The 109491-nt window shown below is 35.9% G+C and overlaps 3 protein-coding genes and 1 long non-coding RNA gene across 4 annotated transcripts; 3 read left to right on the forward strand and 1 right to left on the reverse strand.

Moving 5' to 3' along the window:
* Positions 1-12163: 12163 nt before the first annotated feature.
* On the forward strand, positions 12164-27465 carry LOC114455073 (polycystic kidney disease protein 1-like 2; the record flags this gene model as incomplete). The annotated part of the gene is made up of 12 exons (XM_028436083.1): positions 12164-12467; positions 13001-13165; positions 13261-13449; positions 14503-14613; positions 16015-16165; positions 21298-21527; positions 21657-21847; positions 23468-23672; positions 24858-24949; positions 26792-26924; positions 27118-27304; positions 27399-27465. Coding segments are annotated over exons 1-12 (2025 nt in total), but the record flags the coding sequence as incomplete, so codon positions are not given.
* An 8-nt stretch (positions 27466-27473) lies between these two features.
* On the forward strand, positions 27474-28144 carry LOC114455054 (uncharacterized). Its single transcript, XR_003672649.1, has 3 exons — positions 27474-27582; positions 27681-27825; positions 28017-28144. It is a non-coding gene; the product is annotated as an uncharacterized LOC114455054 (long non-coding RNA).
* A 484-nt stretch (positions 28145-28628) lies between these two features.
* On the forward strand, positions 28629-60681 carry LOC114455074 (polycystic kidney disease protein 1-like 2). The gene is made up of 32 exons (XM_028436085.1): positions 28629-29065; positions 29172-30922; positions 31042-31187; positions 31264-31446; positions 32796-32933; positions 33032-33178; positions 33324-33448; positions 34060-34183; positions 34285-34416; positions 36643-36756; positions 36868-36982; positions 37539-37729; positions 38482-38712; positions 39837-39938; positions 41351-41529; positions 41631-41777; positions 41847-42046; positions 43979-44211; positions 44816-44969; positions 45045-45261; positions 46077-46317; positions 46405-46492; positions 47221-47355; positions 47425-47610; positions 49139-49493; positions 50370-50503; positions 50620-50747; positions 51837-51997; positions 53178-53388; positions 55464-55565; positions 57734-57865; positions 59483-60681. Exons 1-32 carry the CDS (start codon positions 28629-28631, stop codon positions 59597-59599), a joined length of 7056 nt encoding a protein of 2351 aa, XP_028291886.1. The 3' UTR covers positions 59600-60681.
* Positions 60682-65324: 4643 nt separating this feature from the next.
* On the reverse strand, positions 65325-103943 carry pth2ra (parathyroid hormone 2 receptor a). The gene is made up of 13 exons (XM_028436553.1): positions 103835-103943; positions 97792-97897; positions 96502-96612; positions 94772-94893; positions 91391-91488; positions 89755-89938; positions 83268-83421; positions 79867-79927; positions 77720-77786; positions 71222-71316; positions 67753-67891; positions 66693-66734; positions 65325-65714 (listed from the first exon to the last, which is right to left on the reverse strand). Exons 1-13 carry the CDS (start codon positions 103895-103897, stop codon positions 65325-65327), a joined length of 1632 nt encoding a protein of 543 aa, XP_028292354.1. The 5' UTR covers positions 103898-103943.
* Positions 103944-109491: the final 5548 nt, after the last annotated feature.

Raw genomic sequence — 109491 nt, forward strand, 5'->3', positions numbered from 1 at the left:
CATTTAGATTTAGATTTAACATTTAGATTTAGATTTAACATTTAGATTTAGATTTAACATTTAGATTTAGATTTAACATTTAGATTTACATTTAATATTCAGATTTTACATTCAGATTTATATTTAACATTTAAATTAAGATTCAATAATGACATTTTGATTTAATGTTTAGATTTAAATTTGATATATAGATTTAACATTTACATTTAATATTTAGATTTAGATTTTACATCTAGATTTACATTTAACATTTAGATTTAATATTGAGATTTAGATTTAACATATAGATTTAACATTTACATTTAAGATTTAGATTTAGATTTTACATCTAGATTTACATTTAACATATATATTTCACATTTAGATTTAATATTGAGATTTAGTTTTAGCATTTAGATTAAACATTTACATTTAGATTTACAGTTAACATTTAGATTAAATATTTACATTTAGATTTACTATAACATTTAGATTTATTTTTCATGTGTACACATTTTTAACAATGATAAAGAACATGCTGTTTTACATGATATTTGTTCTCAAAAGAAAGAAAAATGATCTAAATATGAGGAAAGTGAGAAATGATCTAAATATATCAGCTATTTAACAGTGAGCAGGTTTTTACATTCAGCACTACATAATTATGTGGCTCAGGCTTTTAATTCTTATTGAAGATGTTTTGGTGATGTTTCGATAGCACAAAGCACACAAACGTTTTTAAACTCACGGTAAAATCTCAAACACCTCTGCAGAAGTTCTTTTCTCACTATTTGCTAAAAGCAACGTAAGAACCGTGTGAGTCTGTGTTCATTAAGGATGCAGAGGCCTCGGGAGAAGTGCTGAGTCAACAAAATACCAAGCAACCGCATCATCTCTTCGCCTGCACTGCTTTAACAGTAGATTAGATTAAACAGAGCCTCAAAAACAGATCTAGTAGTGGAAGAAATTATAACTATTTATTTATTTTTTTAGTCTCCTGTTTTTATGTTTTTTTTATGTCTTGAAATTTTTCTTTTTTTTTGCCTGTTTTTTTTTTTTTTTTTTTTTGTCTTTGTCTTTTTTTATTTTAGCCTTATTTATTTATTTTTTTAGCCTAAATCTTTATTTTGTGTTGATTTTTTTTTTGGCATTTGACATTTTATTTATTTTTTTCATCTGTTACTATTTCGCAAAAAAAAAAAAAAAACATTGAGACTAAAAGATTAAAACAGAAAATATTTTTTTTTTTTCTAAATAGACAAAAAAAACGTGTTCTTCAATTGCGATTTTTTTTTTCTCTTCCATTAGTTTTTTTTTTTTTTTTTTCCCACTAAATCTGTTTTTTTATGTTTTTTATAGTTTTTTCGAGCCTAAATCCTTTTCCGTAACTTTCACAGGTCTATTAAGAACATAAATTAGTCACACTACAGTTCAAAACCAGGGTTGGGTTCAATTACATTTTTCAATTACAATTACATCTTCGATTATCGAAGTTCAATTACGATTATGGTGGAAAAAAAAGAAAGAAAAAAAAAAAAAAGTCAATCAAGCTCAATTACTGAGCGTTTGATAAATAACCCCATAAAACGTAGCTTTATGTGACAAATTTGATGACTTTAATCAACAAAATCACTTGCAACTCGACTTCGACTTGAAAACAAATGACTCGCGATAACAGTTATTATTATTGACCCTAACCCTGTTCAAAACCCATTTAAACAATACAAAAGCAGCTTGTTTACTTCCCTTTCATGAATCGGCAAAATAAGAGCTCCCCATGCAATTACTAAGACCGTATGCTTTTATTTTGGTACTTCATTTTTATTGCTATGTTATGCCTTTTGTAACATTAACATTAGAGAAGTGGAGGCGGGTATATTTATCACGTGTTTTTTCTTACTTTTTGACAGCAATAATGCAATAAAGACAAAAGCTTAACGAGGTTTCTAAGCACAGATGGAGTAGAAATAATAAATAATGGTAATAATAATAATCCATCGCAGGGACGAGGCTTTTATTATTTATTCTGCATGTGTCCATAAATGTTATCACTGCACAAACAGAATGTAAATACAAAGCACATGGACTGTAAATATCATAATGTGTAGCACAAAGGTTGGGATTAGGTAGCATCTAGCTAGGCTACAGACTGATCAGTGTTGGATATTATACGTACCAATGTTTACTGTAAAGGTGGTTTTTACATATTACTGTAGATTATCAGTGACATGATCATGGAAAGTCTTACTGTAACTTTTTTGCACTGTAAGTGAACCTTTTCTGATTGGATGTAGATGTGTGAAGCTGAGCTGTTTATAGATGTAGATGTTTTAGATCCAGTGTTAGAACAGTTTTCATCCAATATTCAGCTTTTCTGCACCAAAAAAGACTGAGGTTTGTCCTTTGGAAAGCCTCAGCAGTGACTTTAATACATCCACAGCGTATTATGATCCACTGTGTGCTCATGGTTATGGACTCATCAGTGCTATCGTAGCTCCTTTAATGTGTGAAACTAGTGACTTTAGTATAAAAAGTGAAGGTGTGAATTCTCTCGCACTGCTTCCACTCACCAACAGCACACTGATTTGTAAAGTTCCCCAAACTTCTCTTTTACTGCACAGAAGACAATCGGCTACGAGTTGGCGAAACCAGGGGTTCTCAACCTCGGGGTTGGTCGCGAAACACTGGGATGGGGTCGCCAGACGTCTTATTTTTTTATTTTTACCCTTTTTCTGCAACTACACCAATCTTACCATATTTTCATCACTTTTTCTTGCCATATTTTTGCTCCTTTTAATGCATTTTTGCTACATTACTCCTTTTCTGCCACTTCACCATCTAATTTAATTGGCTTTTCTGCATATTTTTTCCACTTTGAAGACATTTTCAGCACTTATAAACAGTTTCTACCACTTTTCCACCTAATGTCACATATGTTGACTCATTATTGTTACTTTTAACCTCTTTTAACAATATTTAATGCTTATTTTTTTCCAATTTAACCACATTCATGAGTTTTCATGACCATTATTAGCCAGTTTAAACTAACTGTTCCCACTTCTTAAATTACATTACCTCAACCCCAAATGACAAAAAAAACACACAATAATGACTCCAAAATTACAAATAGACTAAAAAAATACAAAAAAACTCCAAAAGCACAAAAGAACAACAAACATAAAAAAGACACAAACATGACTACAAAAATACACAAGAAATGCGCACAAAAGTACAACAAATATAGACAAAAACTACTCCAAAAACTCAAAAAATGAAAGAAAAATGCACAAAAGCACAAGAAATATACACAAAAATTACTACAAAAACATATGAAATAAAAGTACACAAAATTACAAAGAAACACACAATAATGACTCCAAAATTGACAACAAAATTTCAAAAAATTACTCCAAAATACACATCCATGACTACAAAAATGAACAAAAGGATGGAAAAATACACTAAATGACAACAAAAATTACACCAAAAACTTACAAAATGAAAGAAAAATGCACAAAAGCACAAATATACACAAAAACATGCAAAATACACAAAAGCACAACAAATATGCACAAAAATGACTTCAAAAATGTACAAAGTGACAGAAAAATACACAAAATGACAAAGAAACACACAAATATGACTCCAAAATTCAAGAAATTACTCACAAGGACAACATAAATAGACAATAATTACTCGAACAACTCAAAAAATGAAAGAAAAATACACAAAATGACAAAAACTTACTCTAAATTGACTCCAAAATCCCAAAAGGATCAAAATGGCTCCAACAAAAACACAGCAAAATACACAAAAAGAACAGAAAAACATTCGAAAACGACAACTCCCCCATTTCTGCCACTGTTAGCTCAATATTGACCTTTTTACCACTTTTTCTGTCTGTTTCTGGCCACTCTAATTTACAGATTTTAACCAATTTTTGTTATTTTTTTTACCAATTTTGGTCACTTTCCACTCTGGTCTCTGGAACCTTTATTTTGGCGGGTCGCAGGCTGCAGAGGTTGAGAACCACTGCTCTAAACGAGCGTGACTCGTCATCACCGTTAGACTAGATTAGATCAGATCTGCTTTGCTCTGTTTGTAACGTTGAATAAAACCACTTGGATCGTTTTGATTTTCAGAACCAGATTCTTTGCTACCTCTCTTTCATTTCACTGTTTTACTGCAGCGACATCCAGAACAAACACCAAAGGGATGATCTTTAAACAGTAAATGTTTCCATTTACGCTACAGGAATGCGCTTTGATCTGCATCCTCGACTTTTGCCATCCGTTGACTAACGCTAGCCCATTAGCAGCATGTTGCAGTGTGGAGCTTCCTCTGTGCCAAATAAATCAGATCATTAAAGTCTCATTCTTTTTGTATCATATCAGGTGAGCTTTCAAATGATGAATAAGGAACATTTATCATCATTTGAAAAAAGTATAAATGCATCAAACTAACCCTCCTGTTGCTGATTGGAGCTTTGCATGGGCCTAATAAAACCTTAATCTATCTATATTTTGTACAGATATAACGTTGTATTACAGATGATGTTAACACCACGTATTTATGTAAAGGAACAATAAGGTATCGCTTTGTCAATGACAGAAGTTTTATGGATCAATAAAGTTTTATCTTGCTCAATCATGACACGTGTGTGAAGAGTTGTTTTTGTGTTGTTTTTTTAAGGGTAAATGAATAAACACATTTAGATTGACTTTGTTTCACATCCTTCAACAATTTTCATCATGTTTTGCATCATGTAACAGAGCTAGGTTAATGCTAAGCTAATATTAATGCTTAGCTTATGCTCGGATAATGCTAGGCTAACGCTAATTCTTGGTTAATGTTAATGCTAGAATAATGTTAATGATATTGCTTAGTTAATGCTAGATTAATGTTAATGCTAAGTTCATGTTAGGATAAGGTTTGTGTTCATTAAAAAGAGACTGGACTTTTGTGGGGGGCGGGGTTTATATAGCTGCTGTCTGATTGGATGAACTAACAGCTGTGTTTCAAATGGAGGCTCCAAGAACAACAAGGACCAGGTGATTACAACCCATTCTGTTTCTTACTGTCATGGGTCACATGACCTTAGTAGAAATCATTTAAACAAATATTCTATTGAGATAACTGCCTGGGAACTAAAAAGAGCACAGAGCTGATCCAAAGTGATCCATGAATTAAAGAGGAGAATTTAAATGTGTTTATTGATGCTAAATCTGAGGTTTAGCACTAAAGAGGAAAAACCTGGTAAGTTAAAACCCATGCAGTAAATCATAGAGAACCAACAGACTTGATTTAAAAAAAAAAAAAAGTACTGGCCACATGTGGCACTCAGTTTGTGTAAAAGAAAAGCACAGAAAATACACAAAATTACTGTAAAGTACACACAGTGACAACAAAAATTAATAAACTGACTGGAAAAACACACAATATGATGACAAAAATACAGAAAATGATTTGGAGAAACACACAAAATGAGAGAAAAATAAAAGAATCTTGAACAAAAATGCACAAAATGAAGGAAAAATATGCAAAATGACAACACAAATGAACAAACTGACTCCAAAAATACACAAAACAAAAAAATGAATGACCCAAAAATACATACAAGATGAGAGAAAAATATAGAAATGACAATAAAAATATACAAAATGACAACATGAAAACCACACAAACCCATATCCTGTATTAATTCTTAGATCAGATCATTATTATAAATGTTGACATGAATGTTGATCATCTGACCCTCAAATCAACAAATCACATTTTTGTTTTGAAATATGCTCATCAGTTTTATTGAGAAATAGGTGATACGAAGATCAATAACCAAGTTAGAGAGTGAATCAAATTAGATTTAATAAACCAAAACCCACAGAATGTACACACAAATAACACTAAATAAAGAATTACACTACTATAGCATTGCATCACATCACCTGTTATTAAATAACTCCACACTGGATGGAAAATATGAGCCAAAAGAAAACCAAAATCTATGAACAGAGACTTGTACTGCTATGTTTTCACCACATGGTGGCAGCACAAATATATACAGTCAGCTGAGTTGTGTCTGCAGCTCATTACAGAACATTAGGAGCTAAAAACAGAATCTTGTGGTTTTACTCCTAATGTTCTACATCATAAAATGTGTCAAAAATAAAACGCAGAAAATATACTCGGCAACAAAAAATACACAAAACAACAACAACAACAAAAAACCCTCAAAACTAGAAAAAATGACAAAGTTACACAACACAACGTATTTATGAGAAATTGCAATGAATATAAACTAAATCACTCAACACAGAAAATTGGAGAAAAACACCCAAAATCACCAAAAAAATAGTCGGCTACAAAAATTCATAAAATGACTCCAAAAACACACAAAACGACATAAAACAAACTAAAAAAGTATACAAAATGACAATGTTACAAAACCATAATGAATATATTAAAAAAATTACAACAAATATACACAAAATCACTCCAATAGCACAGAAAATAAGAGAAAAACATACAAAATCACAAACAATTATTTAGAAAACGACAATAAAAACACACAAAATGATTCCAAAAAACCAAAACTCACAACACATAACAAAAAAACTCCTAAAAGAACTTAGAAACTTACAAAAGGAAAATAAAAACACACACAAAACAACAACAAAACACCAACAAAATGCCTAATATGAGAGAAAATACACATAAGTACCACAGAATAACCCAAAATGACTCCAAAAACACACAAACCCTTTATTGTTACATGTGTTAATGCTCAGATTGGTTGTTATTCTAAATGCTGACATCAATATTGATCATGTGACCCTTAGATCTGGAAATAACATCACGTTATTTTGACTAAACAGACTTAGAGTTTAAGAAATTAATGACATCATGTAATTTCTGATCTAATATAAGGAGTTGAACATATCTTGACATCAGACGATTATTGTCCATGTTACCAATAATGTTGTGTAAATAAATAGAGCAGAATGTAGTCCCAGTCTATAGGTCTGTGATTCACTTCCTCCCACAGGTAACATCTAATTGAAGCCTAGAGACTATAGTCTAGTATTTGATGTTTTCTGTACGTTAGCGTTAGCGATGCCCTGTGCGATCCCAACAATAATAAGTCCATCCATCTTGCTGCTGGAAGCTATTGTGCTGTTTTACTTATTGTGAGGGTGAAATACACAGCAGGCCAATAATCCCTGCCTCAGCACTTTATGTGCATTTATTCTAAAAAAACAAACTCCAGTTTTTTGTTTTTCTCACCCTCAGCTGAAGTTCAGTTATTCCACTGTTACAGTGTTTGCAGAAAACTTCCCTTCCACTCTGTAAACGTCTGTGTATTAATAACGAGGTTAAAATGTTTTCATGTCATTTCTTCCAATATTTAAAATGTAAAAGATCAATTTTCCCACATTCACAGTGTCACTTGATCAATAACCTACAGAATCTACACGTCCTGTAACTGGCTCAGATCAATAAACCATTTTTACATTCCATTCATGTTGATTTTATACATTAATTACACTATATTTCTTCTTCTTTTGAATCAATACTTGTTACAGTATCAGTTGATAACATGTGTCTGCTTTGAATTGTCTTTGATTAATAAAATATTTTTTAATATGTTGACAATAGAGTGCAGTGACTGTGCTAGTTGTTTAAACCTGAGATTAATCAATCATCTAATAACTGACTGTACATGGACACAGAAATGAACAGTGAAGAACAGTCATGTGGAACCTATGATAGGAATTGAATAATATCCACTGTTATCTAGGAAGTTTATTAGTATTATTTGAGCTATAGTATATAGTCATCTTAAAGATGTAAATCCTTGTTTTAATCAGAAATAAAATGAGTTAAAAGTGACACAAATAGTGGAAAAGGTGGTGAAATGGGATTTTAGATTAGAGTGGGCAAAAAAAAGTGTTAATAATGACTTAAAAGTGTCAGAGTAGGAACTGGCAAATAATGGACGTAACAAATTGTGAATGTGGTACCGTTAAATTGTCAAAAATAAGCATGAAATATGGTGAAAAGAGGTTAAAAGTGACAATAATGGGTCAATATATGCAACATTAGGTGGAAAAGTGGTGGAAAGGGTTTAGAAGTGCTGAACATGTCTTGAAAGTGGGAAAAATGTGCAGAAAAAACATTGAAATTTGATGGAGAAGCGTCAGAAATGGGAACAATTTAGCCAAAATCCATAAAAAGAAGCAAAAATATGGCAATAAAAAGTGACGAAAATAGGTTAAAATATGGCAAGTTTGGTGTAGTTGAAGAAAAAGGGTAAAAATAAGAAAAAATTGGCTCAAACTGTTAAAAAAAAATAATAAATTCTTAGTTTCATGAAGGCTAAATATCCAACCTGTCTCTTTTTAGCTAACAGCAGCTTGTTTTCAAAGTTCCACAACCATCTACTCAGACTATATTTACTGTACATACAGTATATTTACTGTATGTACTTCATTTATTGCAAAAACTCCAAGTTTATAGGGATTTTCCTCCTACTTGGTAATTGCGATGCTTTTCTTAACTGGGTGGAAAGTTTCTGGATTGATTTGTTTGTTTATTTATCTGAATAATATCCACTGTTATCCAGGAAGTTTATTATTATTATTTGCACCATAGTATATAGTCATTTTAAAGATTAAAATCCTTGTTTTATTCAAAAATAAAATGATTTAAAAGTGACAAAAATGGTGGAAAAGGTGGTGAAATGGGAATTTAAAAAGAAATTGGTTAAAAGTTGCAAATTAGAGCGACCAAAAACAGACAGAGAAAGTGGTTAAAACAAGTCTCAATATCAGCTTAAAGCTGCAGTATGTACGTTTTTTTTTTTTTTTGGGGGGGGGTTGTGTCATTTGGTGAAAAATCCATAACTATCGTTGAGCATATTGTAATTCAAAGTGTTCCGAGTGGACAGTGAATCTCTATAAATGAGCTTTAGAAATACAGGAGCGTGACGCTGGATGTCAGCCAATCAGAGATCTTTCTACAAACAGAGCGATCGATGAGCTGTTTTGGGCGTTACGGTTGGCTGCTCGTCAACAAACGTGTTCACGATCTGAAAGTAGTGACAATAGCAGATGTTCCAGCAGAGGTCTCCAAGAAGAGAAGCAACAGAATAAAGGCACCTGACAGAAAGTAGTGCATAGACACAGAATAAAATGTCTGGTGTATTTTCAAAATAAAATAATTCGTCTTTCAGGTGGATTGTAATTCCATTCATTGAGAGGAAAACACCGACTTTCCGGGATTTCCAGCGGGCCCATTTCGGACTCCATCCAAAAACCAAGAACATATTCGGACTCAGGGGAATAAACATGTCGGGAGATCAAAGTAAATTTCCTGGAAAAGTTATCTGAACAAATCTAACTTTAACAAGTTATTATTTTTGTTGTAGTTTCAGTAAAATAATTTTAGTCTGAGGACAACTTGTTTCATTTTCCCTTTGGTCCCTAATGACACGTCATTAAAACCAAGTGAACAGAGCCTCATAAAGACGTCTCTTTAATGAGGCACTTTTTGATCCTTCATACAACCAACATGCGGACACAAAAAAACCCACACACACACACACACACACACACACAGAGCAAAGTGAAAATAAAACACATTTCTACTGATAGAAGAACAGCAACAGAATGACTTTGGTATAGATTGCTTTTCCTACATTGTGTTGAACGTCCAGCTTTCAGTCAAATCTCTTTTAAATCTGTGAAGCTCTTGTATCTGATGTGAGGGAATAGGCCTCAATCTTCTTTTTCTTAAGTGGACATTGACTTTTTCAAGCTCACAACTCCACCGACAAGTTGAAAATAACATTCTTTTGCTTTCCGTGTATTGAGCTGTTTGTGTTTTCTCGCTTTCAAACGTCACAATCAACAAGAAAGAAACAACTTTGACACTTCAAACATGGTTTTTGTCAGATAAAGAGTTAAACGGAGTTAAAGCCTCGTTGATCAATAAATACAAGATCATTTGATAGAAAATAATGTGTAAAAAGGCTGAAAGTTTGTTCTGATCTCCACTGTAAACACTATGTTGACATTGTTGGAAAAGTGGCATTGTGGGATGTGGAGTCCGGTCAACCAGGGGTTCTAAATCTTAGGGTCAGGACCCCATTTGGGCTTGTGAGACACTGGGAGGGGGTCGCCAGATGCTTTGAACCCATTTTTGCTTATTTTTACCCTTTTCTGCAACTACACCAAACTCACCATGTCTTGACCAAATTTCATCACGTTTTCCTGCCATTGTTTTGCTCCTTTCATGCATTTTTGCTACATTACTCCCATTCCAATGCCTTTTCTGCATATTTTTTCCACTTTCAAGACATTTTCAGCACTTATAAACACTTTCCACCACTTTTCCACCTAATGTTGCATATGTTGACCCATTATTGTCACTTTTAACCTCTTTTCACCATATTTCATGCTTATTTTTGCCCATTTAACCATGTTCACAGTTTGTTATGTCAATTGTTTTCCAGTTTAAACTAACTTCTGCCACTTTTAAGCAGTTATTGACAATTTGAACCCTTTTTGCCATCTTGTCTATCAGTTTTTGGAACTTTTAACCAATTTCTGTGGTTTTTAAAATCCCATTTCACCACCTTTTCCACCATTTTTGGTTACTTTCAACCTATTTAATTTATAATTTAAACAAGGTTTTATATCTTTAAGATAACTATATTAGAGCACAAATAATAAACTTCCTGAATAACAGTGGATATTATTTAGGTAAATAAACACAAATGTGGCTATCACAGAAACTAAGTCGCACATGTTGATCTATTGTCAATTACAATGTCTTTTCACCTTATTTCATGCTTATTTTTGACACTTTAACCACCTCATGATTTGTAATGCCTATTATGCCAGTTCTGCCACGTTTAAGTCAATATTGACACTTTTAGTTTTATACCTTTTTATCACTTTTTCTGTCATATTTTGGCCATTCTAATTTGTAACTTTTAATCAATTTCCCCTTTATAAATAAATGCACAGATGAATCCAGTAGAAACCATAGGAGGCTTTTTCTCTTTATTACATAACGTCCTCACTGTACGTCAGCCTCTGGCTTCCTCTGATTACCTGCAACAAAAGGCTCTTTGTGATGTAATGAATCATGATTAACGTGCACAAAGCTGTGCTGCCAAAAAACTGTGATTGATTGTGGTCTGAGGGCCACAGTATCAATATTCATGTCAGCATTTAAGATAATGACTAATGTGAGCATTAACATGGTCATATTTTCTGTAATATGTGGTTTTATTTACATTTGCTATTTTGTAGTAATTGTGTTTTTGTGCAATTTTGTAAATTTTTAGTTATTTTTGTGTGTATTTCTAGTCAACTTTTGGTTAATTTTGTGAATTTCTATTGTTATTTTATATATTTTTGTCATGCTTTTGTGTATTTTTTTTTTTTTTTAGAAATTTGTTGGTTAAATTTGTGTATCTATGTTTCTGTTATTTTTGTGTGTATTTTTAGTCGTCTTGTGCAACATTTGGTTAACATTTGCGTTTATGTTCTCATTTGAGATATTGTTGTTGATTTCTATTTGCTTTTGGATATATCTGTAATTTTTTGTGTTTTTTTAACCATTTTGTTAAATTTTGTGTTAATCTTTTTGGTATTTTGTGTATTTTTAAATGTGTTGTCTAGTTTTTGGTTAATTTTGTGTGTTTCTGTTGTCATTTTATAATTTTTTTTCGTTATTTACTGTATTTTTATTGCATTTTTGAGTATTTTCCTGTAATTTTGTGTGCTTTGAGTCATTTTGTGTAATTTTGTTTGTATTTTTAGACGTCTTGTCTGTTTTTTGGTTACATTTCTGTTGTCCTTTTGTACATATTTTTGTTTGTTTGCCCCACCTACAGGTTTCTCCATTCTATTTATGAGATTTATCGTTTGATGAGAAACAAATTGAATATCTGATTTATTATTTAACATTGAAACACTTTATTCAGAGCAGTTTTTTTGTAATCATGACATTATGTTCCTGTTTTTGGCTTCATCAGCAGCTGAGACTGAGGACAAAGAGCGCTGATGGATCTGTTGAGCAAACATTGGTCAGATTAGGGTGTGTGAGATGTTTCTACCTCCTAATAAAGATGCTGTTGCACTGTGCACTGTGTGTGTTCACTGATGTTTCCATGATGGACACTGAGAGTGGAACCTGGGCTGCTCTGTTGATGCTCCTTATCTTGATTCCACTGAGCTGTGAAAATGAAATCTCTCCAGCTCGCTGTCAGAAGTCCCAGAAAGCTTTTAGGGATTCTTGTTTTGAGTTTCCAGCTCTTCAGCTCTCGTTTTTCAGAGCACAAACGTGGTGTGAGGAACGTAGAGGACATCTGGTCTTCATCACTGATGAAGACACTCAGTCGTTCCTTCAGAGACACTTGGACCCTGGGACGGACGTGTGGATCGGACTCATTTCATCCATTGACTCGTCTAATAAAGGTAATAGAGCAAGGGTCTGTTCTTTTATTTTGAAAAATTAATAATCTGTCATATACAGTGAAATTAAAAAAATAATTAATTTAATAGCATTGACAGATTCTTTAGTGACGTTTATTTATGATTTATTTGTCTTTCTATTACTAGGGTTACGTCACAAGTACTTAACAGATTTTAACCAAATTTTCACAAAAACACAGACTTTAGGCCATTTAAGATTCCTTTAGATTTTGATCCAGATCAATATTTTGATTCTGGATCAGTATAAAAAACTGAAAAATTACTATCTCTCATAATTGGCGAAAATTTGAAAAATGTATATCTCAGTTCAGAATTGACCGATCTTTATGAAATTTGACGCAATCATGTTGCGTTCGTTTCTTAATTATCCCACCAAAACACTTCCAGATTAGAGTCAAATTGTGCCATTTATTGCGATTTTACAAATAAAAAAATGGGGTATCGATACATTTTGGATGACATTAACTTGTCCTTCGGGTGGGAGTTAAGTTTAATGACATGTTGATGCTCGTTAGGTGGCCATGGTTGGTTGGATGGTTCTCCTGTTGGATTCTCAAAGTGGATGGATGATGATGATCTCGCGCTGAATGCAACATGTGGACGAATCCTGGGACGCTCAGAGTATCAGTGGGGGGCCACGAGTGACTGCACACAGACACTGCCTTTCATCTGTCAGTTTGGTGAGTCATCAAAGCGTCTCTGGCCACGCCCACGTCCATCTGAGTTGAATTGATCTTTTCGTTAATGTTTCTATTGCCTTTGTTTCCTCTTTCAGAGTCTGGCAGAGCCATTGTTTGTGCCGACTATAACGCCACTTTGCAATGTGATCCAGGTCGTGTGGTAATGATAGGGAGCAGCTTTTATGGTCGTAATAGCCTTTATTACTGTCGCTCCGCTGTCCCTCCCCCAGTGACCCTAACCCCACCCTGCAGCAGCTGGGTGGACGTAACACAAGCTACTGCAGGTAAAATCATTGTGATTCCTTTACAAATGAACACATGCACACTCGTAACTGATCTGTTGACACAACGACTTTAGCAAACGCTCTTAGATTTAATGTGTTTGCCTTGGGTATTAAACTTAACAAGCACTTTAGTCGCACTAAAAGGTTCTCATAAAACATTAAAATAATTGCCACTAACAAAGGCTACAAAAAAGAGACTTTAAACCTTTGAGAGGGCGGCCATCATAACATAATAAACTGTTCAAAACCGAGCGGAAAAATGTATTCATCAGGTCCAAGCATGAGCAACCCTTACAGTACACGCATGGAAATATAGAAACAAAGAAACACAATTAAACCAAAAATACACAAACTTACTGCACAAAGGCACAAGATTAATACAAAAATACACTAACAACACACAAGACGACTACAGAAATACACAAAAACTGGAAAAAAATGGCAATAATAACCATACAAAATTAAAGAAAGATACACAAAAGGATACACAAAACCACTAAAATTACTCTAAGTACAAATGACGAAAAAAAAATGAAAAACACTCAAAAAAGATTATATAAAACTACTCCAAACAGCTGGCTGGCCTGGGAGCGTCTCGGGGTCCCCCTGGAAGAGCTGGAGGAAGTTGCCGGGGAGAGGGAAATCTGGGCCTCCCTACTGAGGATGCTGCCCCCGCGACCCGGAAACGGCTAAGCGGGAGAAGATGGATGGATGGATACTCCAAACACACAACTACAGAAATATACAAGTGGACAACAGAAATACACTAAAAACACATGGAACTATTACAAAAATGACAAGAAAACACATGAAAAAATTGAAGAAAAATATTGCTTAAAAAACACACAAATACAAAAATACACAATACAAAGACAGAAATACACACATTAAATCCAAACATGCAAAAATATACAAGATGACCACAAAAATAGAAAAAATAATGGTCCAGCGTTGCCTCAATGTTGTAATCCATCTTTTCTATCAATCCTTGGCAGTTCAGGTCAAAAACATCAAAACTGACCAAATAATCAATGTTTGTTGTGGGTTTTTCAGCTCTGTGTAACGGCCGACCATCCTGCCAGATCAATGACATTTGGAGCTTCTTTGGTGAACAGTGTTCAGAGCTCAGCAGCTACATGTCCGTGGACTACCAGTGTGAAGAAGGTAGGAAACACAAGATGGAATACAGACTTAATAAACGGTCCTTAACCAAATCAAAAACACTCAGATATGTGGCGTCGAATGTAAAAACGCAGTCACTGTTTCATAGCCGACATGTTTTGAACATTTAGCTCATTTTTAATTTAATTTCCTAAATAAATTCATGTAAAACAGCATGTTCTATATCATCATGTGTACACATGAAAAATAAATCTAAATGTAAATGTTCAATATAAACCTAAATGTTAAATTTAAATCTAAATGCTAAATTTAAATTTAAATGCTTAATTGGTCGCCAAGTGTAAAGCTAAATCTTTAGAAATTATGCAAAATTGGCAGGTTCTCATGTGGGTTCTCAACCTTGGGGTCAGGATCCCATTTGGGGTCGCGAGACACTGGTAGCGGGTTACCAGATGCCTTAAAAAAATTAAGAATGTATTTTTGAAATTTGAGCCCATTTTTCTTTTTCTTTTTCTGCAACTACACCAAACTTTCCATGTTTTTACTTTTTCATTAAACGTTTGCTACATTACTCCCATTTCTGCCACATCTCTATCACATTTTCAATGCATTTTCTGCACTATCATCCCTTTCCATCACTTTTCTCACATAATGTCACATATGTTGACCCATTATTGTCACTTTTAACCTTTTTTTTTACCATATTTCATGCTCATTTTTGTCAATTTAACCACATTCATGATTTATCATGCCCATTATGCCACTATTAAGCCAAAATTGACACTTTGAACCCTTTTTACCACCCTTTCCTGTCCGCTTGTCACTTTTAACCCATTTTATTTCTGATTAAAACAAGGATTTACATCTCTAAGTTGTAGATGCTATCGCCCAAATAATAATGAACTTCCTGGATAACAGTGGATATTATTCAGATGAATAAATAAATGTGGTTATCACAGATTCATAGAACAATGGACCATCATTTTACTGACTTTATGGATGGACCCTAAAAATCTCTCCCCTTTATTCCCCTTATAGATGGTCCTGTCTACACATGACTGTTCTTCAATGTTCATGTCTGTGTTCAACCACCTTCAGCTACAGTGGGGGTCCCCGCTCTCTGGGACCTTTATTTTGAAGGGTTGTGGCCTGAACAGGTTGAGAACCACTGGTTTAACTAAAGAAGAGGAAGTAGCTACTGCGTGTTTGTTGTTGTTTGAAACCTGAAAATGTGTGTAAAAATGACCATCTGAATTTACTGGTTGGTAAAATATCAACACGTCCAAGGTCACAGACACACAATTATGGCTGCAATTTTTTCCACGACCTCATTCTGTCACAATATGTGACATGTGTCAGAGCGTCACAGATAAATGAGCTCCATCAGCTGCTGAAATGATGAGCGTGTCTCATATTTTGTGCGTTTCCTCTCCTCACCCTCAGGTCTCTCGCTGTCCCTGAACGCCACATCAGTTGATGTCCTCAAACACATCTCTGTCAGAATCAAACTACATCCCAGCTTGTCTGAGGGAAACTTTGGCTGTGAACTGGACACTGGAGACGGTCGAGTTTATCATTTTAACATCAACGAAGGGTCAGTGGAAGAAGCACAAATTCCTTTTTTTGGACGTCAAAGCCTGATAAATGTTAGATATTCTAACGTGTGATGAAACGTCCCAGCTTTGAAGCCATGTACTATTGATTTATTTTCATTTTATGAATTGCTCATACACCTCCTGACTCGCACAATTTAGCACGAAAGGCAGGAATTGGTAAACCTTCATCATTATGGGACAAAAAACGATTACAGGTCTTGTGGAACGTTCCCTGCACATGGACGCTCCATTAATCCATAACACGGTGTTGAAAGTGCTGTTTGAAAGCAGAACACATGGTGTAGCACAGACATGGGCAACTGGTGACCCCGGGGGCCACATATGGTCTAATTATATTTTTAAGTAAATGTACAAAATGACAGAAAAATACACAAAACAAAAGCAAGAATACATTAAAAAAAACACACAAAGAATTACAAGATTGCAGAAAAATAAAGTAAAATACTCCAAAAACTCAGAAAAATACTCCAAAAACACACAAAACTACTATGAAAATGAACAAACTGACAGCAGTAAAAACAACAACAGAAACACACAAAATGACTTAAAAAATATACAAAATTACAGAAAATGACAACTAAAGTATGCAAAAAGACAAGAAAAACACCAAAAAGGACTCTTAAAAAACACAAAATGCCATCATGAATGCACAATATGACACAAAAAAACATACATTTTACTGGGAAAATACACAAAAGGACTACAGAAATGCACAATATGACACAAAAAAAAACATACATTTTACTGGAAAAATACACAAAAGGACTACAGAAATGCACAAATGCCTCATAAAAAGCAAGAGAACAACAACTATAGACAGAATGACAGGAAAACACACAAATGCTTAAGCTCAGATTGGTCATTGTGACCCTTCCATCAAACTACCACATTTCTGTGCCCCCCTTTTATCCTAAAACATGTTTAATATCCGTTTATAATGTGAACGTCGCCACTTTGAAATTTTCAGCCGATCAGGATTCACATATCATGGTAACATCACGTCAGACTAGCCCAAAAACACACAAAATTACAGATAAACAGATAAATGGACTCCAAAAATACACAGAATTACTTCAGAAACACACTAGATGGCTCCAAAATAACAGAAAGATAAACAAAACAACAACAAAAAATGCACAAAAACAACTCAAATCACACAAAACAACAACCAAAGTACACAGAGTGACAGAAAAAGAAAAGAAACACACAAAATTACAGATAAATGGACACCAAAAATACACAGAATTACTTCAGAAATACACAAAACAACAACCACAGTATTCAGCATGACAAACAAAAAATATACAAAACGAAGATAACTCCAAAAACATACAAAACAAACTCTTTGATCTTTCCTGTGTTAATGTTCCGAAATAAATAGAAAATAAAACAAACACTTTTTCAACATTTCCATCCCAATGTCTTCTTGGTTGAAATATTAATGTGTTTATGTTGAATGTATCGACTGAATTTCATTTCAAACAAACATATTTCCAGCAGGAATGAGCCTTTTTCCCACTTTGAGGATGTTTTTAGGTAATAATATTCCCACTCCAGTGGGTTTCAGATCAACCTTTCAGTAATAACTGTTTGTGTTTTAAAGGTTAAATTACTGTTTCACAGAGCTAAGTGCTAACCTTTGCCATGGACCAGTGGGTCGTATACTGGACCATTTATATACCAGTACCTACTGGTCTGTAATTTATTCCACTGAGGCAGCAGTAATGAGTTGATGTGAACTGGGATAAATGCTCTAGAGGTAGATTATTACTTGGCTTGGATTTTCTTATTTGACTTCAAACGTAACATTTCCAGCCTCTTATATTCTATATATGGTATATCTACATAAATAAAAGTCACATTAGAACATATTTTACTGTGAAAAATGTTCCGATCCATATCACGTCATTTCAGATTGAATATTTCTGCCTGTTTATGGTGAGAAATTGCTTCTAAATATGTGATATTGTCCTAAAACAGAGGTGGGCAACTGTTAGCACAGTGGGGGCCACAAAAATGTGATTGTTTGATCTGACGGCCACACAATCAACCCCCGTGTTGTCATTTAGAATAATGACCAAGAACAAAGGTTTTTCTGTATTTTGCTGCTCATATGTTTTTTTTTTTTTTTTTTTTTGTTTTTTTTGTATATTTTTCTCTATTTATAAGTAAGAGTCATTTTGTGTATTTTTGTTGTCGTTTTCATGTGTTGTTTTTGTCATTTTGTTTTATCTTTAACTCATTTTATATGTTTTTGGAACATTTTCTGTTGTATTTTTTGTCCGTCTGTTTATTTCTCGCTCATTTTATGTGTTTTGGGAGTTTTTGTGCACTTTTTGTTGTCTTTTGAGTCATTTCCTTGTTTTTTGTCATTATTTTGTGCCTTTACTTTGAAGACCAAACAAAATTAGACCCGAGGGCCGCATGTGGCCCTCAGGCCACTGGTTAATGCCCTAAAACATGCATGTGAGGATATATTCCCGCATACATTGCAATTTCTGTTTACATTTGTTTAAATAATTTAAAATGTAGACGCTGAGTTGCATCCAGCAGAAGTTTGTGCGACTTAAAAACAGTAAACACTTCGTTTTTTGACATTTCTTCTATACAACGCTCTAAAATCCAATAAGTCTTAACCTATTTTCCCAGCAGAACACTTTGTTCCCTGCTTTACTGGGTGTTCCTCGAGTGTGTCTAAAAGTAAAATGAAAGTGCTGTTCTTTTGGAGCCGTGTTACTCAAAGCGAGTATTTGTCAGCAAGCAAAACACACAAAGTAATAATTTAGTTCCTCCACGAGTCACAAATCTACCGTTGCTCGCCGTATGCTAAATGTGAAAAAAAAAAAACCTCTTTCTTCCTGTGAGTTTGACTTGTAACTGTATAATGCTGCAAAGAAAGAAAGAAAGCCAGTCAATAGAAATGCTTTTACCCAGTCGTGAAAAATCCATTAAAAGAGTAAAATAGGCCCAAAGACGAGGCTTCACTAGTGCAGAAGGACCACCACTGTTTGGACCCCCAGAAGAAGTTACAATCATTACTGGGGTTTATTTCACTGCAGGAAATGATGAAAAGACAGCAAAGGAAACACAAGTTTATTAAATATATGACAGGTTTAAAGGCCACAACAAACTAAAGATTTTCTTCTGTAGATGAGCAAAATCACTCACTAAAAGTGAGTGATTTTTTTTTTTTTTTTTTTTAATTTTCGATTGAAATTCAAGACCTTTAAAAAAAAAAATGGATTGATTTTTCTATTTTTATAACATAAATTTAAATGTTATAATAGCAAACAAACAACAAACACCCATTTTTTTCATACTGTGCAACCGGAAATTGCCATTTTCAAAGTAAGAGCATGTTTTAGGACAAAACTGTGTAACAAAAGTTGATCAAACTTCTCGACCCTGATGAAGAAATGAGACTTGAATTAATTTTTTTACAAATAGAAAATGGTGCATTTTTAAATGAAATTCAAATAACTACTAACTTTTTGGTTTTTCAATATACCATTCTGAATAAAATACAATAACCAAAACCACAACAGAACCATGAAAAATGAAAACTCTGGAACTCAATCTTCCTCGACATTAGATTGTTCAGTTCCTGGTGGGGGGGCTGTGGCCTTCGCTTGGGGGCGGGCATTGCTGCGCTGGGTGGGTGGCTCGGGGGTTGGCTCGTCTGGGGGCCTGGGGTGGTAGGGTTCGTGGCTTCGGGACGGGGGGGTCCAGGATGGGGGTGGCTGCTCTTGGGGGCGGCACTTGCGTCCTGGGTTGTTGGGTGGGGGGGTGGTGCAGTTGGGTTGCTCCGCCGGCCGGTCTGGGCACCTTGGCCTGGTTCCCTGGGGCGCACCTTCGCTGAGCAGTGGGTCTCTGGGGGGTGTGGAGGGGTGTTGCTGGGGGCTCCCTTTGCGGGGTCTCTCCGGGCGGTGCCGGCCTGGTGGTGCGTAGGGGTGCCCCTTCCCTGCCGGTGGGGCTTGGCGCTTGTCTCGTTTCCTGGTTGCCTTGGGGGCGTGCCTCGCGGCGTGTGGGTCCGGGGTGGCTTGCCGCGCCGGTGTGGGGGGTGGGCGCGCTGGGGGGTGCCGGCGCCTGCGCCGGGGTTGGGGCGGGGTTGCTTGGCGCTCCGGGGTGGTGCTCTTTGCAGGGGGACGGCTCTAGCTGTTCCGGGGGTTGAGGTCGGTATCGGCCACTTGGTAGGTTTGTCCTGCTATCTGCGGGCTGGCGGGTGGGTGGGTTCTGCGCCTTTGGCTGGGGGCTGCTGCTCCGCATCGGTTGTGTGCCATTGGGGTCCCTCTCTCCTGTGGTGGCGCCCGCCGGTCGCTCTTGCGCCGGGGGGGGGGCATTGGCCCGTGGCTTGCGCTGTCCGGTGGGGGGCGGGACCTGGGCAGCTGTCTGTGTGCCGTCTGGGGCTGCGCGGTCTTGCTGGGTTGTGGCGTGTTCATAGGCTGGGGGGTGGGGGGGGTGCCCCCCACGGAGTTCTGGCCCGGGGGCTCGCCCTTGGGGGTTCCCTGTCCTGCGGTGGTGCCCTTTGGGTCCGGCGGGTCTGGCCGGCTGGCTGGGCCGGTCCTGGCGGGGGTCTTCCGGGGCGGGTGGTACTGGCCGCGCCCTGCCATACCTCCGGGTGGCCCCGGCTTGGGCGGCGCCCTGTGAGCCGGGCTCTGCGGTGTGGCTGGTGTGGCATTACGTTTAATCTGATTGGGCGGCTATGATGTGATGCATTTGATTGTTGTCTGGACATTTGATTTTGTGTAGTTTCATACTGTCCGTTGATCATTTTAAAACAAAAATATTAATTTACTCAGTGATGGTTGGGGGTAGAAAAGTAACAAATTACTTCTTTTAAAACTTACCTAAAAGTACAAGTCCTCATAAAAGCAACTCAATTACAGTAACATGAGTACTTATAATCCATTACTTTCACCTCTGGTGTTGTGTGTGTTTTGTTGTGCACAGCAACAACGCTCTTTCACTATTTTTGTCACACACTTCACCAATGTTTTTGTTTTTCGTCACTTGTAAAAATAATGAATGCTCGTCATCCATGACGTTTAAAGCAGGTAAACATGCTTTTCTCTCCTCTCCTCACACCTGCTTTTGTCTCATATTCCTGCAGGTCGGAGAAAAACATAACGCACCGATACACTCATCAAAGCACATTTACCATGACGGCTAATTGCACTCACGCTGAAGTGAGCATTAGCGCCCAGGAAGTCATCGCCGTAGAAGAGCCTGTCACTGAGGTCGAAGTCATCATGTGTTATGCAGGAAACCAGTCGTTCACTGCAAACAACTGCACAGCCCTACACGGAGCCCAGCTGCTTCTTCAAATGGAACTGAAATCAGGTAGCTGTCAAAATGATGCTAACGCATACACTGTGTTTTTCCAATTCCAATTTCCTTCTTGGCTATGTGATGTTTTTCCTTTATCCAAAAATGTTCTTCAATCTTTCACTTTTTTTTTCCCCGCGACAGGTTTAAATGTTTCCTGCAGGATTCTAAAAGGAAACATATCGTTATCATCCCTGTATGTCTTCAATGAAAATGTTCCCCAGAATATGACAGTGTCAGAAGAAAAGGTGAAGCAGCTTGGACCTGGATGTCACAACCTCACTCTCTCTGCCTCAAACCATATCACAAGTTCACGAGTGTCCAGGGATTTTCAGGTAACTCAGCAAAGTTTATAGTAGTGTTGTGCTCGAGACCCGAGGCCAGAATAGATCGAGACAAAACCAAGACTTTTGGGAGTTGAGACCAAGACCCAGGCAAGACCAAGACTTTTGGGAGTTGAGCCCAAGACAAGACCAAGATTTTTGGGAGTTGAGCCCAAGACAAGACCAAGACTTCTGGGAGTTGAGACCAAGACAAGACCAAAACTTCTGGGAGTTGAGACCAAGACCAAGACAAGACCAAGACTTCTGGAAGTTGAGACCAAGACCAAGACTTTTGGGAGTTGAGACCAAGACAAGACCAAGACTTCTGGGAGTTGTGACCAAGACCAAGACAAGACTAAGACTTCTGGGAGTTGAGACCAAGATAAGACAGAGAAAAGCCGAGACCAAGACAAGGCCGAGACCAGAATGTATCGAGACCAAAACTTTGGGGAGTTGAGACCAAGACCAAGACAAGACCAAGACTTCTGGGAGTTGAGACGAAGACCAAGACAAGACCAATAATTATGGGAGTTGAGAGCAAGACAAGACCAACACTTCTGGGAGTTGAGACCAAGACCAAGACAAGACCAAAACTTTTGGGAGTTGAGACCAAGACCAAGACTTCGGGAGTTGAGACCAAGATAAGACAGAGAAAAACTGAGACCAAGACAAGGCCGAGACCAGAATGTATCGAGACCAAGACTTTTGGGAGTTGAGACCAAGACAAGACCGAGGCCATAAAAATCAATTTTCAAAAACCATGACAAGGTTGAACAGTTAAATAACATCCTCTCTCTCTTGTTTTAGTTTCTATTAAATACATTTGACAGACAAAAAAAAAGGTTTCAAAGCAGAACATGTAAAATATCAACTCTTAACAAATTGTATTTTAAGGTTTCATTTATTCACACAACTTTTTCAGGGAAATTTACTTAAATCTCCTGACATGTTTTGACTGGTTTCTGACACTACAACATTATTGTCGGATCTTAAAAGCTGTGTTTCCATTATGCTTGGAAATGCGCAAAATCTAAAAATCTTGATTAAAAACTATTAATACAAACACCTGGTTATTGAAAAAAAAGTTTTTACGCTTTGAAGAGGGGGTTGTTCAGACGTTTGCATATTGAAATGTTTTGCAAAAGCTCATTGGAAACACTTTTTATGCAATTACGCCTCACAGGATGTGACGTACCTGGTCACATGACCACTTCTCTCTGAGAAAACATGGCACAGACAGAAGAGGAGTCATTTCTAAGTCTTTCATAAGTCTTGCAGGATGAGATTTCACGGGAGTTATGAGGCTCCAAAAAAATGTTCAGTGGAAACACTTCCAAAGCTCAATCATACTTTATCAAAACTTCAGAAACATTGCTTTTATTTTGTGAAAAACTGTAACAAAAACACAGCCACATTTGATTCTATATTAGACATTCCTTTGAATAGTGTATTATTTGTTTGTCCTGACATTTAAAGACCAGTTATGTCCCCTCCAGCTCAGTATACATTTATATCATGATATTATTATAAATGTTGAAACAAAGATTTTTCTTCAGCCAATGCAGCTGTCAATCAAACCTTTCCTTGCAAATATTGATGCATCCTCTGCCTGTTCATTGTAAATGAATACAGGTGTGTATTGTGGAGGAGATCGTCGGGCTCCAAGCCTCCATATTGACGGACAGAGATAGCTGTTCATCGTCTGTGAGTGTTTGGATTGGAAGAGGAGCTCCTGTGAAGCTAATCTTTCATCTGCTTGGAGACAACAGCTACTCGTATGAAACCAGAGACATGAAGACAACCAGAGGAGAGTTTAATTTCACACACCTACCTCAAGGTATTCACACTGTCTGTGCTTCTATATCTCATACCAGAAATGAAAGTTACAGATTCACGTAACTGTAATTGAGTTGCTTTTATGGGTACTTAAACTTTTTTGAGTATATTTCTAAATCTGTAATTTGACTTATATTTAAAGGCACGCTGTGTAACTTTTGACCACTAGGGGCGCTAGACCTGTAACTTTCACGTCAAGCGCCCCCTAGTGGCCACAAGCACTGTCGCAAAAATCAACAAACAGTCAGTGGGGCCGTCCTCCCTTGTCTTTTGATTGTGTATGCAGACAGTAGTTTATCTGTAACTTTGGGATAAGGATGGCTCTAAGGTCTGGGGAGGAGCAGCAGCCGCTGCCGCCGCCGGAGGCCCAGCGCTCAGCCCTCCTCGCCGCGTCAGTGGCACTCCCCCCCCACTCCCTTTCCACATTGCCGTCGTCGGCCCGCTTTGCTGGGGGTCGGCGCGGCGGACAGGGGGACCCCGACAGGCACAGCAGCTGAGGAGATCCGGGAGAAGGGCCTGGCACATGTCCAGAATCGCCACCGAGACCCGGCCCTGGACACCACCCCGTGCACGCTGGGTCGCCCGTCTGCTCTGTCCTAGGTGAAGGGGGGCGACGACGGCAGCGAGGCCAGGGAGTATGAAGGGAGCGCCACTGACACGGTGAGGTGGGCCGAGTACCGGGTCTCCAGCGGCTGGGAGAGGAGAGCGGCACGGCTGCTCTTTCAGCCGCGCCGCGAGCCCAGCCACGCTTCGCACCCCAGCCTGACCGACCCAGCCCTGAGAGCCAATCCTTATCCTGAAGTTTCAGATCTGACTTGCCGATTTCCCTTACTAAAGAATAAAGAATTTAACTGAACTACCACGGTGATTAGTGCACCATTAATCCAACATTAATGGTGCACTAATGGGTCACGTACTTTGGCAAATCGATAATGAAGAAAATGAATGGTGTTCGTTTTCCATTTTTTGTTTTCTGTACCGAAGCAAAAGAGCTTGAATTTGAAAAACAAGGCGTTTTCCGTTTTTTCATTTTGGTTTTGGAAACAAATATCAAAAAATTAGTGTTTTTTTTTGTTTTTGTTGCATAATGAAAAACAAATAAACGAATGATACACAGCTTTATCAGTACTCTTTATACCTCTGTCTAATACTGTGTAATGTTACTTACGATCTACTTTTACTGCAGGACTTGTACGTGTGAAAATCAAAGCATGGAATGACTTTTCCTCGGAGGAAGTGAGTGTTTCTGCTTCCTGTGGAAAGGACTCCAGGGTTAAAGTAAGTATTTTAATATTATTATGACAGAAGGATGCGTCACTTACACTGGCTGATAAAAATGTCCTATAAATGTCATGCTGTAGTTGTTTTTTCAGCATTGGTGTTCTTCCTTCACTCAAAGGCTCGTGTACTTTTGTTTGCGTACGTGTGTGTTTGATTTAAACAGCTCACAAACAGGACGATTACATGACATAGCGTTTCATTCACACGTCGCCTGTGCAGATGCCGGCTCTAGAAAAATGTCATTAAATCAGCAGTTGTCGAGTGTAATGTCATAATGTTCTGTGAGGGTCACTGTCATTACACACACGAATAGTGTGTACAAGCTTTCAGAGACATTAATCTCAGCTCTGTCCTAAGGGGACGAAATGTACAGATCTAGAGGAAAGACTGACACTTAAAATTAGTAAGGGGTGACTGACTTAAAACTGTATTTTCGTGACTTTTTGTTTCATTTATCGTTAAGTTGTATGTCCTCAACTTGATTTCAGGATCCAGGCAGTTATCGTCTTCTTCTCCTCCTCCACCAGAATTGGACTATTTCTAGCTAGATTAACACACAAAAAATTAATTATGTCATTTCTCCTTAAAAAATAATGTACTGTATACAGTGTTAGTGTTATAAGAACAAACTAATATATTGCGCATACCCTGAAGTGACGTGTGTATTACATGTATCCTGAAGTGCTCTTTGTATTGCACATACCCTAAAGTAATGAGTATATTGCACGTACCCTAAAGTGCTGTGTGTTAAATGTACCCTAAGGTAATGTACAGTTGAGCTGTTTTGCAGCCTCAGGCATAGGGAGCCTTGTTCAGGTCCATGGAATCATGAAAAAAAGAAAATAATGTTGAAATTTTAAGAGGATGATATGCAGAAATTTGCACGTAGTCTAGCCTTAGGTTGTATCTGGGTCTTCAAACAAGACATCGACCTAAAGCACACATCACAAGGATACCAAAACCAATATCCTGGAGTTGCCTGTACAGAACGCAGACCTTAATCCTCTTGAGAATCTATGCCGGGTGTTCAAAGTGAATGTCCTTGCTCAGGAACCACACAATTTAGACCAGATGGAAGAATTTGCAATGAAAGAATTGGCCAAAATCCTTCAAGAGACCTGTGCCAACCTACTGAAGAACTACTCTAAGAGGTTGTTATGTTGTGACTCAAAGTGTACACTATTGACTATTTATGGCCAGGGGGCTAATAATTTAACTAATTGTATCAATAAAATATCCTAAATAAACCTAGTGAACGGTGTCTTTGTTATTCTGGAAACAAATACACCACAAGCACTTGTTGTTAATGGCCATTTCCATGGAGAAATCAAGAGTTTTGTCTTATATCATGAGGGGGCTAATAATTTTGGCCTCAACTGTATATATATTGCACAGCCCCCCTCACAGAAGCTGACAGACTGTTCCACTGAACACAACCCTTGTAAGATAAAACATTCTGACCAAAAGTAGTATTTCTCCTCGTTATGGCTCTGGTGGTTCCAGATACAGCGGTCTGTATTTTATATAATTTTTTAGTGGTGATGGAGCTTCCCCATGCAATCTTTTATAGATTAAGTTTTCAATGCTCTATTGGCTTTTGGTTTGTTACAACTGTTAGAGACCAGCTTGTCATACAATAGCTTACCGGTACATGGGAGAAGATCACATGCGGCCCCTGGGGCCACCAGTTTTCCATGTCTTCCTGGTGTGAGTGTGCCCCAATTAACATTAAAGCATCTTCCAACAATAGCAATAGGTTGAAGTTTTTCAATGAACATCAAGACGGTGGCTTCCACTTTATTACACACACTAATAATACATTTAAAATCTATTATTCAGAGGGTTTCCGGATCTCAACTGAATATTACTGCCATTCCACCAGAGATAACTGGCACGGATCAAAGCATCACTCTTGCAATAAGCGATCCATCCCAACTTGACTTGATTGAGTATCGCTATGAGTGGCAATGCTGTAAGTACAACACTGTTCAGCTCATATGTGTTATTCAAGTAAAACTTTGCAACAAATATGTTGTGAAGTTACTGAGTTAATTCTACCATTCACCTCGGAGGTCCATGCATTTTGTTTGAAAATAGAGTGGCATACTTATTGTTGTAAGTTCTGCAGTCGCTGCAGTGTGCTAACGTCCTTTGTTGAATCACAGCACAGCCTTGTAAGTGCCAAGGACCATTCCATGGACTGACTCACGTCATTAGTGGAAACTGCCTGCCTGATCCTTTTGAGTTTGTTAAGTACAGCTTCAGAGTACTGGAGGCAGACAACCAACAGGAAAAGTCTAAGATGTCTATTTGCATCACTCTTTCTGCTATACTGGACACATCCTCTGCCAGGTAATGAATATAAACTCTCCCTCTTTCATTTTGGTCATTGTTTCATCATCATTTCCAGTAAAACATTTTTTTCTTTGTTATTTTCTTTCCTCAGCAGAATCACCTGCATTCAGGGCTGTGACCCCATTGTGTATAACACTGACGCAATATTTAAACTGGACTGTGGTACCTGTGATGTAGTAAGAGATCTCACTGACAAAGCAATCCAAACAAATTGTGTTCTCTGCCTAGATGTTATATGGTATACTGAGAACCCGGATGATGAATCAACCTGGCCAGTGAGTGTGAAACCCAATATCGAGTAAAATTCTAAATGTTTTCTTTTCCCTTTAAACTAATGAGCTCATTAACATTTGCATTGTTGTCTAATTTGCAGGTCGACACAATGTCATGCTACAAAGATGTACAAAGAAGGCCCCTCATTGACAGACAGATGGGTGAAAGTGAATACAGAGTGAGCTATTCCACTCTTGCTCTGGCTAAGTCCAAGAAACGAGACGTGAAAGTGGTGGTCATAACCAGTGGGTATTTGTTACCAATATTAAAGGGAATATTAGATTATCTTTTTTAGTGTACATCTTTGGTATGCCTCTTAATACACACTCCTAATATTTACCTGAACCTCTTCATTCATAAATGTTTGAAATATTACAAAATGCTGAAATGACACTATCTTTCATTATCATTTCTTTTTCGTTTTTTTTTTTTAAAGATGAGATAACACCACGTTACACAACATACACCATAAAGACATCTTCAGAGAATGTGGATCGTACTTTCAAAGCTGGTTCCAATGAAGAGGCTTCAAAAGAAGAGGCTTCAAAAGAAAAGGATTCCAAAGAAAAGAGTTCCAAAGAAGAGGATTCCAAAGAAAAAAGTTCCAAAGAAGAGGATTCCAAAGAAAAAAGTTCCAAAGAAGAGGATTCCAAAGAAAAAAGTTCCAAAGAAGAGGATTCCAAAGAACAGGGTTCCAAAGAAAAAAGTTCCAAAGAAGAGGATTCCAAAGAAAAAAGTTCCAAAGAAGAGGATTCCAAAGAAGAGGCTCCAAAAGAAGAGGATTCCAAAGAAAAAAGTTCCAAAGAAGAGGATTCCAAAGAAAAGGATTCCAAAGAAAAGAGTTCCAAAGAAGAGGCTTCAAAAGAAGAGGCTTCAAAAGAAGAGACTTCAAAAGAAGAGGCTTCAAAAGAAAAGGATTCCAAAGAAAAGAGTTCCAAAGAAGAGGATTCCAAAGAAGAGGCTTCAAAAGAAAAAAGTTCCAAAGAAGAGGCTTCAAAAGAAAAGGATTCCAAAGAAAAGAGTTCCAAAGAAGAGGCTTCCAAAGAAAATGATTCCAAAGAAAAGAGTTCCAAAGAAGAGGCTTCAAAAGAAAAGGATTCCAAAGAAAAGAGTTCCAAAGAAGAGGATTCCAAAGAAAAAAGTTCCAAAGAAGAGGATTCCAAAGAAAAAAGTTCCAAAGAAGAGGATTCCAAAGAAAAAAGTTCCAAAGAAGAGGATTCCAAAGAAGAGGGTTCCAAAGAAAAAAGTTCCAAAGAAGAGGATTCCAAAGAAAAAAGTTCCAAAGAAGAGGATTCCAAAGAAAAGGATTCCAAAGAAAAGAGTTCCAAAGAAGAGGCTTCAAAAGAAGAGGATTCCAAAGAAAAGAGTTCCAAAGAAGAGGCTTCAAAAGAAGAGGCTTCAAAAGAAAAGGATTCCAAAGAAAAGAGTTCCAAAGAAGAGGATTCCAAAGAAAAAAGTTCCAAAGAAGAGGATTCCAAGAAAAAAGTTCCAAAGAAGAGGATTCCAAAGAAAAAAGTTCCAAAGAAGAGGATTCCAAAGAAGAGGGTTCCAAAGAAAAAAGTTCCAAAGAAGAGGATTCCAAAGAAAAAAGTTCCAAAGAAGAGGATTCCAAAGAAAAGGATTCCAAAGAAAAGAGTTCCAAAGAAGAGGCTTCAAAAGAAGAGGCTTCAAAAGAAGAGGATTCCAAAGAAAAGAGTTCCAAAGAAGAGGATTCCAAAGAAAAAAGTTCCAAAGAAGAGGATTCCAAAGAAAAAAGTTCCAAAGAAGAGGATTCCAAAGAAGAGGGTTCCAAAGAAAAAAGTTCCAAAGAAGAGGATTCCAAAGAAAAAAGTTCCAAAGAAGAGGATTCCAAAGAAGAGGGTTCCAAAGAAAAAAGTTCCAAAGAAGAGGATTCCAAAGAAAAGGATTCCAAAGAAAAAAGTTCCAAAGAAGAGGATTCCAAAGAAAATGATTCCAAAGAAAAGAGTTCCAAAGAAGAGGCTTCAAAAGAAGAGGCTTCAAAAGAAAAGGATTCCAAAGAAAAGAGTTCCAAAGAAGAGGATTCCAAAGAAAAAAGTTCCAAAGAAGAGGATTCCAAAGAAAAAAGTTCCAAAGAAGAGGATTCCAAAGAAGAGGGTTCCAAAGAAAAAAGTTCCAAAGAAGAGGATTCCAAAGAAAAAAGTTCCAAAGAAGAGGATTCCAAAGAAGAGGGTTCCAAAGAAAAAAGTTCCAAAGAAGAGGATTCCAAAGAAAAAAGTTCCAAAGAAGAGGATTCCAAAGAAAAAAGTTCCAAAGAAGAGGATTACAAAGAAAAGGATTCCAAAGAAAAGAGTTCCAAAGAAGAGGCTTCAAAAGAAGAGGCTTCAAAAGAAGAGGCTTCAAAAGAAAAGGATTCCAAAGAAAAGAGTTCCAAAGAAGAGGATTCCAAAGAAAAGGATTCCAAAGAAAAGAGTTCCAAAGAAGAGGGTTCAAAAGAAGAGCCTTCAAAAGAAGAGGCTTCAAAAGAAAAGGATTCCAAAGAAAAGAGTTCCAAAGAAGAGGATTCCAAAGAAAAGGATTCCAAAGAACAAAGTTCCAAAGAAGAGGCTTCAAAAGAAAAGGATTCCAAAGAAAAAAGTTCCAAAGAAGAGGCTTCAAAAGAAAAGGATTCCAAAGAAAAGGATTCCAAAGAAAAGAGTTCCAAAGAAGAGGCTTCAAAAGAAGAGGATTCCAAAGAAAAGAGTTCCAAAGAAGAGAATTCCAAAGAAAAAAGTTCCAAAGAAGAGGCTTCAAAAGAAAAGGATTCCAAAGAAAAAAGTTCCAAAGAAGAGGATTCCAAAGAAAAAAGTTCCAAAGAAGAGGATTCCAAAGAAAAAAGTTCCAAAGAAGAGGATTCCAAAGAAAAAAGTTCCAAAGAAGAGGATTCCAAAGAAAAAAGTTCCAAAGAAGAGGGTTCCAAAGAAAAGGATTCCAAAGAAAAAAGTTCCAAAGAAGAGGGTTCCAAAGAAAAAAGTTCCAAAGAAGAGGGTTCCAAAGAAAAGGATTCCAAAGAAAAAAGTTCCAAAGAAGAGGATTCAAAAGAAAAGGATTCCAAAGAAAAAAGTTCCAAAGAAGAGCATTCAAAAGAAAAGGATTCCAAAGAAAAGGATTCCAAAGAAAAAAGTTCCAAAGAAGAGGGTTCCAAAGAAAACGGTTGCGAAGAAAAGGATTCAAAAGAAAAACATTCAAAAGAAAAACATTCAAAAGAAAAAGATTCAAAAGAAAAAGATTCAACACTATCATGTACCATAAAGCCAAAAACTGGAACAGTCTTTGATGCCTTCACTATAACCTGCCAGACCTCATTAATCTACACTCAAAGCCAATATTGTTTTAGGACAGACGGTAAGAATCTCTTAATAACAACATTTATCAAATCTAGAAGGCATTACTCTTCATTACAAGGAGACAATCATCTGTTGAAGGAGTACAAGCTTTTTATTTTCTGCTGTGTATTTGGTCAGGGAAGTATCTGCTCTGTAGTGATGTCCCTGAAGTGAAGTCAGTGTTCCTGCCCCCTGGAGGACAAAGTTGTGACTACACCCTGAAAATAGCAGCGACTCTTAAACATGGGGGCGATGTCTTCGTTAGCCCTATTATTTTAGTACAGGTTTGTACAAATAGAACGATTAAAAAAAACACTGAAAATAATCCACATTGTACAAAAAGTTACATTCTCGTTCCAGGTTCGAGATTCCAACACAGACTTCAGTTCTGTTGATGACCTGAGGAGAATGATTGAAGAAGTTGTGACTTTGTTAAAGGAACAAAGTCAACTGTCAGGAGCAACTCTGGGACAATTATTTGATTCTGTGGCCAAAAAAATGAACAGTCAGCTTTATGAGTCACAAAAATCGGATGTTGAGAAGGTACGTGATTAAATTGTTGGTGGTTTTTATCCCTGGCATTTTGGGACATTTTCATCATTTATTCAAATTGTGAGTAGCATCCTCAAAGGTCGTGTAAAAACTTCCAAAAACAAGATGTGACATTTACACAGTTTGGGTTTGATTTAGGAAGCAAAAGTGGTGGAGACTGTGATTGTTTCTGCAGAAATCACAATAACAATGAAGTAAAAACAAGGGCTCAGACTTTATTGGGTTAATTGCGATTAATTAATTACAGAAAAATAACACTCCAAACAACGCGGAACCTTTCTTATTGCATGATTTCCCGGTATACTAGGGGTGTAACGAAATGGTTAACTCACAATACAATATGGAATTCGATATAGGGCTCACGATACGAAACACTCGTAATACAATGTAAACATTTTTTTTTTAAATCCCAATGAAAAGCAACCAATGTGTAACAAATGTTTGTTGAAAACAATGTATGAGAGTGCTGTGATCATTTAAAACCTTTTTACTTGGTTTTATTTGGGAACCTTTGAATTTTATATTGCCGTTTTTTTACACCACAAAATGTAATTACATTCCTATGGTATACCTATAATACTGATGCACTGAGCATGACACAAGAAACAGGAGAACCAGAGGAGAAGTCATTGCTTTGCTTTGTTGGCGTTAATGTGAGTTCTTTAAAAAAAAAACACCAGATGGAAAACAAAAGCAAGCAAGCTCTTCTAGCCTCAGAATAGCACCTCAGTGCTAAACATGTAGCAGCTAGCAGGGACAGTGGTCCTAGTGGGAGCAGACAGTGTCTTTAATCCACACTGTTCAGTTTCCACTTCTCTGGAATGTTCTGTATTAAGTGTTGTTGTTTTTTTTTAATTTTAATACACAAATAATAATACAATCATAATATTCATATTACACATTATGTTAGCACTCAGTGATGAAAACAAGTTCATTTATTGTGTTTTCATTGATTCGGTCATATACCAAAATCCATTTAAATTGGAAAACTGTCACATATTCTTTGGCAATTAATTTATAATAATCAAGATTGATTATTAAAGAATTCAGTCCCACTTCTAGTAAAAACACTTCAATTCATCTGTCTATGGGACCCCACACCCCATAATACAATGCGCTAAACTTTTCTAACAATGTCAATAAGATTGTTTACAGTGAAAATGAAAACTAATTTTGGAGCTGCAATATCAATGCAGTTTTAAGTCTATTTTTGAACAAATGACCTTTGATTTATTGATCTAGGCCTAAACTATAGATTTATCTGATAATTATCCTCTCAAGCAGCTTTAATTAAATAAAAAAGACAATGTAAAGTTCCACTATTGCTAATATTATTTCAGCTTCGTGAGGAGCTACTGCTTGTCATGGCTGAGGCGGTTGAAGAAGTTCCTGCTCTGAGTCCAGGGGAGGTTTACGTCGCCACCAGAGGACTTAATGCTCTCGTTCAGGAAGACTCTGGCCTCACTGTTACTGCACAGGTTCTGTATGAAGATCTACTGCAGGGAGGAGCCCTTGTTCTCCTCCTCATGACTGTAACATGCCTGTAACATGACTAACATGCTTGTTTTTCCAATAGGAACAAGCCTCCTCACTGTATGTAACCCTCAGCTCATCCCTTCTCCACATGGATCAGACCAACGCTGATTACAACGAAGAGGAAATGACCACGGTGGCACACACCCTCACAGAGGGAATAAGTGATCTGGTGCCTTATAGTGACAATGTAAGTGTTAACCTGTGCAATCAATGGAAAAATCAATGATTATTTTTGTTCAGATCAAGTTTGTTTTAGCTGATGTTAGCCACCAGAAGGCTAACACGCAGTCACGATTTAGAATCAAATTAAATTTTCCATGTTGTTTCCCAAGAAAAAGGTCTCCGACTCCCTCATCACCACCGTGAACAATATACAAAGTGCATTATTGTTATTTAAGGACATCGATGAGGAACCAACCATCATCACACAGGACGGCATCTGCATTCTGGTCAAAAGGTTGTGAGTCGTTCCTGATCAAAACGCCAATTTAAGCATTAATACAGGAAGTAAAGGGGTTTCTTTGTCGTTTTGTTTATTTTTTATTTTCATCTTTGTCAATTTTTGTGGTTGTTTTGTGTATTTATGTTTTCTTTTTTATTGGCATTTTGTATATTTTTTTGTAATTTTGTGGATTTTTTCAGTCATTTTGTGGATTTTTGTTGTCATTTTGTAAATTTTTTCTGTAATTTTGTTTGTTTTTTGGAGTCATTTTGTGTATTCTATGTAACTTTGTGTCTTAAGAGTCACCACTTTTAGTTTCAGCTTCATTGTTGACATAATGTGCTGGGCTGAGAGTTAGGGTGAGGGCCTTATAGCAGCTCTCCTGGACGGGACTTAAACCATGCCTCAGATTGGGAAAGAAAGGCTGATTTAGTTGATTTGAGTGTGGCACCAACGAGGCTCTGAGTATTTAACAAAGCAATTCTCGAAATAAAAATACAAAAAAAGACTTAATTCAGTAAGCCTTTGTAAAAGGTGCTCATCCATGCATGCTTCACATTTTTAGAGATTTCACTCCAGAGAAAAATAAAAACATTTTGTTTATTTCTTCTTATTTTTTCGGACAGGGCAACAACGACAACCTTTAAAGCCCTACATTATGTGGACATCATAGACTATTCCTGCGCAGCTTTTTCTCTCCCACCTCTACCAGACTCTTTACTTCCTTCAGTTGGACCTGTGACCGTCAGGGTGCGTCAATAGCAGTTGTGCATGTTTTTTTGTTGTTTTTTCTACATGATTTCCCATTCCCTGAAGCTTAGATCTACTGTGTTATCGGGTTCTTCTTACAGATGTTCAGCGTTGATAAAAACATTTATTCGTGGAGGGAGAAAGGAAATGTCAGTGGTACTCTGGGTGATTTATCACTCGTAGCAGAAGATGGATCTGTTCTCTCTGTGAAGAACCTCAGTGAAGATATTGAGGTTAGTGAAGAACTGGAGGTTTGCTATCTGCTGTTACCCTAATGTCTGGACACACTGGACTCTTCAGTGAGTGAGAAACATTGACAAAGATTACAGTTTTCTTTATTCAGGCTAAATGAGTAATGTAGCAGCAGGACTAAAGCAGGCCTACTACATTTGATATAATGCACCTCTTTTCACTTTTAAGTCCAAACCAAGTCAAATGTTATTTGCTTTTTTGCCACCTGAACATGCTATCATGCTAGTCAGCAGTCCTCAACTTGGCTACGCCACTTTAGAAACAGGCCACGTGTTTCCACATATCGTCCAGCTGTTGTTGCATAACTTGCTAACGTACTACTCATACTATGTCTGACGTCAAAATGAGTTTGTATTGTATGTAAGTCATGTTTATTTACTGTATATAGCACCTTTCACAGACAGGTGAGCAGACACAAAGTGCTTTACATATCAGCTCATTCACACACCAATGGGACAGAGCTGCCATGCAAGGCGCTAGTCAACAACTGGGAGCAACTTGGGGTTCAGTGTCTTGCCCAAGGACACTTCAACACATGGACTGGTATAGACCAGGATGGAACCCCCAATCTCTCGATCAGAAGACAACCCCTTTACCACCTGAACCAAGGTCGCCCCGCGTTCACATTAGATATTATGGAAGTATTGAGTATGCAAGAAATACCCAGATGTATGCTATATGTGGACATTTTTTTAAGTATGCACGGTGGACACACTAGTCATACACAACCGGCCCATGATGCATTGCGAGCGGAACGTAAAATGGTCCTGGCACCGGTTTCAAGCTAAAAATCAAACACCTACTTTTCAAAACAAAAGCATCTTTTCTCGTCTTCCATTTAATTTTTGATTTTTTTTTTAACTCTTTTGTAAATAGGGCTCTTGTTTTGAAGTTAACAGGAAGCATGGTCAGAAGCACAATGGAGGTTCTCTGAAAATCTGTGAAATGTGTGAATGAAATGTTTCTACGTGAGTTTTATGGATCAAATGAGCACATGTTGATATTCTACTTGGTCACTTTCTCACTTCAAATGTTTTCAGAACTTTCAAAGTAAAGGTGGAGAATCAACAGAGATATTTAGCCTCAGTGTGAACAAGGTTTTTAACGTTGTAGGTTCCAAATGCATCTTGGGAAACTTGGAAGTTTACTTCAGTGGGAACGCTCATCATCCTAATCATACTGATAGTATATAGTAGACAGTATATACTCATTGATTTAGATTGGAGCTTTGGGTCCAAACACAGTTAGCTCACATTTAACAATGACGTTCTAGTATTTGTCCTTGATGAGAAAAAAAATACTGAGAATATCTCCAGGTGAGGGAACTGTTCTTAGAGCGAACAATATGCCCACAACACATCCATGTGTATAGAAACAGGAACTAAGACAGAGAACTGCATCGCAGCTTGCCAAAAATGAGTTTTTAATTTATCTATCTATCTATCTATCTATCTATCTATCTATCTATCTATCTATCTATCTATCTATCTATCTATCTACAGTATCTATCTACAGTATCTATCTCTCTATTTACAGTATCTATCTATGGTATCTATCTATCTAGAGTATCTATCTATGTATCTATCTATCTATCTACAGTATCTATCTATGTATCTATCTATCTACAGTATCTATATATCTATTGTATCTATCTATCTATCTACAGTGTCTATCTATCTATGGTATCTATCTACAGTATCTATCTATCTACAGTATCTATATATCTATTGTATCTATCTCTCTATTTACAGTCTCTATCTATGGTATCTATCTATCTATCTACATTATCTATCTATGTATCTATCTATCTACAGTATCTATTTCTCTATTTACAGTATCTATCTATGGTATCTATCTCTCTATCTACAGTATCTATCTATCTATGGTATCTATCTACAGTATCTATCTCTCTATCTAGTTGGGCAAAAAGATTTACTTTAGCAGGAGTTGGAAAATAAATGGTAAATGTTCTAAAAATATTAAATATGTCTGTATTTTCATTTTCAACACTAACAAAGAGTCAACACTTTTTTCTTGCAGCGTTGTTTGAAAGTTCTCACAGTATGAACAGAATTTGTTCTGGCATGACTGAGTTTGCCTTTTTAAATTAAATAAAATCTGTCATCTTTGAAAATTCAACATGAAAAAAGGAAAAAATCCATCTCACTTCTGGGTCTTTGTTACTGATGTTGTTTCCTTGTGCACAGATCTATCTTCCCAGGCCTGTTGGACAGGAAGTTATCACCTCTGTGCTGGATCTGGCCAACTACAGCACAATAATCATTGATATCCCATTTCCAAACTCTACGCTGCTGATAAAGGTTCAATTATTTGTTTTATTACTGAAATCATTTGTTCTGAAACAGTCCATAATTCCCTGATTATTTAGTGTGTGTGCATGGCTGACACTATTATAAATATGTCATTTATAGATGATGCCATCAAGGGATCCTTTACCTTTCAAAGTCTTTCTTGAGTATTTGGACGACTCCAATAAAACCAGTTCCGTGGCCTGGACCACGATGCCTCAGAAAGGAGCTACACCAGGTGAATCACATCTTTGCTGAGTCTTGATGCTATCAGGTCATCCCATGAAAAACTAATAAACAAGAAATAATTACAAGACACAGAGCCAAACTACGACGGCCTCATGTAAAGGATTTAATTCAAGATTGGCGAATGCATATGCTAAGTTGTTTACTGAAGACAACATGTTCCAGACCCAAACACACACACTTTTTTCCATTTTTGAGGGGCTGGCATGTCCACCAGATATGATGTATAGCATATATTTTTGTATATTCTGAGAGAGTAGGTGGAGCTGTATTACTTTACCACATTTCAGTTTCCTATATGTGTTCTTGAGATATTAGAAGCTGAAAAAGCACAAAAAATCTGAAAAATCGACACATACCCCCTGACTAAATTGTCCATTTCTCAAAAAGTATTAATCCGATCAAACTAAAAATTTACAGTGTGACTACTGAATAACCACAGAACAATTGGTAAACATTTCTGAATTTTTTGAGACAGAATTGCGTGAGCCATTTGTGAAATGAAATGGAATCGCTATCTTCAAAAATGCTAATTGTTTGTGTTGCAGAGGAGAGGTACACGTGGCTCGTACCCCCAGAAAGCTTACATGGAAGGATTGGGCCACACAGTTTATTGATACGCCCTATAGTCGGCAATGGCATAAAATCAATCACTGGCAGTCTGTCGGTCACGGCCATCACGGCCTCGTGTAAATACTGGGTTCCATCACTGTTGGACTGGAGCAATGAGGGATGCAGGGTACGTTTAATAAAGTAATAAAGTACAACCTGAAATCATTTTGTGTATTTTGCTGCCTTTTTTTTTTTGCATTATTTTAATAATTTTGTGTATTTTTGTGTCGTTTTGTGGTATATTCAGTGTTTTGGTCATTTCTTGTATTTTTGTTATCATTTTGTATATTTTTTGTAATTTTGTGTGTTTATTTGAGTCGTTTTGTGTATTGCTGCTGCTGTTTTGTGCATTTTTTTTTTACTACTTTTTCCTGTCATTTTGTTTATTTTTGTTGTGTTTTCAGTTTTTTAGACATTTCTTTTATTTTTGTTGTCAATTTGTATATTTTTCTATAATTTTGTGTATTTCTGTTGTATTTTCAGTTTTTTTCTGTTGCTGTGTTTTGTGCATTATTTTCATTGTGTTTTAAATTGGTTTTTGTTGTCAATTTTGTAATTTTTTGTTGTATTTTCAGTTTTTGAGTCATTTCTTGTATTTTTGTATATTTTTCTGCAATTTTGTGTTTTTGAAGTCTTTTTGTGTATTTCTGCTGCTGTTTTGTGCTTTTTTATTTATTAATTTTACTGTTTTATATTTTTGTTTTCATTTTGTATATTTTTCTTTAATTCTATGTGGTTTAGAGTCTTTTTGTGTAATTCTGCTGCTGTTTTATGCATTTTTAACACCATTTTGTGTTATTTTTTGTTGTATTTTTCATTTTTTAGACATTTTTTATTTTTGTTGTCATTTTGTCACTCGGTATGTTTTTTATCTTTAAGGTGGGCTACAACACCTCGTCTTCGTCAGTCCACTGCCTATGCAACCACCTGACCACCTTTGGGGGCTCCTTCTTTGTCACCCCTAACCTGGTGGACCCATCGCGCTCGGCTGAGCTCTTCGCTACCTTCGCTGACAACCCTGTGGTGGTTTGCTTTGTCATGGCTCTCGTCATACTTTACTTCCTCGTGCTTGTTTGGGCAAGATGGAAAGATGTTAAGGACACGTCAAAGGTATGTGTTCTCTTCCACACAGGAACAAGAATTACTTTTCAATGCTTTTCTCTGCAACATTTAACCTAGAGGTGGGCAACTTCTATCACAGAAAAATGTTTGTTGATTGAAGGGCCACATGATCAATAGAAAAACACACAATATTACTATAAAAACTCTGTCATTCTGTGTATGTTTGTTGTCGACTTGCTTGTTATAGTTCCATTTTGTGCTTTTCTGTTGCCCTTGTGTGTATTTTACCTGTAAAATGTATGTTTTATTGTGTATTTCTGTTGTCATTTTGTGTTTTTTGAAGTCATTTTTGTGTATTTCTTGTACTTTTGTTATCATTTTCTGTAATCGTTTTGTTCATTTTTGTCGTAGTTTTGTGTGTTTTTGGAGTATTTTTTGTATTTTCCTGCAATGTTGTAATTCTTTGTATTTTTCAATGTATTCTTGCTTTTGCTTTTTAATACACAAAACACAAAAATGCACATATACAAATTACATTTACAAAATTACAGAAAAATACACAAATGAATAACAAAATACAAAAATACACAAAAAAATGCACAAAAATACACTAAATTAAATTAGCAAAAGTACAGAAAAATATACAAAGCAACAACATTCAACACATGAATGACTGAAAAAAGTAAAAATCATAATAGAAAAGAACCAATGACTAATACTGTACAAAAAAAACACACAAAACATTTAGTTTTTTTACTGCTTTAAAGCAGCTGGAAATTATAATTATTGTTTTGTTTTTTTTTACCAGATAGACATAGCGTAGGCGTCATAGATGGACAATAAAAAGGTTGCCTTGAGAAACTGAGAATTGTTCTTGTTTTTCAACAGATAATAAAAGTATTTTTCTCTTTCTCCATGAACTAGGAGGTCATGTGACTTTCTGTGCCTTTTGTTTATATGGGGAATGGTCTGAGGCTGAACGTGTATTACAATATGGCAATATATGATGTGTAGCCACTTAAATGTCTAATCATAAGATCAATTATTCGCCTGCTGTATAAAGTATATTTACATTCTAGTCATATCTTCTCATATCTCAGCTTTGTGTGTGTGTGTGTGTGTGTGTGTGTGTGTGTGTGTGTGTGTGTGTGTGTGTGTGTGTGTGTCAACAGGTGAATGTGACAGTACTACGAGACAACAACCCATTGGATCGATATTATTACCTGTTGAGCGTAAAAACTGGACATCGTATCGGAGCTTCTACGTCCTCTCAGGTGAACTCGCTTAGTCAGCGTTTTTATTTATCTGATGCACACACCACACATAGACTAGCTAACCAGCTACAATATCATGAAACATTGTCGACAGGTTGTCTTATGGAGGAAAATCATATATGAATATGGGGTAATGACCGAGAAAAGGTTTGGGAACCACTGGTCAAATGGGATCAACTTCCCTGCATTACTCTCCCTCTAAGCCTCAAAGTAAACAACCGTCAATATTCATAAATAAAGACATTTACAACCATAACAACAGGGAGGCACATAGGAATAAATAAACAAACACTATCAGACCGTCCACCCACTCTGTTTTCATCTTTACTTTGGCTTACACGCTTCTCATTAGCCAAGCTAGCAGAGCATTCAGCAGCTTCCACACACTGGACCATTAGCACTGCTGTGGTTTGACAGCAGCAGCTCCTAATTTGTTCTGAAGGTCACTAAACAAGTCATTTTGGCTCCCACAGTTGCATTTAACAGGACACGTTTGTCTTCATTTACAGAATAATAACTTTGTGTTTGTTTATTTTTGACTTCCAGGCAGCATTTGAACAGGATAGAAATCCTGTTTACCGTGACTCGAGTCGTTTAATTTTGACATTTAAGAACAAGAAGTCTCCATGGTTTAATGATAGCTCTGGTTAGTAATTATACAAAACAGCCTGATTAAAGTAAATCATATTAAAAAAGAATAATTTAGAAATGAGAAAGAAATGCAGCAGCCACAGAGACTTTCTACGTTATGTCAGGTTTGATTTATTATAGCGTAAGCAGTATCCATCACATTATCACAGGAATGGTTAAAGGGTTTTGTGTATTTTTGTTGTCATTTTGTATATATTTTTTAATTATTTTGTGTATCTTTGTAGTCATCTTGTGTGCATTTTGTGTAATTGTGTTTTTTTGTCTTTCTGTGCATTTTTGTTGTAGTTTTGTATATTTTTCTCTCATTTAGTGTATTTTTGGAGTCAATTTGTGTTGTTTTTTGTTTTTTTAGGAGTCATTTTGTGTATTTTTGTTGTCATTTTTTTATGTACTTAGCATCATTTTGTGCAGTTGTGTGTTTATTTTGTATATTTTACTCTGATTTAATGTGTTTTTGGAGATAATATGTGTTTTTTTTTTTTTGGTGATTTGGTTTTTTAGGAGTAATTTTGTTTATTTTTTATGCCATTTTGCATATTTTTATGTATTTTTGTCCTCGTCTTGTGCTTTCGTGTATTTTTGTATATTTATCTTTCATTTAGTGTGTTTTTGCAGTCAATATGTGTTGTTTTGTGTATTTCTTATGCCATTTTGTAAATGTTTATACATTTTTGCAGTTCCAGTTTTCTGTAAATTGCTGCCTGTCCACCTACAGTAGCATTTAAAGTCATTTTTAACCCTTGGAGTGTTTCTTGTTTCAGGTGACGATAACACTACTGGGTGCAGAAACAAACAGTGAACCTCATCACCTGACGGATGCAAAGAAGCAGGTTTTCCAGAGAGGAGCGATGGATATGTTCCTGCTAAGCACTCCCTTCTCTTTGGGAAACCTACAAGCCATCAGAATGTGGCACAACAACTCAGGAAACAGTCCCGACTGGTGAGGAAACATTGTGACCTAGTTATTATTTTGCTTGTCAGTTTAGAGCTAAAGTGAAGGATGTTTGTAAGGGCCACTAAAACTCTTCTCCTTTCTCATAGGTTTGTCAGTAGTGTCAGTGTTCAGGACCTACAGACAAAACAGAAATGGTATTTTCTCTGTAACTGCTGGCTGTCAGTGGACCAGGACGACTGTGCCCTGGACAAAGTTATCCCTCTTCCAACAGAGCTGGAGTTAAAGAAGTTCAGGTCAGTCACACACTCCACATACTGTATATAGACTTTTATTTTGAAACTGACATCCCTGTTCTTCTGCAGTCATCTGTTTTTCCTGAGAACGACGAGGGATTTCAGTGACGGTCACCTGTGGCTGTCTGTGGTGGCCCGACCCCCCAGTAGCACCTTCACCTGTGTGCAGAGGGTGTCCTGTTGCTTCTCTCTGCTGCTTTGCACCATGCTCACCAGCATCATGTTCTATGGGATCCCCACTGATCCCTCTGAGCAGACTCTAGACCTAGGTAAACACTCACTTTACGTATATACAGTAGTTAGTAAGGATGCAGGAGGCCTCGCTAATGCTAATGCTAATGCTAATCCAGTGCTAGGTAAATGCTAATGCTAAGTTAATGCTAAGCTAGCTAATGTGAGGCTTGTGCTAAACTAGTGATAGGCTAGGTGTAGGGGATGGAGGGGGGGGGGGGTAATCTAGTGTTAGGCTAATGCTAATTCAATACTATGCTAATGCTAATTTAATGCTAATCCAATGCTAGGTAAATGTCAACGCTAGATTAATGTTAATGTTAAGGTGATGCTATACTCTTGATAATTTAATGCTCGGTTAATGCTAATTTTAGGTTGATGTTAATCCAGTGTTAGGCTAATGATGTGTTATGCTAATGCTAAGCTAATGTTAAGTTTATGCTAACATAGTGCTAGGTTGATGCTAAGATACTGCTATGCTATGTTAATGCAAGGTTATAGGTTAATGTTAAGATATTACTTAGGTGATGCTAATCCACTGCTAGGTTAATTATAGGCTAATGCTAAGTTAATGATAGGTTAATGCTAATCTAGTGCTAGGGTAATGCTATGCTATGTTAATGCTAAGTTAATGCTAGGCTAATGTTAATATATTGCTAAAGTGATGCTAATCCACTGTTAAACTAATGATAAGCAAATGCTAGGTCCATGCTAATACAGTGCTCTGTTAATGCAAAGTTAATACTATCCTATATTAATGTTAAGTTAATGCTAGGTCAATGCTAAGCTAATGCTAAGGTGATGCCCATCCAGTGCTAGGCTAATGTTATACTAATGCTAAGTTAATGTTTGGCTATTGCTAAGTTAATGCAAAGTTAATATTAATGCTAGGTAAATGTTAAGTTAATGCTAAGGTGATACTAAGCTAATGCTAAGGTAATGTTATGCTGCGTTCACACCGGATGCGTCACGAAATATCCGTACGTCCAGATTACATGCAAAGTCAATGGATAGATGCGTCCCAGATGCAAAATCTTTCCTGGGCGGCAGTGCGGTCCAATCCACATGTGTTGGCCGTCCGATTGCGCTCCCAATTTTACGCATATCCGCACATCCGCGCATTCGCAGGAGTTGAAAGTATTGAACTCCTGCGGCTGTTTTGCATGACAAAAGCCAATCAGAGTCTTTGTTGACGATGACATCAGGCTGTCAACACGGACACTGGTCTGTTCACCCATTCACCCATGGAGTAGAAACTGTGTGTGACCACCTGGAGCTGTATGACACGGCCTTTATAACCGGGACCGGACTAGAACGGATTAGGCGTATAGGAGAATCAGCGAGGAGGTGGTAGTAGCAGGTAAAAGTTATTTCTGTAGTTTTCAACTTTGAAAGTCGGCACTGAGCTAGGATAGCATTAGCCGCTAATCACACTGGCTTTTTTCACTGGTGGTTTATGTTTGTGAGAGGAGAAAAAGGACCGCAGCTCCTCGTTTCAGCAGGTGGTGAAACTCACCGAGTTGGATGTGTCGTTGGTGGGCGGTGCTTTGCGTCAGAAGCGCGTGTGAAGCGAATTGAGGAAATTTTTTTATTCTGCGAACCCTGCGGTATGTTTCGTGTGGTATGTTTCGTGTGGTACGTTTTGTGCGGCAGATGTGTCCGGTGCCGCAGAAGACGCATTCGGTGTGAACGCAGCATTAGGCTTGTGCTAAGCTAATGCTAGGATAGGTGTAGGGGATTTGGATGGTAGCGCTAAGGTCGGAGGGTTCTGGCTCCTGATTGGTGGATGACGTCAGGTTCTACTTTATTTCCCAGCAGCCAAACAGTTGTGTATTCTAGCTATGCATCCTCACCTGCATTTTCTATAGGAAATGCAAATAATCCAGTTCACTTTGTCCTTTGCTTCTTTAAAATGTCTCAATTCATTGATTCCACCTGGGGTTGTATTTTTTTCTTCTTCTTTTTTTCAGGTCACTTTGAGTTCACGTGGCAGCAGTTCATGGTCGGAGTTCAGAGTTCGCTCATTATGTTTCCAGTGAACATCCTCATCGTTGGCATTTTCAGGTGGACGCGCCCGCGGGAGACGCCTTGTTGCCAACGCAAGAAAAAAAAACCAAAAACCACCCTGGAGGAGGTCATTAACTCCTCCCACACGGCTGCCATCAACACGAAGGCAAATATAACTGTAGACACCTTCATCATGGTAGGTGCTTCATTTCATCAATATTAAGCCACTGATGAAATACGTACGTAGTGAAATGAATATTTTATTTACAACAGTGGTTCCCAATCTTTTTGTCCCGTGTACCTTCTTTGCATTTTTGTCAAATCATGTGTACCCCCTCTTCCTGTCATAAGTACCCTCTCCAGAATTTCATCTGATGTTTCAGTTGTGGAACAGTGTGGAATAACTGTCTCCAACATTGGTTCCCTAAGGCTTAATCTACGTATTCAAAACAATGTGTGTAATTTAAAGTAAACTTTATTTAAAAGAAAAAATACTGTGCAACTTTTATGTGATTACTTCAAAAGTAAATACAATCTCCTCTGTAAAATGCAGCTAATAATTGTCTCCTATTGTCAGAAGTGTGATAAAATGGCCTCTACAACATAAACTAATCCTGTTTCAATAAATTACAAGAAAATATATTCTTTTATTAAGCAATAGTGGTGAAAAAGAAACGAGGAACATTTCCTTGTTATTTTTGAATTCATTGTTAAATATTTTCTGTTTGTGTGAGGCATAAACATGAGCTTTAACTGGTTTTCTTTCAGATTTGAATTCAAATGTTTTTTTCTTTTCTTAGGATATCACAAGACTTTCCCGTTCACTGTCTGAAACACTCCAAATTAACTCAGAGTTTGAGCCTGAAGAGACAAATGATATCAATGCCATTCTGTCAGTGATGGAGGACGCTGTGCAGCAGAATTACAAAACCAGTGAGAAGATCCTTCCACGGGGTGAGGATCATTTGAATCTACAGTTCTTCCATCCATTTATCCAGTAAAAACATCTTTCCTTGTGTGTATCAATAGAGAACAGTGTGGTTCTGCATCCTGTGATGGTCGAGGGAACTGAAAAGAAAACCCAGTATGTGTTTGACCAGCTGTGTCACATCGAGGAGGAACTGGTGCTGCTGGGACCAGAGAACTTTCCCACAGCAAACAGCTACAGTCAGGCTGTGGAACAAGTCCATGGAATGAAGAAACTCCTGGAAAATCAACTCAGCGAGGAGGAAAATCTGCACAAAATGTAACAAACAAATCACAGAAAATGATTATGGATTTAAAATTCAATCTGCACTGTTTTGCACAATGTATTGGAACAATAATGATGAAGAATCACATGGAGAGAATGTTTGGTTCTTTATCATCTTTGTGGTTAGGGCCGATAAAGCAAATGCACAAAATGACTAAAAACACAGAGAATCTCAGCAAAAATACACAAAAGGACAACAAGAATACACAAAATTACAGCAAAATACACAATATTGTAGCAGAACTACACAAAATGACTAAAAATACACAAGATTGTAACACAAATACACAAAATTGGAGCAAAAATATATAAAAAAACAAAAAAACAACTCCGGAAACAATAATTACATAAATACACAAAAGGACATCAAGAATACACAAAACTGCAGCAAAAATACACAAAATGACATCAGAAACATTAATAATTACTTAAATACACAAAAGGACAACAGGAATACACAAAATAACAATAAATATAGACAAAATTACTCTTCCAGTCGCACCATAATAATATCTTATAAGTTGTTATAACATTACATATTTCATTTTTCAAAACACAGAATAAAAATAACAGTTTTTTAAATTTCGATTTTTCTATTCCTTCTTGACTCAGATAAAAATTATGATGAAAATTCTATCAAATAACCACTGATTTTTTGTTTTAATTATGCCTTTCTGACTAACACTGACTGTGAATACTAACATTCATTTTGTGAGATTTGTGTAGCTCTGGTTATTTAAATTCCATCCCAAAGTTGAAATTGTGTCAAACTAAGTGTTGATTAATGAAATAATATGTTTTCCCCACAGGTCCACAGCAGCAGAGCAGTCCAATGTAGATGAAAAGAAGAAGAAGAAGAAATGCTGTGCTGGAGGTTTACCATGGTGGTTCGTGTTCTTTGGCTGGCTGCTGGTGCTGGCCACCAGTTCGGTGTCGGCCTACTTCACCATGCTTTACGGCTTAAAGTTTGGGAAAGAGCGCTCCATCAGTTGGTTGGTGTCCTTGGTTGTTTCCTTCTTTCAGAGTCTCCTCCTCATCCAGCCTTTGAAGGTGAGAAACCCACCCACACCCATGTCACAAACGCACAAACAGTCGTGTCATTGCTAACGGCATTTTGCCATTTGCACACGCACACAGGTGATATGCTTCGCAGTCTTCTTTGCACTCGTCATTAAAAAAGTAGACGACGAGGACGATCACGAAGTTTACCTCAATGAAAACATTGGTAAGTCAAAGAACAAGTTCTGATTAAGTGATACTTTACATCAGACATAGGCAACAAAACATTAAAAAGTACAAATAATTACAACATTGCAGGAAAATACAGTAAAATACTAAAAAAAAACTACGACAAAAATGAACAAAACCAACAACAGAAATACACAAAATGACTCGAAAAAACACAAAACGACAACATTAATACACAAAATTACTCAAAGAACATGTACAAAATTGCAGAAAATGATCACAAAAGTACACACAAAAAATGATTCTGCAAACCCACAGTATATTATTATAATATACAGTACATAATATTAACAAACAAGCTGAACTCCAACAGAAATGCACAAAAAAAATTCTCTAAAAAACATAAAATGACAACACAAATACACAATATGACTCCAAAAAACATATATTTCACAGGAAAAATACACAAAAAGACAACAGAAATGCACAAAATGCCTCCTAACAAGCAAGACAACAACAAACATACACAGAATGACAAAAAAAACACACTTAATTACTGTGTTAACGCTCACAAAATTACAGTAAAATATACAAAATTACAACAAATATACAAGAAATGTCTCAAAAACGGGAAATACAACATGAAACACAATATGAGAATAAAAAAAACAAAAAATAGTAAAAAAAAAAAATATATATATAACATACATACACAATACACTGTTTTACATTATACAGTATTGACGTACTTAGCTTTGTGTGCAGGTGATTATAAGGACGCACACGCCCTCAGACGTGTAGCTGGCATCTATGAACCTCCACCAATGTCTGACATAGAGAGGATGAAGAGGAACAGGATTCTGGAGCAGAAAGCCTTTGCTCTCTTTTGGGAGATTATAAGTGAGCACAAACACCTTATTTGTTGTAAAACCAGAGGCTGAATGTGTCTGACTCTGGACTGTGTGCTAGCCTACCTGTGCTTCATGTGGATGCTGCTGCTGGTGGCGTACGGCCAACGAGACCCCAACGCGTATTTCCTGAACCAACACATCAGAAAGAGCTTCAGTGGAAACACCTTAAACAGCCTGAGTATCAGCGATGTGTTCACATGGGCCAACACGTCTCTAATCGATAATCTATTTGGAGTTTATCCAGGTAAGTTTCTGTTTAAAACACATGGGCTGTGTTGTAAATGTCACGCTAACATACTAACAATTTGAGCCCATTTCTCCTTATTTTTACCCTTTTTCTGCAACTACACCAAACTTGCCATATTTGAACTTATTTTTATCACTTTTTCTTGCCATATTTTTGTTCCTTTTAATGCATTTCCATCAAATTTCAATGCCTTTTCTGCATTTTTTTTCACTTTCAGCACCTAATGTTGCATATGTTGACTCGTTATTGTCACTTTTAACCTCTTTTCACCATATTTCATGCTTATTTCTGCCAATTTAACCACATTCACAATTTGTCATGATCATTATTTGCCAGTTTAAACTAATTGTTCCTACTTTTTTCTGCCACTTTTAAGCCAATATTGACATTTGAACTCTTTTTCACCACTTTCTCTGTCTGTTTTTGCCCACTCTGATTTGGAACTTTTAACCAATTCATGTGGTTTTTAAAATCCAATTTCACCACTTTTTCCAACATCCTTTGTCACTTTTAACCCATTTTATATCTACATTAAAACACGGATTTACATCTTTAAAATGACTATATACACATATACTCATTTGATCCATAAAACTCACGTAAACACATTTCCTGCCGAGATTTTGGAGATTTTCAGAGACCCTCCATTGTGCAACTGACAAAGCTTCCTGTTAACTTCAAAACAAGAGCCCTATTTATAAAAGAGTAAAAAAACTAATATAGACAAGAAGAGATGCTTTTGTTTTGAAAAAGGGATGTTTGATTTTTATCTTGAAGCTGGTCCCAGGACCATTTTATGTTCCGTTTGCAATGCATCATGGGACGGTTGAGTATGACTAGTGTGCCCACCGTGCATACTACATAAAAAATTGTCACAATATAATTCCAGCAAGTTCTTTTTTGTCTTCTTTTTGAATAATATCCTAAGGTTTCATTTATTCCAACAACTGTCTTTCAGGAAATTTGTCTTTGATCTCCTGACATGTTTCGACTGTCATCTTCTAAAGAACAATTTTGACGTCAAGCTTAGTATGAGAAGTACGTTAGTAGGACATTTCCAACAAGGCCATGGACTGTTTTTTTCTAACAATATATTGTTGACATTTCATCAAGTTGGCCAGAAGAAAAACAGCACCTTAAGGTGCGTTTACACCGAACGCGACTTCAGCGACTCTGGCGACTAGATTCCATTCAAAATCAATGTGAAAGGCGCGATGTCAAGGGGCGCGACTCAGTTGGGCAATCTGAGTTGCTGGAACTCGTTCAAAGTTGAACATTTTGAACTTTTCATCTCCCTATGTCACTTACCCGGCTTGACTATATTCAAGCGACTCATTACGGGCGATTTAAGCAACTACAGTTGCTGAAGTTGCGTTCGGTGTGAAGTACGTGTCTTTACAGGTCGATAGAAGACTTCACATTCTTTACTATGTACTAAATTCTTTATTTTTATCCTGTAAATTAAGATACTTTATCCTTTTTGAGTATTTCTGCCTTATTTGTTGACGTCGTCATTTGCACACAGGCTTTATCACAGACGGGAACTCGAAGTTAGTGGGTAACGCCCGCCTCCGACAGCTCAGGGTTCAGAAGAACTCCTGTAAGATCTCAAGCTACATGAACCAGCTGGTGTCAGACTGCCACGCTCCTTATTCATGGGACACGGAGGACACTGGCTTCTATGAACCTGGCTGGCACCGAATCGTTACGGACAACAGCACCAGCTCCAGCACCAACTGCAGCTCCAGCACCAGCTCCAGCCCCTGGACCTACCAGACCCAGGAGCAGCTCCGCTCCCACCCAACCTGGGGCCGACTGGGGGTCTACAGAGGAGGAGGGTTTGTGGTGGAGCTCGGCCCAGATTTGACCAACGCTAGCAGGTTAGCGAGGAAGTAGAAACATATTTTAAATCTGTTTGAGCTTTAATTAAGAAAGCAGGAGCGTCACTATAGGGTGCCAAATGTAAAAACTCAGTCACTGTTTCATAGCCCACATATTTTGAACATTTAGTTCACTTTCCTCATATTTAGCAATTTTTTATTTTATTTGAGACAAATTTGTGTAAAACAGCATGTTTTATATCATTGCAAATAATTTGTACACATGAAATATAAATATGAATTTTAAATCTAAATGTAAAAGTTAAATATAAATGTTGTATAAATGGTAATTGTTGAATTTAAATGTAAATTGAAGATTTAACATTTATATTTAGATTTACATTTAACAAATTCATGTAAAACAACGTGTTCTATATCATTGTTAAAAATGTGTACACAAGAAATATAAATTTAAACGTCAAATATAAATCAAAATGTTAAATCTAAATGTAAATTGATTATTTAATATTTATGTTTACATTTAACATTTATATTTACATTTAACAAATGTATATAAAGCAGCATGTTGTATTTTATTGTTAAAGAGGTGTACACATGAAAAATAAATCTAAATGTAAATGTTAAATTTAAATAGAAATTGCTGATTATACATTTATATTTAACATTTACAATTTTCATTTAACATTTAGATTTACATTTAGCAAATGAATGTAAAACAGCATGTTCTATATCATTGTTAAAAATGTGTACACATGAAAAATAAATGTAAATGTTAAATCTAAATGTAAATTGATGATTTAACATTTATATTTATTTTTCATGTGTACATGAGCTATTGTTTTAAAATATGAAACAGTAACTGCGTTTGTACATTTGTCATCTCATGAATCACAGACCTTTGTTTCTAATTCACAGCACGCTTGAGCACCTGTTCAGTAGTAAATGGCTGGATACGTACACAAGGGCCCTGATTGTGGAGTTCACCGTCTACAATGCTAATGTAAACCTCTTCTGTATGGTCACACTCATGCTGGAGACGGCAGCTGTCGGTGAGACTCAAGCGCTTTGTTATATAATAACATCAAGGATAGACATTATTTCTATTCCCACGGTAACAACAGATTAATTTCACATTTCATTAAAACGTCTTTGCTTACTTTTCCAGGAGTGTTCCAGTTTCACAATGAGCTGCAGAGTATTCGTCTTTACCAGTCAACCAGTGGCCTTCCCATCTTTGTCATGGCTGCTGAGATCATTTATCTGCTATTCGTCCTATATTACATGTTTCTGCAGGTAAAATAACAGTAATATTCATACATTTCAGACATTTTATCTATCTGTATTTCTGTTTATACATCAAAAACTTAGTTAAAATACTGTCACAGGATCAGGTGTTTCTCTATCTAAAGAACCTCTTTGCATGAGTGATCATAGTGTTTGTTGACTACATTATCTAAAGTGACACAAATTATGGATTTAAAATTTAATCTGCAATGAATCACATGGAAAGAATGTTCAGGTCTTTATAATCTTAGTTGTTAGAGCAGACAAAGCAAAAAATGCACAAAATGACTCTAAAAACACACAAAAAACTCGTTGGAAATGAAAAATGAGGTAAAATAATGGCACGAGATCAAGTGTTTCTCTATCTAAAGACCCTCTTAGTATCAGTGCTACAGTCATTTTGATTATATGACTAAATAAAAATAATTAATGTGAAGAAAAACTCTATCAAAATGTATTTTTTATTTGTTAACTTGGAAGAAATTCAATCAAAACTATTGGTAAGTGATTGATACGCTGGCAATTTGTTTATTTGCAAATATTATTACCATCAAATATCAGGTTTATCAATGCAAATTGAAATCTTTGCAAAAATGCATCAACTACTATGTTTTATAGTATGTATTAGTCAACTAAAAATCTTGATGACTATAACTAAAATACTCCTGATGATTACATTTTGATTAGTCAAAATGAGTGAAAAGATTTAATAAAAAATCATGTAACACTACTCTGTGTGCACAAACTCCTTATGTGAACCTGTCTTTGTTAGTTTTAATACCATTTAATAATCTCAAATGTGAGCTCCTGCTTCAAAAGAAAAAGAAAAGAAAAGCTTCTGCACATTTCTTTTCACAGCTGGACGTAAACAAATGCATTTATAAGCACTGAAGCCAGGAACACACTTTGGTTTACATCGTATACACACAATAATAGCTAAAGTAGAGATTTTTGAATCGTCACATGTGGTTTAAAAGGTTCTTAAGATGCACTTTGCTGAAATCACTCATAATTCTTGTTCAAACCGCCATAAATGCTTAAAAGCACCCAGTGATTCATATTCACTAATCTGCGCACATTTCCTGCTTCACATTTCAGGGTAAATTAATGAGGACGCAGCGCTGGATGTATTTTAAGAATATGTGGAATCTTCTGGAGCTGAGCATCATCATGCTGACCTGGAGCGCCGTGGCCGTCTTTATCATCAGGACCGTGTTTGGAAACCGAGATCTGGACTACTACCAAAACCACAAAGACAAGTGAGCCTGATCTGAGGGTCTGAACCTGAGGTTTAAAACAGGAGAGCCCACATTATCTCGGCAGTGGCTATCCGCACGGTTGCCGTATCAACATACAGACACTCTATCTGTATGCAGCACCCCTCATTGGCCAGTTTAAGTCACGTGACTAAAGCCCTATTCGCACTGAATTAGTTTTACCTAGGGACCACATGTAATAAATAAATGACCCCCCAATGTCTGCTTTTTATGTGGCGCATTCGCACGGGATAACCGAAGCCTGGGATTTTGCTGAAATTTACGAACATCTGAAAACGTGAAACAGTGTGAGTTGACGTTAAAACAACTTTGCAGGCGTTTGACCGCAGCTTGTTGCTGTGTCACTGCTAGCGCTAGCCAGCTGTATTAAATAGAAGAAGGCTACGAAAAAAGATACTTACCACACAGTGCAAAGCAGGACGTGATCTACCATTTGCTTCTGATATCGCTCCTTCTCTATTTGTTGCCGTACGTTACGGGCCGATAAGGTTAAAGGTTCTCTAAACACTCCAATGCAGCCTCCATTCTTTGCTAAAAGTAAATAAACATGCGTCCCGGTGTCACGGTCTGTGTTTACCTCGTACTGTGATCGATTATGAGCATGTGTTTTATTAGTTTATTGGATTAGGTTAGGGTTGCATGCATGTTTACCAGTACGAGGTAAACTCAGACATCGGAAACAAAACAACACGTAATCATGCATCAGATCCCCCCCCGTTTCTGTCCAAATCACAGAGGGGGCAATTTGCATTGGATTAGTATTATCACAGGACCTCGGAGTTCAGCAAAATATAGTATATAGCCGATTCGCACGGGATTAACATCACAGACATTCTCTGTAATTATTAGAAATCGCATGTGGTCCCGAGGTAAAACTAATCAAAGAGAGTAAACCTAACCTTAACCCTAACCCTAGAAATTGTTGCGATATAGGGTTATAACCTAACTCTAAGACGCTACGTATGTTTACTTCGGTAAACGTACCAATAGCACCGAGGGTTGTCTGTACAGCAATAGACACTTTCCGTTATCTATGGTTAAAAAAAGAGAGAGAAGTGAATATGATGAAACCCGGTTGTATTCTTGGTTTCATTACCATCCAAATACATATGTTTTCAGCAGATAAAAAGTCAACCAGTGCTCTCGTTTATCACCCCAACAGGTTTGCCAGTTTCTACCAGACGGCCTCGGCTGATTGCGTGCTGAACTATCTGATTGCGTTCATCGTCTTGCTCTCGACTGTCAAACTGTGGCGTTTGCTGCGTCTGAACTCCAAGATGAACATGCTCACAGCTACGCTGCAGAGAGCCTCTGGAGACATCTTCAGTTTCCTGGTTGTCATCATCGTCATGCTAATAGCCTATTCCTTCACGGTGAGTAACTTTTAAACACATTATTTCATTCATTAAAAAAAAAAAGCCAGGACCATCATATCTGCACCGTTTCAGTGTAACTTCAATTACTTTCTAGTCAAAATGAAATGATGCAAATGATAAGAAATAATCATGTTCTAAGCTCCTGATTTGACATTACTCCTGTATAACGTTAATTAAAAGCTTAAAGGGAGAAGGAATAAAATAATTAACGTACTAAAGTGTTGTACTTAGACCCCCAGGAACAGAACACACAGAGGCCAAGACCAACACTATAGGTCTTGATGCTCAATTTTGATATTTTTGATAAAATAAGATTTTTTGTTGTGTGTGTGCTTGTTCATATTTCATTTTATTGTTTTATTTTAAACAAATTGCAAATGCAATAATACAAGAAACAATATTACAATAACCAACAGATTGCACATAGTGTAGTACTGAATACACATTCTTTTTGTGTTCGAAAGGGAGTGTTTGGAAGTATAAACATATTAGTCCAACCCACATTTTCCTACATTACAGTAACAAATGATCTAATGTTCAGCGTCCTGTTTTATAACCATTGCTGCATCTTTATATGATTTTGATTTTAATTCACACACAAAAACATATTACACACTTTCAAAATTGTCATACAACATAAAGATATTTTCTTTTAAATTGTTTGATATTTCTACACTCTTTAATTTCCATTCCAGAATCTTATTCCACATACTGAAACACAAAAGCTTTTCCTAGTTGTCCACACACTCACAGGCCTAAAATATATTTGACTTCTAAGTTTGTAAACCCATATTTACACATTAAATGTGTCTTCTAGCAGTTTGGAGTTTTGAACAGACAGTCTATGATCAACATTATAAAAATGTATTTTAAAACCATGACACAGTCCAACAGTTAAAGAGCATTCATAACTTTTAAATATATTTAACAAACAAAAACAAGCAGTTTGATACATGCACAAAATCACGTCTTTGCAAATTTGTTCAACTAGATTCTTGCGAAAAATAAATCCTTGAATTAAAATGTCTGAAAATAAGACGTTTATTTGTCAAAGGTGCGTTGTTCGGCTCTAATCCAACACACACTATAGTTTAAAGCTGTTCATCTTTTTAAAAACTGATGCAAAAACTTCTCCTGGCCATGACCTGTCAGCACTGACTTCATTTTACTATCTGTATTAGTTTGTGTAGTTTTAATTACATTTTCCAGTTATCATCCATGTAATATCCCTACAGTGGTAATGAAATTGACCCTCATCCGTTCCTTGCATACATTAGGCTCAAACATAAAGACTCTAGTGCTCTGGCAGGCTTTCTTTAATTCACCCAATCACTTTCATTAAATTGAATCTCCCATATTCTCCATATTCTCCATGGATTAAACTCCAATAAACCCAAAGAATGAAACGTAGTCAGGGTTGGACTGGCCATCTGACATAAAGCGCATCTCCCTGATGGGCCGTCGCCCCGAAGAGTGCCGGTCCGGTCGAGCAAGTGGAGGCAGACGTGGTAGAGGTAGCCACAAAGTGTCCAAAAGTGGCAAAAACATAGCAAGAAAAGAGTGTATAGTGACTAAAATGGACCAAAAGCAGTCAAGAGCAGCCACAAAATAGAAACCAAGTGGTATGTAATGGCAAAGGGTAGCTTTATTGGGCAAAATGTGGCAAACAGTAGTGAAAAAGGTCAAAAATGTGAAACAAAAAGAGTCGAATGTAGGGAAAAAGCAAACAAGTGGAAGTTATTGGGCAAAAGGTACCTTATTTGAATGAAAAGTAGCTCAAAAAATTCTAGAAAGGACAAAAATTTGATCAAAGTGTCAAGAAGAACCTGCAAAAAATGACAAAAAAAAGGGATATTTATTGGCCAAAGGAAGCTAGACCCACATGTTGATCATTACTGACTTATCAATGGCTTCTACGTAGTGTCTCTGATAATATAGTGAACTGGTCTGGACACAAAATGCCCAGTCCACCCCTGAACTGAACTGAACATCATCCATCAATGATCAATCATGATAAAATATTAAACATATGACTTTCTGAGGACAGATGTGATGCAGATGTTTCTTTGCAGTCCAATGTGCTGTATGGCTGGAAGATCTCGTCATATAAAACCCTGTTTGATGCTGTGATGACCATCATCTGCCTGCAGGTCGGCATGTTTAACTACAGTGAGGTGAGTTGGACCTTAATAATAATAATAATATTAATAATAATAATTCATGTATGGGGGGGCGATGGCTGCCTCTCGGCTTGGGATCTTGGGGGCGTTCGGGGGACTGCTTGGCCGTGGGGTGGTCGCCGGGGGCCCTTAGGCTGCCTGCTCTTGCTGCTGGCCTGACTGCTTCTTCGGGCCCGGGGGCGGCTCTTGGGTTTTGCAGTGGCGGTACTTGGAAATACATTTGTCATGGATGCACTGGCCTTGGGCTGTGGGATAACACTCATACTGGGCTCAACCTTAGACACGTTGTTCCCAAATACCTGTTTTATGGAATTTCCACTCACCTCTTCCTCTGTTCACAGCCACCACCATTATTCCTAAACCACACACTGGTCACCAAACTGGCTTGACAACACAACAATAAACACAATATACACAACCACAATTTCACATCGCATCACTTAAAACTATTCCTCACCCATTCCATATCCTATCTTGTATCCCTCTTCCCTGCTAACTTCCCCACCCCCCTCCAACCCCTCACCTTGGTGTAACACTGCCCTCTCTTTTTTACATCCTCCCTTTAATAAAGTATTTCTTACCCTTCCCTAGGGAGGGCTGGTGACGGTCACAATTATGCAATGAAATAAATAAATTTATTTAATTGCAATAATAAAATATGCATTGCTGTCAAAAGATTGCACTTCTTGTAGTGTTAACCTTCGAAAGCATGTGCAGACAAGGTAAAAAAAAAAAAAAAAAAAAAAAAAAAAATAATAATAATTCATTTTATTTAAAAGCACCTTCCTGGCCACTCAAGGATACTTTACAATAAAAAATAAAAAAACCTCCCCATGTTTACAGATGTGTTCTCCTTGTATGCAGCAGCTGTAAACAGTGTTGGGGTCAATTATAATTGTAATCGCATAATTGATATTCAATTACAATTATGATGTCATTTTAATTGTAATTGTAATTTAAAAAATCTATTGCTGTCGTAATCGTAATTAAATTGTAATTGAGTTCTAATAATTCACTTTGTAATGTAATTCTATCAAAAATAATCAATAGTAATTTAACACAAAACTGTCGAACCATGTTACAGTTCTATGTACAGTTCTACACAAAATGTAATTAACAATTATTAAAATTTTTCATATCAAGCTTTCTCACATTTTACCATTTAAATTGAAATCGAGGGGTATACAGACACAAAAAAGGCTCAGACACCCACACCAAAAATATTAAAACCTATATTTTCATTGATTAGGAAGCCTAACAGGGTCATCAATAGATAAGAAATAAATTAGATGATAGATATTTGTTTTTAGTGTATTTCACAGCTGATTTAGGACCAGTTATCATTAGAGATGCTAACAGGACGCTAACACAAGAGGAAGGTTCATTTTTATCAGGTTTTTTATTTCAGGCTCATTAATTGTGATGAATTGTAATTGAACTTAAGTAATTGAGAATGTATATGGATTTGACTTTCTGAGGATAAAAATAATTGTAATTAGAAAAAATGCTGGTCACTGTAATTGTAACTGAATTACAATAGACCCATTAAAACAGGAAACACCGCTGGCTAAAGCATAGATCTATATAAACACGAGGTGACGCAAGCAGGATTCACCAACGTAGCTCAACGGCGGCCATCTTACCTCAGACAACTGACGTTCTGCCATACAGACGCGCTCTACAGTAGCTGTTGGAAGGTGAGTGATCAGCTTAAACAAAAATACCCTTAACTCGATGAAATTTTGACAGATTTTCAAACGGTTTGCCTTATTACAAACCTTTTTATAAGTAGGTATGACATAAGATGCTTGTACATGTTGAAATTGCCGCTTGCCATTTGAAAATTGGTTGCAAATGGAGCAAGTTAGGGTTATTTAAATAGTACATGCACCATTGACATCGATGTAATGAGCGGGGCCAGCTGTCTGAGGTAAGATGGCCGCCACGTTGCTACGTCGCTCCCCATTGTCCAACAGCGCGGGTAAGTCATCTAGTGTTTATACAGTATATATCTATGGTGGTTTGCCTGCAGGCTAAGCCCCGCCCAGCAAAATATGTCATGTTTACAAACAATCAAAGGGTCTATAGAACATGTATTGACCCCTACCCTGGCCGTACACCAGTGTTAGTCCTACAGTAACTGATGCTTCTCTGTGTTACAGGTTTTGGATAACACCTCTCTGCTCGGTGGGTTACTCTTTGGTTCCTGCGTCATCTTCATGACGTATGTGGTGCTCAATCTCTTCATTTCTGTAATCCTGGTCGCTTTCAACGAAGAGCAAATACATCACAAGGTAATATTTCACGTGGTTTTTCTGCTACTGATGAGGCTCGTTTTAAAAACACGTTCACGTTGTCGTGGATGATTCGCTGGTGTCGACGTGATTTTTTTGTCGATGTAAGACGCGTCTGTTACCCCCAGCATATATATAAACCGCTCATAGTAATTGATTGATCAATGGGTACGTGTAATGCTGGTTTGGAAGCTAATTTGGAGAGGCTGAGTGCTCAGCTTGCAGTTTAAGGCCACATTATTGGATTTTACTGCTGGAGAATAAAGGCTCAAGGTTACCGAAATTGTGCTAGCCTGAATAAAAACAAATTGCTTATCATCATTGGCCTCCCCCACACGCCAGCAGCCGCAAGGTTGTCTGTCTTCTATTTCACCAAAGACGCTCCGTCCCCCTCCATCTCCCCCTCCTCTTCCCTCATTGCCACCTGGACTTTTGTTTTCTGAACCAGATCAACCATCTAACATTTAAGCCCCACATCCGTCAGATCACCAAAAGTGCCTTTTTCCACCTCCGTAACATTGCTTGCCTCTGCCCCACCCTCTCCACATGTGCTGCTGAAACTCTCATCCATGCATTCATTACATCAAGACTCGACTACTGCAATAGCCTCCTGTGTGGTCTCCCTTTCTCTGATTTACAATATGTTCAAAACTCCCCCACCAGCCTCCTCACCCACACCCGCTCCAGAGACCACATCACCCCTATCCTCCAACAGCTTCACTGGCTCCATCCATTACAAAGTTCTGCTTCTCACTTACAGAGCCCTTGATAACTTGGCCCCTCCGTACCTCACAGACCTCCTACAGCACCACCGCCCCTCCCATTGCTTCCGCTCTGCCAATTTAAACCTTCTCAAACCTTGAGTCTTCACTAGTGCTGCCCCAACTCTCTAGAACTCCCCATCCACATCAGGAACTCGGACTCACTGACCACCTACAAAAAATTGCTCAAAACTCACCTGTTTCAGCTCGCCTACAACCTACAGTAGCACTCCCATCTTTGTTTCTGTTTCAATTTGTAAAGTGTCTTTGAGTTCCTTGAAAAGCACTATATAAAACTTATGTATTATTATTATTATCATCTGACTGTATCAGAGGGAAAGCAAAGGGTTTATTTTTCAACGCCTCCACCGGCCCTACGTCCCCCCTCCCTCCCCGCTAGCTACAAGGGAGCATGTGAAGCTCCTGCAGAGGCTGCCCCCCAGCAGCTGGCAATTCTTTCTTTTCTCCTCCATGTTTGTTTGTGCATACATGTTCGGTGCGGAGGTTTTTTCCTAGTTTTATTCTGTCCTCCCCAATAGGGATCCCAGTTTAAAACCTGCCTTTTCCCCTCTACTCTCCTCCTGCCGTTTTCCCACTTTCATCTAAATGTGATGGCGTCACTTAACTTAATGTTATTCTGATTTTGTGTATTATATTTTGTTTATTTATTTTACAATTTTTATTATTTTTTTTAACTAATTTTAACTTGCTTTCACGTACACCAGTGAAAATCACCAGTACAGATGGTTAAGATTATTGCCTTTATTTATTTATTTTTTAAAAAAGCTGAATCTCGTGAGTGTCCTCTCAGTATTCTGTATTTGATGTTTTTGTACTGCTTTTCTCTTATTTCCAGCCCTCAGAAGAAGAGGAGGTCGTTGACGTGATGCTGAGCAAAATCTTGAGTCTGTTCGGAATCCGATACATCAGAAAAAAGCACCCAGAGACGGATGTGAAGAGCAGCAGTGACTGAAATGTTAATTAATCTTCATCACTTGACTCATAACTCAACCATCATAGTTTGTTTTCTTATTCATACCTGTGTCGTATCCACTTCAACTTAAGCTTTCGTGTTCTTTTGTTAATGTTTGACGTAAGTAACGTTTATTTCTATAGCTCCTTTCACAGACAAAAAGCCACAAAGTGCTTCACAACACAGTTTATAAGCAAAAACAGTACAAAGAGAATGACAGCATGAAATCATAGCAGCCTAAGAGTATCTAATTAAATCTTAAATTGGCTTTTGAAGTAGAATAATGTTCAATATGTCTATCAATATATGCTTATAAGGATAAATGTGTGTTTTGGAAGTCATTTGGTGTATTTTTGTCTTTGTATTGTATGTTTGGGATGTCATTTTGTTTGTATACGGCTCTTAAAGGCATCCAATACGGCCCGCAGGAAATAAAAATGACAGAAAAATTATTTATATAATAATAATAATATAGAATAATTGTGTAAATAACCAAATAATTCAGTTGTAGATACTGTATCTTAACTCCTCCAAATACATAAAATCAATGGAACTCCACAGTTTTTTGCAGAATCAGTTTTTCCCATGCTTATATTACTCGATGGTTGTCATTTTTATCACAAATTGCTGAAAGAACTCTTGATGTTTTTCACAATCCCTCGATTTTTCTTAAATTATCCCTTAACATTTTTCTAAATGAACAATAAATTAGTCACAAAATCGAGGAAATAAGTGACGATCCTGCAGATATCTCTGATATCTGCCACTTATTGCTTGGATATTGTCGGTGCCTTACATTCTATACAATATCAATTATATGTGAAAGTACAAACACATTATTGTTGAAATTGATCATTTTTCCGCCTGTAACTTGAGATCAAACTGGTTTGGAAATAAAATGTTTGTTTCCTTGAGTGTTTATTAAAGGCGTCTATTGAAAATCTAAGTTAAGGTCATAGATTAAGCACTTGTCCTACATCATTGGTTTTGAATTGAAATCTTTAAATTTTAAAATCTTTCATTTATGATCTTTATGACAGCATTGCAAATAGGCCTGAAATTCACACTTTTCTTTTTTACAATATAAGGGGATTCATACAATAATACACAGGTATCTTAACTCCGGTCATCTTGTTTTGATGCATTTTGATACATTTTGTTTGTTCTTTCTGTTCTCAAAACTCTTGTAATTCACTGATGGGCCTAATTTAGCTAGCAAACCTAGCTAAATTAGCTAACAAATCTATCTTAATTAGCTAACAAATCTAGCTAATTTAGCTAAAAAATCTAGCTAAATTAGGTTATGAATCCATCTTAATTAGCTAACAAATCTAGCTAAATTAGCTAACAAATCTATCTTAATTAGCTAACGAATCTAGCTAGTTTAGCTAACAAATCTAGCTAATGAATCTATCTTAATTAGCTAACGAATCTAGCTAAATTAGCTAACAAATCTAGCTAAATTAGCTAATGAATCTATCTTAATTGGCTAATGAATCTAGCTAATTAGCTAGTACAACTAGCTAAATTAGTACATTTAGCTAAATTAGTGAAACATAATCTTAATTGGCTAACAAATCTAGCTAAACTAGCTAATGAATCTATCTTAGTTAGCTAATGAATCTAGATAAATTAGTTCACAAATCTAGCTAAATTAGCTAACAAATCTATCTTAATTAGATAAGGAACCTAGCTAAATTAGCTAATAAATCTAGCTAAATTAGCTAATGAATCTATCTTAATTACCTAGCGAATCTAGCTAAATTAGCTAGTACAACTAGCTAAATTAATACATTTAGCTAAATTAGTGAAACATCATCTTAATTAGCTAATAAATCTAGCTAAATTAGCTAATGAAGCCATCTTAGTTAGCTAATGAATCTAGCCAAATTAGTTCACAAATCAAGCTAAATTAGCTTACGAATCTATCTTAATTTGCTAACAAATCCAGCTTAATTAGCCAGTACATCTAGCTAAATTAGCGAAACATATTAAATAGCTAACAAATCTAGATAAATTAGCTAACAAATATATCTTTAATTAGCTAACGAATCTAGCTAAATTAGCTATAAAATCTAGCTAAATTAGCCAGTACTAAATTAACGAATCTAGCTAAATTAGCTAACAAATCTAGCTAAATTAGCTACAAAATCTAGCTAAATTAGCCAGTACTAAATTAACGAATCTAGCTAAATTAGCTAACAAATCTAGCTAAATTAGCCAGTACATCTAGCTAAATTAGACAACAAATTTAGCTAAGTTAGCTAACAAATCTCGCTAATATGGCCCACAGGAGAAAATAAAGCTAATACTAAAATTCTAATCTATATGTGAAAATTCAAACTAGGGCACATTAATGTTGAAATTGTTCATTTTCCCGCCTGTAACTTGAGATCAAACTGGTTTGGAACTTAAATGAATTTAAAAATCACAAATTAAAGAGATGTATTGTTAAAATGTAAATTAGACTATATATTATGAGTTTGTTATGTTTCTTAAACATAAAATGTATTACTGTGTATTGGACTAACATGTATTAGTCTGTGATGATAGTAATCTAAGAATGAGAAAACATTGTTGAAAGAAAATACCAAATACAAAGGATTAGTCACTTATTTTTGTTTTTATGGCTTTTTGCACGAGGCTCAATGTGTGTGTTTTGGCAAAGTGCGCACACACACACACACACACACACACACACCCCTCCCTCTCTCACCTCCCAATCAGTGCAACAGGTGAGTTGATTATCTGATTATTTTGCACCTGGACCAACCTGAGACAGACAGGAAGTAAAACTTTCAACCTGCAGGCAGCAGGTAAGACCTCAAATAATACAATAATATAAGTCTGTGTTAAAGGAAAACTATCTGTCCAGGGCATATTTTTAGATTAGTTTCCTTATACTTCCACTAATTCTATTATTCAGCTCTGCAAAAAGCTCTGCAATCACTAAATGCTTGTTCGTGTGGATCTTGTTGGGTTCTTTTGTTCTTTCTATGAACTTTATATTTTGTTAAGCGCATTTAGATTACTTTGCTGTAGTTTGCACTATGTAAATAAAGTTGAATTTAATTTAATTATCCAACCTTTGTTATGAGTAACATATTTATAATTTCTTTCTATAGCCACGACAGGTAGTAAGTGACCAGTTAGTGCCATGTTGGTTCTTTAAGCACCATTTTCTACCCTTTAGTTATAGGTTCCCAAACTTTTTACAGTCCCGTACCCCATGTACCTCCTGCTCTGGCACACTTAAAAAAAAACATAATATTGGAACGTTATATACAACTTTGACTTTGTAAAAAACGTTTATTTTCTAAAATCTTGGAAAATAAATTAAGTCAGTATATTATTAAAATAATTATTATATATCTTTAATTCTATTTTTTAGTGTTAATGTTACGTTAGCGTAGACTCGTTGCTAATGCTAATACCATTAACAAATCTATTTTGTCTGTTATCACTGAACTTTGTTTAAAATGAACCTCAATAATTTATCTAATAGGATATTGCAAGACGTTAAGCTTACAGAAAGTCTTCAGGATAAATGTTACAGAAATGCCCACATTCTTCCTTTGCAGAGGAAATGAAAGCCGTTTCAAAAGCGTGATTGCAATAATAACGTTCCTACACATAAATGACAGGGGTGAGCACATTAACAGTGCACCAACGTAGACGTGCACATAATGTGTTCATTTAAATGCAGCAGATGCTGGGTCTTCGTCAGTCACAAAGTGTTTGAATGCGTGCCAGTGGTTGTGTTGTCATTGTTTCCTCTGCTGTTTAGAGGCAGAAATCACATGTATAAAACTCTATCATTGTGTTACAGCGAAACATATAGAGGTTTTCATTCTGGTGTTTAGCCGTTAACAAGTCTTCCTCTTTGATAGATTTTTAATTATTCACTGAAGAAAAACACATTCAATCTTAATTGTTCCATTGAGAGTAAATGAAAATATCATAATGAAAAGTTTCCAAAGGATCCAATAAGTATGTCTTTGCTAAATATATTAAAAATAATTAAACAATAAGCTTTTGCTTTTTCCATTTAAATCTTCTTTGATATTATTGTTTTATCGTTTGTTACTGTATGGTGTCGTTGAGTGTTTATTAAAGGCGGTTATTAAACATATATGTTGAGGTCAGCACACTTCCCACATCAGGCGAATCGGTTTTGAAATCCCAAATTTTAAGATTAGTCATTCCACATTTGGCCCACGCACTTCGGTCTCAAAAAATTCTGAAGTCTGATTGGATATGGACAATTTAGTGTGTGTGTGTGTGTGTGTGGGGGGGGGATGTGTCAATTTTTACTTGTCCTTATTTTTCTTCAATATATATATTCAAATATTGCATTAAAACTTTTTTTTTCATTATAAATGGATTCACACGGTAATACACAAGTATTGTTAGCATTGATCTTAACTCCGTTTATTTGTTTTTGATGCTTGCTAACATTTTGTTTCTTATGTTCTCTTGTTCTTTCTCATCTCAAAGCGCTCGTGGGTCACCGGTGAGGTTAATTTAGCTCGCAAATCTAGCTAATTTAGCTAACAAATGTAGTTAATTTAGCTGCCAAATTAGCTAACAATAAACCTAGCTAAATTAGCAGACCTTAAAGTATGACCTTTATGACAGGATAGCAAAAATATGTACAAATATTGCATTCAAAAAACTTTTCTTGCGATATCAATAGTCACACAGTAATACACATGTATTGTTAGCTCTGATTTTAACTTTATCTTGTTTGATGCTATTATTTCTTTGTCTTGTTCTTTCTCATCTCAACGCTTTGATTCACTGATTGGGCTAATTTAGCTAGCAAATCTAGCTACTTAAGCTAAAAAAGCAGTTAATTGAGCTCGCAAATCTGGCTAAAATAGCTAACAAGTCTAGCTAATTTAGCAAAAAAAAAAATCTATCTGAATTAGCTAGCAATTCAAGTTAAATTAGCTAACAAATCTAGTTAAGTTAGCTAACAATTCAAGCTAAATTATAGACGATTTCCCCTTTCATAGTTGGAAGTCTTCGTACAGATCTCGGTAACTTGACTCGTATGAATGATTAAGCTGAGAACAGTCTTTTAAACACATCTAAACACTTTTCATTTTATTCTTCTGGGTTTCAATTTGAAAAGTCTTGATGAAACATTAGTAACATAAGTAGATTTCTGTTTTAATCTTTTGTGTTTTTGCTTTTTATTTTTGTTCACAGTGCAGACACTTTGTTTACTGAACACAGCGTGAGTCACAAAGTAACTAAAAAATATGGTATTTAACCAACAGGTGAAACAAACGAATTCATTGGAAAAAAAATAAATATATTTTTAAGTACGAAAGGACAATTGTAGAGATTAATAATACAACATTAAACATCTTTACGATCAAGTCATGTTTTCCAAGCTTGACGCACATGCACCATGGAAATGTTGTAAACGTTGTTTTACTCGTTGACATTGACTTTCATGAGTCTCATAATAAGGAACGTGATAGCGAAGCTCAAACTGCTGCATAAGTTGATGCTGGTTCTGTTGGAGAAATGTCAGTACTTTCAGTGTTTTATGTCTGCCAAGCTTCCAAAGTGTCTTTTTGACCTGTGTTTAAAGGACAAAGCTTCAATAATGGGCGCGAGCTTCAGAAAAGGCTCCATTTAAACAGAGAAAAGAATCGTCTGATGTGACAGTCGTGAAATGTCACATGTAGAACTGTCAAAGCATTAACGATGGCTACAATGTTTCCTCCTCATCCTCGACTGCTGCGCTCGTATTAGCAGCAGCTGGCAGATGTTCTTTCAGAGAGATGTCATCCACTCTCTTGGCTCCACTGTCTTCTGGCTCCTCTGGTATGGAAGGCTCTGAGTTACTGATCACGTATCCTGGTAGGGTGGTGTGCAGGTTGATGGCCGGCGTACCAGTGCCTCGAGAAGGGCGGCTGGACACCATGGTGGTGGAGCGCGTGGAAGGTCCGCCTCCGGCCAGGTGGGACTGACTGCTGGTGCTGTTGTTGTTCAGACCCACGACCACCGAGCCGTAACGGTAGCGGGCACAGCCAACAGGCCCCTCCCACTCGAAGGCCAAGTTCCAGCGTGTCCATGTTTTCTTTATCTCAGTCTGGACCTTTGCAGAGAGACACACATGTAGTCAATTCCTATAGATTAGATGCATTACGAGACAATGGTCATTTTTGTAGCACAAAAATGCACAAAATGACACCAGAAATACACCGAACCATCAAAGAATACATAAAATGACTCCAAAAATACATAAAATTACTACAACAATACAGACTCAAATGCACAAAATGACTCCAACAATACACAAAATGGCTGCAAAAATACACGGAGAAACCAAAGAATGCACAATGACATGAAAATGCCCAAAATGACTCCAAAAATATGCAAAATTACAGCATAAATACATGGAACCAAAAAATACACAAATTTACTCAAAAAATACACAATTACTGCAATAATACAGTTTTTGCTGATGATTCATATGCGTCTTGAACAGATTGACAAGCTGAGTTTTGACTTGTTTTCATCTCTAAGGGTCTTAAAAGTATAGAGCTGTAAATGTAGAGGCTACGATTCTCTGGGATTGAGGAAAACAGACGGAATAAAACAGAATTCACTTTCTGAAATGGAAATGGCAATATCTTAATTGCACGTATTCAGCATGTTTGGTATGATTTTGGAAAGTTTAAAAACCTTTAGGGACATGGGATCAGTGAAAGCTGATGAAATGTGATGCGTAAATGATCAAATTTATAAACCCTGAAATGGAATTAAACATTTACAAGTCTTTGCTTTTAGTTCATTTTCAACTGTCATGAAAGTGTTTTTAGATCACGAATACCATGCAAGGAAAAGCAAAAATTTATGAAAAAACTACAAAAAGCAATGAAGATCAAAGTGACAGCGAGAGGATGTAACTTCAAAGTCTGTGAGACCAAGGAAAAATCAACCTTTTCATCAGGAGAACCTAAGAAGCTGCTGTTGCTTCAATAATCTGATTGGTAAAGATCTTTTAGGAGGAAGGTATTCAATGTTTTTTCTTTGGTTTCTTTCAAAGTGAAGATAAACCCCGCCCACCTACCTCTCCGTTACAGTAGCAATAGATGATGGACACAAAGAATCCCTGAAAAGACAAAATGAAAGTTCAGAATGTAACCATGAGATGGAATTGGATTTAAAAACCAAGAACTAGCAAAGATAATGTCTATGTTTGTCACTATTGGAAATCAAGGCTTGACTACAGAACCACCTGTGGGTAGAAGTCAACGTGTGATAATCAGGAAACACGCAGAGATGCTACAGCCTAATACACTATTCCCATTAGAGCCACACACAAGACTTCTTAGAGTTTTTGTTAGAAATATGTCTGCGTGAGTTCATTAGACCAATTTTTTTTTTTTTTTTTTTGGTGTTAATGGGTTTTAAGGAGGAAGTAAATTGATGCAAATGTAGTTCTACAACCAGTATTGTGCTTTCTCTCTTTATGCAGCCGTCACAGCTTTCACTAAATAACCTTCAGCTCAGTTCTCGTTAATAAAAAAAATTCATGAAAAAGCAGAAAGAAAACACTTTTTAGAATGTTTTTTAGGATCCTCAAAATATTTGTCAGATAGTCTGTTGCTACATCCAATGATCTAATTACCACACGGAGCACTTGTGTTGCCTTTTTGTGTTTTTTTATGTACTTTTTTTGTATTTCTACAGTCGTCTTGTGTGTTTTTGGCCAAGCACATTTATTTCTGTAGCACACTTCATGCACAAGGCAGTTCAATGGGCTTTACATGAATAAAGGTCCAGCATTTTGGAGCAATTTTGCTGTAATGAGGTTTGGTTTTTGGAGTAATTTTGTGCTTTTGCTGTTTTGTTTTGTTTTTTTTTGGGGGGGGGGGGTTCTGTCATTTTGCGTGTGCATTTGACTTTGGTGGTAGCACAAATGTAGTTTCCCATGCCTGACGATCTGTATTTCCTTTGCTACAGAAAATAGACTGCATGTTTCCCATTGGTACTCCAGTAGATGTAAGTGTTCATTTTCCCTACCAAGTGTAATAGGAGTGCCCACAGATGTCACACTGTGTGTATGGACTGTGTGTGTGTGTGTGTGTGTGTGGCGTTCATTAAAAGACCGTAAATGGAAAGGTTACCTGAAAGGAGTTGAAGAATAGTTCACAGTACATGCGGATCTCCCAGCTCTGGCCAGTAAACGTGTGAGGTAAACCAACAAAGATAATGTAGTGGATTCCAAAGACCAGCACAAGAACCAGTGTGGACTTGGCCAGTTTCCTATCAAAGATGTTCAGACACATAAATACAATGAGTTAATGTCACATTAATATCCTAACACTGATCTTTGTCCATTAGCGTTGATGCTCGTGGATTTTTTTGCGTTTGGTTTCCTAAAACACAACTCTTTAAATGCACTAAATAATTTAAATTATGAAAGGATAAAGGTTCTGTAAGAGGCTTTTATTTTGAAATAGGAAAGCTTTAAAACCAAATTTTTTTTTTTTACTCTGGCTGTGTTCAAAAATTGCATATTAACATAGTACTCATACTAAGTTTGACGTCAAAATGAGTATGTGGTACGTTTACATTAGATAGTATGCAAGAAATACCCAGATGTATACTATATGGGGACATTTTTTAAGTATGTACGGTGGCCACACTAGTCATACTCAACTGTCCCATAATGCATTGCGAACGGAATGTAAAATGGTCCAGGGACCAGTGTCGCGTACTGAGTTTACCTCCGTACTAAGATTATACCCTAACATAATCCAATAAACAAAACACGCGTCCGTTTACTTTGAAAAAAACAAAAATGTATTTTTTTTTTTTAGCAAAAAATCATTTTACGGTAGTGCGCTTGTGTCCGCATGCACATATACAAGCTCAGTACGATGCACATTCAGTACATGTACAGTACAGTACATAAAAATCATACATCCCCCTTTCAAAATAAAAGCATCTCTTCTTGTTTTCCGTCCGAGTTTTTTTTTTTCAATCTCGTATTCGGTGTGAAAAACAATGGCGGACTTTCGCAGAAGTTTTCATCAGGTTGGGGGTGGAGTTATCAGCGGACTGAGGGTATTTTCTTTCCCAATTTAGCTTGTGATGTCACAAACTTTGAAAATTTGAAACTGAACAATTTTCTGTGTTGTAAGACTTACACAGACCACAAAAAAGGACTGGATGGTTTTATTTCACATTTTGTGTGCTGGTGGACACTCAAGTTACCTCATGTGTGATCAAAAAAACTGCAAAAATGGATTTTTCAGATTATGTCCCCCTTTAAGTGATAAATCATCATCTTTTATTAAAAAACATGACTTCATAGCCTTTTTCTGATGCCCCTGATTGATATTTTTCCATATGAAACATCCACTGTAGTGATATGGTAAATTAATTCACCATGGCTCCCTCATGCAGACCTGCTCTCTGTCTGAATATTACATCTTAATTACAGTGTTTATTTTCTGACATGTGACGAATGGAGCCAGCTGTTGCAATAATTACAGAGGTCTGTGTGTGAGAGTGTATAATATCTCTAATAGTGTGAGGATCCGGCTACTACTACCACTCACAAACTCACCTCTCAGGTTTAATATCTACGTTTTGGGGCTCTGAACTGTTTGTCTCTAGTTTTAGATGAATGGGTTATTTCCACTACATTGTACCAGCACTCCACTCCGATGTCAGGGTTATATGTTTGGGTTTTTATTGAATTAAATGTTACATGTGCTGCTGTTCACACAACATTTGTCACATTTTACGTGCCGATGCATATCCTCTAACTTCACAAACTACTCGTGCACGCTCTGCAGGTTAATGGGATCAGCTATCAGCGCTGATGGTGAGATGTGATCACAAAGCAAAGACTTAATGTCACAGATGGGGCAACGTTTCTCATCCAAGGGTCACATGATCAACATTCCTGTCAGCATTTAGAAAAATGACCAATCTGAGCATTAATGGAGAAAGAACAGAGTTTGGTTATTTTTGTTTGGTATACTGTTATTTTGGTAGTTGTGTGTTTTTTGGAGTGACTTTGTTTTATTTTGAATTTGTATGTTTCAGTTATTTTTGTTGTCATCTTGTGAGGTTTTGGAGTCATTTTGTGTATTTTTGTTTGCATTTTTTACTGTTCTTTTTTTGTTCTGTGTGTTACTTTTGTGCTTTAGGAGTCATTGTGTGTTTTTTGTTTTTTAGGAGTCATTGCGTATTTTTGTTTTGTATAATTTTGTTCTGTATTTTTGCAGTCTTGTGTTGTATGGAGTCATTTATCTATTTTTTCTGTTTTTTTTAATTTTTTGATTGTTTGGTACTATTATTTGTGTTGTCGATTTTTGACGTTAATTTGTGTATTTCTGTTGTGATTTTATCTTGAGTCCTTTTTGTACATCTCTGTTGTCGTCCTGTTTATCTTTGTCATTCTGTGTATTTTTTGTAGTGGTTTTGTATATTCTCTCATTTTGTGCATTATTAGAGTTGATTTGTGTATTTCTGATGTTTTTTTTTTTGTAGGCTTGTAGATTTCTTTTGTACTTTTATTGTCATGTGTTTTTGTGCCGTCTGTTTTCGGCATTAAAGTGTGTATTTCTTTGTCATTCTGTGTAATTTTGTTGTATTTTTTACTGTTCCTTTTTTGTTCTGTGTTTTTAGTCAATTTGTACTTTAGATTTTTGTGTTTTAGGATTTGTGTATTTTGTTTTGTAAAATGTTTATTTTGTAGTCTTGTGTAGTATGCAGTCATTTCATGTATTTTTTGTCGTTTTGTTTTTGCTTTTTACTATTTTTGTTGGTTTTTTTTTATGCTGTTATTTGTTTTGGTCATCTCTTTTGGTGTGAATTTGTGTATTTTTGTTGTGATTTTGTCTTTTTGTAGTATTTTCTGTACATTTCTGTTGCCGTCTTGTATATCTTTGTAATTCTGTGTGTTTTTGTTGTATATTCTCTGATTTTGTGCATTATTGGAGTCAGTTTATTTTGTGTTAAGGGTCAGTGTATTTCTGATATTTAGTTTTTCTCGATTTTTCCTCTGGTTTTGTGTTATTTTTGTGTTCCTCTAGCCTCCCACTGTCTGATATAACACATAGTTTCACACTTTAATCAGCTTCACACATGACTTAAAGTTCAGTTAATCAGTGAAAAAAGCTGATGAACAAATTGCTAGAAAATGTGAAAGCGCACAGGAATGTATCGCACTTTATTTTAAGCTCTGTGACTGACTGGTCCATCACTTATTCACTGGAGACACTAAAATTATCTCAATTTATTTTTCTGAAAAGTTTCTTTACCTCTGCCAAAGAGGAGATAGTTATACCAACTTTTATTCGTCTGATAGCGATGTTACATTAAAAGTACTTCTCTAAATTTGACAAAATGTCAACTACAGATACGACACCAAGGAAGATTCTATTGAATTCTGGAGGAAATCTGGATCAATACAAGGATTCTGGATCTCACAACGTTAATGACTTTCTTTTAGACGGACACAAATCTTTGTTTTTAAATAATTATAATCAATGGGACTGTGACAGAGAAAAAGAATGCGACACTTTGACACTAAATGAATAAACGTTCCCATGGTAACCCAGTGCCAACCCTACACACCTGTACTGTTTCCTGGTGTCGTACCTCCCGGCGTTTGTCTCTCTAATTTTCGTGGCCAGCACACGCACAATATTCACAAACAGAACAAAGTTGAGCTAAAAAAAACAAAAGAAAAACATGACAATTGGTAAAACTGTGCAAAACTTCTCTGTGACTTTGTATAAACATCTGTGGATGAATCATTAACAAATACATTCATTTAGGAGATCAGGAGAGCGTCACAGAAAAGCAAAAAAAACAAAAACAAAACTTTATTAGATAAACTTCACCTCCAGTGACGAGAGAGAGAAACGAAAGGTAATGGCAAATTTAGCAACAATTGGTCCTAAACCAAAGCACATCAACACCTAAAGTGATACATAACCACTGTAATCACATGACTCCACTGTAGATGATAGTTTTGAAGCTGGATATAAAACAGTATAATGTCTTTAGAGTTGTTTATATCAACTTTTAGCCTCAAAATATCCTTTCATAAGTGAACATTGCCGTCTTTGATATTTCAGCCTATCAGCGTTTACGTATCATAAATGGAGCCTCTGATATTTTAACTATTTCCATTTTGTTTCCGTTTCATCAATCAGATGTCGTTACTAGCTACTAAAGCTTTTTTCTGGCCAAAATGGATGGAAAAAGTGGTAAAAAGGGTTCAAAGTATCAATATTGGAACAATGACAAATGGTGAATGTAGTGATATTGGCAAAAACAAGCATGAAAAATGGTGAAAAGAGGTTAAAAGTGACAATAATGGATCATCACATGTGACAATAGGTGGAAAAGTGATGGAAAGGGTTTATACGGGGTGAAAATGTCTTGCAAGTGGAAAACACTTGATTGAAGTTGAAGAAATGGGAGTAATGTAGCAAAAATGCATTAAAAGGAGTAAAAATATGGCAAGAAAAAGTGATGAAAATATGGTAAGATTGGTGTAGTTGCAGAAAAAGGGTAAAAATAACCCAAAATGTGCTGAAATTGTTCAGAAAATATTCGTAGATTTTTAAAGACATATGGCGAACCCCTCCCAGTGTCTCACGACCCCAAGGTTGAGAACCAGTTCCATGCTTGGAACTTCATTCTTACTGTGATTTCTTATGTTTTTCCTAAAAGTTGTGGTAAAACAATGGTGAATGTTTATTTTAGGGCTTACATGGAAATATCTGAATCTGGCTGAAATTGAATGTTTATGGAGTGAGGTGACATCACTGGGAATACTGGGAACAATCTAAAACAAAAATAGAGTCAAGCCAATCACTGTCCTCCTTGTTTGGTGAAGAAATGCAATAAATCCCAGTAAGAATGAAGGAAAAACACTTCTATGCATCCGTCTACACACAGGACTCCACGTCCCACAATGCAATGCAGGAAAGTTGTATGTTTACAGTGGACATCAAAACAAAAACTCCAGCAGCTTTAAACTTCTGGAAATCCTGCCAAACTTAATACAGTTATTGGAGTTAAAAATTATTACAAATTTCATTTTTCTATGCTTAAGATGTACGGAGCGCTAATGTCGCGCAGAAATCACGAGTACGTTTGTTTGCTACACATTTAATCAGTCAATCACTAAATGTGTGACATTTCCTCAAAACATACTGGTGTGTCGTAAAGATATTTCCATTTCAGGAGCTGAAGTGCAGCACGATGTCTCCCAAGATTTGACATTTCCCTCACTTTGCAACACATTTAAATTCCCATTTATGAGGAAATTGGAAAGGAAATGATTCATTCTCCCAGAACATACATGTAAAGGTCTAGTCCCTGTCACATCATCAAAGCTGTCTGATTTAGTTCCAATATGTAAAGAAAAATACAAAAAATTGCCATTCCTGTGATCATAGAAAATCTGAGGCTCTACTTAAACATTGTTTTCCTCATTCACACTTTATGAAAGCGTTGAGTCAGCATCCGTAGGCTAATTAAGTGTTAATTAAGTATTTCTTTACTTTATTTTTCATGTTGCAACAAATAAATCACAGAATTACCGGATTATGGTTACAGGCAGAAGCAAGTCAAATTTAATGCTATTTAATGCCATTTTATTTTTAATGCCTAAATACTATATTTTAACGCAGAAAAAAATCTGTGCATATTTCATTTAAAATTTGCAAACGTTTCATCAGAGTAAAGAGAATTGTAGAACACTAAAGTTTTCAGCAAAAAAAATTGTACATTTCATCCAAAATGTTTTAGATCATTTTGTTATTTTAAAGTAAAACTTCTTAAGCAATGTAATAAATTCAGATTTTGAGTCCAATGTAATGCTTTTTAATAACAATAAAGGCCGTTAAACAACTTTTAATGCACCACAAAAACCATGAATTACACAAATGTTCCAAAATGAAACAAATTGACAGATTCATGTTTTCTTTATCTCGTCAAGCTTCTCTTGATAAATATGGTTTTGTCTCTTTTGTAACATGGTAGATCTTAGCCATGTTTTTAAAACGTGGAAGTGCACTGAAGTTTCCATTTAAAATCCTTATGAGTGACAGTGATGCAATAATATCTCACTGTTACATTTAATGTATTTAGGTCAAGATTTACATTCCTTGCTCTGATTTTTGGAACCCATGGTTTATTATTCAGCAAACAATCAACTGAAGGGACAATTATTACAGTGGGAAAGAGTCAATGTAATGACGCAGTGAAGTCTCTGATGAGATCAACGGGACGTTTTATGATTCAATGGGAATTAAAAAACAAAGAGGCCACATGGAGGGAAGGATTAGATGATGGCATTTGAGAAAAGCAGAGGGTTATTATAATTATTACTATTCACAGGTTGGAGTAAAAGTCTGTGAATCACTGCACTTTATGCCTATCTGTCACCTAAAGGAGAATTAATTAGTTTTTACAGTACGGAGACAAAAAGATGACAGAGGGATTTATTCTTTGAGTATTCCGTTAGCTCACTCAGCAGCTTTGGAAAACCAAAGTAGAATAAGAATCCAGTAAAATATCTTGTGATCAAAGACACTTTTTCATTATGTTTGTCTATATTTCTTTTTATCTGAATTAACAGCAGTGGTGGCAAAAGTACTAGTGTTCAGTACTTCAGTAAAAGTATAGATACTGGAATAAAAAATTACTCAGGTAAAAAGTGTATTTATTTTTTAATAACTTGTAAAATACTGGTACATGGAAGCAAGTTAAATCTGTTACCTTTGAACATCTGGAGAATTTAGAACTCACATAATAAATACAATTTGTAAACAAAATGTGTCAAAAAAAAAAAAAAAGGTGCAAATGCTCAAAACTCAGAGCAGCTTTTAGTTTAAATGTGCTTTATAAATAATATGGAATTGGAAAAAAATAAAAATGGGACTACAAACGCACACAAGGCAACAAAAGCTCACGAAACAAAAATGAAAATGCACAAAATGCACAAAACGACTAGACAATTGCACATATCGACAACAAAAATACACAAAATGGCAATAAAAACGCACAAAACGACTACAAAATGAAAACGAAAATACATAATTTGTGGAACACTACACAAAACAAAAATAAAAAATACACAAAACGGCAATGAAAATGCACAACATGACAATAAAACGCACAGATTGTCTACAACAATGCACAAAACGACTACAAAAATGCACATGTCGGCAACAAATGAAGAAATTCAAAACATAAATAAATAAAACAATTTAAGAACTTGTTTCCATGTACCAGTATTGTACAAGTTAAATGTGTTAACTTTGAACATTTGGAGAATTTAGTACTCATAATAAATACAATTTGTGAATAAAATGTGTCAAGAAAAAAAAAAATGCAAATGCTCAATAAAACCCAGAGCAGCTTTTAGTTTAACGTGTAGAAAAATGGTACATAGAAATAAATAAATCTGTTAATCTTTATCAATACTTGGAGAATTTAGCACTCATTATAGATAACATTTGTAAATAAAATATTTCAACCTTCTCCTCCAGCTTTTTACATCGTGACGTCATCTTCAAAGGTCTTAAAAGTAACGAGCTCATTTTTAAAATGTGAGACAGACATTTGTTTAACAAAACAAGAGTAAAAGTAAAAAGTAGCCAAAAAAAAAAAAAACTAACAGTCGCCTTTTGTGCAGGAAACAGTTAAAAACACACATTGTGTTGCATTTGCTTTGATTAAAGTCCATTTCCCTTTGACGTCACACTCTGACACAAGCTGTTTATCTTCCATCACGGAGCCTTGTTAGGCAACTGATTAAAAAAAGCAGAAAAATGGGCAAGGATGTGGGTTCTAGAGGGACAGAACGTTTTCTGAGGTCGGGAGTATCAGAGGCTCATCCAGGGGCATTTCATTGATTTTTGAAGCGAAAGGTTGACACAGGTTCAACAGACAATTAACAGACCAGCTGCTGTAGCTGAGATAGTGTCTGCTCACTGGACCATTGCCACGTTTACATCCTGCTCTTTAAAATGTTCTCGTGGCCTGGCTAGAGTTGAACAGGGCTGGAACATTTCCAGTAAAATTTCACACAAATTTAAGTTTTAGGCCTAAAAAAAAAATAACTTTTTAATGTATACCTGAGTCTAAAGATGTCGTCATTATGCAGCTCTAAAGAAAAGCTGTGGTGGAACATCTAAAACAGGCGGGACAGGAGCCCTCCAGGACTAGACTTGCATCGTAAACCCAACCTGGCAACGCAACTCGTGCTTTGGTACTCTCCCGTCTTCGCTCCGTGTTAAGGGATGTAACATGGTCATTATTTAAATGTGATATTTTAGAAGGTGCATATACCTGGAAAACCTACTTAAAGCTGCAGTATGTAGAATCCTCTCTCCGCTCCGTTTTGAAACTGAAACTCAATCTCCCTTACGGTATCTTTTCTGAACACTCTGAGCAATTTTTTTTTTTCCAATGGAGACTAGTGACAAATGTAGGGACGTTATCTTGTGTTATTGGAGATTTTTCTGGTGTTTTAGAGACTCTGACATGAATGCACGTATTACTCTATAATTACTGCCGCTAGCAGCTGCTGCCGTATAGACTCACCCTGCCACAAGCACACAGAGAGGGGGCTGTGATCTCAGCTGTTTCTGGTTTACACCACAGTCACAGAGGTCTGCGAGTACACAAAGCGAAAGCGATCTGTTCCTTCTCAGTGTTTGACTTTATTCTGTTGCTTCTCCACATCGGTCTGCCTTATTCCACTTGATTTGCTGTGTAACTGTTGTGCCATACAACAGTTACTTCTACTGAAACGTCCGCAAATGCACGTTTACTACCAATGGTCCGTGAACGCGCCTGACTTTAGTCGAGAAGCCAAAAAAAAAAGCTCAAAACAGCTCATGGAGCACACGTGTTCGTAAAAAGATCTCTGATTGGCTGACATTCAGATTCATAAACCTATAACTAAGCCTAGCCAATGAACCCTTTGTTAAATAATGCAGAAGATATGATGTTAAAATGGGTTGAAGAATATTAACATTAGCTTAGCATAGCATTAGCCTAACATTAACTTAACACGAGCCTAGCATCAGCCTAGCCTAGCCAATGAACCCTTTGTGAAATAATGCAGACGATATGATGTTGAAACAGGTTGAAGAATATTAGCTTAGCTTTAACATTACCATTAGCTTAGCACTAGCCTAACATTAGCTTAACACTAGCCTAGCATAACCTAGTCTAGCCAATGAACCCTCTGTGAAATAATGCAAAAGATACGATGAAAAATGTTGAAACAGGTTGAAGTATATTTAGCATTCGCTAAGCATTAGTTTGGCATTAACGTTAGCATTAGCCTAACATTAGCTTAACGCGAGCCTAGCCAATGAACCCTCTGTGAAATAATGCAAAAGATACGATGAAAAATGTTGAAACAGGTTCAAGAATATTTAGCATTCGCTAAGCATTAGCTTTAGATTTAGCATTCGTTAAGTATTAGCTTAGCATTAACATTAGCTAAGCACTTATCTTAGCATTAGCCTAGCCTAACAGAAAATATGATGAAAAATGTCACAAAAACATAGATATAGGCTATGATGGAAAAACATTAAAAATTAAATATATGAGAAGAAAAATATTAAAAACAAGTTGAAAGAATTGAAACTATATAAATAGGTTGGAAAAATGGTTGAAATGGCTAAACAATTGTCAATAAAGTTCAGAAAGTTGAAAATGTTGAAATGGCTTAAACATGGTTAAAAAGTTGTATGAAGTATATACTATGTATTATCAATAATTAAACTATTTGTATAACAATAGTATTAGTATTTCCTCCTTAACCTCCCAGCTCGTCTCAGAACTATCAATAGGCTGATCTTGACAGTTTTGTGGCGATCAATCAGAGAAAGTTATCGTTTTATTTTCCGAGCCATCCATACTGCGACACATCGGAGGATACGTTTCCTCATAATTAGCTTAAAGTGACCTGAAACAAAGCTACACTTTGCTATCATGCTATCAGTAAAAAAAAACAAACAAATACACTGAACGAGTTTCTGCACAGGTTGTGTCTGTAATAATCAGTTTTTAAACTAATCAAAATGTCACACTCACCCCGATTGCAGTCAGAATTGGAACCTGGTAAATCCATTTAATGTTTCCAGCGTTTAACTCCCAACACCTGCAGACAAGATGAATCCAGAGCTGGGGTGAAAATGAGGTTAGAAGAAATGACAGGAGGTGGTGTGGATTTCATAAGAGATTCACTGAGTGACACATTGGACGTAAAGAAGGAGCAGAAATATCAACAGAAAAAAAACAGTCTGACGATCAAAGTGAGGAGCCGAGAAAACAAAACAACGAGAGAGACGGTGGTGGGTGCAACGCTTATCAGTAAATGGCAAAAATAGAAAAATAAGTTTTAACTTTTTCAATCAAAGTTTCTCCATTGTCTGATTTAAATTGAACACATTTATACTCCTTTGATGTGATGGGTACAGAACTTTCTGTCATTTTCATTTACAAATTCAATTGCAAAAAAAAGTTAATCCCAGACAAAATGATTTGCATCATTTGTAATTTGTCCCTTTTTTCATTTCTTGGCTTTCAGCTGGTGAAACACGGCAAACATCTTAAACTTAATCCAATTGTTTAGGGATGTTCCCATTTTGGGTTCCTGATCTGATTTTAGACCTCGACTATCTGCAAATCCTGATTTTATTTTATTCTATTTTCCCTTATAGTTATATTAAAAAAAGTCTAATTTTGTGCAGCAGACAAAAATGACAAAGCTCACACAAATGTAAAAAACTTAAAACAAAAACAAAAAAATGAGTGAAAAATACACAGAACAACAATTAAGATACACATGACAATAAAAATGCACAAAACGACGACACAAATGCACATATTGACAACAAAATATAAAACATTACTAGAAAAATACACAAAACCACAATAAAAAATGCACACAACTATAAAAATGCACAAAAACCAAAACAAAAATGAACAAACAAAAATGAAAACAGAAATGCATAAAAATTCTTGAAAAATACACAAAACACTAAAAACACACAACACAACAATAAAAATGCACAGAACATCTACAACAATTCACAAAGTGATTACAAATATGCACATATTGACAACAAATGTAAAAAAAGAAAACAAATGCATACAAATGAGAGGAAAAATACACAAAACGACAATGAAAATGTAAATATCGGCAACACATGTAAAACATTGACAACAAAAATACATAAAAATGAAAGAAAATACACAATTACAACAAAAATTCACATTTACAACAAATGTAAAGAAAATACCAACAAAGATGCATTAAAATGAGAAAATGCACATAATGACAACAGAAATGCACATATACGTAGACAAGAAATGTAAAAAATCTAAATGCACATTCAAAAACAAAAATGACTTAAAATGAGAGAAATACACAAAACGACAGTGAAAATGGATCAAAGAATCTAATTTTTGTGGCACAGCATGGTAAAAGTTTCCCGTCTCGTTCTTTTCTCAGACTGAGACTTGAACTCCACTCATTTCTCTCCACTCGTCCACAGCTAATGCAAAGAGTCTTTAATTCAAACGTATTCTTAGAAAAAGTCATTAAATGTGGCTTCAGCCTCAGATTTCTGCAGCTTCAGTTCCAGTTTCCTTTCACTGCTGGAGTCGAGATAACAAGTAACAACTGAACTGTGGCATTCCTATTGATCGTGGCATTTCACACAAGTCTAGTATCCAATATTTCTAAAATGATCACTGACAAACGGTAAAATCATCTAACTTAGACAACTTTTCTTTTTTAATTAGAAACGGATGAGTTCACACAGTGTGAATCCATCAGAGACATTAGGAGGTAGTGATGTTTGTTCTAGTGGAGAGCGTGCAGATGTTTCCAAATATTAAAGTCCTCTGTGGATTAAGGAAGTGTATTGATTATGTTCAGGCTGTTTTTGTGTTGTTGCTGTTGCTGCTGCTGCTTACAGTTTTTGGACCCAAACGTTTCCCTTTGGTACTGATGTTTGATCACTCCTGCAACAACTCCCTGTAAACAACATTTGCCCAGTGTTTCAGATCTTAAATTAAATAAATCCTCCATGATTAATTAAATAACGCTGATTATTTAAATCTCGCTCTATTGCAACGTCTTCTATTCCTGTGACTTTTCATGTTTTTACTTTTAAAGGTATGGTTTTAAACTCTGTTTTTTCTATTATGAACCTGAAAACGGCTCAGCTTACCTTGCGTCAGCCAGCGTTGCCCTGACGATCGCCCACACAGCCACGAAAACAGCTGGAACGCCTGGAGAGAAGGACAGGAATGAGAGCGAGAACGCTTACTTTTATATTTCAAGTTTCCGTCACTTCTCAAAACTCAAAATATAGTAGTAATTCATCTTTCTGTTGACCTTCAAAACCTACTCGATGATTGTGGGAGACGAGAGCAAAAAAGCCCACTGAATTCTCACCCAAACTCCAAAATGATTGAAAAAAGGAAGAGATGTTCATGTCATTCTAATAATCAATCAATGTGGCCTAAAATCTTTAAAATGTACTTATTAGAGGATCTATGCCGAACAAATCACATAGTTATGCATTATATTCATTTTATTAGCTTTTAAACATTTGTTACAGTTTTAGAGCCTGTGTTCCTCCATCTTGAAATCATGTGATTGATGATGTCACACGGCCCCACTGCCTGTAAACATCCCATTGTTTTCTATTGGAGTGAAACATTCAGCCTGATTTTTAGATCATTTAGAAGCTTTTTCAATCAAAATAACAACTTGTGCTGCTTTTGGTTGCTCTAAATAATCAGGAAAAGTTAAAAATGTCAATGTAAACCTCTTTTGTTTACAGAAAGAGGAGAAAAACAGTTGTGAAATGTATGATGCAAATGCAGATATGGATAACTGGTGGCCTGGGGGCCACATGAGACCCTCAGTCTAATTTTGTGCAGCACCCAAAAACACCAACAATGACAGAAAAATGGACTCCAAATACACACAAGACAACAAAAGCTCACAAGACTACAAAAATTATTTAAAACAAAAACACACAAAATGAGAGCAAAATACACAAAACGACAATGAAAAAACAAATGGGTAAAAAATAAAAAAAAATACATGAGGAACAAGAAAAAAAATGCACAAAACAACAATATAATAACATTGACAGTAAATGAAAACAAGCTTTTTCTGTTAAAATGACAACTTGTGCTGCTTTTGGTTGCTCTAAATAATCAGAAAAAGATGTAAACCTCTTTTGTTTACCTAAGGAGAATAAAAACGGTTGTGACCCGAAAAAAAATCTGTGACCATAGGGGACGGTTTGGTAGTAGACAATGAAGCAGAGAAGAACAGCTCTCCTAAGGGACATTTACTCTCCCTTAAACAGTGCGCTGACACGCTCTGGTGGCTGAAGTTACAGAGTAAATCACGGACTGTTGAAAGACTCCCACTCAAAAGGACTTCTATCCTCAGGGGTTTGTGTGTCTTCAAAAGTCTGTGATTACAACTGTCGCCCCCTGCGGTCACAGATTTTTTTAACTGTTTTTATCCTCTTTCTGTAAACAATAGGTTTACATCAACATCTTAAAGTTTTCCTGATTATTTAGAGCAACTAAAAGCAGCACAAGTTGTCATGTGGACTGAAAAAAGCTGCTAAATGATCTAAAAATCAGGCTGAATGTTTCACTCCAATAGAAAACAATGGGATGTTTACAGGCAGTGGGGCCGTGTGACATCATCAATCACGTGTTTTAAAGATGGTGGAACACAGGCTCTAAAACTGTAAAGTAGTCCCATTTTTAAAAGGTTGTTAAATTATTATGGTGCATAATACTGTGCTTATAATAAGTACATTTCAAAGGTTTTAGGACAGAGTTGATCCTTTTTAAACAGAGTTTTTAAAGTCTTGGTAACGTTGGTGGTTTGTTGAACTAAACAACAAACAAAACAAAAGATCAGGTCGAGTCTCATTGGCTCCCTGTCAGCTTCAGGATTGAGTTTAAGATCATTTTATTGGTTTTTAAATGTCTCAATAACTCTGCTGTGAATTCTTCTTATTATTTGAACCCACACGGACCCTGAGCTGCTCTTTCTCAGACCTTTTAGTAACTCACAAAGCCAAAAACTCAAAGCAATGCAGCATTTATACACCATGCTCCTCACATGTGGAACAGTCTGCAGTAACATCAGTGATATACAGAATATATGTATCATTTTAATCTGTTTTTTTACCATGTTGAAAAGTGTCCTAGCACAAAAAAAACAACTAAAACACAAAATAATTGTATACAAAAACACAAAAATGAACAATGAAAATGCACCAATTTACCCTAAAATGAGAAAAAAATTCAAAAATGACTCCAAAAACAAAACCACAAAAATTACATATAACACTCAAATAGAATGACGGAAAAATAAACAAAATGACAGCAAAAACACACAAGACTCCAAAAAAAAGTAACGCAACAAAAAATACACAAAATTACTTTAAAAAACCAGTTCACAAAATGGCACCATCGACTCCAAAACACACAAAATGAGAGAAAAAAAAAACACAAAATGCCAACAAAAGCACAAACATGAAAAATATCCAAAACTAAGTATATGAAATGACAATAAAAACACATAAAATGACATAAAAAATACAAAATGACTCTAAAAACATACAGAACTACACAAACATTATGTATAACATTCAAATAGAATGAGAGAAATATCCAAAATGACAACAAAAAGCCGCAAGACTCAAAACACATAAAAATACACACAATTACTCAAAAGAATACAAAATGACTATAAAAACACATAAAACGACATTGAAAATGCACCAAATGACTCCAAAACACATGAAAAAGGAGAAAAACATCCAAAATGACTTCAGAAATATACAAAACACCAACAAAAACACACTTTCCTGTGTTAATGCTCAGATTGGTGATTATTCTACATGTTGACATGAACGTTGATCATGTGACCCTCGGATCAGTTACAATCTTACTGTGACAAACGTTTCCCATCTGTGTGTTAACGTATCCAACAACAATGAAAAGTTTGAAATGAAAAACAGGTGATGAATAAGTTGTTTATCGGAGCAACTATAGTTAGATTCTCCATTCAAATGTGGCAAAATCCAATTTAATTTAACGTCAGAAATCCCATTTGTTAACATAGCTCCAGGATCACATTATGACAGATCTATAATGATGCACGGCTCGCTCACACTACTGAGCTGCATATGAACATCGCTTTCTTCATCATCCTCATCATCCTCCTCCTCTGAATGAAGCTAAATTATGAAGGCGATGCCACTTTTCATACATCTGAACAATGAGGAACAATGGGAGGACTGGTGGAGCTGGATGGAGAAGATGGTGTGTTTTTATCTAAAGGAAAAATGTACAATAATCTCCCAGGGAGCGCCAGGATAAAGTGAATAATGATCAGTGTGATATAGAAGCCACAGCGTATACTTTGATATGACAGTGAATTGAACTAATGCAGAACACAGATTTTCACAAGAAGTCTATTTCACGGTTGAATGGATTAATATGTGAGCTCCAACTAACATCCTGTCCCCTCCACATTCCAGCAGCGTCGACGTTTACTGTCAGACACAGTGTGTTTAGGACTCACCCCACCCCACCAGGATGAAGCCCCACAGGTATTTAAAGTCAGAGCGTAAAGCCATGAAGATGAGGCAGTGAAGGTAGAGCCCCTCCACTAGGATCCAGTAGTAGTTGGTGGACAGGAAGTAGATGAAGAGCAACACCGTCACTTTGCAGCCAATCTGTTAAACGACACAAAAGGTTTGGACTAAAGACGAGTTAAAGAAAAGGCTGTGAATACAACAACAATAATAGTCATTTAATCTGTTCTAGGAACCGCACCTCTTTCATTTCATTTTTGTTTTTATTTGGCACAGTTTAAAATACAACAAAACGTATTAATATTAACACTGGGCAGACATTAACACACTTTAGAGCCACGCCAGGGAAAACCCAAGAAACTCACAAAGAGCTTGAAGGAGATGGCTCCCAATATAACAATTAAACTTTAATCGAAGAGAATGAATAAATAAAATGAAATCAAGACAAAATAAAGCATCGTCAAGACAACAAAACTTTGAAACGGAGCCGAAAACAGGAAAAAGAAAAACATTAACATCAAAAGACAAGAGAAAAAAAAAACAACAAAAAATGAAACAAAAACAACCATCCGTTAGGGCTGGGCAAAAAATCTATTTAATCGATTAATCGAATTTGGCGATAAAAACTATTTTTATTTTGCAAATTCGAGTTATTGATTTTTTTCCCAGCACAGTTTTTTCGGACTTTATCGCGTTCCGATGTGAGCCAGCCCCCTCTTTGTCTGTGTGCTACAGACATGTTTAAGGGAACAGTTTATTATTTTTTGTAATTTCAATGTTATAAAATATGTAGTTATCTGATTTCAGAAAATTTAAACTACTGTGAAGTTGCTGTTGCACTTTTTCTTAAACCTGGTTAAAGCCTCGTTTACTTTTATTTTGGGATTGTTCTATGCATTTTAACAATCACAGCAATAAAGTTACTTTTGACAATAAATCTGATGTCTGCAGTCATTTTTAAGTGCATTGAAAAAAAAAAAATCGAAAATCAATTTGAAACTCAAATTTTTCTTTAGAAAATCGGAGATCGCCCAGCCCTACCATCCATCCATTATCAGACCCACTTTGTCCTATTTCAGGGTCGCGGGGGTCTGCCAGTGCCCATCTACGGCTCACACTGGGCGCTAGGCGGGTGTACACCCTGGACATGGCGCCAATTCATCGCAGGGCAACACATAGACAACCAGTCACACTCACATTCACTCCAATCAACCCAACAGTCATGTTTTTTTTTGGACTGTGGGAGGAAGCTGGAGTACCTGAAGTAAACCCAGGCAGAACGTGAGAACATGCAAACTCCACACAGAAACCCAAGTGTCAAAAACAACCATTGTTTGGTTATTCATTAAGGAGCGGGTTTTTTATAGAATTTTTAAATGGTAACAGGGAAAGTTTGATCAGAAGGGAATTCCATATTATGGGAGCTCTGGATGTAATCCTAAAATGAGAAGTAGTGGTACGTGATTTTGGGGTTCCAAAGCTTGAGAGCTGTTCAGGTAGGATAATTATGTCGTTGATTATTGGCTGTAAAATAATTGTTTCATTTAATGAATCATGCACCAATTGGGCAATTTGAAATTTGTTGATCTGATGAATGTTAAGTATGTCAAGTTTGCAAAACAGGGCTAATAAATGACTTCTTGGAGCTGAGAAAGTAATAATTCTCAAAAGAAAAATTAGCTCCAGTTTAGATAGGTGAGTACTGGCCCAGGCAATATTGGAATAACTGATGAAAGGATAAATCAATCTTCATTGTCCAGTTAAACATTAGCCGACCAGATCAATGATGGATTACGTTCCCTGTGAAGGATTGTAGTTCTACACACGTCATAGTAAACATCACTCTGCAAAAGCTCGAAATATGAGGTGTGTGTGGCGCATATCTCCCTGACACAGTGTCTGATTGACCTGAAACTTTTTTTAACAGCTAGCACATGGCCCGAGGGTGTGCATCCATTATTTTGGAAGTTTTTGGTGATTACGTTTCAAAACATATTTTTTCATTTTATTTTGAAATCAACGCGGGCTAGACCGAACGGACATGAGAGGGGGGAGGAGCGTCTGAGCCGCACGCACACACTACCAAAGCTCTCAAGTCTCACGCATTGGGCGTGAGACACACACATTTCAACCTGTTCACACGCTCACACACCACACCATGTATACTGTATGGCACAGAAGATAAGCACCCCTGCACTAAGGAATGTTAAATGCTAAATAAATTTGTGTCTTTTATCAGATTGTACCTTCAAACACATACTCATTTGGCCATAATTGAATACATATATCTGACGGGCACTGTACTAGTAATATTAGTATGATTAGTATGGTGACGGTTCCCACTAAATTATACTTTGGAACCTACAATGACAAAATCACACTGAGGCTAAATATCTCTGATTCTCCACCTTTGAAAGTTTGTGTTGTATCTTCTCCTTTGAAGTTTGAGGGTCCTTCTTGTTTCCTCCTAGAACGTTGGTGTAGCTTTAGTATTGTTTAAAGTGAGCAAAAGAGAAACTACAAGAATACTGACTTATTTAAAATACAAAAAGTTTATTCTCAAGAAAATACAGCGTTCTTCTCCATTAAGGCTGAGCATAGCCTCAAAAAATGGTGGTCACCAAGATTTCCCAGGATGCATTTGGAACCTATGACAAAAACCTGAAGCACACTGAGGCTAAATATCTCCGCTGATTCTCCACCTGTGCTCATTTGATCCATAAAACTCATGTTTCGGATGGAGACCCTCCATTGTGCTACTTCCTGTTAACTTCAAAACAAAAGCCCTATTTACAAAAGTGTTGAAAAGACGAGAAGAGATACTTTTATTTTGAAAAAGGAAATGTTTGACTTTTTAGCTTGAAGACGGTCCCAGGACTATTTTCCATTCCGCTCGCAATGCATCATGGGACGGTTGAGTATGACTACATCTAAAGTAAACCCACTACATACTCATTTAGACGTCAAACCTACAGTAGTATGAGTAGTACGTTAGTATGACATTTACAACACGGCCAATGTGTCAATTTCCACCGCCGGTTTTGGCGGTCTGTAACTGCTACGTAACGACTCTGTCAGTTCACAGCCCTCAGCTACAGATACAGACTTTCTATTTCTTATGAGCTTGTGCGGGACATTTTTTTTTTTTTAAATGATCATATTTCCATCCATTTTCTGAGACGCTTGCTCCTTTTCAGTGGGTAATAGTCACAGGATAACACGATCACTACTCGATCCATAACACGTAACAAGGCAGAATTGGACACATTTGTTTGCCAAACTTTCTAGATATTTTCCAGTGAGGAATAGTGTTTAAATATGTGATTTTGTCCCGAAACATTCATGAGGCTTTTCAATGTTATGTTGAGCCTTAAGTTTAAATAGAGAAATATATTTTTAAAAAACGAGTGAAAACAGTCGATTGTTTTTCCATTTCACAACGGGAATTTGTTATCAGGCTTTCTGCTGAGCTGCACGATACAATCATTACATTAAAGGGGACATATCATGCTAAATCCACTTTTTTAGTGTTTAGAAGTACAGAAAAGTTCAAATTAGTCTGTTCAGGTGCTCCGTTGATATCTTTATATTCTGTTTTGGTCATATTTTTCAATCTGTTTCGATTTTTCTATTCTCTATTACGTTTTTTGAATAATGATGTCACAGTATTTGCAGCTGAACTGCCAAATTAGTACATCGACTCCAGGCCCAACACTTCGAGCAATCCGCCATTTTTATTTCTCGCTTTTATTTTGTAGTCCAAGCTCAAGGATGCCGAAGTTACGAGAGGATAAGTCAAAATGTTTGGTTGTTGGATGTAGTAACACACACGCTTCATTACATCGTCTCCCAGCATCAGAACCTTTTCAAAGTGTCTGGTTGAGTTTTATTTTTATAGAAATGTACCCACATCTGTGGATAAGGTCATTTTTGTGTGTGTGAAGCACTTCAATGATGACTGCTTCATCAACCTCCACCAGTATAAAGAAGGATTTACAGAAAGACTTTGTCTGATTGAGGGTTCAATTCCTTCTATCTTTGGAGACGACGAACAGAGCACTTCGGTAAGCTGTAAATAACGCTAAAAAGTGTGATGATATGACGTCCCTGTCATTGTTTTGTTAGCATTAGCAGTTGCACCGTCTTCATATGTTAGCGCTGTGTGCTCGTTTTAGATCCTTGATGATATGGCCTACGTGATTTAATTTAAGTCTAAAGTTTTCATTAGTCATTTCATTTTGCAGTTTTTGTCTCCGAAAAGACTGTATTAAAATGCATTTTGTGACGTTAGCTTGGCGCTAACGTTAGCTCGGTGCTTGTGTTAGCTCACTTGTTAGGGTTCTGCAGGTTCATCAGCTTCATTTTCATCTCGCTCCACTGGGTCAGACTCTGGCTGGAACATGTAAGGCTGGATGGACAAGTCTAACGTTGTTGACATTTTGTAAATAACGTGTGAATAAAAAGTTTATGCTCCGCTACATAGCTGTATCTCTTCTATCAAACTACAAAAATGGCCGAACAGGGTGGAGTTGAACCGAGTGTCACCTCTGCAACCTGGAGAGGGGGCGGGGTATGGAGTGTCTCATTTGCATTTAAAGAGACAGCACCAAAACGAGTTGCTCTCAGAAGCACATCAGAAAAAAAAAAAAAAAAAAAAAAAAAAAAAAGAAGCACATCAGAAAAGGGGTAGAAAAGGGGTGGAGCTATAATAATGAGGAATTCAGACCCAAGCATTGCAGTTCCGCTTTATATAGACCACAACTGTATGATTTATACAGTGTGTAAAAAGGAAGGATTTAAAACCATGATATGTCTCCTTTAAGGGAGAACTCTGAAAGATACAGAACAGGAGCTTTTCATGTCTGTTTTCACCTTGAAACATCTCCATAAAACATAAAGATAAATATTGAGGACTTAATTAAATTATCATTGTACTTCAACCATAAATGAGCTGAGTCAGCCTTGGCAGCAGCGTCGGCTTTGATTCCACAGAAAAGTTTCTCCCCACAAATGTATTCATCCACTATAAGACCTGAGGTTGAATTATTGCTTTACTCTGCATGTATTCATAGAAGCTGGATTTTATACTTTTATGACCTTGGAAGTGTTTTAAACATGTTTAATCTTTTATTTTCATTTTAAAACATTGCTGTAGAACAGACATCTGGGCAACTAACACTGACCACATGTAGCCTTCTGCCTAACTTAGTGCAGCACTAAAAGGAAATACACAAAACAACATAAACATGCAAGAAAAACAAACAAAAACACTCCAAAAATATCAAAATACATGAAACAACAACAAATAATATACTAAGTAACAACCTAAATAACAAAAATCACCTCAGGCATAGAAAAAACAATAAAAATAAACTAAATTACTGAAATATTACACAAAGGGACATAGAAAAATACACAAAATTACTCCAGAAACACAAAACAACAAAAACATGCAAAATGACAAAAAATACACAAAATTGCTCCAAAAATATCAAATACATGAAACGACAGCAAAAAATACACAAAATGACAGCCAAAATAAACAAAAAGACTAAAATATTAAACAAAAGGATACAGAGAAATTACTCCAGAAACACACAAAATGACAACCAAAATGCACAATGTGACCCTAGACATACAACAGACAATAAATATTTTACACAAAAGAACATGGGGAAAAATACACAAAATGACAACAGCAAGCAAAATGACAAAGAAAATACACAAAATGACTCCAAAAATATCAGAAATAGTTTTTTTAAGTAAAAAAATACAAAATACAAAAATAAATAAATAAAATGACTGAAACATCACATAAAAAAACATGGAAAAACCCCACAATTACTCCAGAAACACGAAATGACAAAAACGTGCAAAATGACAAAACAAATTGCTTTAAAAATACATGAAACATTAGCAAAAAATACTCTTAACATAACGATTCCAGACATACAAAAGACAATAAAAATAAATAAAATGACTAAAATATTATACAAAGACATACACAAAATTACAACCAAAATGCACAATATTAACTCCAGACTTATAAAATGACAACAAAAATACAAAAATGTACATAAAATACAAAAAATGGCACCAAAAACATACACAATGACAAAAAAATAGATAAAATCCTGTATTGATGCTCAAATTGGTCATTATTCTAAATGCTGACATGAATGTTGAATAAATAATGTGGCCCTTGCATCAAATAATCACATTTTTTGTAGCCCCCGCTGTGATAAAAGTTGCCCATCACTGCTGTAGAATATTACAACGCTCACCAGACCTACACACACACACACACACACACACACACACACACACGCACACACACGCACACACACGCACGCGCACATCTGCTAATTCAACAACAAGGTGTTAAGTTTTGGTTGTTCACTTTAACACAGTATTATTTAAGTATTAGCTTGTTAATATCATATTATTACATTAAATGAGTAACCTGGTACTTACATACTGAGACTTGTCCAGTGATGCTATGCTAACTGATTTCATGTTGTCTAAAAGTGCTGAGTCCAGATCCTGCAGTCCAGCACTGGAATGAACCACTTTGTCCTTCACAAAGATGCTGAGCGCACGCAGCATGAAGGAAACAAAAAGGTGCATGTGGATGTAGTTTCTGGTGCAATGAAGACGTCTGTTGAGAAGAGCAACAAAGAGCAATTAGTGCGATACAAAGACAACTAATAACAACACGTAGACGGTTAAAAGCTTTTCAAAGAGCTGCTAACTCAATAGTTGAGAGATTTGAGTGTATTTTTTAGATTTTTCAAGGACAAATTATTTTATAATAAAAGTAATTGACCTGAGTCACCAAGAAAAAGTGTTTTGTTAAAGAAAAATAATAATTTTCAAACCTTACAGATAACAACTAACTGCCCTACTACTGTATGTTTTTAATATTTCTGTTACAAGACATATTTAAGTACAGGTTTAGTACTTTAGAATAATGACCAATCTGAGCATTAACACAGCATTATTTTTTTTTTATTGTTTGTATATTTATTTTTATTTTTTGTTTAGTTTTGGAGTCATCTTCTATATTTTTCCTGTTTTGTGTTTTGACTCATTTTTAGATGAATATGCTTTTCATCTCCAAGGGAAAAACGCACATATTTTTGTTTTTGTGCTTTTGGAGTCATTTTTGTTGTAGTTTTGTGTCTTTTACAGTTTCTGTCATTTTGTGTCTTTTACAGTTTCTGTCATTTTGTGTATTTTCGCTGTTTGTGTTTTATTGTAGTCATTTTGTGTATTTTTGTAGTCACTGTGTATTTCTGCTATGTGTGCATTTTTGTCATTTTGTATTTTTTTTTTTCTGTAATTTTGCATATTTTTGTTGTCCTGTGTATTTCTCCGTCATTTTGTGTATTATTGCCGTTTGTGTTTTACTGTAGTCATTTTGTTTGTTTTTTTTTTTCCCTGCAATTTGTGTATGTCTGCTGTTTGTACATTTTTGTCATTTTGTGTATTTTTGTCACTTTGTTTTTCTTCCTGTAACTTTGTGTATTTTTGAAGTAATTTTTTGTACAAACACAATTAGGGCTGACAGTTGCCCGTGTCGACTCTGAAGTATTAAATTATCCCATAATACTCCATTTATGGCTAATAAAGATGTAACTTATGCAAATGTAACTTAAAGAGCCTGTAATGTGTCATTTCTGCACGATCAGGAGACAGATTAATACTATAATTTATACTGGCAACTTTTAATTAATCATATTTTTCAAGTATTTTTTTGTTTGTTATTGCCATAAATATAAATAAGCTATTATTTTATGTTTTGTGCTGATTTATAGAATATAGTTTTACTGCTTTCAGTTAAAGGAAATGCATATTTTAATATAGTACAGTACATTGTGAATAAAACTGGTCATTATAAAGTACGTGTGAATATAATTTAGCTAATTTGCTGATGTAACCGTTATTATAAAGAAAAAAAGGTTGACTTTATCCCCTCATTAAACTCTATATACAGCATGTCACGCAGGGATTTCTCTCCTGCTATGAGGTCATCTCCTGCTCTTTCAAGTATCTGTGCTTTTCTCAGGAAATAATGTTCCATAAAACACGTTATTATCACAGAACAAACCTGAAATATCCGATAATGATGATGGCCACTAACAGGGAGCAGAATGACACGGCGTAGCCGATGGTGTACATGAGACTCAGACGCTCAAAGAAGTCTTGCTGTGGACAAAGAAATGAAATTACTATTCAGTGCAACACACACACACACACACACACACACAGCTCTACACACCAGTGTTTTTCAACCTTTTTTTTGTTTTTTTAAGTAAACTTTGAAGCTTAAATTAACAATATACAGTCATTCTGACCAAAGTAGCTTGAATTGGAATCAAATAAACACAAAATAAGTGTTTTTAATAGGAATTAAATGAACAACAACAAAATCTATTAAGTTTTTTCAAATGAAAAGTGCAATTAACAATATGCAGTAATTCTTATCAAAGTGTACTGAATACAAATCAAACAAATGTTTTATAATCTTTCATATTTTGCATAATTGGGATAAAAGTAAGACCTAAAACATAAAATATGATTACTACAGTTGAACTTTATTCTGTTAAATACTGTTTTTTTGTTTTGTTTTGTTGCATATAATGTATTTTTAGATTAAATCACTTCATATCATATTTATATAATATAGAAAAATATTATTATTAATAAAAACTATTTAATCTATAATACATTTTGTGTGTGTGTGTCCTCTTTAACTAACGCTAAGTGCAAAGCTAGCTAACAGCAACAGCACAATGTCATATTTGCAGACAATAATTAGTTGTTTTTTTAGAACAATTAGGTGAAATTAAATACTTTCCCACGGCACACCTGACGATCTCTCACAGCACAGTGGTTGAAAAACTCTGCTATACACTACAGGTAAAAACTAGATGCTGCATTCAGGGTCATTCCTCCGTGTTTTAAAGAAAAATACAGCTGCAAACATCTTTTTATTCAACGTTTAAAAGAACAGGAACAAACTGTCTCCAAACGTAGGATTTATTCAACCGTTTGTCTAAATTGAAAGAGTTCCTCAAATCTATTTTATTTTCAAGTTGAGGAAAATTCCTTTGTAAATTCATAAATCCTTTTGACAGTGAAGTCAAAAGGTGTAAAATTTTAAGGTTATTAAATATAATTGAAGTTATGAAGAATATGATGTGTTGGTGATTCAACATAAATTCAGGAATCCTTGAATCTACACCAAGGTCGGGCAACTTTTATACTTTTATTGTTGTTTTGTGTGTTTTTGTCACAGAAGCAGCAGGAGAGTTAATCATTAACAGTCCTCCTCATCTCTACTGACCACAGTAATAGTCCATTTAAGATGATAGTCCACTGTTTAGTCCAAACGCTGTGTTGTCAGCTGTTTCAAACACTCACATGAGCTGCTGCGTCGCTTTCTTCTCATCCTCACCTCTACTGACCACAATAATAGTCAATTTAAAACCATAGTTCACTGTTTAGTCCAACTGCTGTGTCGCATTGGGTCACAAACACGTCAGATCATCCCATAATGAGGCGGTGTAACTGCTACTAAAAGTGGAACTGATTGTGAACGCTCTTCGGTTTATCTATATATTGAACATAAATATATTATCTGTGATATTGACTGTAATATCAACCTGTCTTTGCCATGTTAGTTTCAGCTGTGAGGTAGATTGAGAGGGAGGAGCTCACATTCTTATAGAGGAGGAGGAGCTTCTGTGTTGTGATGTCACAACTTGAGAAAAATCCAACTGGCCTGTTTGGAGTTGACTTTTTTTTTTACACAAAACGCGTAATAACAACTGAGGGAGGAAACAGAACTTTTTCCACTTTGTCTCTCTGAATGAGGCTAAAGGAATAGAAAACACTGTAGCAAAACCATTTTTTTTAAAAGTTTCTATATCCTATGATTAAAACGTTGTCCTAGAGGTATCAATGCATTCCTGGCACCAGTGACTCAGTGGAGAGAACGTTCTCTACCCCAGGAGACGCAGTAACTGCACAACGGAGCATGTTGACCAGAACGTTTACAATCCTGAGACTGAACACAGCAATGATGATATTTAAAAACCCAGGCTCCACAACTTCCAATATTGTAGGTTTGTATGTTTTTAAAGCTGCTTTTATTGTGCATCGCAACATGTTTAGTTTCTAGTGGGATTTATGCTTCTCATTGAGGATTTAGTTTAAAAGTCTGTCTGTATTTTGACTGAACAAGTAGCTTTTGTGTCAGATCAGATTGAATAAGCTGGAAAAAGTTCATATTTTTCTTTTGTAATATGATTAATGTTGGATTTAGTGATTTGACATAAATAAAACATAATGGAGATACATTTGTTTGGTTATTTTGATTTAATTTAAGTGGATACAGACACATGTGCCTTGTTGAAAAATATAAAGATGCCAACATTTTGTGCTAATATATAGTCCAAGTTCACTTTTAAATCAAACTTCCCTCGTATTCTACAATATAAAATGGAATAATACATTTCTTTATTTGAATCATCACTTTGTAAATGTCAAACATCCTTTAGTTTCTAAAACATCTCCATTTTCTGTTGCTTTGCACACAATGTTCTTTCTTGAACCTTTTCATCCATTCTCCTCAGTCAGTGTCTGAATTCACCAAAAAGACCATCTGGCAATAGTTTGGTTGCTAATTCTTCTTAATTTTGGAAAAGTAATTAAAAAAATAAAATCAGTTTGATCAACAGCCTCTAACGCTGACTTTGTAGAGAGAACAAGTGAAATGAAATGAATTTCATTTTCTGAGCAAAACAGCAAAAGTGTTGGAGCTCAATTCAAAGCACTGTTACAAATATCTTACATAATTATTTTAAAAATCATATCAACGTAAGGGGCCACACAGTCATTTTGTCTATTTTTCTTTTTTATGTGTTTTTGTCATAATTTTTTATACATTTGTTGTGGTTTTGTGTATTTTTCTAGTAATTTTGTACATTTTTATTGTTGTTTTGTGTGCGTTTGAAGTCATTTTGTCTATTTTTCTCTCTTTCTTATATATTTTTGTGGGGGTTTTTTTTTTACATTTGTTGTCATTTTGTGTATTTTAATTGTCGTTTTGTGTGTTCTTGGAGTCATTTTGTGTATTTTACTTGTTTTATTTCATATTTTTGTCATTGTTGTGTTTGGAGTCCTTTTGTCATTTGTTGTTTTTTAATTATTTTAATTTTTATCTTGTGAGCATTTGTCATCTTGTTGTGTTTTGAGTCCCTTTTTCTCTAGATGTGGGTATTTTAGTATATTTTTTGTCATTTGGTGTGTTTTTGTCGTCATTTTCTTTTAGTTATGGAGTTGTGTGTTTACTTTTGGGGGCCATGTCTGATCTAGATGTAACGCAGCCCTCATGAGATTGGCCCGAGTCCTCCTGCTATTATGAAAATGCATTATATAAAATAATGATAATGCTATGGCTGTGCATGTGCACGCTCATACTCACTCTATCCTCATCGTCTAATGGCTGGAGGAAGCTCACACACTCTGAGTAATTGTTCCATGTTTTGTTCCACTGTTCCACGAACATCCAGGATCCATTCACGTCACACTTCCTATAAGCATGACCTGTAAGCAGCGTGGAACAAACACACTACGTTACAGGGTGTGAGTCCTTCTTCATAGTTCTGTATTGTGAAAATTCTTATATGTCTTGTATATTTTTTAATAACTTCTTTTTCAAAGCAGGTATTCTATTAAGTTTAAGCACAAACATCTTCTTTTCTAGACGGTTTAGTCACATAAACACAAAGTTAACCTTAATATTTCTTCTACGTGTTCTTGAAAGCTACACTTAGTGGATTTATTAAAGATCAATATTCAAAAACATTGATCCAACTTCACAAAGTACAGCTGCATTTGTGGGATTTTATTCCTGTAGAAATTATTTTTTAGATTCATATCTAAAGTTGTTTGAATTTGATCTTTTTTGTGCGAATATTTACATACGTACGTGTGCACACATGCATCTTTTGACAGTAATCGCACCAGCAGCTGTTAGTTCGTTATTTGTTTGTTAGTTTTGTACTCGTCTTGTGTGTTTATGGAGTCATATTTTTGTATTTTTATTCACCGTGTGCAACTTTTGGTTAATCTTGTGTAACTTCTGTTATTCCATATATTTTTGTGTGATTTCTGTTCTTTTGTTTTCTACAATTTGTTTATTTTCGGGGGTCATTTTATATTTTTTTTGTCCTGTGATTTAGTGTTTTTGTTTGATTCTGGATGTAAATGTGTTTTTTTGTAAATATTTTATACATTTCTCAGTGTCTTGTCTGGTTTATGGTTTATGAGCATTTCTGTTGTCATTTTTGTTGCCGTTTTATATACAGTATGTTCATCAAGCGTTAAATACAGGAAAGAACAAAGGAGTTTGTTATTTTGTGTTCTGGTTTTGTTTACATGGTAGTTTACATGTTATTTTTGTACTCATTTTGTGTGTTTATGGATTAATTATTTTGTATTTTTTTGTTAATTTTGTGTATTTTTAGCCATTGTGTGCGACTTTTGGTTAATTTTGTGTATTTCTGTTATTTTGTGATTGTTGTCCCTTTTGTTTTCAGCTTTGTTTTTGTCATTTTACATAGTTTTTCTGTAATTTGTCGTTTTGTGTATTTTGTAAATGTTTCTGCTATTTTTGTATATTTTGTCATCTTTGTTTTTAGTTAAATGTGTGTGTTTCCTGTCAACATTTTGTAAATCTTTCAGTTAATTATGTATATCGTCAGTCGTCTTGTCAATTTTTTCTTATTTTTTTAGTTGATTGTGTGTATTTCTGTTGCCATTTTATATATTTTTGTGTTACTCATTTGTTCATTTTGTGTAGTTTTCAGTAAATGTGTGTTTTGTTAACATTTTGTACATTTCTCAGTAAATTATGTATTTTTTCATTCGTCTGGTTTCTGGTTTTTGTTGCCTTTTTATTAATGTCTAATTTTGTTATTCTGTAATTTTATGAGCGTATGTCAGATCAATGAGTTTACACAAACTAATGGAAATGTTTGTATGGTGTATGTACAGTATGTATGGATACATATAACAACTCCTCCACTAAGATGCAAAGCACTTTAACGTTACACAACAGCAAAATGCTTTGGTTTGGTTTCTGTTGTGTACTTTTCCTGCCGTTTCGCTCTAAGTGCTGGTTATGACACAGAATAAAAGGCTGTAATTGACCTTTGTGGTTGAAGTCGTAGATGTAAGATGGACAGGGAACCTTGGTAACCAGGCCGGGGGACCCGTGGGGCCAACAGATGAGACCGTCCCAGTCTGGAGGACACGCCTCCTCTACAACACAACACATTTATCACTTTTTCATGTCATATGAAAGGAAAAAAAAAACTAAACTGAAATCGACCAGGAATGTTGTATGATGAAAACATTAAACAAGTAAAAGAGAATGCGTCGTCGTCGTGGCAACAGGACAAACTATTCCTGTTTTGATTTTCGATCTCGCTGACTCCCCCTGAGCGACCAATTAGAAGGGTTTTTGTTCTGTTGTCGTGACGATGGCATGGGGTCATTTGACAGGAAAAGGTGGGCTTTTTATGTGGACTTGGTGGGGGGGGGGGTGTCCCCACAGCAATGGGATGTTGACATGGTAACAAATGTAGGTAACAGCATGGGGTATAAATAAAGGCTGTGAGCACTTCCATTAATACATTTACAATAAGACACAGTGGGATCGTACTAAATCAGTGTTTTTTAACCATGGAGACACCTGAAATTATTTAAAGAAAAAACATATTTAATAATATTTAATAAATAGAAAAAAAATGTTTCTTTTTCAAATTAAAACACCACACCCAATCTCAAAAAACTGCATTCGATAATTTCACTTTCTCAATGAAAAAATTGAGTTAAAATAAAATTGCACTGTTTTTCAGTTTTTTATAGGAAATGTTTTTTTTGTTTTTCTGAATTGATGAGATAAAAATAAGAAAATAAAAAAAATTGCTCTGTTTTTATAGGAAATATTTTTTGGTTTTCTGAATTAATGAAATAAGTTTTTACAGGAAATATTTTTATTTTTTTTCAACCCAGAAAAACCTATAAAAATGTATCTCATCAACGCAGAAAAACAAAAAAAAGTTCCTATAAAAAGAGAAAAATTGAGCCAATTTTTTATTTACTTTTATCTCATCAATTTAGAAAAACCAAGAAACATTTCCTATAAAGACAGAAAAACGGGGCCAAATTATTTTTAAATCAATTCAGAAAAAAATAAAAATTTCCTTCAGTGAATGCAATAAGCTTCCGTACTTAACAAACATGATCAAAAACAAATTCCATTCGCCAGAAGATGTAAAAAAAAAATGGGGTTACGACACAAAAAAGGTTCGAAACCGCTGTTCTAAATGTTTTAAATGTTGAAGTAAAATGAGAATAAAAGTCAGGGACAAGTTACCCACGGAAAAACATCAAATAATATGAATAAAAGAATAGTGAGAATGCTGTGTTTTGTACCCGTGTTGTCCACATTGAGGTTAGAGAGGTTGTGGTAACACTGCAGCTTGATTTCATACAGGATGTACATCTGCTCCTGTGCAGAGAGCGGACCATCAAACCCCATCTGTGGAGCAGAAACACAGCAAATCACAGCTAATGGATCCACCGTGTGCAGCTTGTTATTATTATTATTTATTTATTTAAGCAGCGTTTACACGTGTGCTGTGAGCCAGATAGACATTAGTGCTGATTAGCTGCAGAAACATCCTGTAAATGGCTTTTGAATTATTTCAGTTCACTGACTCCTAAATTTAATATTTGTTTATTGTGTTTGTGTCGATGACATTTAGCCTCAACAGGTGGATTTATTTCTAGAACAACAACAGGGTAGTGCACGTGGAAGAAGTGCTCAATAATGCAGATTTAACCAAATGTGTGAACATTATATGAGAGAAATATACTTTTTATGTACACAGTAAAAGTTTAAGACATTTTAGACACTTAGAGTGTCTAAAATATATACAGGTATATATGTTCAAACTTTTATTATATATATTCAGACTTTAATATATACATATATAGTAAAACTTTTCCTATATATATTCACTTTCATATATATAAATATAAATATATAATATAAATATATTCAAACTTTTCTTCTATATATTAAAACTTTCATGTACTGTATATATTCAAAATGTTCTTACATGTATTAAAACTTTAATATATAAAATCTGATATTTATTAAATATATCCAGACTTTCATTCATTCCATATATTCTGATATAAATATATACACTATGGCACACTAATATTTAATGTGTGTGTGTGTGTGTGTGTGTGTGTGTGTGTGTGTGTGTGTGTGTGTGTGTGTGTGTGTGTGTGTGTGTGTGTGTGTGTGTGTGTGTGTGTGTGTGTGTGTGTGTGTGTGTGTGTGTGTGTGTGTGTGTGTGTGTGTGTGTGTGCGCGCGTGTGCGTGTGCGTGTGCGTGTTTGTAGAGAGGGAAAGCTACGATATGCTAGTGCAGCTGTGCTAATAAATGCTAAAAGTTCAAACAATCCAAAGGAAACAAAGTGTTGCATTCAGGAACCAGTTCCTCTAACAATCCAATGCAGAGATATTGACGACATAGACATTGATCACGTCCACTAGCTCCAGTTAATGATCCATTCATCATGTGACGGTGAACTCACCATAGCCATAAGAATTAGCATTAGCTCTCCATTTTAAAGTGTTTTAAATGTCATGTTTGATTCTAATCTATATTACCTATCAATAATAATCAATACTAATTTATTTTTTACACCTAAAAAAATGGAGTTGAGCCAATCACTGTCCTTGTATTTAAAAAAAAAAAAAAAAAAAAAAAAAAGAAATCACAGTGGTTCTCAAACTTTTTTTAGCCAACCAGCATCAACCTCTGTACACATCTGCAATGACTTTACTATTATAGAATAAAATGTCCTTTTATGTCGAGGCTTTCCGTTTTGAATTTGATTGTATTTCCATTCAATTCAGGAGAGCATGAGGCAAATAATCACATGTTCACGCTCGACTGTTTTTTAAAGCTGTTTCACAGAAAGAGAGACTGCAAATTTCTCTGCTGACATTTTCTGATACATAACAATAGATTTAAAAAGATTTAAGGGACAACAGCTCCTTCCTTTAACCATTTTACTGTTTCTCAGTAAGGACTGATTGTTCCTTTAAGGCAGGCTGTTCTCAACCTTGGGTCAGGGCCCCATTTGGGGTCGCAAGATACTGGGAGGAGGTCGCCAGATGCCTTCAAGAAACTAAGAATATCTTAGGAACAATTTGAGCCCATTTTTGTTGATTTTTACTCTTTTTCTGCAACTGCAAGCATATTTAACCTATTTTCATCGCTTTTTCTTGCCATATTTTTGCTCCTTTTAATGCATTTTTGCTAAATTAATCCCATTTCTGACACTTCTCCATCAAATTTGAAATTCCAATGCCTTTTGTACACATTTTTTTCCTCTTTCAAGACATAATCGGTACTTATAAACCCTTTCTACCACCTTTCCACCTAATGTCACATATGTTGACACATTATTGTCACTTATTTTCACCATATTTCATGCTTATTTTTGTCAATTTACCCACATTCATGACTTGTAATTCCCAATATTGACACTTTAAACCTTTTTTTTTTCTACTCATTCTGTCCGTATTTTGGTAAAAAAAAAAAAATTTAATCCCATTTTCTACCATTTTTGACACCATTTTTCTCCAAAGGACAACAAAAGAGACAAATTACTCAAGAAACCAAAAAAAAAAATAAAAAATAAAAATACACAAAAGGACAACAAATATACACACAAATTACTTCAAAACAATAAAAAGTTTATACAACTTCTCCAAAAATACAAATAATTACAATTACACAAAAGGACAGCAAAATACACAAAAATGCCACTTTTTAGTCAATATTGACACCTTGAATCCTTTTTTTACGACTTTTTCTGTCCGTTTTTGGCCACTCTAATTTGCAACTTTTATCCAATTTCTGCGGTTTTTACAAAATCTAATTTTGCCGCCTTTTCCACCATTTTTGGTCACTTTTAACCCATTTTATTTCTGTTTAAAACAAGGATTTATATCTTTAAGATGACTATAATAATAATACTAAACGTTCCTGGATAACAGTGGATATTATTCAGATGAATAAATAAACGTGGTTATCACAGATTCATAGAACAAAAGACCAATTTTTTACTGACTTTATGGATGGACCCCAAAAATCTCCCCCCTTTTGTCCCGTTTATAGATGGCCCTGGTCTCTGACACCCTTATTTTGGGGGTTACTGGCTGAAAAAGGCTAAGAACCACTGTTCTAAAGAATGATCTGACTTTGCTGCTCTCCATGGTGCTGAAGATGAGCAGCCCTGCTCGTTTTTACACGTCTGTGACTCTTCGGAAGCCGTGGACTCTCTGATGAATAATTCAGCGTGGTGGATATTCATGGCTGGGACTCTCATGATCAAAGGCTCACGGGTGCACTTATTATTTTTCGATCAACGTGTTATACCTTCAAGTACCAACACAGAACCTGATCATAGGCGACGAGCTGCTGCTTTCCTCCTGTTGCCTCCTCTCCCGTGTGATTGATTTCAGGTTAAGACTAATTAGTAACGTAGAAAGAATTGACAAGATTGAAAGGCAGACATGGCAGCACATCTGAATTAGTCATCGGTGTATACTTGTCTAAAAATGAGTCAGATTGAAGCGTTTGCTGGTGTGGTGTGAACAGATTGGACACATGGCAATTACGGTATGGTCATGAATGAATAGATGGGTGTCATTCTGAGTAAATTACTCCTACGCTGTGATTAGCACAAAGGTTAACTCACAGGAACATTCATTGAGTGACGTCTTTGTTACACTAATTGCAACTAGGATATACATTACACAGGGGTTATTTGATATTTATATATAGGCGTGTGAGAGCACCGAGCATTGTGACAAATTATTTTGTGAAACGTGGAAACTTGCCCTAAACCAGGGGTGTTAAACTCAGTTCAGTTCAGGAGCCAAATATGGACCAGTTTGACCTCAAGTCGGCCACAGATTTTTGGATGGAAAAAAGCTAATTCAACATTAAAGGTGCAGTCCGCAACTCTCACATCCCTCTCTCCCCCTCCCTCCCCGCTGCTCTCTTGCCCTGCCTCCAAACTTTCCAAAGTCCCTCCCTCAGAGGAGCTAACAAGCTAACATTAGTCCGACAGCAACATCACAGTAATATAACATGCTCTGTTTAAAGCATATTACTGCGGCGCTTCTCTCTCTCTCTCTATGTGCACACACCACAGCAACAGCAGCAACAGCTCAGTGTCACTTACAGCAGCCACACAGAGGCTGCTGTGCACACACACAAACAACACATGCACCACAGAGTTCTAGTGTAACAATTACACATCAAACGTAATGTAAATCAAGCAGCATTAATTACCTTTCAAGCAGAAAAGTTGCTAATTCCATCTTCTACTCCTCCAGACCATACACTGTAAAAAAGAAGGCGCTCCAGCCCGAGAAAGGGGTGGGTCCTGTGAGCAACAGCTGTCAGACAGCCCATCAAACACAATCCTGGCTCTGATTGGTTCTTTTTGCTCGGTCGCGGTGCATTCTGGCAATCTGCTAAAGGCTGCAGGAGCAGCAGGGGGCGGGGCTCAATGAATCTGTTTTTTCACACAAACTACTAGTTTGATGTAAAACTGTCCTTACATAGTGACAGCTTTAGCAAATATGAGTTGCAGACTGCACCTTTAACAAGCTGAAATGTTTATCACTGAAAAAATAGTAGTTGACTATTGTTTTTGCTTCATATTTCATGACTTTTTCTCATTTGCTGGGTAGAAATTATCATTTGTGCTGAACACACGCAGCATACATTGGTGTTCCTCTGGGGGTCAGAGGGTCTGGGGGTTGTAAAACTGCAGGAAAGGTCATATCATCACCACAACCTTTAGGGTTCACGCTCTAGCGCTCATTAATGTTGTCAGTTAATTTAAGATTTGGAGGAAAACCATTCAAGATAAATGAGTTGTAGTTTAAAGGTTTGGTCTGATGGTGGCGCTAGAAAACAGGTCGAGTTTATTTATGTATGCAACAAATAAACAAAGTGTCTGACACAAAAAAAAAAACAATTTTCTGAAAATCATTTTCTGGAGGCAAATATTTCTGGGTAAAATGTTTTATAATAATTGAGGATAATAGGAAGGTTGATTTAGCGTATTTTGTTGAAAAATGTAAGAGTGACTGCCCTCTATGGGTTGAAAGCTGCTATTACAACAGAATTTTGCTATTGGCTGAGAATGCCTGTTTGTGATGGTGACCAATCACAAACCAGCACGATTGGCCCCGCCCCCTCCTATCACCTGTAGATTCTACAATCTGTGGTAAGTAGGTTGGAAAAGAAAGGAATATTGAGTAGCTAGTTAGCATAGCATAGATTGTTCTTTAGAGATTTTATAGTATAGAGTGGGCGTGTCTTAACTTCTCCAGGTGCCCCGCCCATAATAAGGGTTTTTGTTGATTTTTTTTTTTTTTTTTTTTTATTTAAAAGGCCAAAACCTCAGGGTTTAGTAACAATTTACATAACATCCATGTGTTTATGGCAGGTTTTTGGTTTTTTGCTTGTTTTTGTTTTTTGTTGCTATTTTGTTTTTTTGGCATCACCTCGTCATAAGTGACAGTTTATTGTCCATCAGTTTGTTGGTCATGGAGAGCTTCATCATCATCATCATCATCATCATCATCTAAAACATGCAGAGACCAATACATTTTTTATTCACAAATACACGTTGAGATGTTGAGACTCTGTGAACCAATCCGACATAACTGAGTCAAACTTCATAAAGATCAGTCATGATATGAGTTTTATAAATTACACCAATGATTATAAATGGGGATTTTTAGATTTTTCCAACTGATCCAGAATCAATAAATAGAATATTATCAAAAACCCATTAAGCAGTTAAAAAAACATCTTATCCATTTATGATTCCTCTCACTTTTCATATTTACTTTTTCACGTTGATTAGTGTAATCGTGTTTGTATGTACAGTATATTTGTATAAATGCATGTGTATTTAATTTTGAATTTATTTTCCTTTTGATTTTCAATGATCATTTTGTTCATTGTCTCCACTGTCTTTTTTTATGTATTGATTTTTGTGTATTTAGTTTAGATTTCATTTCTCCACTCACAGACATTATTTGTGATTTTTTATTTCCTGATTTTGTAAGTGATTATTCTTTATTTTTGAAAGGTTTGTGATTATTGACAGACCCCTTTGGGCTTCGTTCCCTGTGTGCACCTTTAATATGTGCTAAATAAATAAATTAAAAAAGAGTACTTTTGATGTTGTTTTGCTAAAAGACAAACGAACAAATAGGAAAAAAAAAACAGAAAATATGAGCTCATTGGTGATGGTTGGAATGATAATAAAAATAGTGTAAACGTTCCCACGTGGCCTTGTTACATGTTGATCCTTTAAAGTAAATAAAGATGGTGATTGATCCAAATCTGATCCACCTTTACCTGTGCGTGTGAAGTCCAACAGAGGAGAAAGTTGATGGTTAAAATCCCAAAGAGCTCCTCCATAGCAGTCTGCGCTGCGCACGCTCACATCATCAGAAAGTTTCCGCGCGCACTGCGCTGCTCCACAGAATCAGCCATGATCCAGTTATAGATCATAATAACTATGAAATGAACGTTTCCTTCCACCGGGAAACTGGTGGAGCTGCGTGACGTCACTGCGTCCCACTGGTTTCCATCATTAGATGATGGTTGAACGGATACAATCCATGGACGCGCACTGAGGCTGTGCGTAAAATCCTCCCATGTGGAACTTTGGCACGTGTCTCTGCTGCTGCTTCGCGTCTCAACCATAAGTTGAGGATGAATGTGTTTCCAGTGGAGTCGCGCACTGAGGCTGATGATGATTGGCTGCTCGTTCAGCGCGTCAGCGACACGTCATGACGTATAGAAGCAGATCAATAACCTCTCACACCCCGTGGGTCACTGTCATCTAGTGATAGTAAACACCAGAGGTGTGCCGTGGTATCCGGCGACTGATTTATGTCTATTTTTCAGTCAAAGAAAAATACTTTCAATCAAAAAATGTTTATTTAATTAAAAAGATTCATTTTTTTTCAATTAAAGAAAAAAGCGTTCAAATGAAGTAAAGTCTTTTTTGATTGAAAAGGTATTTTTGATTAAAATGTTTTCTATTGAAATACTTTTTTGTAATTTACATTTGTGTTTTAACTATTCAATCAAAAATATAAAAAATTCAAATACACAAAAATATTTTCATCAATAAAAAAAATTCAAGGAAATCAAAGAAATCTGATGGAAAAACACTTTTTCTTTGTTTGAAGTGAAAAAAGTTTTGAAGCTCTTTTTTTTTTTGGTTGAAAATTTTTTTTTTTTTAATGAGGTTTTTTTTTAAAAAAAAAAAAAATATTGAAATAATCTTTTTTTGTTTTCGGGCCATATTATAGGCTGTACAATTTGTCTTTATTATTCAATGAAAAAATTAATTCAAACGGCCATAACTTTCAATTCTATGTGTGACACATTAAAGACATGTTCAGCACTTATAAACCCTTTCCACCACTTTTCCACCTAATGTCACATATGTTGACCCATTATTGTCACTTTTAACCTCTTTTCACCACATTTTATGCCTATTTTTGCCAATTTAACCACATTCAAGATTTGTCATGCCCGTTATTTGCCAGTTTAAACTAATTGTTCCAATATTGACTCTTTGAACCACTTTTTCTGTCTGTTTTTGGCCATTTTAATTTGCAACTGTTAACCAATTTCTGTGGTTTTTATCACCTTTTCCACCATTGATCCATTTTATTTATATACTGCAGGAGTTATAACTCTTGAGGTTACTGTGTTTGAAGCTGTACGTAAGCAAAGAGCACGGGGACAACTACTGTAGGTCTTCTTGAACACTTTTATTTCTCTCTCCAACATAACATCCAACTTTTCTCCTTCCTGACCATATAGGCCACACCTCCTCCTCACACTTCCTTAAAGTTACATCACCACCAAACTCTTAAAGTGACAGTGTACCATAAACTAGTACCCTTCTACATATCTTTTAAACTTCAAACAATGTACAGCTACAGTGATTCAAAGTGACAATAATGGGTCAACATATGTGACATTAGGTGGAAAAGTGGTGGGAAGGGTTTATAAGTGCTGAAAATGTCTTGAAAGTTGCAAAATGTGCAGAAAAGGCATTAAAATTTGATGGAGAAGTGGCAGAAATGGGAATAATGTAGCAAAAATGCATCAAAAGGAGTAAATATATGGCAAGAAAAAGTGATGAAAATAGATTCATCTATAGGTTCATTTCAGGAAATGTGCTTTGAAATGTACTTTGATCTGATATCTTTTTACTGCCAACTGCCAATTGCTTTGATGTATCCATCCTTATGAGTTATTTCTGGGCGAGGCCAATTTGACAGTTCTGTCAAACAATGGATGTAATAAAAGAAAACACTTAAGAATGAAATCTTGTAACTTGATTAAGATGGAAAATTTATGAAATAAAACTTAACAAAAATAAATCTCATCTTACAATACTATGACCCAAATAATAGTAAACATTCCTGGATAACAGTGGATATTATTCAGATGAATAAATAAATGTGGTTATCACAGATTCATAGAACAAAAGACCATCATTTTACTGACTTTATGGATGTTCTTCAATGTTCATGTCTGTGTTCAACCACCTTCAGCTACAGTGGGGGTCCCCACTCTTTTACTAGTGCACTAAAACTAACAATCTTCTCAAAGACAAATAAATAAATAATACCTACACTGAAGGTGTAATAATCTACCTAATGTAGGAGGAGCTGATAGAGCTGTCCGTAGTGCTGAAAACACTCGGCTGTTGGCCAATTACACTAAGCATTACTCAGGCGGTTTGTTTACCATGAGTGGGCGGAACAATTGCTTCCTTTGTTTCACAACAGAAATAGTTTTTCCATTTCATCCATTATTCAGTGTGAAGAACTCTGTCTGTCACCTGCAGTTCAGAAAAACCAGAGCAATCCTCAGGGTTTTAACTGCAAATCAGAAGCATGTGTGCAGTGAGTCATTGATTGGCCTGAACTGATCACACAGCAAATGGGATTCTATCACATTTGCATTAAATGAAGATGTCAAATGCAATGTTTGTGGAGCTCAACCTCATAACCACCAGATCTAAGAGATGCAGCAAAGTCTAATTCTGTGATTACAGAGCGAGGGTTCAGACCAATATATATATATATATATATATATATATATATATATATATATATATATATACTGTATATATATATACTGTATATATCCTGGGAAAGGTCATCCACTTACTGGATAACAGACGTAGAAAACTAACGAACACAAAATAAACACACAAAATGACAGGAAAAAACATACACAGAATGACTCAATAAAATATAAAAAAAAATTGCACAAAAAGACAACATAAATACATGACCTTTTTCTAAAAACACACAAGATGACTTCAAGTATACACAAAAATAACAGAAAAACACACACAACGACAACATAATTACACAAAAATGACTTTAAAATCCTTCAGAAGAGGAATAATATGTTCAGGTTTCTGTAATTCAGACAAACTTTTTTCAGGAAATGTACTTGGAAATTTACTTTGATCTCCTGACATGTTTCGACTGCCAACTACTGATCGCTTTGATGTGTCCTTTGAGTTTTTTCTGTCATCCGATGGTCTGGAGACGGACAGAAAAATGGACAGAGAAATTGGTAAAAAGGATTCAAAATGTCAATATTGGAACATTTAGTTTAAACTGGCAAATGATGGGCATGACAAATGGTGAATGTGGTTAAATTGGCAAAAAAATAAGCATGAAATATGGTGAAAAGAGGTTAAAAAAGACAATAATGGGTCAACATATGTGACAATAGGTGGAAAAGTGGTGGGAAGGGTTTATAAGTGCTAGAAATGTCTTGAAAGTTGCAAAATGTGCAGAAAAGGCATTAAAATTTAATGAAGAAGTGGCAGAAATGGGAGTAATGTAGCAAAAAAGGATCAAATATATGGCAAGAAAAAGTGACGGAAATAGATTCATCTATAGGTTCATTTCAGGAAATGTGCTTTGAAATGTACTTTGATCTGATATCTTTTTACTGCCAACTGCCAATTGCTTTGATGTATCCATCCTTATGAGTTATTTCTGAGCGAGGCCAATTTGACAGTTCTGTCAGGCTGGCCACGCCCCCTGTCGCCAGATGGTCTGGAGAACTGTCAAGTTGGCCATGCCCAGAAATAGCTCATAGGGGCACATCAAAGCTATCAGCAGATGCCTCTGAGAATGACTGACAGTTGGCAGTCGAAAAAATTGCAGGAGATCAAAGTAAATTTCAAAGCAAATTTTCCTGAAAAAAGTTGTTTGAATAAATGAAACCTGAACATGTTATTCCTTTGAAGCTTTTCTTGTTGTTGTTTTGCATGTTTTTTCATCATTTTGTGTGTTTTTTAGAGAAAAATCATTTATTTCTTTTGTCTTTTGGTGAAAATTTTCTGTCATTTTGTTTCGTTTTGGGGGTTATTTTGTGCCCCCCCCCCCAGGTCAATCAGTTGTTCATGTCTGATATTTCAAATTTCCTGAAAAAAGTTGTCTGAATAAATTAAACCTTAACATATTATTTCAAAATAGAAGACAAAATGAACTTGGTGGGAAGATTATCTTCAGAGTAGCATACGGTAATATGATGATGACACTTCGCTATATTTAAAACACAGTGTGTCCAGTTACTGTGTGTGTGAGCGTGAGAATCGGCTCTTCTAACACCTCTAATTCCACGTTTGATTAACTTTCATTGAAATTAGTGTGTGTGCGTGGATTTGACAGCATAATGCTCCGTATTAATGCTCCGTTGATTAAGTCATTTCAGTAGTTCCCCCTAGGCCGTTAACTAAAACTTGATCCATTCACTCTTTAGAGGAAAAAAACACCAAAATAAATTATAACTCTACTTTTTTGTCATAATTTGGTTCATGCAGCTGAATTTGTCGTGCATTGCTCCTCCAAGCTTTTCCTCAGTCTTTTCCATAAACTCAAACCATATCAGTGGGAAACTTCTGGAACATGTTAAATGTGCAAAGAATGGATTAACATTCACTTCATCATCTACTTTCTATAGCTCAAACCAAAGGGATACAGATATAAAGTCATATTTACAACACCAACCATGCACGTTTATTGGAAAATCAACTTTGTTCTACTTTGCTTAACATTTTGATTTATTTTTGTTATATCAATTATTGTCAATCCTTGTAGATTCTGGATTTCAGATCAATTTCTATGGGAACTTAAGCTGAGGACTTTAGGGAATATTAAAAAAAAAATAACTTTTAATGGGAATTGTTTATCGTAATTAAGCGGAAATTGGGAGTAAGTTTGTAAATAACAATATCACATCAAACATGAATATTAGCATCCATTCAGAATAATACATTTAATAAAGTCAGCAAAATTATGGTCCATTGTTCAATGAATCTGTGATAACCACATTTATTTATTCATCTGAATAATATCCACTGTTATCCAGGAACGTTTATGATTAATATAGTCATCTTAAAAATGGAAATCCTTGTTTTAATCACAAATAAAATTGGTTAAAATTGACCAAAATGGTGAAAAGTTGGTGAAATGGGATTTTAAAAAACAGAAAAGTATTTAAAGTTATTGAAATTGGTTAAAAACGGACAGAAAAAATGGTAAAAAAAAAAAAAAAAAAAAGTGTCAATATTGAAACAATTGGTAAAAACAATTAGTTTAAACTGGCAAATAATTGGCATGACAAATCGTGAATGTGATTTAATTGGCAAAATGAAATATAGTGAAAAGAGGTTAAAAGTGAAAATAATGGGTCAACATATGTGACATTAGGTGGAAAAGTGGTGGAAAGGGTTTATAAGTGTCAGAAATGGGAGTAATGTAAAATGTAAAGTATGGTACGGAAAAGTGATGAAAATACGTTAAAATATGGAAAGTTTGGTGTAGTTGCAGAAAAAAGGGTAAAATAAAAATGTGCAAAAATGGCCTTGAACTGTTAAATATTTTTGGTTTCTTGAAGGCATCTAGTGACCCCCTCCCAGTGTCTCACGACCCCAAGGTTGAGAACACCTGATT

This window comes from Gouania willdenowi, chromosome 21 (genome assembly GCF_900634775.1).
Source record: "Gouania willdenowi chromosome 21, fGouWil2.1, whole genome shotgun sequence".
Taxonomy (NCBI): Eukaryota; Metazoa; Chordata; class Actinopteri; order Blenniiformes; family Gobiesocidae; genus Gouania; species Gouania willdenowi.

Excerpts from the sequence above, each read along its gene's own strand:
- pth2ra (XM_028436553.1), bottom strand. The coding sequence starts at position 103,897 with ATGGAGGAGCTCTTTGGGATTTTAACCATCAACTTTCTCCTCTGTTGG. Across the intron at positions 97,898-103,834 it reads GTTGGACTTCACACGCACAG|ATGGGGTTTGATGGTCCGCT; the intron begins GTAAAGGTGGAT and ends TCTGCTCCACAG. Across the intron at positions 79,928-83,267 it reads CTTCATCCTGGTGGGGTGGG|GCGTTCCAGCTGTTTTCGTG; the intron begins GTGAGTCCTAAA and ends CCTTCTCTCCAG.
- LOC114455074 (XM_028436085.1), top strand. The coding sequence starts at position 28,629 with ATGATTCCAAAGAAAAGAGTTCCAAAGAAGAGGCTTCAAAAGAAAAGG. Across the intron at positions 39,939-41,350 it reads GAGCTTCTACGTCCTCTCAG|GTGACGATAACACTACTGGG; the intron begins GTGAACTCGCTT and ends TTCTTGTTTCAG. Across the intron at positions 57,866-59,482 it reads AAGAGCAAATACATCACAAG|CCCTCAGAAGAAGAGGAGGT; the intron begins GTAATATTTCAC and ends TCTTATTTCCAG.